The 144,179-nt window shown below is 36.5% G+C and overlaps 1 protein-coding gene across 2 annotated transcripts; it reads left to right on the plus strand.

Moving 5' to 3' along the window:
* The first annotated feature begins 9,812 nt into the window (after positions 1-9,812).
* Positions 9,813-102,144, plus strand: LOC131063640 (E3 ubiquitin-protein ligase RGLG3). Of its 2 annotated transcripts, XM_057997533.2 has the most exons (12): positions 9,814-10,016; positions 10,106-10,215; positions 65,123-65,207; positions 65,338-65,478; positions 65,606-65,719; positions 99,837-99,934; positions 100,108-100,187; positions 100,275-100,380; positions 100,775-100,902; positions 101,007-101,316; positions 101,461-101,517; positions 101,622-102,144. In XM_057997533.2, exons 2-12 carry the CDS (start codon positions 10,168-10,170, stop codon positions 101,706-101,708), a joined length of 1,254 nt encoding a protein of 417 aa, XP_057853516.1. In that variant the 5' UTR covers positions 9,814-10,016; positions 10,106-10,167; the 3' UTR covers positions 101,709-102,144. The 2 variants fall into 2 exon arrangements, with proteins under 2 accessions (XP_057853513.1, XP_057853516.1); XM_057997530.2 differs by having other exon boundaries at positions 9,813-10,215.
* The last annotated feature ends 42,035 nt before the right edge of the window (positions 102,145-144,179 follow it).

A 144,179-nucleotide genomic window follows, 5' to 3' on the forward strand; every position in this document is an offset into this window, starting at 1 on the left:
CTCAGAGTTTGATTCCAGACGTTCATTGCTGAAGAAGCAAAGGGGCCTTCTAATTGTTTTAGGGCAGGGAGTCGGTCATTCGATGCCTCCAGGGCCCTTCTTCTAATTTCATTGAGCTTTAGATTTGTTAAATTAGCCCCTGTAGCTTCTGGGATCAGGGCATTGAAACAATTCTCCAAGCGAGTAGCACTTTCTTGGGCCTCCAGAGGTAAAAAATTGTTTTGCCATTGCCCAAGATACCTCCCCTGCCCGTAGAGATGTCGCAGGGGTTTCACAGAAAAGTTTCTACATTTCGCAATTGTTTTCGCATTCTTCATTTTTTATTGCACAATACCTTTCATCAATTTTTATTATTAGGTTGCAAATATCCTTTTCTACATACATCTTGATATGAGGTTATTGTTGCTATGCTCATGATAATTTTCCTTTTTAATAAAATGAAAATCATTAGCTAGCCTTTGTACTGTAAGATTAGAAAAGGAGGTGATTTAATTTTTACTTGTTTGTAATTCTTTTTTCACTTCTTATTTGCAATAAGATCATCTTCCACTTTGATTTCTAAATTCTACGTAGTTTCTAGATTAGTGAAACTTCCTCTTATTAAATGAAAGTTAATAATATGAATTTATCCATTGATAAAAAAATATTTCTGATTCTCTAGAGTGTGGACCTCTTAGCTACTTCAATTTTGTTTACAACTTTGTTGGACTTAGGAATGAATTCATACATAGATTTATGCATTTCCTTTTTGAATTGTGTAAGTGATTGCTCATCTCTAGCACTTTTAAAATGAGATTCAAACCCATTGCACCCCATGAATCAATGGACCCATTTGGTACTTTACCACAACATCTACCAAAGATTTTATAAAAACCTTGACTGATACATCTCTATGTTGCACTCCTAAAACTCTACATCTAGTGAATAAAACAATTATATTTTCATTAGTAGAATTTTTTTCCATCACCTTTAGGTTTAGGATGATTCTTTCTAGAACAAATTAGTAATTTATGTAGAATTTTTTTCCATCACCTTTAGATTTAGGATGATTCTTTCTAGAACATTTTAGTAATTTATATATTTGATTTCTAAGTGCTAATGGGTCAATAGTTGAACCTTGTGAAAGTAGTGATTGATAAGCCATATTTTTTTAAATACTAATAGCGACTAAGAGTGTAGTACCATGTCAAATTAATGCTTGAAAAATATGGGATCCCGTAGTATTCTTAGGAGTTGATGAAGTTTAGCTTTCTAATTTAAATCTCCTTCTTGTAGGTACAAGAAATGTAGAAAAAATAGCTTCTTCCAATTATTCAAACACATTATCTATTAAATGCCTTCTCTGTGATTATTGTTTGTGTACCTCTTCCTAGCCAATATTGAAATCATGATTACTATTTTGAAGGTTATTTTGAACAACTCATTATTGATCTAGATGGTGGTTCCTTCATTATATTACAATTATTCTTTCTACAGTCACTACTTGCAATTTTTGTACTTCTCTAAACATATAGGCCTATATTCTAATATCAATCTTTCATCTTCTTCTTCATTTGATATCTCAAAAACTTGATGATATTGTTGGTTTGATCTTCTATATCTCCACACAAGTGTTCTTAAATCTATTATAATATCTTCTTATTCAATATCTAGCGAATTAATGTTTCAATATAAGTTTGGTCCAAAATTACATTCTAAGACCATGGCTATACATTAAATATTTTGAGATTACTTAATAAATAATAACATCTCCAAATCACTACTAAAGTAACAAAAAAATATGTTGATAAATAATTTTACCACTTTGAAAGTATATAAAAACTATGACTTACCCAAGAAACTTGTGACAAAAATTCTTACAATTGTTGGAGATATTTTTACCGGGTTCATGATCCACTTTTGTGTTTAATAGGGGCGGGTCCCCTGCATAATAGGATTAAGTTATTTTTTTATGGGTATACTTTCCATCAGAAAAAAAAAAAAAGAAAGAAAAACGTAACTTAAAGAAAATATTTACATTAAATAAATTTGTGACTAGATTTTAGATAAATTCAAAGATTTATCTTTGAATGCAATTTTAGAGAAAAGATGGAACTAAGGGTTTATAAAGTAAAAAACCTATTCAACATGAAAAATATTGTTTTAAATATAACTTGTAACACACTAATTAGAGAGGATCGTTTGAAACCCAAACCTGAAATTATGAAAAATTTATTAAGTGAGGGACATGACATATTATAGAAAGAAATCATAAGATGGTTTCAATTTCAACATATGAAGAAACAACTCTTAGAAATTTATAACTAGACATCAACCAATAAATATAAATTTCTCCATTAGTTGTTTCCTTAGGAACTCACAAAGATCAAAATCATTATCCTCTTTTACCATTTGATAAGTAGTGTGACTAGCCATTGTAATTGTATAGTCCTCTTTGTTAGTGAAAAAAACTTATGAGCAATGCCCATGCTGGCATATTGGATTCCTAGATCAATAATGTCATCGTCAATGTCCTCTTGTCAAATTTGGTTTCGGTGAGTTTAGCGACTTCATCATTTTTTACAGACTTTAATGTCTACATTATTTTGGTGGAGCACAACCATGTTACTTCCCTTGTAAATTCCTTTGTGATCATATAGGGTTAATCTAACTAGATGGGTTCCCCATGAATTTAGCTCAAAATAATCCTGATCCACACCTCTCCATACATCATTGGAAAAATCTTTCAGATGTTGAACTTCTTCTCCTCTAAACTAGCATATTCTGGTTTAAAAATGAACTAATCATCCATCAAATGTTTGTCCCTAAAAACTTCTACTTTCACATTATTGTATTCATTTAAGGGTGCATAGATGTACATGTGGATATCCTTTGTATGGATCACGTTAATGAGAATGTGAGAAAATGCTTCAGCTTTGTTAGTCATTGCAAAAATTTATGGATGCTTCTTGAATATGGGTCTTGGCTTCTCTACAACATCTATAATTATAGGTGTAGCTAGGGTTGTAGAACAACTTGAAAATACTTTGAAATTTGACCATTACGATTTCTATACAACAACTTCTTTAAAAACCTTATTTTCTCTTTAACTCTTTGTCACTCTTAAATACATTTAAATTAATATCAAAATGACCAGGTATTGTTTAAATAACTTTCCCATTTTCCCTAGCAAATCTACATTGAATGCATTTTGATTTTAGCAACTTTTAAGCATTCTATCATGTTAGGGCACCATAAAACACTCAACAAATCTCCACAAAGAAAGTATTTCCTTTAAAAATATGATCAAATGACTCAATATCACCATCCAAACATGTCCACATCATCATTAACCATTATGTTGAAGATTTCAAAATCATTTCTTCATAGGGTTTTGGAAAGTTTGCAAATTTAACTCCCTTTGAACCAATACCTTTTCTCTTTAGTTTCTAGAAGAACCATCTACACCATCCTGAGGTATAGATCCATCCTTCACTTCACTTTCCTCTTTCTCATTCTAAATTTTGTCCATCTCCTTCTTGATATGAATTGAATCAACCTTCTTGTGTGGAATAAAAGTTCCAACAATCTTTCCTTTGTAGAACCTAGCAATATGTCTTGGTTTATTACAATTGTAGCATGTGGTACCATGTTGCAGACCATTTCCACTTCCTCTCATATTATATCTACACTTATTAGCCTTGTGACCAAACTTGTTGCATGTGTAGCAATATCCATAAAAGATCAACAAGTCATACCATTTCTCTTATGAAACTATTCCTCCTCACTCCACTTCTACATTCATCAACTTAATGTCCAAATTTATTGCCTTTATAGCACTGACCATTAAATGGTTGAGGCTTGGGGACCTAAATGAACTCATGCTCATTCTATTCCTACATTTGATATCCTTATGTCCAAACTTATTGCAAGAGAACAAGTTACTATTGAAAGATTGAGAATACTTGGTTTGAGCAGTTTGATATGGTGCTGACCGTTTGAAGTTCTTACTTTTGTTTTCTACTTGAGTGAAATTGTTCTTATCTCCTTTTGTCTTCTTGGATCCATCTTGAAACTTCTCTTTTCCTTTCTCATTCTTGACATCAATCCTAGATCTTTCTCCCTTCCCAAAACCAATACCACCTTTGTTCTTTTGTAGTTTCTGATAGTTGAGGATCTTATCAAGGAGGTTACTTTCACCTTTGAGTTTCAAACCTTTCTCTATCCATTCTTTTGCATTCTCTAATTATTTTTCTCAAGGCAATGATCTCTTCCTCAAGTTTGGTGCATTGAGTAGATTTATCATGAATATTGGTCTCTAGCCAATCAATAGTCCCTTTTCCTTTCTCAACTTGGATCTTTAAGTTAATTATGTCATTCTCTACCCTTTTGAGTTTATCGTCACATTCTTTGCTTGCTTTATTCTTATTTTTAAGCATGACAATTTCACCTTTTTCTATTTTGAGTTTATCTTTGCATGCTTTTCTTTCTACAATCTAAGCTTTCAATTTGATAATCATCCTTTCTGCCTTATTGAATTTAGTTTTCTATTCTTCACATTCAGCCTTGCAGAATCTAGGTCATCAAGAGCATATTGGAGTTCAACTTCAAAATCTACTTCACAATCAACTGGATCAATATCCCAACTGACATTAGGTTATATTTCTTCTAAATATACTTTCATAAGAATTTCACTATTCAACATTGTTTCAGTGCCTCTGTATTCAATTGTAGGATCTACCTCAACTATTAGGCTATTACCTCAGGAACCTTTCTCTGATACCAATTGTTGAACACACTCGAATGCTGGGGGGGGGGGTGAATCAACATTAACTAAAACTTATGCATTAATTAACTATTTAAATATTAACTTAGATATGTAGAAGGCAATAACATGAACAAAGCATTCACCACAAAAGAAAACCGAGATTTTACTTGGAAAATCCAAGGAGGGAAAAACCACGATGAGAGTTAACTCATACTATATTCAATGTTGTATAATGTTTGTTTTAGGGTGCATTGCATGGGGAAGCTTGATGTTGATGTTGAGTTTGCAAATTGAGGATCACTACCCCAAAGCAAGATACAAAAGACTTCTTGAGAAGATACATTGTCTCCTAGTAAGATACATGAATATTACAATGAGAAATGTACCATGAATTGCTATAGAAGAAACATCTGACATATGTTGAAGTTGCAGTTATCTTTTGTAGCATAATCATTCTTTTGTATTGATTTTGCACACTTCATACTCAACTGATTCATCACTAGATTATTTTACACAATGCAACAATAACAACAACAAATTCACAAATGATTTATACTTCATTATATACCCTTCACAACACACCAAAATGTTAATTAGGTCGACATCGATAAGACCTATCAAATGAAATGTATGACCCAACATAGGATAGCTCTAGATACATATATCACAAACCAAATCAGGTTGTAGACCAACCCAAGAAATAACTAAACATCAAACTCATCTTATCACATCCTTCAGAGCAATTATAATAGGTCAGGATCAATTACAATTTAAGGAACACATCTTGTTGACGCAAATATCAAAACCACTATCAAAATTGTTAACTGTTTGCCTTTACACCATTGGGGAGAAGCCAAAAACATTATGCAAACCAAAATAAAAGTACTTCAAACCATCAACAAACTCTCCACTATCATCTTCTAAAGAAATCAATCATCAAATGTTGGCATAAAAGAATAAACTCACTGAATAGGTAGAAACCAAGCAACCCAAATAGACTATCTTGCATTGCAGAGCATCAAATCACCTGAAAAATCAAATCACTAAATTTTTTTACCTTTCTAAACATGTTCCCAAATCCACATAGGCATACCAATCATCACAAAAGAAGGCAAAGCATTATAGCGAGTCAACTGAGACACATTATACTATCATACTGTAATATGAAGAGCAAACACTTATAACTCTTGCTACACAACTATGTATGACATGAAATATAGACACCTAACACACCACCAATCCTTACTCTAGAACCACATAACCAGATCATGCAATGTGGAAAGATGCAGACCAAAATACCGACTCCTAGACATAGAAAGGTGCATTGTTCATGTCTTAGACAAATTTCCTTAATCAAACAAGTATGTATCTAACTCAAATATTAATCCATTGAATCCTTGAGCACGTAGCCAACAACCAATGCTACTGCATCCCATAATAAAGGCATAAACCATATTCAATAATGTGTTATAATATACTTGTACCATGCTTTTGGACTGATATTTTTTCATGGATACAACTGGTGATCTTTTGGACTATCTACAATCATGTTGATCATGTCAAAACCATAACCAAACCATCTTTGTCAAATGTCAAATAATCTCTCTCAATTGTCTCACTATACATCCATTTGTTAACCTATTCTACTTCACCAATGATCACAAGTGACATCAATGACAACACATATTGAGGACTTCAATGACAACACCATGTTGCACACATTGTTAACAAATATAATCTAATCATACCGTTGGATTTTTGACCCATAACATCACATTGAGTAGCCATAGTAGGTTATGTAGGTCTAAAGACATTCTCATCAATAACATCTCATTGATCTCGATCTATTAATAGATCCTCCATCTTCATATTACACATCTCAAAACTATTTCCAGAAAATTTCTCCACCTCTATTCTCCTTGATAAATTTGCCATCTAAAAAGTCTCGCAACAAGATCACAAAGTATCTTTTTTATAAGCTCCCACTCAAATCTAGATTAGTTCAAAAAACCTAATAACACACAACTGAAACTAAAGGTGATCACTATTTGATACCAATTGCATGGAAGTTAAGGCAGTGGAACAACTTTCTGCACTAACCTTGGGAGGAAAGTTATGCAAATTTTTTAAAAATCTTTACAACAGTTACAAAAACTTAACATAACTAAATATAAAAATCATGCATACAAAATGGGAGCGAGAGGCAGGAGCAGTGAAATGGGAGTGAGAGGCAGGAGTAGTGAGAGAGGTGGGAGTAGTGTTAGGGGTTCTAATGCAAAGGGAAATGAATGAAGTAGACGATGTTGGGAGAGATGGGAAGTTCTTCGCTAGTTGTTTAGTTGTTTGTGGCTAATGTTTAGCTACCTTGGAGTCATCCCTTTTGGTAGTGGGTGTACTCTTCTTTCTTTTGTAGTGCGTGACCTCTTTGTCTCTTCCAATACTTAATGTGAGGGACAAATTTCTTTGTTGTATTATCTTCTTTCCCCTATTCCGGGAAGGATTTGGAGTTATTTTTTGTGGGGAGATGTTAGTTGGGTTGTTTTTCACCAGCTATGTTCGTGGGGAAAGGTGATATTGTTGGGGATGGGACCACCCTGCTCTGGATCCCTGGGGGTTTGTTGTCTCTACCACTCGGGGTGTGTGGGGTCCTCTTCCTGCTATCAGGATCCTTCTCTCACTTGTGGTTCTCTTGGTGTTGTCTGAAGTTGCTTGCATTCTTTTGGATGCCCTTCTTGTTTTTTGCAGATCTAGTGTTTCAAATGCTAATCGAGGCATGACCCTTGGGGATAGTTGGGGTTTATCGATGGAGTGTGATTGGCCGGCTATTGCCTTGATATAGACCTTTCTTGAGGTTTTGTGCTTTATCTTTCAGTTGGGGGTTCTACATTCTTGGCTTCTTCTATTCAGACTTTGAACTTTTGGCTTGGTTTTGATTGGTGTATTTGGCTTTGATCTCCTTGCTTCTTCTTCAACTTCTTTGGTTTCCTCCAATCTTTCCTATTGAGGTGGACCTATCTCCTATTGAGGTGGAGATGGATGATTTTGGAGTTGGTAGGAGGTGTTGGCGGGGGGGGGGGAGATGGTTCCCTATTTCTTGATTATAATGGAGTTGTTGCTGCCCTTCCCTTAGACTTCTTTCCTTTATCTTCTATTAAGGTGGAGATCTTGAAGGCCAAAGTGAACTCGGTGTTATTCAAGCTTAAGGTTAAGGTTATGGGAGCCTTGCTAAAACCCAGTATGACTAAGGTCATGTTTATCTAAGTATTCTTGTGTATGGCTTAGACCTTTTTCTCTTCCAGCTGGTTCTTCAATATTTATACTTTGTTGTTAGGTTGTGGTTCTGTTGCATGTTGTCTATGTTGTATCTTGTTGCAACTTTCTTCTTTGGGTTTCAAACCTGTGGAAATTCTAAGGGTTTCAGGTGCCTTCAAAACCTGTTGTAAGGGGTTATGGGTCCCCTCAAAACCTGTTTGATCCTTAATAAAAAACACAATGATTTATGTGGGGAAAACCCATTTGGTAGAAAAACCTCTTGCTTTAAAAGCCACCTAATATATTATTAAAAAATCAACAACGTATTGCAATATACTTGCAGAGAAAGCTTCTCATATGAGTATCGACAACAAGAATACAAAAGCAACTCAACATCTGTTAGACTCCTAAAATACATCATAATACACATCCATAATACAATGCCCTCATAAAATAGGGTTGCCTTCTAAGACAAGCAAAGCACACAAAACATCCATCATTAGATCTGTGACCCGGTGATAAAACATCAAAATTTTAATGATAAAGTATACATAAAATGTGGGTTTTGGGGGTGCTAACCTTGAACCTCCACTGGGGTGTGCGACCCCTAGAACCCCTAAAATTTTAATGATAAATTAGACTTGAGCTTGTTTATTGGCACACAAGTCTTTTAGGTAATTTATCACAAATGTCATTTAACGTCACCAAAATTTGGCATGCTTCTAGAGAAGAGATTTTATTTTCTATACAAAAAAATAAAAGTTTGCCTTTGTTTTCAAGAGTTTTTGTTGATTCTAATTTTTCCATGTATACTAAACCAATGATTCACTGTAATGTTTGTATATACATTTAGGGGCAAGGTGACCAATTTTCCAAGAAGTTGGCTATTTATAAACACTTATTTAACATTGGATAAATGTGCATATAGCCACAATAACCATATCAAACTCATTCACATAGTTCTCCTTAGCATTGAGGACACAAATGGTCCAAATATACATGTAAATCCTCTATTGCTTCTCAATTTTGTGGTAGGGTGCAATTGCATGACCTAATATTAGTAGGCTCCCTTAATTGAATATAGACATCTCTCTAGTGAGAAATGATCCTAAACGTAAATAAGAAAAAGAAGTTATCATTTTGGGGTGGGAGCCAATTTTTTATGCCCAAGTGCTCTCAAATGGTTGGGGGAACCATCTAATCGTGATCCACTATTTAGGCATTTTTTTATTAAAAGAAGGGTAAACACTTCTGGCCCAAAGCTACGAATCAGCGAGGTCACAAACTTTGGACCTCATTCCCAACTTAATAGTCAATAATAACACCCCAATGGAGTTTGAAGCTCGACGACAAGAACAACCCCACATTTAAATTGTCACACTATGCCATAAGCAAACAACTTTAACAATTTGACTGGTTATTATTTTTCCATTTAAAGCTTCACCTTCCCTATACATTTCAAAATGTCTTCTATTCCAATATGTCTTTTATAAAAATTATATAAAAACACTTTTTCATAAAAAAAAATGTCTTACATATATCATTTTTACCATTAAAGTGAATATAATTTAATGTTCAAATCTTGTAAAATTCTTCCATTTTAAAACAAGTATTGTTTAAAATTTATATTCTCACCTTCCACTTTATTCTCTCTTTAAAAGATTTCATATTCTATTCTATTCTTTTCTTTTGAAATTTATAGAAATAAAGCTGACATTAGTCTACTAACTTATGTAAGCATAAGTTGTGATTCTTTGAGTCGATAAAAAAGTTTTTCACTTTTATTAATCTTAATATAGGTCTAGAAGGCTTACAGCGAGAATCATTACTTTACAAAGTAATCAATTTCAAATAGAAAACTCATTCAACAGAAGCCACATTAAAACACATTTCTAAGACCTATGGGACCAAAAATAGCAAACGTATTTCAAATTAGAGGGGCGGGTCTTGGAAACTCATGCAGAATTTCCTAACCATTTCAGTAATTGTGTCTGTAGAAAATCCGATTGGCGAGGAGGTTGGTGAAGACTTTTATTGTTGTTGTTATTATTCTTATGGGTAATTGTATCAGAGGATCAACAAATGACGAGCCTGATGACAATCCAGGGCGAGCAGACGTGTATCAACAACGATTTGCATCTAAGCAGCCGGTTACGGAAAGTTCAGAGATGCACAAATATGCCTTTATCGGGGATAACTTTCAAACTCTTGATCAGGTACATCTTTATTCTTTGCTACAACATGAGTATTAACAAATCTTAGATGTCATTTGGGCTCCCACTGTAATTGAGCTATGCTTTTCTCTGATAACAATTAATTGATACCAATTTATTTTTGGATTGCACTCGCCGGCAATGGATGTGGATGTGGCCTGCAACGCAGCACGGCAATCCCTTAAATTAAATGAGTGTTTTGGCAAATTTAATTTTACAAAGAATAATTCAATTCTCCAAACCAGTTAGATACTCTGCATGCCTGTGCAGATTGCTTTCTTTCTAGCTCAATGGAAAAAATTGTTTACATAATCGAATCCAAAAACTATCAAGCTAACCTAAGGTGTAGGAACCCCTAGTTTGGTAGCGGCGCCTCATTTATCAAACATGTATGGTAACCTGACGAATTTGAGGGCGTGGAGACCTTCAGTGCTTCAACACTAAGTGGAAGAAGTCCAATTATTCTTGCATGGGGCAAGCTGTTTACAGCTTTTCAATAAATTATAATAATTGTTGTTTACCGATTTCCAACAAATCGTAATAATTGTTATATTTTAAATTTTAAGCGTGTTTGTTAGCTTCCAACAAGTTATAACAATTGCAGACATATAATTTTTACAATTCATAATATTGACATGAATTGTTTTTTTTATTTGACTGTATAATTCCCTTCATGAAGGATATTAATCATAGACATATAATTTTCACAGTTCATGATATTGACATGAATTGTTTCTGAATTTGACCGTGTGAGGAAAACAGCTCACAGTTTAATCCAGAAACAATTCATATCAATTATAATAATTATATATTTAGAATTTTTAAGTGTGCAGTTTTATTGATAGTTATCATCTTATGAGTCTCTGGGACCATCCTGTAACAATGATTAGCCATGGCCAAGGGAATTGCCCCTGGAGGTTTCTTAGGTTAAACATCAATTGAAGGTCATATTTTCTGTAGGACTGCATTATTATAGTCCGACTGCATAGATAAGGAGCGGAAAAAGGATTACAGTAGGTCTAGAATACATAACAAGATACTACTACATCCCTTTGTTTTCATTCCTAATGGCTTGTTTATATAACCATTATAAAAGTTAATATCCGATGCATAATGCTTAGTTTGACTGACTATACTGGTGCCACATTCATCCACCTAAGGCCCTTGGACTATGTCAGTTTGACTTCTCACACAACACTGGTGGTCCCTACCTTGGGTTGGTTTCAGTAGGTATAACAGCAGAATATTGGATGTAAATGCAACAATGGGTGCCCTCTTTTCTCATGTTCATGTATCTAACAAATTTATATAAAGTGGAACCTTTTATGCTAACTCAGCTGAAATCTGATGTGAATGAATTATCGAATTTCCTATAATTTATGCATAAAATTTTGTTTTCCTTCACTCAACATCTGTACATGCAGTTAAATCCACCCCTCTTCAAAGAGATGCTTGAATATCTTTGGCGAGTGCTTTTCTTCTAGAGTTCATGTTGTGCAATCTTCAATTGCTGTTAGCTGTGCCCCCTGTTTTCATACTCCAAATAGTATTTGCTTCCCATGTTTGAGTCTGTGATCTTAGAAGTTTTTTAGTTTCTTCTATTGATGTATATGTAGTAGCACTCCTTATACAACTTTCAAATCTTGCCTCAATGAGATGGGCTGTTATTTGTGTTTTCAGCTTTTCACTGGTTTCATCAACACGCTAAGTTTTCTTGTCTAGGCATGGTTTGTTTTGTTGTAGGCCTAATTGTTTGTTGGATTTTTCTCCAATGCTTCCTTGCTCTTGAGGTTTACTACAAGGGTTTTTCTTATATGAATTTTTGGTTCATATCTTTTAATGATAAGCTTCAGCTCAACTCTAACACCAGTGTTTTAGGAAGCATTTTCCACAATTGAAGAAACATTTCTCTATGACCAGCTCAATTGTCTAGATTTTAAGGTCTCACCCAAAGAAACAACTCCGCTTGTTCTACTTGAAAAGCACACCACTAAAAACAACTGGGTCTCCTGTACTTAATTAACACACGATTGGGAAGCATCTAATGGAATAGGATTATGGAATAAACTATAGATCCAAAAAATATGCAAGTCACAAACGCAATCCTTCTTAGACCTAGGGAACTCATGAACTTTAAGTGATGGCTGTGGACCACTTCTATACACCAAGATAGTAGGGAAATGATTATAACCATCCCAAACTTGTGTAGGAAATCCACTTTTGTGGATAGTGCAACTTACGTTATTTGATACCACATAACTGTAGTGGTTCACATGCATATCATTCCCTCTTTCACAGTTCTACAATTGCATGGTGATTGTCCTTAATGTTTTTGAGCCTCCTTGCCAAAGGTAGAAGAAGTAAATGCCAAACCAAGCAAAGCAATCTAAACAAACTATGATGCGTTTAACAGGGATGATATTATTTTTCACATGTATTTGGTTGATCATTACTTATCCTACTCCTTATTTTGACACACATAGCATATTGACAATACACTAATCATGCTTATAACTTTGCATAAAGTCCATATACAAGGCTAAGATTTCTGTAGGTACTATTGTTAGTTGAAGATCATGGGAATGGCAGGAAGGTTAGCAGCCAAATTTTGGCCCCTACCTTCATGTTTTAGCTTGATGTATTGTTATGAGTGACAAGGAGATGCAAATTGCACTCTATGCATGCATGTACTTGAACTCCTTTTTTTTTTGATTGGTAAATGTTACTTCTATTAAGATTTTCAGGAAAATACAATATCTTCAAATCCCAATGACTGTATAATATCCATAATCCATCCTGTTGTGCCAAGTTTAAGAGTCTTAGTTAAAAGAAAAACTATCCCCCATCCTGTCTAGAAAAAACTTCACCTAACAAAAAAACTCCCACCCAAAACATCTGAAACATCCATACATACACATCTTTCAATGAAAATATCCCTTCTATAGCGAAACTTTCACTACAAAATTTAAACATAGGCAATTCTATTTTGCTATCACAATCTCCTTGCCTTTGGCACTTGATGCCATCGCACAGCCAACCGTATCCTCAGGGCCGCTTGCACCATCTTTGTTCTTTGGTGGGAAACCAATCCACAGTGTCCGCCCCGCCTTCTTCTTCACGTCTCAGAGATGATGCCCTTGAATTCTGGCCTGACCGTGCCTCATAAGGATCCCATTTTTCCAGCTCTAATCGAATACTCTGCTCCTGCCTAGCCTTCAAGAATTCCTTAACACCATGCATACCAATTTGTGCAGAAGCTTGACGAACCTCTTTATTGCAGTTTGTACTCCATAAGAGGTATGGTCGCAGAGGGGGGGTGAATTCACTCACATGTAGTCAAACACCATCCGGGCAAATGAAACCTTTGCCATCTCTCGTCATCTTCATGAAACTATTCAGGTCCCCACACCATTCCTCTCTTACACAACCACTTACCACCCATTTCACCATTTCTTTAGGTTCCAGTTCAAAGCACCAGGCCATGAACATGGAGGCAATATTGGCATTAGTTCTGTATTTAAATAGTGCCCTTAGATATTTGTCTCCTAGGACAATTTTAACGCGGTTTAGGAAGTCTCTGTTGTCAAACTTGAAAATGTTTGATAGTCTCTCATTCGAGGTTTGGCCCCAAAAGGCCACCATGGGTCTTGCCGCCTGCAACGATAAATTAGGTTATCAAAAAGATAGCCCCGTGTGATATTCTGCCAAAAGAAACACCATTAATGAAAAATATGCATCTCCCAATAACATCAATGCCAAAACTAAAACTCCCCTTATAAAACACACCAACTTAACCCAAGGTGAACTCTATAAATTCAAAAAGTTTCTATAAATGCTGTTGGCTTTTCGGGGAGTAAGTACTAAAGGTGCCTTCAAATTGTGCCTTAACTCTGCCCATTTGGTACGATATAGTGGAGTTCGCTGCCACCTTAGCCAGCAGATATAATCTCCTATATCAACTATATTGCAAAGTAATCTTATCAAGATCCACATTTATCTGGCATGAGTCTAGAGTTACTCAGCCCTATTGACCTCTGACAGGAATTAAATGCTCCTCGTATGAGCATTCGTATTTGGCTTAATGCACTTAACTGCCTAGGCTTTACCTACTACCACTTCCAACAATCAAATGGATGCCCGCCAACTAAGGCCTTGGAAACTTTCAAAAAAGTTACTGTTTGGGAGGGAGATATTCAAATTGATTTCACCATCTTGGAAGTCAAAAGCTTGGTTTGCACATGAGTTTGCCTCTTTATTTCCCTCTCTTAGGACATGAGTTATTTTAAAACTATGAAATGATGCAAGATGACTTTTGATGCATTTGATTTCTCGGTCTATCTTCCAGTTATCTGCTTTCCCTTTTAGTATAGCATGAATAATGACCTGAGAATCACCTTCGAGATGTAACTTTTTCACACCTAATCTCCTAGCTAATTGAACGGCCAGAAGAGCTGCCTTAACTTCAACCTCATTATTAGATCCTGAAGCAAGACGTTCATTGCATTTAGCGATTATATGACCATGGTATTCCCTGGCAATGCAACTTGCACTCAACAGGCCTGGATTGGCACACGCTGCACCATCAAAGTTGACTTTGATCCATCCTTGTTCCGGCGGCTTCCATACTGTTATTTCTTCCAGTTGGTGAGAAGGTTTAATACTTTGGAACCCATTAACAGGTCTGAATTTGATAAGGGGCCAGTGCACTTGGATCTTACTGTCCCACCAATTGTAGGGATGTTTGTTCACATTTACTTTCATTGAAGCCGTGCGGACAAGTTCTGAGATGGATCGTTCTATCCTACTCCAGAGACGAGGAATATGCGTTGATTACGCTCCTTCCACACCTCCCATAGCAGAGCTGATGGGGCAATCATCCAAATGCTCGAGTAAATTGAATTGTTCTCCCTACTACCCTAGCTCTGAAGCCATGATTTTAGTTCAACATTAAGAGGGGTGCACCAATCCAATTTTCCTATCAATTTCATCCAGCAATCATGAGCCATGGGGCAATGCAGCAAAAGATGATCTATGGTTTCCATCTCTTCCTTACACATAACACATCTGAAAGGTCCCCTGAACCCTAGTTTATTTAGGCGGTTTCCAGTTAAAATCTTGCCCCGCATAGCTAGCCAAGTGAACGATCCCGCTTTTGGGAGACAATTATTGTTCCAACATAGATGGACCGGCCAGTTTTCTTCCACAACTTCTACATCCAAAACATTATAGCCAATTTTGACCGAGTATTTCCCACTCATGGCACCACACCGAATCAGTTTGTCTTCGTCCTCTATCAATTTGATAGATCTGCATCTCAACAACTCTCTGAACTGAAGTTCAAGATCACGGGACAGATTTAACTCCCTTGGATCCTTCCATATCCACTTGACAATTCCATGATAATCCTTCCTTTCAACATAATCTGCCACTTTTAAACCCCAACTTCTCTTTGCAATGTCTCTGATTTCCTGCCATGTCCCATCAATGCTTAGATTTTGATAGCCCTCCCAAGAATCAGACTAGAAGTTTGCTTGTGAGCCATTTCCTATCTTCCAAGAAAGGTGCTTGACAATTACTTTCCTCCATTTTAAAAGGAAGTTCCAAACAGCTGAGCCTCTGCAAGGATTTCTAATTGTCAAGATTCTTTCTGCATTATGACTGTCCAGATATTTCTGAGATAGTATTCTTACCCATTTCTGATTAGAATAGGAATACATATTCCATATCAATTTTGCTCCCATAGCCTTATTGATTAGGTTCCAACATCTAATTCCCACTCCCCCTGATTTCTTAGGCTTGCATATTTTGTTCCATGCCAGAAGAGGGATTTTATCCTTGTCCTGGGAACCATTCCGAAAGAGTTTCCTCATACCCCTCTCTATGTTTTTTAGGATCTTGATTGGTTTTCTCAGACACGACATTGAGAATAAAGGAATAGCAGAGATAACTGATTTCAACATGATGATTCTGCCTGCTGATGTCAACCACCTACCCTTCCAATCTTCCATGTGACCCAGACAACTGTCAACCAATTTATTCCAAAGATTTGACTTGTTCAGTGTTACTTAGCGATGCGTTTCCAACATAATTTGACCCGTCCCGGAAACTCGGAAACTTTTGGAAACCCCTACTCTGGCTGCCCCATAAAATTAATGATTGAATTTTGATTATTTGTTTGACTTCCACTCTCATGCAAAGTCTCAGTTTAAATATTTAACACAAACGTTATATGTTAAGGTTTTATAATGTATATAAGCATGCTTTATCCATGTTTTTAGATGAATATTTAAAATTTCCCTATTTTTTATAAAGCTGTCCCCACTGCCGTCCCCTGCCGTCCCCTACTCTGGGAAAAAAAAATCCATCCCAAAAACCCGTTTCCCTGCCCCCCCGTCCCCCTGTCCTGGAAACTCGGGGTAACATAGGATTTGTTGGCTCTTGCAAATAAAGGAATTCCCAAGAATTTCTTTGGTAGTCTTCCCATTCTAATACCCAAGTTTTTTGATATATCTCTTTGGACCTCCAATGCCGTGTTAAAGCAATAGAACTCTGATTTGTGCCAATTAACTGCCTGTCCTGAGATTCTACAGTACTTATCTAAGATTGATCTGATCACTGTAGCTTCTCCCATTAACAATGTGCCATCTGCAAATTGTGTTTGCATTACAGCTTCCACCTCACGTGCAATATTTATACCTTTCCATCTGCCATCCATTCTACATCTAGTAATCATTCTTCCCAATGCCTCCTCCATAATAATAAAAACAAATGGGGATAAAGGGTCCCCCTATCCAATGCCCCTTGTAGTGGAGAAGAAAGCTTGTGGAGTTCCATTTATCAGCACTGAGAATCACGGAGTAGAAATGCAGCTCTTGAATCAATCTAGCCAATGGGGGTGAAAACCAAAACTTTTCATCACTTTAAGAAGGAAGCTGTGATTCACATGATCGTAAGACTTCTCAATATTCAATTTGATCAACATCCTGTTGGTCTTAGCCTATCTAACAGTATGGATCGCCTCATGAGCTACAATAATCCCTTCTTCAATGGATCTGTTCGGAGTAAAGCTGCTTTGTTCTAAAGAAATGATCTTAGGAAGAATAGTTTTGAGTTTGTTTGCCATGACTTTTGGCAATTATTTTATATATAGTATTACATAAAGATATAGGTTGCATATCATCAAAAGTTTGGACAGCTTCTTTCTTAGGAATAAGGGCAATCAAAGTGTTGTTCAACTCTTTTGATAGATACCTTCTTACTCTTGATTCTTCAACCATTTCCCACAAGTCTATCTTTGTGACGTCCCAAATTTTTTGAAAAAAATATGGCGGGAAACCATCTGGGCTTGGCGCTTTATCCCCCCCATAGAGAATAAGGCCACTTTCACCTCTTCTAATGTGATCTTTTGCATCAATCTGTCATTCTGATCATCAGTTACCAAGCTCGGAATAAAGTCCAAACACTCTCCATCACTTCCCAAGTTAAGAGCATTCTCTGTTGATAGCAAACCTGTAAAATAGGAAACTACCTCCCTATTAATATCCTCCATGTCGGTTAGTAGAGTTCCTTGTTTGTTCTTGATTTCACTAACTTTGTTAATATTCCGTCTGATCTTCGCTGACTTGTGAAAGTACTTTGTATTATGATCCCCTTCTCGAAGCTAGCATTCTCTTGATTTTTGTCTCCAGAAAATTTCTTCCCTTGCAAGAATCTCCGCTAGTTGTTGGTTCAAGGTCTTTTCCCTTTGAAACTCCATTGTTGTCATTCCTTGTTGAATGACAATCTCATTTATCTCCGCTAGTTCTGTCTGAATCCTAATTTTTTCCGCAAAAATGTTGCCAAAATGAACCTGATTCCATTCCTTCAGCTTTCCTTTTAAAAACTGTAATTTTCTTGCCATCCTCACAACTTTTGTTCCCCGCTCAATAGGAGCCTCAATTCACCATTGCTCAATGAGACATTTCAGATTCTCATCCCTTAACCACATCTTCTCAAATTTAAAAGGGCATCTTAAAGGAATAGAATCACATTGGATGTTAAGAGATATAGGAAGTGATCTGACCTTGAGATGGGAAGGATGGAGGCTTCCCATAAGATTTGGACCTATGTTCCACGGGGATGTGAGGACGGGAATTTGCCGTTTCCTAGACGTCCCCTTTTTTGTAAATTCACCGGGGACATTTCGGGGACGGCTGCTGGGAAGCAGGGGACGGCAGGGGACAGCCAGCTGTCCCCCGACTGTCCCCGGGACAGCTGGCCGTCCCCTACAGCCCAGAAAATTTTAAAGTCCAAAATAAAATAAAAAAATCACATTTTTAATTTAGGGGGATGTAATGTGACCGTCTATGGCTTTATTAGGCCTCTAATCACTTGGGACTTTTGTAAGGACAAAAAGAAATCTGTGACCAAAGTGTTTATAAGACTCACCCTCTTGAGTTTTGATGTTTACAAGTTCATTGACAAGAGAGGTAAGGTCTACCTTGTGTATTTCTCATTAAATGCAGTCACAAGGTCATACTGAGTAGAAGAGTGAGGAGCAGGGAAGTAAACAAGCCATATTAATGCACATTAATGTAGAGATCTAACAAAGAGTTTTATCCACATGTCCTCATCACAAAATTTGAACTTATTTGTAAAATCTAGAAATGCATTCATGAGTACCTCCTTTTGTGTCATCACATCTATCAAACAAGGGCATCTAAGTTAGGACTCCATTTGTTGTGATTTGCATTTCATAGTCAATCCAAGAGAGGGCAAATTGTTTATCAATAGTGTCAAGGAGAATGACACGAGATTGAACAACTTGATTCTTTGTAACAATAAACTATACATAAGCATGCAAGCTAGACTCAAGAAAATTGATTTGGTTTTCAATTTCTTTGTACATGGATGTTTGTAGGCTTTGTGAATAGGCTGGGGATAGATCATGACTACTAGAGCAGAAATAGTGCAGAAATAGCGTGTATCACCCTAGTAATTTGAGTCATGGTCATCAGCATAATATCTAGGGCTTGAATCATAAGGAGGTTGATATGAAGGAGCAGATTTGAGAAAATTTCAGACCCAACGGCCATGACTACAAATTTATAGCATGCTGAAATAAGACATCCCTGTACAAGCAGAAGTATCTGGAATAAGCACAATCTCAACATGAGAAAGGGAAGGACAAACATGTGTACCTTTAACTATTGCTGCACCATGGGATATGATTTGTGGCACCAACAACAAGCAGACATATGGAGTAGAGACTTCAATCCAATGACAATAGAGTTACCACCTCATGGAATAAAGAAATTCTTGATATGAATCAAGCCACCACGGCAGAAATATTTTTTTGGTCTTCTTACTGGTAGAGTCTTGAATGTTTCTCAACCTCCAAGGATAAGATCATTTTGAATTTTTCCCCAATAGTGTCGCCATTATGTTGGAGCTCAAAAACAAAAACTCTATCCTCTACTATCACAACCCAAAGTGAGACAAGGGGAATAAGGAATCTTAGACAAAGAAGGAGTTATACATCAAGAATAGGGTGGTTTTGGACCAATTCATAAGATTAGGGCAAATCCTCTTCCTTATCAGGCTTTGCAGAACTTAGGGGGTTATTCCCTTGAGGTGTTAAAATAAAATAGCTATTGGAGCAAGGCTTTAATTACAATGCCCTGATTGCAGCTAGGGATAAACCTATTGTACCTCATTAACAACAAATGCAAACATGTAAGTGCACCCAAAACATATCCAATTTTAATCACCAAAGATTAGTCCCTTTATAACACATACACATGGCTTGCAATATCATCATTGCAGCCCTCTGAGTATCTATATGACACAAGCCCATTGAAGATGTATAATTATAGAGCAATGGGATGAAAGGTTGAGCAGGACTCTTGCATTCACAAACCTTTGAACATCTCATTCAAGTATAAATCCCTTAAGATATGGCAAAAGTAATACATTTGTTTGTGCATTCATGCAAAGCAAGAAATTAAACTAAATCAAAAAAGAAAGAAAAGCTTTATGAAAATGAATGATTGAATTCTAAGTCAATTCATCGGTGTCAACTTCAATGGGAAACAGAGTCACAACATGTAAGAAAGAAAGATGACCATATGGGATGCAATAGAATCATAAAAATAGAGAATCATCACACATCATACAAACATTATTTTTTGGTAGAAAAATTACTGCAAGGGGCAGCGCCTGTATATTACTATAAAAGATCATACAATAAAGCTCACCACCATACCATATACTGGGTAGTATATGCAGATTTCTACCCCCGACTGTCCATATCGTGCAAAATCTATGCCTATCCATAAAAATCACCTCCATGTCTCAAAATTAGAGGCATATATACATTTACGACCAGCCACCGTATATCAAAATGGTGACAAAGACAACATACCAGTGTTCCACGGAAATGCGTTCCCCCCCCCCAAGCATAAGTCCCCCCGTCTCGGAAACCCGTCCCCAAAGCCTGTCCCCGTGTCCCCCCGTGTCCCCATCCCCAACGGCTGTGGAACAATGCAACATACTAACCAACAACTTTTAGACTTTCCTATCATAGATTGATAAAAAACCAAAATTCAAAATAGGGGTAGAAAATGCCAAAAAACCAGGTTGTCTGTAACTCGTTCTGCTATTCATCATTCTTCATCTTTTTCATTGCTAGGGCTCTAGCCACCACCAGACACTTAGGCCTGCGTGCATAATGGGCCACAGTGTTGGCCATCTCCAAGTGGTCTCGCATATCATTCTCCACCCGTTCTTCTTCTTCAATGGTAGTCCTGAATTTTAACTCCATATCTAGCTCCGGTTCGTCTTCTTTCAGCAAACCCTCCAGCACCATTATTCCTTAATCCACACATTTTCTGTGACCATGAGCATCCCCGTCAGCCTCTGTAGAAAGACAATGCTTTTGCCCACCTCTGCCCCACCTCCTTCCAGGAAATCTGGTTCTAGTGTCTAAATAAGGGGAAATTTCCTCACCATACCGCCATCACCATGCTGCATATAGTAGTTCTGAGGCAACGGGATGCGCTTTGTTTCATCCACGTTGTCCAGATAAGCATCAATTTCCCTCAAAAAGGCATGCTTTATCACCTTTTGACATAATGCCTTAGCACTAGCCTTCGTCTCAATTGCAGTCAAAACAACAGCTAAGAACATGGCGGACACATCTATGTTCACCTTATATCGGTGGTAAGCCATGATGAATTCCTTCCCTAGTATGGCCTCGACCACGTGAATAACCAGGGGTTGGCCCATGGTGAGTATGGCCATTAGTCTTTTGTTAGTGATCTCTCCCAAGAACAATATTTGCCGCTTTGTGGACTCTAACAGTATTGGCATGTCCAAAGCTCCTTATGCTCTCAGAATTGACACAATAATATGACACATAAGCTACTGCCCTCGCTGCTTTTATAGCCAATTGCCTTGTGTCAATATCATAATATCGCACTGCCTTTCGCATTAATCATCCCGGTTGTCCTTGCTAACTTAACCATTCCTACACACAATCCAGGAAGTTGGCGTCCAGCTTGTCCCGCACACTTCTCCCAGTATCCGTAGCATGTGGATGCTGAATATCTAGTGCCGCATCAATACAATTGGTATCGATTGTGCATGTGATCCGTACTTACATTCCCAATATCCGGACTGAGGCTAAAAATGATTGCTCTTTTCATCAGCACCCCATCCTTAGTAAGATCCCTAAAATTATTAAGCCTCCTCCGCCACCACCCTCTGATTTCTCATAGCTGCATTTTTTGAAATTTCATTTGCTAAGGTATTTCCTTCTCTATATATATGCGTGATTTTGAAGTCCAAGAACCTCCCAATCAATGTTTTGAATGGCACAAACCATCTATTAAGCTTCCAATTTGGGGTGGTATTTTTCCAAATAGCGTTGATGGTGATTAAAGAATCACGCTGAAGGTGCAATTTTTCAGCATTTAATTCTGCTCCCATCTCAAGACTGAGCAAAGCCGCATGAAATTTTGCCAACTTGTTGATGGCCACCCCAAGTGATTCCGATCATACCCCCAATGTTTGTACTTTGTGGTGGTTGGTCGTAAAATGGGCTTTCTACTACTTGTTAAGCTACGTTGGTTAAGTATGTTAGTGTTGTCGAGGGTAGTTGTCTGTTGCACGATGGTTCTCCACGGGTGGTAACTGCAACCCTCGACCGTGTCTTTATATATGCTCTTGTACTTATTGTTGGATACATGGATGCAGAGAATGATTATTGTACTAGACATTTTGGCATTAATGAAAGCACTGCTTTGAGTTTCTGGTTACTATTCTATCCTATGGTTATTATCTGACTATTGATATGCAATATTAATAACACACCCCACGGGGTAAACATCTGACACCGTTGTTGTTTGAATCTGGGTAGCCACAGAGCATGAATGGCCTATGGAGGATAATGGGTCAGCCCATTGGCAATAGCATCGAGGGGGATGATAGCCGACTGAGAGAACTTTACGAAGGGGAGAATGCATTGACAGGCGACCTCGTGATCCAGTTCCAGGCAGCTATAGAGACTTTCGTACGAGGGGAGGCTACACAGGAAGAGGTACTCGAGGGTGTAGTCTGGGACACTCTCAACGTCAGTCCAACGGCAAATAGGTTGTTGCACCAACTCCCGCGTCTCCTAGCCCAAGCAACCCTTGCCCACCAATGCTGAAGGGAGGAAACCCAGCGTGAGGAGCGAAGCCAATAGGTCCTCCGGGAGTACGAAGAAAACAACCGTCGCTGGGAAGAGGAGCATAATGGCAAGCGACGACGGGGAACTTAAACTTGGAGCCTCAGGGGCAGAATAAAGAACACTCCTACATTATGTACGGGAATTAATGCCCAACTTATTAAATAAGGATAGAAATAAGAAGGCACAAAGTGAGGAGTGGGAGGCTGCACAGAGAGCCTTGATTCTAGAACAAGTAGAACGTAGACGGAGGCTGAGGCAACTTGCCGAAGGACGACCTACCGAAGGGTTGCTCGAGGGAACCAAGGTGTCACAGAGGGTGCAGGAGCAGAAGCCGAAGGAGATTTCTACGTGTCGCCAAAACACCATAGGGTGAGAAGCTACGAAGAATTTTTGGAGATAACAAGGCTACGAAGAAATCTGGTTAAAGAGACCCGCGATCAATTCAAGAATTTATGCCTTACACCGTGCACGGAGGATGAAGGGAGTGAACTGACGACGAGGGTGAGAACGGAGGGGAGGGCAACTGTACGACCGTAGGTGCAGAGGAGGCACAGGCACACGGCAAGCAGGACCCCCTCTTGGGACCCATCACACCAAGCACGCGGGTACAAACTACCATACCCCCAGTCACTCAAACAACAAACACCACTGGCGTGGGTCGGAGTGGTGCAGGTGCACGACAGGCGACACGACCCCCATCAATGGCCAGTAAATAGAAGTTGCCGAAGTTCAATGGTGACGGGAAGGAAGATCCCGTCCGCCATTGCTGCACTTGCGAAACCATATGGTCAGCGAACGGTGTTACTGACCAGGAGGAATGGGTAACACAATTTCCAGCAACCTTAAGGGGAGTGGCCATCGACTGGTACTTCGATACGGATAAGGCCAAAGTCGGCTCATGGCCCAACTTGAAGAAGGAGTTCGAGATAGAGTTCCGCCTTCTTAGAGACGACAATGAAATAGTAGCCGAAATCTATGGCACAAAGCAAAACAAGAACGAGACGGTCCGAGCCTATAGTCAACGGCTCAAGGAACTGTTGGGGAAAATGGAGAGTCAACCAGTGGATGGGTTGAAAAAGAGATGGTTCGTGGAGGGACTGAAACACTCCCTCCGGAAGAAGATGAAAATTGTTCCACCAACCTCGTACGAAGATGCATATAATAGAGCGATGGATCTTGAGAGCGAGACTAAGACATCCAAGAAGAAAAAGAAGGATAGCTCGTCCAAGGATGATGACTTTTCCGAGGGAAGTAGCAGCGATGGCGAGTCTGGCAAAAAGGTGCAAGCCCTGCAGAAGGACATGCTGAGGATGATGAAAGAGCTGGAGGTTATGAAGGGAGGTCCGAGCAAGACCGACGAAGGGGAGCTTTGGTGCACGGAATGTAAGATGGATGGCCACTCGAAAGGCTCCTGCCCAAAGAAGGCCTATTGTGATATATGCCAGTTGATGGGGCATCCCACCAGGGAATGCCCCTACAACATGAAAACACCAAACCAACAAGTATTGCTTACGCAGGAACAATCAACTACATCGGGCGGTACTAACAGCTCCCAGGCAAACAACAATGCAACATCGGGAGGCTACCGAGATAACAGGTGGGGAGGACGAACTAAGAATAACAATACAAGGAGCCGGATCCAATACGACTCCAAAGGCCGATCGATGATACAATGCAGAGCGTGCGGCCAGTGGGGGCACTTCGCCTGAGATTGCCCGAAGGGAGAGGTCACACAATATTTGTGCAAATGGTGCAGACCGGGAGACCACGAAGACGCCAACTGCCCGAAGTCCGGCATCAACTTGCTCAATGTCGAGGAAACCAAAGAAGAGGAAGTGCTGGCCGTAACCCACGCCCAAGCCAGACAAGCAACATGCCCAGACCTGAAGACAGAGAAGCAAAGGGTACGGGAAGCACAGGATGAAATTGAGAAAGAGATACGAGAGAGGGTGAAGGCGAAGGGTACGGCGGGTACTTCCAGCTGACTGGAGGTGGAGGAGGATATACATACTAAATCAAATTTTAAAACTGGAGGTGCCTGTGAAGGTACACGATCTCCTCCAGATGATGCCTCAATTACGAACAACGTTGTTGAATAATCTCTCCCAACCACACACCAATACCAACCACCGCAGGGATGTTCGTGGGGGGTCTGCAATAGACCCCATGCTGCTGGCAGTTAAAACTGGAAGGAACCTGACCATTGTGGAGATGGGTATCCTTGGCACCATTCTAATCGATACCATCGTCGATGGTGGATCGGGAGTGCATGTTCTTCCAGAAGAAACCTAGTGGACGCTGGGGAAGCCGACGTTGTGGCCATCTACATTCAATCTGCTGGGAGCAGATCAACATGGAATCAAACCCATCGGGACACTGATGGGCCAACAAGTTACCATTGGGGTGAAACCCTTCATACTGGACTTCATGGTAATCCCACTAAACAAAAAAGGGTATGATGCGATCTTAGGGAGAGGGTGGTTGGTGGTAGCCAAGGCCACCCACAACTGGAAGAAGAACACTCTGTCTATGGAGAATGGAGGAAGGAAGTTTATCATAGACCTTGGGACGCAGTTGGTTAGTGAGGAATTGGCATCATCTTCAGAATCGGAGGGTGAAGGAGAAGGCGACCTGAGGGACGAAGGACGAGGCTGCATGGAGCCCAACGACAAAGGGATTCTCAAACTGGGAGAGTGCTCCGAGGATTAGACAGGGTCATTGAACGGGCTCTTCCACTGGCAGATGGAGGATTACGAAATGTTCCAGAGCTACAGGCTCGAAATAGAGGAACCAGAGCAAGTAACAGAGGAGGTGTACCTGCTGGAATACAGAGAATATTGGAAGGGAGACGCCCGTGTGAGTGACACCACCGCACACCAGTTCCCGAAGGAAGAACCCATCAAGTATCAAGAGGTAAAATTGAAGGAGACAAACCTCGGTGACATAGATAATCCCAAGATCATTCGTGTCGGCAACGATTGGAACCTTGTGTGGAAGGCCACAACCTTCAAAATCTTTATTCTTCTTCTTCTTCTTATGTATGGGAAGGAGATCGTGGTCCCTATAGAATTTATGGTTCCAGGTCTTCGGATGGCCATTGAAAATAGACTTGCCATCAATGGGTCCAAATTGAAACCCTACCACGAGAAGTGCGCAAGGGCCCCGAAGGCCGGAAGGACCCGAGAGTCCGGAGGGGGACCCGAGAGGATGGAAGGGGACCCAAGAGGTCGAGCAGGCGACTCAAGAGGCACGGGACCAAAGCGGGAGACTCTCGGGAGAGGCAAACCGAGAAGAATGAAGGGCGATCCCAGAGGCACGGGACTCGAGCCGAAGACTCTCTGGACAATTAGATTAGGAAATTAAATTAAAAAAACAAAAAAAAAAAATTATATTTTTTTGAAAGTGGTGGTGGGACCACCGTACGGTGGATTCACCACGGTGAGACCACCGTGCGGTGGAACACGGTGAGACCATTGTGCGGTGGGACTCTGTTCGGTGGAACCACCGTACGGTGGACCACCGTCGACGGAGGGCACTGGTGGTGGAATACCACTGTAGGCCTGAAGGAGCACGGCGACGACGACAATGGTTTAAAAGAGTTTATTTTTGAGCTACAATACACTTTTGAGTTGGGTGAAGGGCATCAGAGAACTCATGATAGAAGGGAATCAGAGAAGTCACGATAAGTGTTGGGGTTGTTCCGTACTGTGAGAAAGAAGCGTGAAGCTAAGCATTGGTGGGGAAGCCATAAGCTGTAGAGGGAGACAGATTTGGAGGTTGCGAATAAACAGAGTTTGAGGGAAGGCATTGCAAGAATGCGAAGTCTTACGACACTAGGGAGTTATTCAATTCAGTTATTAGCTTTTGGGGAGTGTGATGGAGGATTTGAGGCGTCTCCTAGCCTTTGTGGCAGAGGGTTGTGGCCACTTCCAGGCATGAATGGTACGCTTTGAGGAACTCAGAGTATGTCTCGGTTGGACGTGAGGTTGCCTTGGTGGATGCACAGAGGGCTCGGGAGGAGCTGACCACCAGGTTGGAGGCAGTAGTAGCGTGAGATTTAGCTCAACGTACCCAGGAGTTGGATGCCGAGAGGGCAGCGCGGGTGGCTATCGAGGACAAATTGGCTAGGGAGACAGTATCATTTGAGTAGCAGTTGGTGGAGGTTGAGATTGAAAAGCGTGTTTTGCAGACAAGTTTGGTTTAGGCACAAGAGGATTGTGATGTCAAGGAAAAAAAGAACTCCTTGTGGAAGCAATAATGGTGAAATCCACACTTGAGCATCGAATGGTAGCAGAAAAAGGTTTTCAGGCGAGGACGCAACAGGTGTATGAGTTCCGAGCTCGACTGGCGTCAGCAATTCCTGCATCTTCTTCATCGGCGGTGCAACTACCTCCTTCAGGGACGCCCCCTCAGCCCCTTCTTCTCAGTGATTTTCTTATTGTATACAGTGTACTTCATCCCCATTTTGTTGTGTTAGTCTCGGATTTTTGTCCTTGTCGTCCGGAGATGACTTTTCTTAGGGGGGGGGATGATGTTGGTCGTAAAATGGGCTTTGTACTACTTGTTAAGCTACGTTGGTTAAGTATGTTAGTGTCGTCGAGGTTAGTTGTCCGTTGCACGACGGTTCCCCACGGGTGGTAACTGCAACCCTCGACCGTGTCTTTATATATGCTCTTGTACTTGTTGTTGGATACACGGATGCAGAGAATGATTATTGTACTAGACATTTTGGCATTAATGAAAGCATTGCTTTGAGTTTCTGGTTACTATTCTATCCTATGGTTATTATCTGACTGTTGATATGCAATATTAATAACACACCACATGAGGTAAACAGTGGTCTCTGGCCACACATCCAACGCTGCTTAGGTCTGGATTGCCCATTGATGTATTGTCAAAATTAACTTTTATCCATCTAGTTCGGGGGCATTCCATTGAACGCCACTTCTTGGGTTGACAGGAAGATCAACCTTCCCAGCCCCATTAACGGGGACATATCATATTGACTTAGTTAAATAGAGAAAATAAAAACCACCACACATGCAACAAAGATAGACCATTATAAAAGGTTTGTAATGCATTATAATGCTGCCACATTAATCAATTCCTCATTGCATCAGGCAAAAAAAAATGTGGCAAGAGAGAACTAGCAATTAGGTCTGAATATTCCTTTGAGATATGACAACCTATGATGGAGACACATTGTCGTACAACTACCCTTCTTGGCTACACATTTCTACAGCTTTGATAGCCTAGAATATATTTGCAACAATAGGGTAGGAAATTGGTTTAGAGACCAATCATTTATACATCTTGTCACATGTATATATATCATTAAAATTTCATTGTGCAACAAGAATGCCAAAGTAGTCATCAAGTTTTTAGTTTGCCCATGTCCATTTGTCCCATCTTCACATGGTAAGGTATGTGTGACTACATCCCCTACATCAGAAACCATGTGGTTTCATATGCAAATTATGCCTTTGAGTGGCACACAGAGGTTGAGAAGAGTTTGAAAGCCATTTATTATTCTAGTGCACTCAAACGAGGCCATTAGTGGAGTCAAGGGTCATGCATGGAGTTAGCTAGAGTTTCTTGTTCAAATGTTGGGGTTTTGCATTTTCACATGGTTGAATGGTGTCTTTGAGTATAAATTTTTTAGTAGGCCCAATGTCAGGGATGTAGGAAAAGGGATACCAAGATGCCAAGAAGGAAAGTGAGGCAAGAATTGGGACTTTAGAATACCATGCAACAATTTTGCACTCAGGGGAAGCAAGCAGTAAGAATCCCAAAAGTTTGATAGAAGAGATATGAGGAGTAGGGATCAAGAAAGGATGATACCCACTACCATTGGAGGAAGTGCAAAGGGGGGTTGGAATTTCTAAATGTCTTGGAGGAAAGAATGATTGAATCGGTGAAGCTTGGGTTTCTGGGATTTTGCTTACTGAGTACTCAATGCACTTCGGAGAAGATGGGATGGAGAGGCCAAAAAAATTCTCAATGGAAGGGAAGGTGGTTGATGATCGAGAAATAAGAATAGCCAATATTGATAGAAGAGGAAGTGGTACTAGAGCTAGGAGAATTTCGATACCATTAGTGTGTAGGGAAAGGCAAAGGATAAGGGAACTCGTCAAGGATGGGGGATATATGATACATTGTAGCTTTTGTAATGTCCCCTTCTGAGGAGTAGCAGGAGATGACCCGTTTAGCCCATTTTATTCTTGTAGGCTAACTTTGAGATATTAGGAAATAAATTAAATTAATTAATTAATGTTGTCCAATCAAGTAAATTTTTATAGATAGATTTATTTAATTACTTAATAAAATGACTTAATTGAAATTAAAAGGAAATATTAAAAGTCTCTTTATTAATATGCTTAAATGAAGTATTATAAGTACTTCATTTAAGCAGGAAGTTGAAAAGACTTTGAGAATGTTCTAAGGAAAATATCAAAAGAATAATTGGGAGCTCATTTGATATGCTTGTTTATTTTCTCTCTATTGCGTGTTTGGAGCTTCTTGTTGGAGCAAAACTCTAGGACAAAAACCCTTAGGTAAATCAGTTTTGGTGGTGCAATATCTTTCCTAGCTGATTGCAGGTGGAATCATACAAATTTCATGCTTGGACTGAATGATTGGACATTTTGTGAAGTCTTGTAGCCAAGAAAAATAGTTAAGAGTATTTGCAGAGGCTTGCCAAAAAGATAGAGTAATTCCTTGGGAATAACTTTTTAGATTTTTGGGCGATTAATGCTTTCCTTCTTAGCCACCATTCATCCAAGAGTTGGGAGATTAAGTTAATGATTGGGTGAAGGTGATAGAAGTGTTTTTGCTGGGGACCATTGCTTTCCATGCTTGGTGTTAGATTCCAAGGTACAGGTCAAGGGTTTTACCCTTTAACAACTTAGTCAAGGAAGGTGTTTTGGAAGCATTTTGCTGGTCAACTCAATCTAAGTTGAGGGATGTTGGCTTTTGAGAGGAGGATTGTCACTTTTGGTTGGGTGTTGGAGGTATAAGGTTGGCATGGCTTAGGACAGACCGGCGAAAGGCTTATTGGCAGCCATACATGACTTTGGCATGAGGTTTTAGTGACTTAGGCACAGTCCCTAGGCGATTAACTGTTCATTCAAAGGCAAAATATTGACACCGTAGCGTAAGCCAAACTCATTGGATTTTGAGGTTAAGAACTTTCCATATAATTATTTCTGTAAACTGTCTTATGACAGCAAATTACTTTGTAGAAATCTTGCTATTTCCAGTTATCCAAACTTGTGCAAACATTTCTTATTCTTTGAAAGATTAGTGTAGTTGTGAATGTAGTGTGAGTTCATTACTCTATACATTGTTAAGCCATCACTATATTAATTGCAAAATCAGAAAACATTCATTTCCACATGTATGCAATTTTTTTTGACAAAATGGTTATTCAATGAAAGTTGGAAACAGTGAAATTTTAGTGAAGAAATAGTAAGGGTCTTTATAGTGGTATCAAAGCAAGTGATCTAGCCAGAGAGAATTTTATAGACGAGTAATGTGTGAAATTGGTTCACGAATCCAGAGGATACAAAATTTATCACTTATAGGAAAGGAGAGAGAGGAGTTCTTACTTCAAATTCTGAAGGAGGAAGTATGGGTGATAGACATGAATAACAAAATCTAGTAACATGGAGATTCCAAATGATTTGGTTAGAGGACAACAAGAGTTGGTTCAGATAATGAATCAAATGATGGAAACAATGAATCACAAAAATAAGGGTGACCATAGGAACAATGGCATCAATAATAATAATGGCAATAATGGTAATAGTGGGAACCATTGAAAATGGAGTAACACTAATATTTTGGTAAACAATTTCAGTACAACCAGCAAAACTACTCCTAGACCTTTAATGCCTGAGTTATTAGAGGCGACACCAAGAAATCAAGTGGGTCAGTAGAAAGTTGGTGAAGGTTCTGCAGATTATTTAAGGGAGTACCAAATCTTGGGGGATGAATTTCATGCAGCTATTTCCTCAGCTGATATTTTCCAGGTCAAGTATAGAATTAGACCAAGAGGAGTGCCTAAGCAAGATTTGCTAGCTATGATGGTTCCAACAGATGCACTGCACGTTCATGGGTGCAGAAATTAGATGTACACTTTCATTGTAATCCCATGCTAAAGTTGGAGGCCATCAAATATGCTACACTTCATCTGGATGGAGAGGCTCATGAGTGGTGGTACCATTTATTGGTCACTTTGGGACATGCTAGTTGTTGGGTCTCAAATCAACAGATTGGATAGGTTCTAAGGAAATGCCAATTCCTATGATCAAACCCTCCAATTGACTTGGCCAACTTATAGAGTGAACCTATTTGGTTTCTAACTCTCTCACTTTAGGTTCTGCAGGACCTAGGCGGGTATACCTACTCATTAGTTGTTCCTTCAACTAATGCTTTTTATAGCAGATTTAGTGTCTTAATCTGATATCTCCTAGTCTCAGAATGGCACAAGTTCCTAGAATGGAGATATAGCAGATGAGTTCAAGATTGTTGTTGTAGAAGCTATTCGATCTATGTTTCCTAATTACTTCTGTTGCTTTAAAATAACAAATGGTGAAATATAATGATGAGTGTAATCTGTATTTGACCAGTGCCTTCTTTGCTGTTTGGGCTACAGAGTCATTGTACTTTCATTGGGACTTATGGTGCGAGCCTGTGAGACAGTTTTTTAATCCACCCTTTTATGGACCTGTCGGTTATTATTTCTTTTGAGATCAATTTGAATGCTTATATCATACGTTGATTGAATGAATTTAACCCTACCTTTAAGGGACCAATCAATGAAGTACTGCGAGGAACAATTACAATTCGCAAGCAAAACTTTTGTTTCAACCTTATAACATGAAGCACAAATTTGATTTCAAGAATATGAATAACCTTATCACTTTAGATAATATCACAGACGATTGCCAAAACAAAGTGAAATAATCCACAACACATACGCAAAGAAAAACAACAGTTCATAGCATGTATTCCATCGAAGTTTGTAAAACTTACAGGCTATCATACATCGCCATCTTCTTATTGTGTATTTTCGTCTTCTCTCATATTACAAAAACCATTCTCATATATATATGGGAACGAAAGCTATTCACGAAAAGACACGTCTTTTCGAAATGCTAATCATTAGTTTAAACGTTTCTAACAAACTTAAGCAAAAAGAGATTAAGAATTCCTAAATGATGAATATAATCATCATCTTTAAAGGTTTTGATTTTAGCACTCTGTTTCTTCAATTCTTCTCCTTGCGACAGATATTTGAATATCATCTGGTTGACGGTAGGGGCCATGTCTTTACTTCGATCCATTTCTGACAAAGCCCAATCTTTGACGCTGATAATCATTTCTGCAAATCCTCCAGGGATATTACATCTCCTTCTTTATAGACCGAGGGCATTCCAATAGGTCTCCCATCATCCAATTCCTTAAGATCTCTCCTTAGCGCATCTTCGAGTTTAACATGATTCTCCATGTACGCTATCCCTTCAGTCTTCTCCTCTGGCGTCATTGTATCAGCACTATTTAGTACTTCGTGCAATCGTGCTTTTAATCTCTCATGCTCTGTTAATGCCTTTATGGTTCCATTGTACACCTTCCAATATGGTTCAACATGCGAAAGCATGGTGTTGAATCGATGTCCAATGATATCATTGACCAATTTGTCCATCTTTTGTTGGATACTATTTGCCCGTTTGGTAGCCTTATCTGCTTGATATTTCCAGTACAGGGCATCAGAAACATCATCCAAGCTATGTCCTGTGGGGTATGAGGTGTATTCGCTTATGGGAGTCCCTGTCTCAAGTTGCAATATTTTTGCTTGCAACTTTTGATTCTCCTCTTTAGATTTTTCGTACAACCCCTTATAGGTGATGTTCTCTCTGACCAAAAATTCTGTTTGGTCCAGATTTAATCTGGCAACATCCAAGTTTAATTTGGCAGTGACCCTAGGGTCAGTCTTTCCAACCTGATGAACCATGAGATGTCCAAAGGTTTCTTCAATATCTACAATGATAGGCCTCTTTCCCTTTGGATACAACGCCCATTGTAGGAGAGCCTTTTTATCAGGATCATATCCGGAGCCTAGGAATAATTTGTCTATTTCCTGAGGCAACACCTGTTGATTCAAGTCTTGCTTTTTCAAGAATCCGTCAAACAGAAGTGCTGAATTTATATCCCAACTAGAAAAGATGATTACACCGGCCTCTTTTAATAATTTTCTCCCCTTCTCAGGGGTCATATCTTTCATGAGGATATCGATTTCATCCTGCAGTCTCTTCATCTGTTCTTCTTCTGGCCTTCCAGCCATGCTTCGTTTCACATGAGCCCCTTTATACTGGTATAAAAATGAAAGGAATTCCCTTGAAGAGGCAAATCCGTCATCAGCAACAAAATCTTCATGCTCTGTCATCCTGATATCAACTACATCTTTAATGTTAATCTCACCAGTGTCCACATTCATCTCTGCTTCAAAACCAGGAGGATAATCTTCTCTAGGGGAATCAGCAGGGATACTACTAGCAGTTGATTTTGGTGACATGTGAGCCAATGGTCGACTATCCTTCTCAGTGTTGATAAAATGAAGGAATTGTGGGGGCACTCTATGCATGATTTCTACTTGTTGAAGTAGCTTTTTGGCTATTTCCAGAGGATCTTGGAGGTTTCCAAGCAGATCTCCATCTATCATCCCCCTTGCCCTTTTCCATTTGAAGGCCTCCCAAGTCATCTCACTCCTTTCTCTTAAAACCTTGGCCTCCTCTCTTTCAAGGTTCTTGATCAAGTCCTCTGGCATTTTGGCCACATGGATTCCAGCTTTCAGTTTTTGTGACGCTCTGGCAGCTCTTATATATCCCTCAGGATCAAAGTTCTCTCTAGGTTCACCCAGGGTCATGCCATAGTAGTCTAATTTATTTTGAAGTAAATGGTAACTTTTTGAACTTTTAACAATGAAATCAGAAAAAACCAATAAACCTGGAACGATGGATTGTTTACCGAAATCTGTAAGGTGTTTGGCACTGACAGTAGATAATTGTCTTACAATCTCCAGGCTAGCCACCCTGTTTGGTACTGTAATTGGAAGCATGTGTGGTTTTCCTTCATACCCAAATATCCTGATTTCTGTATGATTATCGTAGCAATACCAATCACCCCAATTGTGCTCAATCTGGGACTCCGGAGAGAAGTCTTTTGGCCTGAGGAATCTTTTAATTTCAGGGGACAGAGTATAATCCCTATGTTGCCCAAAGGCCGCACTAAGGGGTTTCACAAAATATTCCTGAAAGTGCCAGTATTGGTTGTTCATGAATCTCTGATCCCATGCAGAAACCCACAACTGAACTGGTTTCTTCAAACCATTCTTATCATAAGCTCTGATGCAGAAATCATCTGACCAGAAATTGATTTCTTGTCCACAATAAAGAATAATATGCATTAACAAAGAGTACAATGAAAAATGGACATTCACAAGGTCTCCTTTTAACTTCTCCAACCCGTGATTTAAGGCATCTGCAACATAAGTGGCATAATCAAATGACCTAGGGTCTTTTGATTGTAAGTCAGCACACAGAACCATGACCCCAATATCCATGAGAGGATGAGCCTCTAAGCCTAATACTTGGGCTGCAGCATAATATGTATACTTAAAATATGGATGGAAGTGGTTGACATCAAACGGCACTTTGTCATTTTTGCTGAACGGAACAAAGGACCCACCCACTTTCGGCCGGTGAATAGGTAGTCTCCATGTCCTGTAGATGTTTTCCATGCTAAAGAATTCTTGTGACAGTTTCTGCATATCGATTCTATCCTCTACTTCCCATTCAAGATCAAATACCATATCAATAGTTTGTTTGTTAATCACCACTAAGGGATTCCCTCGGTAATCGCATATGGTTTTGGTTCTCGGATTATAACAATCTGCCAGAGCTTTCATTAGTTCAACATCCACAAACACGTTTGGGACTACCAATTTCCCTAAGTTCTTCTTCCATAGATTACTTATGGGCTCAGGAGCATCCCTTCTTTTGTAGCTAAATAGGAACAATTCATGTCCCCTGATTTCAGTCCAGATGTCTCCCAGATTTTCAAATCTATCCTCCAATCCTTCTTCCTCACTTTTGATCTTTTTAGACTTTACACTAGACGTGGGACATTGGTCTAGCAAATCCTGAGTCAGAGCTCTCCCTTCCTTCTTCTGTCTTTTGGGCTTCTCTTCAGGGTTTAGCTCTTTTCCTTTCCTACTCTTTTTAGAAGAAGAAGAAGAAGGTTCCATGATTTCAGCAAATATGAGAGACAACACTTACTTGGAGAAATGTCTAGCTCTTCTGATTGTCGTTCACGAATTTTCGCAAGTTCTTCGCAATTTTCAGTCTCTTGGCATCAATCTGGCTCCTATGAAAATTCGATCAGTTCAGCTGTAATCGTATAGGCAACTTGTGCATAGTTAATGTCTCTGCGTCTACAACGGCTACTCAAGTGTTTAAGCTTAATTGCAGATGTGACATTCTTCACTTGGGCATTTAACTCGTTCGCGGGAAGTACAGTTCGATCAAAACGATCGTAATTCAAGTTTTCGATGAAACCCTTGTCTTCGGCCGAGTGTTTTGATCTTTCATCGAAAGCCCATTCTCCTCGATATTACCTTTTCGGTGAGTAACCCATGTCGAGAAGCCATCTTCAAGACTCATCGAAATCATCTTTTCATCGATAAACTTTCTGTCGATAAGTTATTCGCAAGTTTCATCGAAATCATATTTCGATGAGTTTCGTTCTTTGGTGAAAGCTTGTGCAAGCTCTTCGAAAGTCTCATTCCTTCGATATTCCCTTTATCGATGAAACACTTCAGTTTTTGTTCGATATAATGCTGTCGATGAGATCTGCATTTCGATGAATGCTTTATGAGTTTCTTCGGCAGTTGTTTCTCCTCGAAATCACTTTTTGCCTTTTGCTTTTCACTTTTCGATGAAAATTGGGCATCGATGAGTGGCTTCCTTTATTTACCGAAAGTGATATTCCGCCGAAAACCTTTTGCAAAGTGCTTTACACGTCATGCTCTATTTCGATGAAAGCACTCTTTCGATGAAACTCCTTTTGAAATGCTCGATACAATTTCCTGGCCGAAAATCTTTAGTCTTCACGCTTATGGAAATATATATTTTTTATTTCAAATATAGTGTTCAACACTAGTATCACATTATATGTTGATTTTACTCAAAGATTGATCGACAGGTTTGACAAGGACCTTGATTTGCATTTTAGGGAGTTGGCTCTGTTGGCATTTTTGATGTTTATGTTGTGATTGTCATTGATGGACACACACTTGCATTGAGATCCTCTTTATATGTATGAGTTAGAGCACAACCGGTATTTGTTCCAACCGGTATGTTGTATTTTAGTCTTTAGACTATTGGTGTTTTGCAAAATGTGTTTCCCGGCCTGAAGCGGCATGTTGACCTCAAGCGGTACGAGAGATTAAAGCGGCATAACACATTTCTACCAGTCTTCATTTTTGTCAAACTGGCAACCGGCATTTTGTGATGAGTTACCATCCATCGATTGTTTGACGGTGCCCAGACTTTAGCGGTGCTTTTTGTGTTGTGTTACCAAGTATGTCCAGGTTCATTGAACCTAGGAAATTGTAATGTAATCCTATTGGACCGACATGAAATCAGTTTCCTTTATAAGGACATCATGTCTAGGGTTTTAGGTTGATGTTGTTGTTGCGATAGTTGATATTCCGGCTAGGGTTTAAGGTGGTTGAGGAGTTGGAGAGAATATGAATGTGTAGAAGACTGAAGGAATGTAGGAGTGCATTAAGAACGAGCCATCAAGGATCTAACCGAGCAGTCTGTGCTATTAGCTAGATCAAACACTTGTTGATTACTCACATCTTTGACAAGTCTGTAGCCCTTAATCGGGTAGGCCCAAAAAGCCTTTTGTAAATCCTCTAACAAGGTGGTTCACATCTGTGGATCTAAAATCCTCTAGCAAGGTAGTCTTGAATCAGACTTATCTCCGAACAGAGATTGAGATTCCTAATAGGATCTGTTCTGGTAAAGAACATTGTAAGACCTTAACCGGTCTGACCTTAACCGGTCTGGTTCCTATTCTGCAGATAGTTACTTGTGAGTTCCATCTCACCGTGGTTTTTCCCATTTGGGTTTCCACGTCAAAATATCTTGTGTTATGGTGTTTGTGCTTCTGTGGGTGAATGCATTATTAGCTATTTGGTTTGCATGTTTGTTAACCGGTTTGTCTATTAAACTGTTTTGCCGGTTTACTGTTAGTCTTGCAAAGTGTTTAAGAGCAAAGATTTTTGGCATACTAATTCACCCCCCCCTTTTAGTATTCATCAATTGGTATCATAGTCAACCTTTCTATAAGTTTAACCACTTGGAAAGAGATATGGGGGAATACACGTTGAGGGAACTTACCCATCGGCTCACTTAGTTTGAGCAAGCCTATGATGATCTTATGGTCAAATACAAGGCATCTCAAGCAAAACGAAGAGAACATGCAGAAAAGCTGATGGAGCTATTTGAAAATAGTTCTTCAGATGAAGCTGACATGGAAGCCCTAATCGCAGAAGTAAATAAGTTGAATGAATCAAACTCCAACTTGAGAAAGGAGTTGGAAGGATTGACTATCCGGATGTGTCAAGAGCTTGAGAACTGGAGGAAAGTTGAAGATTTGGTGAAAGAAAGAGATCATGGGATCTCCAAGCTGAAACAAGAGATGAGTGCCCTAAATGCCCAACTCCATGCAAACAAAGTGGAAAAGGAAGACATGCAAGGAGAACTGAACATTGCCATCTCTGAGAATGAAAACCTATTGAAAACAAATGCTGCTATTTCCAAAGAACTCTCTGAGTCAAAGGAAATACTTGCTAAGTTCAACAACAGTTTTGTCAAGCTAGAGCAAAAGCTTGAATCTGCCAAACTGGTCAAGAATACCAATGGACTTGGCTATTCCGGTCATGAGGAAGGTGAGACCTTTGGTACGAATGCTGGAACATCAAAGAAACAACCAGCATCAAAGGATAAAGGTAAGCAAAAGTTTAAACCTGTTTGCTTTAACTGTCTTAAAGAAGGACATACTGCAAATGTGTGTAGGAGTAAGGCTTACAACAATTTTCCTTATTTCCTAAATGATAAGCCTAGATCTTATAGATTTGATGGTAACTGTTATGCATGCAACAAGTATGGGCATAGAGTGTCTAAATGCAGGTCTGTTATGAATAACACTGGAAGATATCCTCAGAGGACCCAAGGAGTTGGTCCTGAACCTTTTGTGAACCGGAATCACAACCGGTTTAATGCCTTCAATCATTGGCCAAGAAGCGGTGGTTATCAAGCAGCAACCGGATGGAGAGCAAATTGTATGATCTGTCATGGTCATGGTCATGGTCACACTATTGCAACATGCAGAAGAAAGAATGGAAACATGAACAATGGACCTTGGAGAGCACCTGGATTGGTCTGTTATCACTGCAACAAACCGGGTCACATTGCCAGATTTTGTAGATCAAGAAAGGACATATCTGATGATATACCGGTCACTCCGGAAGGAGACATTGATGTTGACACTGTTCAAGCGGATATGAACAAAACCTGGAAGAAGAAACCAATGGTGCTACAAGAGGACCTGGTTTCTGCACCTAGTGTGGAAATCACGGAACTGGCAAACTAAGCTTCAGAAAAGCTTAGGGGGAGCAAACGGCGAAATATTTCGAACCCCCGGTTTACACCGGTAAAAGACCTTAACCGGTATGTGATACCTGTCGTTTGGCAAAAGACCGGAAACGGTAAATAGGCAAATTAGTGTTTACGCCCTAATGGAGGAGCATTAATGATGGTAGGTGAGGAATATGTTTAAAAGCATTTTTCAAATCATTTCTCACTATCAGTTTTCGAGCGAAGAAAAGTTTTTCAAAGAGCAGAGAAACAAAAAGGCGATTTGAGCAGATATTTTGAGAAATTGAGAAACCGCAAAGGAGATTCAAATTCAAACTGGAAATGGTCAAGTGGAGAACACAAAGCGGTGATTCAGCAATTGACGGAGTGTGAAGTGAAGGAGAATCGGCAAGCCCTAAATTCACGTGTTTCAAAAGGTATTTCTCGAGTTCTTTGAATTTCTATCATGGCTTCCGCATCTCTTACCAGCTCTAGTGCATCTGTCGAGTCTGCAAGTTTTATTCAACGGAAGTCCAAGTATAATGCCCTATCACAAGTTCCGGCTGGTGTGATAGTAGAAGAGGGAATTTCTGACTACATAGATTGCAAGATAGAAGACCTAGGGTCTCTAGCTATCCACACCCAGTTAGGTTTATTTTGTGGAAAAGATAAGAAGATCAAACCGGAGTTTAATATTTTGAAGAAGAAAAAGCTCCACAATGCTGTTTACTTCCTGGAAGATTTCACAGAGGATCATATAAGGATCATTCTGAGCAGAGTCCATGGTGATAAGATGTACCTGGAGAGAACACATGATATCATGCCGCAGGCAATTCATGCAGTCACCGGATTCTACAACACAGGGGAAGTGCCAGCCCTAAGAACTGTAAGCAAAACTGAAATGCCCAAGCTCACCAGTTCAGTGAGCGACTCACGAGGCATGACAGTCAATTCTATCAAGGATGATCTGGTGAAGTATGCATGTATGGTGATGGGATACCGGACATTCTCAACTAGCAGAATTAACTCTGTATCTGCTGCAGCGGTAAATGCCACTTATCGGATGATAAAGGAGGATGCATCATTTGATTTGTGCACCGGTATGCAGAGACAACTCCTGTTGAATCTGAAGTCGATCAAACAGGATAATGCACTTAGGTTCAAGTTTGGACAACTACTGGTTGGGTTGTTCTTCTATTTCCAAGGCTACTTTCCAGGAGTAGGAGATGTCCAATGGTCTGGTGACCAACCGGTAACCAAACAAATCAAGGAAAGCATTGAAGAAATTGGAACCGGCTACCTTGATATTCTGAACAAGTATTTTGATGAGTTCAGAAGGAAAATGAGCCAAAGAGTGAGGATATCAGGTGACATCGTCAAGAATTATGAAGACGATATCTGCTTCACCATCCAAATAGATAAATGCATAATGGAGGCTGTTGAGCCTAGACAGGAAGAAGTGGAGCCAATGGGCTATGAGGTGATGTACGATATGCTGGAAGGGTATGCCTCTACCCTTATTGCCTCACCGCTTGATCCTAAGGCAAAGAGAACCGGCGCCTACCTAGAGAGGATAGCATCGGTTGAGAAACCACCAGCAATGAAAGAAAAAGAACCGGCAGTAAAGAAGGCAAAGGCAGTGCCTGCAACATCTGCACCGGTTACTATTGCAACTCCAAAAGTGACCAAGCAGTCACCAGCCAAGAAGAAACCGGAAGCTGCACTGGCTAAAGTGTTCCAGAGAAAGAGGAAGACAAGGAATACCTCTCCAGAATTAGAAGAAACTGTGTCTGAGGAAAAGCCAAAGAAAACACGTCAAGCAAAGAGGAAGACAAAGAATGAACCGACATCATCTGCACTGGTAAATACAGATATATCTTCCTATAAACCTTTGACACATTGTCAAAGAACAATAAAGAATGTTAGGAGAAAAGTGCTAAATGACTTACTTGAGTGTTTTGATGACTTTAATGAGGATGAAAAGGAAACGGTTGAAAAGGAAATAATTCAGTATTTATGTGTTAATGACCGGTCGCCCTCAGAGATCAAGTCTCAGACACCGGATTCTTTATATATGTCATTAGACAATAGATGGCGCATTGCCATAGAAAAGGAACAGGAAATTAGGGAGAAAGTTTTTGCACAGTACTTTCTCAACCTGTCAAATTCTGAATTGTTTGATGTTAATGACCAAAATAAAGGACTCTTCTTCACTAGAAAAAGAAGACTCTGGCTGTTAGAAGGTAGAGTTGATGATGTCGAAAAAGACACTCATCTGTATATGAGAACTGCTGTCCAGACTCACGAAGCGCCTCTAGCCAACCGGCAAGCTGAAGAAGAACCGGTTATATCCAAACCGGACGAAGTATTTGATGATGAAGGAAATCCGGTTGTTGAACCGATCGACACCATTGATGTCGATGCTCTGGACGTTGAGGATGATACTCAGGAAACACCATCTGAGGCAACAGGACAAAATCAGCAGGCTAAACAGGCTGATAAGCAAGCCAAGGATAGACAAGAAGCGACAAAGGAAGAGGCAGAGCAGAGGAAAAAGGATGAAGAAGAGAAGCGGAAAAGGGATGAAGAAGAGAGAAAGAAGAAGGATGAAGAAGAGAAGAAGAAGAAAGATGAAGGATGAAGAAGAGAAGAAGAAGAAAGATGAAGAGGAGAAGAAGGAGGAGGAAAAAGAGAAAAAGAAGCAAGAAGATGAAAAGAAAAAGAAGGAAGAAGAAGATAAGGAACAGGAGAAGAAGAAAGAAGCAGAGAAGAAGAAGAAGGAAAAGGAAGAAAAAGAAGAGGAAAAGAGGAGAGAAGCAGAGAAAAGGAAGAAGGAAGAGGAGGATAAGGAAGCGGAGAAGAGGACAGAAGCGGAGAAGAAGAAAGTGGAAGAGGACAAGGCAGGAGAAGTGGAGAAGAACACCCAAATGGAGACTCCGAAGGCAACTGGGAGTCAAGCCAAATCAGTTGATCTCTCCAGTCCTATAGATCTCCAGTCTGCAAGTGAAATGGAGCTAATGCAGAGCATCAAGGTAGCTCAAGAGCGCCTTGAAATCATTCGACGGAAGAAGGAGCAAGATGTAATTCAAGCGGCTGTGGATACGCTTACTGGTTTGATACCCGGTACAAATCTTCCCAACACTGATTCATCACTAGCTAAACTCAAGCTCCTATGCACAGTAGTGGATGATCAGGTGTAGAGCCTTGAATAGGCAGCAAAGGCTAATGTCAAGAAAGAGCAATAAAAAGCTCTTAATATAGCTCTGGTGAAGAAGTTGAATGAGCTCCGGACTGAACTGAAGAAAGAACAAAAGGGTATAAGGTACGCTCTGGATGAGGGGAATCTGCTACTTAGCAAGATCTACCAACCTCATCTGTTCTATGATGATGTGCTAGCTCAGAAGCAAAAACTTGAAACGGACTTGCAGTCCTACTTGAGCACATTCAAGCTTCCTTATGATTCCTTTACAACTTATGGGCAAACCGTTCACCGGTTTCACATCCAGACAGCACAAATGGAGCAAGAAATCAGCACTCGGTCTAGAGATTTGTAGGAGCTACAACTGGTTCTACTCCCACAATTGCAAATTCTTCAGAAGTGCTATCTGAACCTGGATGCCCTAACAGTTACACAGGAGATAAGCACAATTGATGCCATGGAAGAACGGGTCTCCCAGATGCAGACAGAGCAAGAAGTTGCCACCTCCCTACTTGAGTCCTGGTCTTTGTCGATGAAACAATTCTTGCAGGACTTTAAATCTGTTTTTGACAAGTATCATTCCTAGTTGTCATTAACTTTTATTATTTTAATATCAACTGAAAACAGGGTTGTTCAGCTGTACTTTGTCATTGTTGGCAAAGGGGGAGAAGAATTCTATTGGGAGAAGTATCTGGTAATCAAATTTTGATTATATGCTCTGTATATCTCAATGTTTATGCTCTATATGCAAAATTGTTATACATTGTATTGACAAAGGGATAGTGTATATGTTTAGGGGAGCAATTTTGCTAATCGCATGATTTTGTTGTAAAACACTTAGATGTCAAAATTTTATTTTCCTAAGTGTTGCCATCAATGCCAAAGGGGGAGATTGTTGACATTTTTGATGTTTATGTTGTGATTGTCATTGATGGACACACACTTGCATTGAGATCCTCTTTATATGTATGAGTTAGAGCACAACCGGTATTTGTTCCAACCGGTATGTTGTATTATAGTCTTTAGACTATTGGTGTTTTGCAGAATGTGTTTCCCAGTCTGAAGCGGCATGTTGACCTCAAGCGGTACGAGGGATTAAAGCGGCATAACACATTTCTACCAGTCTTCATTTTTGTCAAACCGGCAACCGGCATTTTGTATAAACCGGTAATACTTTGTGATGAGTTACCAACCGGCATTTTGTGATGAGTTACCATCCACCGATTGTTTGACGGTGCCGACACTTTAGCAGTGCTTTTTGTGTCGTGTTACCAAGTATGTCCAGGTTCATTGAGCCTAGGAAATTGTAATGTAATCCTATTGGACCGACATGAAATCAGTTTCCTTTATAAGGACATCATGTCTAGGGTTTTAGGTTGTTGATGTTGTTGTTGCGATAGTTGATATTGCGGCTAGGGTTTAAGGTGGTTGAGGAGTTGGAGAGAATATGAATGTGTAGAAGACTGAAGTAATGCAGGAGTGCATTAAGAACGAGCCATCAAGGATCTAACCGAACAGTCTGTGCTATTAGCTAGATCAAACACTTGTTGATTACTCACATCTTTGACAAGTCTGTAGCCCTTAACTGGGTAGGCCTAAAAAGCCTTTTGTAAATCCTCTAACAAGGTGGTTCACATCTGTGGATCTAAAATCCTCTAGCAAGGTAGTCTTTAATTGGACTTATCTACTAACAAAGATTGAGATTCCTAACAGGATCTGTTCTGGTAAAGAACATTGTAAGACCTTAATCGGTCTGGTTCCTATTCTGTAGATAGTTACTTGTGAGTTCCATCTCACCGTGGTTTTTCCCATTTGGGTTTCCACGTCAAAATATCTTGTGTTATGCTGTTTGTGCTTCTGTGGGTGAATGCATTATTAGCTATTTGGTTTGCATGTTTGTTAACTGGTTTTATTGGTAGAGGATGTTGAGGGCTTCAATGTAGTTAGTAGATGGTTTCACCATGACATGTACTACATAGGTTCCTCAGTTGAGCATTGTTACTTTTCATATTTTCCACTTAACTCTGTATTCTCACACCCAAACAAATGACAAATGAAACTACCAGTTGAGTCAGATACAATGATATTACATATATGCTCTCTACTTATTTTACAAGGCGCAACTACCTTCTAATAATATGCAACGAATGAAAACCATGTGTGCTTTTCACCAGAAAGCAGATGAAAGGTGTGGCTTTTGACGAAAAATCTTTAAAAGGGGCTATAATTAACTACTAAATTTAGAACGAGATAGAATACAAAGATTCTATATTGAAACATACAGATTGCCACAACTTCAAATTAAAACATTGTAATAATATCCATTCAAAGATGAATGATTCATAAAAGGTGCATGCATACAATTTCAATCACTTCTGTAGACGAGAAGAAATTATCCAAACAATGGTACATTTAACATAAGAAGATTAAACAAATCATCAAGCATAGCACAAAGTTTATGATTTTCAGAAACCAATTCAAATAGCTTTCATTAATTGTCCCTTCAGTAGCATTAACACCTCCCAAAAATAGTAAAAAAAAAGGATGCCCGCATAGGCACACTCTACTCTATTTTATAGCCAAGTCTTAATAACCCTTGAGGACAACCGTTATAAAGGTAATTACATGAGACACTAAAATAGAAAGTTGGCATTCCAGAGCCTATAGTTTATGAGATGGAATAAAATCCTTCAAAGCTTGCAAAATAAAGCTAATTAATCATGTTAAATTTTTGGATCAGAATTATATATGCAGAAGTACAGAATTAAAATTTTCTGATTTGAATTAATCTGAAGTGATATATTTCTCCAATGTATTTAATTCAGTTGTTCTCTGTCCGCTGGTCGCTAATTATAGGCATATAAGAATATATATGTTTCACGAGTTTTGACTGAAAGTGCACAGCATATAATTTACAGATGATGCAGCATATAACCTTCACAGGCTTTATGTATAAACACCACAGGTCATTCACCGACTATCGCTTGTATAAAAACAGAATGTAATTTCCACAGATGATCGGATTTGCACAGCAATTTTCTCATGGGCAATACAAATGTATACGCAGCATAAACTTCCTTTTTTTCGTGTCGCCTAAAGCCTGCGATTTAAGTGATAATATACCTGATGAGGGGTCGTGGACAGACATGACCCCAATCGGGGTGTCACTACAAGAGAGGGTGCGAAATGTATAAACACCCAATATACAAACAATATTAGTTATCCATTAACAAATGGATACTAAATAAAATAAACTTAAAATATAATAAGAAACTATTAACATAGTTTAGAGAAGTAATGAAATCGCTGATATAAGACAGCGATTATAATTTTTTTTTAATAAAGGTCATGACAGCAGTCAAGGGAAAGATATCTCCTCCCGCTAAACATCAACACTCCCTCTTAGCTAGGGAGGTATCTTTCCATATATACATGTTATGGAGTCTCTCAACATGACATCCACAATGGCTACTCCCATTTGTGGAAGAAGAGTTCATCACAGAGTCACTCAACATGATGTATGTACACCATGGCTACTCCCATGTGTGCAAGAAAATATGTGCACAAGTGCCCATCACGGAGTCACTCAACGTGATGTCGTCATGAAGTCACTCAACATGACGTTCACCATAGCTACTCCCATGTGTGGAAAAACACAAGTACAAAGAATTCATCATGGAGTCTCTCAACGTGAAGTTGTCTTGGAGTCACTCAACATGACATCCACTATGGCTACTACCAGAGGGTGGAAAGTACCACATATCCGTCTCAGAGATGGACAAGGGCTTTCACCTCAAATTTCTCTGTCACAGAGAAAGATGCAATATAGCAAATTACAAAAGATCAGTGATGCTAAGATTCCCTCTCAGCAAAGGCTTCATTCTCCACAACACCAAGCTTGTTTCTAAAGTGCACAAACTTCACTCTGAAGAGAGGCTTGATGAGAATGTCTGTCGTCTGATCGTTAGTGCAAATATATCTCAACTGAATAGCTTTCCTCAATACCATATCTCTGATGTAATGGCATTTGATCTCAACATGTTTTGTTCTGTCATGGAACACTGGATTGATAGATAGCTTCACACAGCTTTGATTGTCGCAATGAATAACAGTTGGCTACAATGATTGTCCAAACAACCCTGTAAAGAAGCTTTCGAAGCCACATTGCTTCTCAAGATGCTACACATGCTGCAATATATTTTGCCTCTGTTGTACTTAGTGCCATTGAAGATTACTTCCTGCTGCACCAAGAAATCATTGCAGACCCCAAGCTAAAGCAACATCCAAAGGTGCTCTTTTTGTCAGCTGCACCCCCGGCCCAATCAGAATCAGAGTAGCCTTGTAGCTTTAGATCTACACTGGAAGTATATCTCAAGCCATATCCTACTGTGCCACGCAAGTATCTCAAGATATGCTTTGCTGCAACTAGGTGAATGTGCCTTGGTTCACACATGAACTGACTGAAGGCACTCATTGCATAGCAAATGTCTGGTCTAGTATTGACTAGATACATCAAGGATCCAATCAACTGCCTGTACATGGTGGGATCTACCAGATCTGAACTAGCTACAAACTCACTCAATTTCTTTAAGTTTGTTTCCATTGGTGTAGACATAGATTTGCAATCCATCATCCCAAATCTCTTCAAGATATCTATGGTGTATTTTCCTTGACTTAGAATAATCTCATTAGGTCTCTGCCATACCTCCAATCCTATAAAGTAATGCATAAGACCTAAATCTTTCATCTCAAATTCAGAAGCTAACTCCTTGCATTTAACAATGAGATGATCTTCACCAGTAAGAAACAAGTCATCAACATAAAGAACCGATATTAGAGTCTCACCATCAATTACCTTGAAGTAAAGATTTGAATCTGCATCATTCTTGGAGAATCCCAAGCTCATCAAGTATCGATCAATCTTCTCATACCAAGCACGAGGTGCCTGTTTAAGGCCATACAATGCCTTTTTCAATCTGCATACATGAGATTCCTTTCCTTGAATCACAAACCCATTTGGTTGTTCAATGTACACTACTTCAATTACACCATTAAGGAATGCTATCTTTACATCCATTTGGTGTAGCTTCCATCATTTAGCTGATGCAATAGTAATAATAGTCTTGATGGATGTATGGCGAGCAACAAGAGCAACAGTCTCCTCATAATCTATTTCCTCTTTCTGAGAAAATCCTCTAGCCACAAATCTTGCTTTGTATTTTTCAATGCTCCCATCAGCTGCATTCTTGATCTTGAAGAGCCACTTGGAAGATACAACTGATTTCTCTTCTAGTCTAGGTATAACATCCTAAACATCATTCTTGAGAATGGACTGATACTCCTTTGTCATAGCATCTTTCCACACTTGCTGAGTTGATGCTTCCTCAACACTAGAAGGTTCAGATTCAATGATGTGACTCATCAATGCTACATAGCCAGGAAACTTCTGTGATCTCTTGCTTTCTCTGAATGTGCCTCTAGGAGCTGCATACTTTTCTACATCTTGCATAGTTTTTCTAGCCCATAGAGGTCTCTTTCGACCTATAGCAATATCTCTTGGACCATCAGTAGGTTCCAAAGGCCCAACTGGATCAATAACCTCTTCAGGTTCAGTAGACTCCCTCTGAATCTCGAGAGTATGATCAACGTCCATGTCTTGAGGAGGCTCCTTGTCTTCATTATCTATCTCCATGTATGAACCTTTAGATCTTATGAATGCAACATCTTCTTCAAAAGAGACATCCTTGCTGATCTCTGTTTGTTTCTGTCCTGGAATGTAAATCCTATAGGCTTTTGAAGATTCACTATAACTCACAAATATTCCTTTCTTGCCAGATGGTTCTAACTTAAATCTCTTATCTTTAGGCACATGAATATAAACAAAACAACCAAAGATTCTCAAATGACTAACCTCAGGTTTCACACCTATAAATGCTTCTTTAGCAGTCATACTTTCCAATATTCGATGAGGGCTTCGATTCTGAACATACACTGCAGTTCCGGATGGTTCTGCCCAAAGAAAGGTTTGTAAGTCTTGATCATGGATCATGGCTTTGGCTGCCTCAACTATGGATCTATTCTTCCTTTTTGCAACTCCGTTTTGCTGGGGATTGTAAGGAACACAAAACTCCCTCTTAATCCCTGCCTCAATACAAAAATTACGGAAGCTTCCAGAGGTGTATTCTCCTCCTTTATCAGATCTTAGAACCTTGATCCTTTTCTTAGACAAGTTTTCTACTTGAGCCTTAAATTCTTTGAATTTCTCAAGCACTTCTTTAGACTCCTTAGACTTCAAAAAATAAATCCAAGTCTTTCTAGAGTAGTCATCAATGAAAGTTACATAAAACCAAAAACCACTTAAGGATGCCACAAACATTGGACCACACAAATCCTCACTACTATGAAACGGACCCTTAGTATTCTTACCCATTGCACATCCCCTACAAGTACCATTATGCTCCTGACTGAGTTTTGGAAGGCCGGTAACCATCTTCTCCATGGATGGAAGAGCTTTGAAGTGAAGGTGAGCAAGTCTTCTATGCCATAGCTCACTCGAACTAGTGGAATCATGCATCAATGCTTGAATTGGTCAAGTAGAAAGTCTATATAGACTCTCTTGGCGAACACCAATAACCTTAGCTATTTTAATGCTAGAGTTCTTCGGCCAAGTAAGAAATTTTCTTTTTGAGAATGCAACTTGATATCCTTTGTTCTCCAAGGCTGAAATTGATACAAGGTTCCTCTTGATACTTGGTACAAACAAGACATCACTCAAATGAAGAGGGATGCCGAAATCTAGATGTAGAGAGGTGGTTCCAACACCTTTCACTGAATATCAAGCATCATCTCTGATTATCACTTTCAAGTTGGTTTCTCTTGCTACTAAGTCGGAAAGATGCTCTCGATATCCTGTAATGTGACATGAAGCATCACTATCAATCAACCAAGTGTTATTGTCGGTTGGGACATTGCTTGAAAGAGCTGAAATGAATAGAAATCCACTTGAGTCATCTCTTGATTCCTTCAAAGGAGAAACATCATCCACATCCGCAGTAGAGACATAATGCTTTGGTCTAGTTGGACAATCTTTAGCACATTGACCATACTTGTCACATCTGAAGCATTGAATATATCCTTCTTCTTGTTTGATTCAGGAGTGTCTGATTTCTTGTCTCTATTTCTCGTGAATTTTCCTTGTTTCCCTTCTCTTCTTTTCCTCTGTGAAGTTTGAGTAGCAAGAACATAATTGTCTTCATTAGAGCTATGACCAATACCTCTGGCTGCCAACCTGGATTCCTCTTGAATGCAGTCTGCTCTAAGGCAATCAAACTTTGGTAGCTTAGGTCTTCCACTGATACTTTGGATGAAAGGCTCCCAAGATTGAGGAAGACCGTTAAGTGCCAACATGACTAAGTCCCTGTCTTCAACTATGTCTCCAATGGCATATAGTTGATCCTTCAATTCAGTAATCTTCATGAAGAAGGAGGTGACTGAATCTCCTTTAGCCATCTTGATGTGATGAAGCTGTTGCCTTAAAGCAAGAGCTTTGCCGGTGTTATTGATCTCATATAATCCCTCAAAGTTTTGAACATTTCTCTAGCTGTCTTCAACTTGGAGATAATAGGCACAAGGTGATCCTTCACGGAATCAATCAATATCTTCTTGGCCTTCGTGCCATTCTTCCTCCATTGTGTTTTCTCAGTCTCATCAGAAGGCTCGGGTACTTCTTTCTCCACGAACTCAAGAATATCGTTTTCTTCTAATGCAATTAGGGCTCTAAACTTCCAAGAGGTGAAGTTAGAGGCACCATCAAGTCTATCTTCAACCTTGAGTCCGTTCACCATTTTTGATGCAAAGATAGATGCCCTAAGAAGAAGAGAAGAATATTTTGCTGTTTAAAATAATTCTGATCATGATCTTTGCTTAGACCCGCTCTGATACCATGTTAAATTTTTGGATCAGAATTATATATGCAGAAGTACAGAATTAAAATTTTCTGATTTGAATTAATCTGAAGCAATATATATCAATATATTGCTTGATATCGATTTTCCTTCAAGTGATATATTTCTCCAATATATTTAATTCAGTTGTTCTCTGTCTGCTGGTCACTAATTACAGGCATATAAGAATATATATGTTTCACGAGTTTTGACTGAAAGTGCACAGCATATAATTTACGGATGATGCAGCATATAACTTTCACAGGCTTTGCGTATAAACACCACAGGTCATTCACAGACTATCACTTGTATAAGAACAGAATGTAATTCCACAGATGATCGGATTTGCACAGCAATATTCTCATGGGCAATACAAATGTATACGCAGCATAAACTTCCTTTTTTTTCATGTCCCCTAGAGCCTGTGATTTAAGTGATAATATACCCGATAAGGGGTCATGGACAGACATGACCCCAATTGGGGTGTCACTACAAGAAAGGGTGCGAAATGTATAAGCACCCGATATACAAACAATATTAGTTATCCATTAACAAATGGATACTAAATAAAAGAAACTTATTATATAATAAGAAACTATTAACATAGTTTAGAGAAGTAATGAAATCGCTGATATAAGACAGCGATTATAAATAAAATGTTAATAAAGGTCATGACAGCAGTCAGGGGAAAGATATCTCCTGCTGCTAAACATCAACAAATCACAATGGCCCAATGTCTTTTCTCTCACTAAAATGATTCCATCCCTTTTTTGTGGATACTGTGATGTCCCCATCCAAATCCTAATTTCTAGAACCAAACAAGCAAAAGAAAGCTCCTTGTATCATCTTTATAGATGATGATATTCAAAACCAATTCATTCGATTCATGTAAGGAAGAATGCCATTGCTGATCAATGATTCACATACCTTATATATGACTGGAATTAATAAAGAAGAAACATCAATTCATAAATAATGAAATAGCTATCATTAACGAGACAACCAATAGAAGAAAGATGAGAGCCATTGATACTAGCCAAGTAATTATTAATGGTACTTGAATTCATTGCCCATGCAATGAACTCACCCTGCTGGTCAAATATGAAAATACGTATCAATCAGTATGATGAAGGAACAACTTTGAAAAGAAATGAGTTACGGCTAAATGCATTGGTTTGTGATTAATACCTTAATGACAGAACACCATTCGTGTTTTGTCTATACTTAACAACAATCAGTATTAGAATAAACACACAAAGATAATGAAGAACGACGACCAAATTATTATGCATTAATAGTCAGTGATTACACCTTATTGAAGGATGGCTGCTACTAATGTGCAGCGATTAAATAATAGAAGGCAATACATCAGCTAAAAGGTCGCAATCCCAGGTATGTTTAGGGAGCACAATTATATTTAAAACTATGAATAGACAATAGAATAAGACAGGGCAACAACTTTATTAAGGAGGGATAATGTAATAAAAAAGGGGAACAAAAGTGATTAAAAGAATCAATGTATGTAAACTACGATAATCATGAAGTGGCTCACAAGGGCTGAAATTAAGAATAAAGGCACGATTTGTGTAAGTAACCGATATCCTTGAATAGTAGAATGGTGTGATTAAGAAAGCATAAAGATGTGTCCCTTCCCAAAAGGGTGTAACTATTCAATGCCCAAGCTACTTAATATGGATCGAGACTCATTGCCAAGATATCATTGGATTTGATCATTTTTACTTGACTAAAGCCAAATTGAAGGAAGCCAGGTGAAGGGGGTATATCCACTCTCCAACGAGGTTATAGACACATGAGACTAAGGTACTAAATAAGCAGAGACAGCGTCCACTCTTCTGTAATGAACATAAGGATTGCGATCAGACACAGTGAACAGATTGAAGCATACCCTTTCATCCTTCCATCATGTGACATAAGGGAAACCATTCAGGCACTGTGATCTGGAGATTTAAGGATTAAACACATATATCTGTGTTCTTATATATTACAATTGAATCACGTGTTCAAGTCAATCTACAAATCTTAGTATAACTATATGACCAAGATTGAGGAAAGCATAAAAGGCGATATTACCTAGCTTTAGAGGTGTTAAGAAACTGAGAACAGAGTTACAATATAGGAGCACATATCTCAAGTATATAAATTAGAGGAAGCTATCAAGATAAGTTCTATCTTTCGAACAATTCCTAAAATTACAATTTAAATATCATAAATAAATGTCTTCAGTTTGGGTAAATTTTATATTACAGTTCTCACCTTAAGTTGGAATTGTTGTCTCAGGATTAAATTAAGGAAAATTTCAGAAGGGCAACATTACTGATACATCCACCAATTGGTCCCGGTCTGGTATTTTCAAAGCTTGTGTGATAATGTCTGAATCAGCTCTTGTAATTATAAAACCGTCATGAGCTCGGATTTCCTGGGAATCAGTAGGAGATACAGTAGGAGATATATTTCCATGCCGCATTTTTCTCAGGATATCCTGAAGGCATGTGGCTCCCATATTTGTAAAAGGCCATCTTCTATTGTTGGTGACTTTAGAGAGTACCAGGATTTCAAGCACAATAAACAATCAACCAGAAATTTTGTAGTACTAGATTTTGGAAGGTGGGTTTGCCAAAGAGTTGGAGGGAGTGCATCACACAGGCTCATGAGAAAAATACATCTTTCAAAACAACTCGCTTTGAAAGAATGGTTACATTAAAAGGAAAGGAGGTAAAAGAAACAATATAGATTGATTCTAACCTGTCTCTTTGCTTCTCTGCAAGCTCTTTCGCACCTTAGGAAACTCAGAGTTCTCGCTGTTGCGTGTTTGGGATGAAAACGGCGGCCATTTTCAGGATCAAGGCATTAATTGCATTTAATTCTAATGGCTAGGATACTATATTCTTTTTTGAAAATTGTGTTAACACACTTGTCTTCCATCACCTAATGGCTATTAATGAATTGAATTGATTGACATCACGAAAATACAACGCCTTGAGAGTAGAAAAAGCTTTGAATCAGGTGGTAGGTAAAATGTTGAACTGCCAAACTATGCTGGCAAAGGGTACATGGGTTCCAATATCTCCAGACTAGCTGACTACAAAGGAATACAATTTAAGGATAGTTGGGCGGTTAGGAATTTCTCGAATTTATGAACCGAAAGGAAAGGTTTGAAAACTTGTTAATCTTTTTGACCGGGTACAGAGGCTCGACAAATCTCCGACTACAAACAAGACTTAGCAACATTAAGGGGACAAGTCGGGATAAAGAGAGCCATATGAACCAAGGCTTTAGACTTAAGGCGGGAAAATGAAAGTTTAAAAAATGAGTTAACAAGCATTGCCCTAGAAAACTATATTGTTACAGATGATTTCTACATAGTAGACATTGGGGATATTGATGTCATTTGGTTGTTCAATGGCTACACTCATTAGGAAAGTATTCTCAGAATTTCAAGACCATGGAATTGGAATTCAAAGTTGATGTGAAAAAGTGGTCTTAAGAGCTATTTTATCGGATTCGTGGGTTCGGGTCTAGGTACGGGTTTAGGCTTGGTTTGGGTTTGGCCTGGTGTTCACCTTGGGTTTGAACATGGTGCTCAAGTTGAACTCTGGAAAAACCTAGGCCGAACCCAGACGAACTCGGGAGTTTCCAATGCCGTGGGTGTCCAAAAAGCTCCCTACATGTAAAAGAAAACTATTTAAAACATAAAAATGCCCCAACCCTAATTTTGCCCTACCTTTCCTTTGTTTTGTCATTTCACCAATTTGCATTCTCACCATTATTTTTCTCCTAGCTGATTTAGATGTTGTAGTTGCCTAGCTTGCCCAAGTCTTTATAGATGAGGCAACTCTTGCACTTGACATAGACGTAGCTTGTGAGAGTGGCAATCTAATGGAGCGTGGTTCAAATGAAGTCGAACCAAATGTTGACGTTGATGCTTTTGATGAAGATGAATATGGATATTAAATATGGATTGTAATTTGAATTTTCATTGTGTAATGACATTTGGAGGGTTGAATATTATCATTTTTGCAAATTTTGAACATGATATTATGAGGTATTTAAAATTTTTATTTATTGGTAATTATGGATTTATGAGTATCTCTTTGCTTATAGTTATACAGTTACAATTATATTTTATTATTTTGATGTTTGAACATATCTATCTTTCTATCTATCTATCAATTTGTATATATCTATCTATATATAGATTTAAATAGATATTCATATATATATATACATATATTTATATACACACACATATTTACATATATATACAGACACACACACATGTATATATACATATATATATATATATATTTGTATACATACACACACACACACACATATATATATAGGTGTACTTGTATCCGTACCAAGGGAAAAAAATTGCCATACTTACATACCTAAACCTGTATCCTGTACTTGCACCCACAATGAATCAACAACTTAGCTTAAGAGGTATGTTGAGGGGTGCACCTAGGATTGTGACGACTAAGTGAATGGAGAGTATTATTAGACATTGTGAGGTTGCTTGGGGCTTGGGCAGCCCAATGTTTGATTTCTTCCAAAACCCCTTCTGGTAGTGATGGGCATTATCATGTGGATATCCGATATGTTCTAAGCAAACACAATGTGGTTTTTAGTGACATTACTCCAATGAGACCACTAGATAGGGGTTTTGAGCATGTGATCAAGCTAGAGGGCTCTAAGCCTTTTATTAGTACTCCTTATCAATACCCAAAGAGATTCAAAGAAGAAATTGAGAAAACAATTAAGGAGTTATTTGATATGTGTCATATTAGACCTAGCTTGAGTTCCTTTTCTTCTTTAGCTGTTTTGGTGAAGGAGGATGGGACTATGTAGAGGTGCATTGACTACCATGTACTTCATAAAAAGACCATAAAAACAAGCATCCAATTCCGATGATTGATGAGCTTTCGGATGAGCTACATGTTGCAGTGTATTTTTCGAAGATTGATCTTCATTCAAGATAGCACTAGATCAGAATTAGGGAGTAGGACATACAAAAAATAACTTTTAGGCGTCATTATGGGCAATGCGGGATTTGGTCATGCCCTTTGTTTTGACCAATGCTCCCACTACCTTTCAGTTCTACCTGAACCATACCTTCAACAAATAGTTGTGCAGTTTTTACTTGTATTCTTTGATGATATTCTCATTTATAGCTAGACTTGGGTGGATAAGCTGAGGCACTTCGATGAGGTATTGGGTATCATGGATGCATGATTCCTATTTACCAAGGTTTCTAAATGTGAGTTTGGGCTGATAGAGATATTTTATTCGGGACATGTAATTTGTACATTTGGAGTCAAGGTTCATGAGGAGAAGATACAACTATTTTGGATAGGCCATTGTCAGATACTTACAAAGTTGATTGGATTCTTTAGCCTATGCAGCTATTACATCAATTTTGTGAAGGGGTTCTCTCAACTTAGTACACCTCTTACAAATCTCACTAAGATGGGAGATACTAGATGGATAGAGGAGGTTTAACACATGTTCAATTATCTTATGAAGGTAATGAGCACTTGTCTTGTTTTGGCATTACTTGATTTCTCTCAACCTTTTATTTTGGAGTGTGATGCTTCAAGTGAACAAACATTCCATTGCCTTTGAGAGCAATAAGCAACCGTGATGCAAAAAGGTTGTATTTCATCTACAATAAGGAGATGCTCGCCATCATGCATGCCTTTACAAAATTCAGACAATATCTGGTAGGTGGGAAATTTGTTGTTAGAATAAATCTCAACAATTTGTAATACTTCTTGGAGTAGAAATATTTGAATTAGCATCAACAAAATTGGGTTAGTAAAATTTAGGCTTATGAATTTGATAGAGTATTTGAAGAGATAGAGGAATATTGTAGCAGATGCTCTTTCCAGGAAACCCACTATTTGCTGTTTGGTTGAGATTTCAGTTAATTGGAAGGCTCATCTTTTAGTTTGAATATTCCAAGAATACTTTTGCATGCAAGTTAATGTATGCAAGATTCAAGATGACAGGTACAGGGTGGTAGATGATGTCATCTACTACAAGGACATGATCTACTTGGTGTTTGAGTTGAAATTGAAGGAGTTTTTTTATTTGGGCCATTCATGATATGCCACTTACAAGATATCCAAGTTATTTCAAAACCTATTGGTAGGTGAGAGAGAGATGCTCTTGGAAGGGTCTGAAAGATGATGTCTTGTGGCATGTTCATGAGTGTATGACTTGTCAGGGGAACAAGTCAAAGCATACTTTCCTAGTAGGTTTATTATAGCCATTACCTATCCTTGAGCAGTAGTAGTAGATTGCATCCATAGATTTTATCACTGGTTTGGCTAAAGTGCAAGGCAGAGATTGCATCTATGCGATTGTTGATAGGTTGACAAAATATGCACATTTCCTTGTCATATTATCTGAGTACAAGGAACTTCAGGTTGCAGAGTTGTTCTTTAGAGAGTTGTTCTAACTCCATGGGTTACAAAGAACATTGTCAGTGATTAGGATAGCATATTTCTCAGTGTTTTTTGGTAAGAGCTATTGAGGTTGGTTGGTGCAGAGTTGATCCTGAGCACTAGTTACCACCTCCAAATGGATAATTAGATAGAGATTGCTAATAAATGGGTGGAAGGATATCTACACAATTATGTTGTGGGGCAGCAAAAGGCTTGGATCAGGTGGTTGCATTTGGGTGATCATTGCTATGATACCACCTATCATATGTCGATTGGGATAATTCCTTTATGATTATTGTATGGATATGATGGTATGTCTTTTGTAGATTTGGCATTTGGGGACAAAAATGATCATAAAGCAAAGGATTGGATTCAGGAGAGTCCAGACATCCTTAAGTCACTTAAGGATAATCTTTAGAGTCCACATAATCAGCAAAAGATTTATGTGGATATACACAAAGTTGAGAGAAGTTTTGAGGTGGGAGATTTAGTCTTCTTACAGCTACAACCTTACTAATAGTCTTCGTTGAAGAAGAGTGATGTTGAGAAGTTGAAGTCTCACTTGTATGGCCCTTACAATATTGCAGAGAGGGTTGGTGAAGTAGCTTACGAGTTGGAGTTGCCAAAATATAGTAAAATCCACAATGTGTTCCACATTTCTTGTCCCAAAAAGACACTTAGACAAAATATCACTTCATCACTAGAGCTTCAACTGTTGAGTGAGGAGGGTAGATTGGCTTTGGTTTTTGATGTTATTGTGGATGTTAGAGAGAGAAGGTTGAGTAGAGTGATTAAGGAGTATATCATTAGATGGAAGGACTTGCCCTTAGGATGCCACTTGGGAAGGTGAACAAATCTTGCAGCACCCAAATCTATGATTGCTTGAGTACAATCAATTTCAGGGAGGGAGGTTTGTAATGTCCCTTTCCAAGGTGTAGCAGGAGATGACCTGTTTAGCCTATTTAATTTCTATAGGCTAATTTTGGGATATTAGGGAATAAATTAAATTAATTAGTTAAAGTTGTCCAAGAAAGTAAATTTTATGGATAGCTTTATTTCAATTAATTTAATAAATTGACTTAAGTGAAATTAAAAAGAAATTTTAAAAATTTACTTTATTAATGTGCTTGAATGAATTATTTTCTATGTTACCCGGGGACGCGTCCCCGGTATTTTTTTCAGCCGTCCCTGTCTCGGGGACAAGGGTCTCCTAGGGGACGTCCCCATAAATTCTGCATATAGACAATGAATTTTGATAAGGAATTCTATAAGCAATTTGACTTTGACTCTCAAATTAACACAAATTTGCCATAAGAACTCTACTAGTTCTTATATGTTAAGGTTCTATAATGGATATGTGCATGTTTTATCCATGTTTTCATATGAATATTTTAAATTTCCCTATTTATTTTAATTTTAATTTTCCCTACTTTTATATAGCCGTCCCCAAAATTGGCAAAAAAATCACCGTCCCGGAAACGCGTACCCTTGTTCCCTGCCGTCCCCGTCCCAGAAACTTGGGGTAACATAGATTTTTTTAAGAGGGAAATTGAAAGCCCTTCGGGAATGTTCTAAGGAAAATATAAAGATTGAATGATTGGACTATTTGTGAAGTCTTGCAGGCAAGACAAATTGTTAGAGTATTTGTAGAGATTTTCCAGAAAGATAGAGTTATTCATTTGGGCATAATTTTAAAGATTTTTTAGGCAATTAATGCTTTCCTCCTTAGCTGCCATTCGTCCAAGATCTGGGTGATTAAGTTACCGATTCGGTGGAGGTGATAGAAGTGTTTTTTCTGGTTACCATTGCTTTCCAAGCTTGGCGTTAGACTCCAAGGTAAAGTCAAGGGTTTTACCCTTCAAAAAGTTAGTAAAGGAAGGTGTTTTGGTAGCATTTTGCTGGTAGACTCAATCTAAGGAGAGGAAGATTGTCACTTTTGGCTAGGCAATTTGAGGTATAATGGTGGTGTGGCTTAGCGCAGATTGGCATAAGGCTTGTTGGCAGCCATATATGACTTTGGCATGAGGTTTCAGTCACTTAGACGTAGCCCCCAAGCGATTAACTGTTCATTCAAAGGCAAAATATTGACACCATAGCATATTCCAGCCTGCTTGTAAGGCGAACTCACTGGATTTTGATGTCAAGACTTTCCATACATAATTATTTCTGCAAAGTATTTTATGACAGCAAATTACAGTGTAAAATTTTGGCTGTTTTCAGTTATCCAAATTTTTGCAAATATTTCTTATCCTTTGAAAGATTAGTGTAGTTGTGAATGTAATGTGAGTTCATTGCTCTATAAATTGTTAAACCAGCAGTATATTAACTTCTAAAATTAGAAAACATTCATTTTCACATGTATGCAAAATTGTTTGACAAAATCCTTATTCATTGAAGTGGGAAAAGTTGTAATTTTGTTGAAAAACTAGATGGGATCTCTACACCTTTTGGGTAAGATGGTAGAGAGAAGTCTGCATGTTTGGGTCTGACTCAAGGAAAATGCAAGTGGGAGGGAAATGGGAGCACATGGATTTGGAGAATTTGATGCCAGGGAGACAAGTAGGGAAAATCTTGAAAACCCAATATCTCGGGACTTGTAGAGGAATAGAGAGCTTGGGGGTTGGGAATGTTAGATGCCTAATGCTAAAGGAGATAGGGCAAAGAAAAGAGGAAGCAAAGAACAACTAGGGTTTGAGGATTGGGCTAATGGCTTGAGAAGTAAGCAACTAGGTGGAAGCCCAAAAATTAGGGTGTGAAGGTAGAGGAAGACAAGAAGCAAGAGTTTGAGGAACTTTTTGAAAATGTACCTGAGTGATGAGAAGTCTAAAATTATTGAATAGATAAAGGAATTATAGGGACTTTTGCAGCATGGGATTTCAAGAAATAGGGGGAAGGCTGCCAGCAATAGGAAACTTGAAAACTTGACAAGGGCTGTAGATGGACATAAATACCCTTAGGTTTTCTTTGGATTTTTGCAACTTGGGAACATGACTGAGGTATAAAGGGAGGAAAAACACAATACCAATCACACTTTTGACCAAGGGGCCACATGGAAGAATTCTCAAATCGTTTATTAGTGATGGGCATAACTAGGCAATAATACTATGAGGGGCACTGTTGATGTGTTTTTCACGCACATGCGAACACAAAATAAAATACCCAAAAGTATCATATCCTCTCTTGATCAAAGTTTCTCAAATGCTAAAGGTTCACACAAGGATTGTTGAAATTAAATAGCTAGTTCAAATTATTTGATGGCAAATATATATATTGTAATAACTTAAGTGATTACAATACTTGTAACTTGTAATAAAAAGGGCAGGCCCTATTTGGGCAATTGATTTAACTTGTAAATTGTATATGGGTCTTGACCCATATGTAACTTGTAAATTCAAAATTGTATCTTGGCGCCAGAATATGCAAGGCTGACCAAGGTTTATTGTTGACATGAATTCATATATAAGTAAGATGATTTGAGGATCACAAATCATCAATCACAAGCGAAGATATATCTCTCTACCTTATGTGATCTGCTTCCAGCTGCAATCATCATCATTAGCAAAAGGATATTCATCAAGTGTGAGCGAACTTCAGCGAATTGGTTTCTTGTTGAAGCGAATCTGATCTAGGAGTGCAAATCTGTCCTAGGGCATCCAAACCTCATATACTCTGCCGAATTTCTGTTCTTGTGGCTGGGCGAATTAGTATGGAATTTGAGCTGTGAATCTACCTTATATCTGGGCAAACTATTGATCATTTTGAGCTCCATTCCAGTCCGAATCTGATCACCATTGTGGAGCAGACTTGTGCCAATTATGGGCAACTATGCTGGGCGATATTGAGTTGTCTAACTCACTAATTTAGAGCAGCGATCATCCTCTTCTGTGGTGCCGAAACCCTACTTGTGGGATTAGCGAATTAGGGTCTGCACATCAGTGATTTAGATTGGGCAAATCTCTACCCTAGGTTGATGACTTAATCAGATAAGTGATCTAATCTTCATTGTACTTGTAATTTGCTCATGATTAAAGGATTTTGATTTGGACTTGATGCTGGGTTTTTCCTCCAAGAGGGAGGTTTTCCCAGGGTATTCTTGGTGTCTTGTCTCTTTTGTGTGATTGCTTTGTGTTATTTCTAAGTTATTCTAAATCTGATCACTAAAATTAAGAAGGATCACTCGAGATAACTCCAAGGTTCTTCCATGTCGGGTCACGACGTGTGGATAAGCACATTTGGTTGATGTGATTTTTGTTTCTTCAAGGGGACTTGTGTTGTACATGAATGCTTGAATTGGTGGAACTTGATCATCTGATGTTGCAATCTTGTGATGCTTTTTTATCTTGAGTTTGAAAAAAGGGCAAACGACATAGGATTTAGAAATTCTAAGATTGTAGGAACGATGGACAATCTTTGGTGTAACTCAACTAAGCCTTGCTTTGACGTTTGAAGCAACAACTTCACAAAGCTTAGTGCCATCTTCTAAGAAAATTAGATGATTTTCAAATCATTATCAAGCAGAGACACCATTAATTGAATGCATATCAATGATTGAATAACAATTGAACTTAAGCTCATTCAAGTATTCTAGTTGACCACACAAGGCGAATTTGCAATCAAAAAACTGCTAGTGGTATGGATTAGGAGTTTCACCATGAATCATACACAATGCTCTATCTTTCAACTAATCAACATGAAAGCAAATGAGAAGTAGAAACCATGTAGCTTGTTGAAATAACACATTTCACCATATCTTCAATGAAAATAGTACTTCTATTAACAAGCCTTAGCAACAATTTCTTCTTCTCCTAATCTATTCTAACTTCTAACTACTAACTATTCTATTTTCTACTCTTATTGCCTTGCTATTATTCTCTATTCACCCTTTTACAAATGAGAGATTTGAGCCTTTTATAGTGCTCTCAATATAATTCGATGGTTCAGATTGATTCCCAATCAATGGCCAAGATTACATGATGGCAAGCCCTAATTAGGGTTTGTTACAACAAACTCCTCTTAGCCAATAAAATAATTGCAACATTTGGACACATGTCCTCTTTAGAATAGTTGACCAATAGATGTTGGGGGTAGGTATATTGAAGTTTGTGCCCCCATGGATGAGCTTGGTTCGTTGAATCTAGACATGATGATGTGGAACTCCTCGATTGGTGGAGTAGTGACTGGGACACCACCTCAATTTGCACTTGTAGACTTGATTCATCTTCATGAATGAGTATTGAGTAATATCTCTTGATACTCAACATTATTCAGTTTGTTCAATGTGATGATGATGGGAAGCATCGTTATTATTTGACAAACTTTGATTAACTTTTTTGAAACTATTTGCTTCCTTGATCATGTTTGATGTAGACTGTGTGATGACCTTGATTGATCCTCCCTTGTTCATGATCTATTTGATGAATGGGGCACCTAGTTTGAATAAACTCCTCAATATATTAACTTTGATTCTTGGATTCCTGAAGGGAATTCAAGACAGTAAAACTTTCTTTTATCATGTAAGTTATCTTTCCTTCACGTTCTAATGCCTTGATCTTGATCTCATGACTTGAGCTTGATCTTGATGTTAAACTGTCTTTGATTCCTTACTTAAGCACCTCTTTGTAGTGCGAGCCTTGTTTTTATATTGTCTTCTTGTTGAATCCAAGTCCATCTTTGCAATGTTTTAAATCTTCTTCCATCATTCCTTGCACTAGACCAAATTTTGTCTAGGTTGTCTTCAAATCGAACCGAAAATGCTCCTAAGTTAGGATAAATGATCTTCAAATCAATCTCGCCTTCCTTGAGAATGCATTTTGATCAATGAAATGATCAAAATCTCATGTCAAAATCGCTAATGTGGAGAGAATTCGCTCTTCAGAATTATGGATTAAAGATGCAAATCAGAAATCGCCCTATGAAGTTTGCTGCTCTTGATCTCTGAATCTGCACCCTCAATGATTGAATTCGCTTTTGATTCTAACTGTGATCACTGATCTTGCTGATGAAATTCGCTTATCTTGCTGATGAATGCTAATGATATGCTTCCTAAACTAGATTTGCTGTTGATGTTGATTGAATTCCTTGCCTTGCTGATCAAATTCGCTAATAATGCTGATTGGGACTGTTAATTTTCTCTTGAAATTCGCTATTAAAGAGAAGACTCATTTTGTGATAGTGATCAAATGATTGTTTCAAGTCTCCTTATATAGGCGCTTTAGGGCAAAAGACATGTCTCTTCATTTCCTCTTCTATTAGGCTGACTTGTATCTTGAACAAAAAAAGATTTTAATTTGCATTTGTTTGGTGAGCGCTCATCTTAAAAGACCCGACCTCTTATTTTGCTCATGATTTTTTTTTTTTTTTTGATCTTGACAACTTTGGCGGTTTTTTGGAAGATCTTTGCCACTCTTAGCATCATGGGGGGATTTTGGAAGATCTTTGCAATATTTGCTTGTGGCGGCATTTTGAGGGGGCATTTCAAGTTAACACCTTGGGCGGCTTTTCATAACACCTTTGCCACATTTGCTTGAAGGCGGATATTTGAAGGACCTTTGCCACATTTGATTGAGGGCGGCATTATGAATGACCTTTGCCATATTTGCTGGGAGATGGAAATTCAAGGACCTTTGCCACATTTGCTTGAAGGCAGAAATTTGAAGGACCTTTGCCACATTTGCTTGAAGGCGGAAATTTGAAGGACCTTTGCCACATTTGATTGAGGGTGGCATTTTGAATGACCTTTGCCATATTTGCTAGGAGACAAAATTTCAAGGACCTCTGCCACATTTGCTTGAAGGCGGAAATTTGAAGGACCTTTGCCACATTTGATTGAGGGTGGCAGTTTGAAGGACCTTTGCCACATTTGATTGAGGGTGGCAGTTTGAAGGACCTTTGCCACATTTGCTTGAAGGCGGAAATTTGAAGGAATTTGAAGGACCTTTGCCACATTTGATTGAGGGCGGCATTTTGAAGGACCTTTGCATGTTGACAGCATTTGTAGCATCTTGACTTCATCAAAGCTTCATTTGTACAAACCTGAAATTGTTAAGCTAACATTTACCATAATCGATCTTTTGAGTAAACTCATGCCTTTGTTAAGTTTCACATCAAAGCCCTAGCTCATGCCATCTCAAACCCCTAATACCTTCTAACTTGCAAATTGACAATCTTTTTGCATCTTGACAATCCTAGCAACTTTGCGAGTTTGACACAACCACATCCTTAAACTCATCCCTTCTTTCAAGCAAGGGCGAACACTTACCAAGCTAAACACTAAGCAAGGTGAAAAAAAGTCGGGGTCTCCATTTGCAATGGGGCGATGTGTGGAGACGTCACAACATGCACCATACTTGAAATTTTTTGGACTGGTGGGGCTAGTGCCAATAGAAATGTGAGGATTTCACCGGGGGATTACACTCTAAAATCTGATATGGTTTTCACTTTTGTTAATTTGGTATGATAGTCTTGAGTGCTTAGTTGTTTCATAAATTGGGACACATCTTATGGGATTCTTTTGTAACTATGGATACAATTTTTTGCTAATGGACAATTATATATCCTAAAGGGTGTGACAATTGGTACTACCCAAATTATTAGCTATATTCCACAGGGATGTGTCCCCAACCCTAAAATTAGCATTGTTGTCCCCTACGTCATTTTTGAGATGGTGGAATGAAAGGGGTGTCCCCATTTTTTTCAAACTTGCAAGTCATCTTCGGAATCACAATTACAATGAGGAAATGCTTGCGAAATATTTGGCTACCCCTGGGACAATCAAGGACATTTGAGACATCCCTTGACTTTCTTGGAGATGTCTAGGTGTCTTGAAGGACAAAATTACATTTTTTTAGTTTTAAAAAATACTTAATTAACGAGAAAACAATTTTAAAAGGATTCGGTGGTCCCACAAACCATCCCATGCTCCTCATCCATTCCTATATGCTTGAAAGAAGTAAAGAATAACCTTTTCTTTCCTTTTACTTTGTGCTTGCCACTATTTAAGGCTTTGGTTTTTATAGTTCACTTTCTACCTCTTCATTCAAATAATTTGCCTAGATATTACCAAGTTTTTCCTTGAGTTGTTGGCGAGTCCAAATTTTGAAAATTTATTGGGCTAGTTAAGTTATTGCCAAGTCCAAGTGTTTCAAACGTGCTAAAAAGAATAGAATAAATATATCATGTGCAAAGGTTTATAATAATTGAAGCTTGCACACCATTCAAAATTTTTCAATTTAAGAAATAATTGAATCAATAGAATCATGTGCAAAGGGCAATAACAGCTGAAGCTTGCACACTTATAAAAATTGTTAATCTAAATAGAACTAAATAAATTTACTTATGCCTTGAGGCCTATAATAAATGAAGTGGACTCTTTTGTCATGAAGATCATAGTTAGACTTTCTTATGCAACTTTGACCAACTTAAAGTGGCAATTTGATCCCCTTGGTCACCTGACATTCTGTGAAGACCTTTTGATGAAGCCAAATTTCAGTCTAGTGTGTTTTCCATTGGGCAAACTCGTTTCTTAATAGCCCTAAGCTCTCAGTTTAAAAAAAATTAGACCCCATGTTTTAAATTAATTTTAGATTGTCTTGATTGAAAGGGTCATGCCTATATGGGGGTGACAAATTGGAATATGATAATTTTACCATTTGGTATGTCTAGGAAAACTATGTAATGCTATTCTGAAAACTCAAAAACATTGATTCAAGCTTCTGGAGATGAATCTTCTTTTATAAACTAACATTTAGGTTACCTTTTTAAAATTCCATTTTCTGTAATTGTATTTTGTTTCTTTATTTTTTGTTGATATATATAATTTTTTTTCAATCACTAGATTTTTGCAGTATAAGATAAAGGACCAAAATCTTTATATTTATTTACAGGTGATTACTGCCTTGAGAGATAATGGGCTTGAGTCCTCCAACTTGATTGTTGGTATTGACTTCACTAAGAGCAATGAGTGGACAGGTAAAAACAATTAGTTGTAGTGTTTCCACATATCCTTGAGCAAGGAAAATTAGTGTCTACATATGTTAACTTTTTTTGATCACATTGTTGAGCCTTAAAATGTTAATTTCATAATCATCTTTGACTATAGGAAGAGACTCTTTCAATGGACAAAGCTTACATGCAATTGGGGACATTCCAAATCCCTATGAACAAGCCATTTCTATCATTGGGCAAACTTTGTCCCCCTTTGATGAGGACAATCTAATCCCTTGTTTTGGTTTTGGTGATGGTTGGCAACTATTAAGCTCTTGTCCATTTTGTTTATGGCATTCTCAGTTTGTTTACATGATCATATTTCAGTTTTTGATACACGGAGGCAACTGAATTTTACTAATGTTCATTTGTGCATTGCACAGTATCAACACATGATTATACCGTGTTCAGCTTTTATGAGGATCACCGACCCTGCCATGGGTTTGAAGAAGCACTATCGCGTTACCGGCAGATTGTTCCACATTTGTCACTGTCAGGTTTGTAGATTGCCATTTTTGCTTAAGATTCTTATGATAGTGATCATGGGTGTTTCTTTCATAGATTGAGCTTCATGTGAATCAAGTTAATAAGATTCTTCCAATGATTCACTTACATCACTATTTCTGGTTTTATATTGAATGCAACTGTCCAATTGTGTGGTGAACAATGTTTTAACTTTTCATTGTTTCCAAGTTTGTAAGCTGCTTTACAAAATAATCTAGGAACTTTGTGATCAGATTCACTTATACATTATATTTTACTCAATCATATATATATATGACAATGGGATATGATTCAATATAGACTACATCAAAGGTAGTGTTCCTTTGGGATGCATCCCTGGGGATTTTGATCCATTCTCCCTTTAACATATAGATTTAAAGAGCTTTGAGATGGAGGCAAGACATTCTCTTCATGCCCTAAAAATGATCTTTTTGGGGGACATCCTCCTCTACAGTGTTTTGGGGATGGCTTCTTGTCTCCAGTCTCCCTTGACCATCCCAAAAGTGTCAAGCTATTCTCCACCTGTTCTTGTCTTTTGTATATAAGTATATGCAGATACATATGTGTGTGAATTTCCACTGTCTCTTCTTGCAACTACAGTGGTTTTTACTTGCATGTAATGAAAACCTTGCTTTTAAATGTGTTATTTAGCTTGAATGGCCTAGGTGGAGGCCTCATTAAGATTAGTTAGGGCTTAGGTCTATTTCCTTCATATTCACTAGGCCTTGCAAACAAATAAAGACAAAGGAGCTATTTCTTCTCAGGGACATCTTTGACTTCCTATCAAATATTAGTCTTTTTTTGTTCTCACTGCTTTGAATTGGAAGCACTGTTTACAAGAAGAAAAACTATGATATGTGATTACTCCATTAGTTAAAAGTCATATGGCATTAGTTTAAAACATCATATGTCATTTTGATGGTTTGCACATTTAATTTTATCCAATCCCTTGGTTTGAAAATGATATTAGCCATTTGATTATGTTTGTGGTTATTTTTTATATCATTCTTGACTTGAGGGATTTGTAATTGGTTTACAATTTTAGACATTTATTCTTTGCTCTGCACTAACTTATTTACGATGATAAAATTCTCTGCTCTGCACTAACTTAAAAAAAATTAACATCTTTATAAAGTCAAAATTATTATGTCTTTTGTTTATGCAAATTTAAATATTTTAATCCATTATCAGATTCAGAAACCACCTTCAGCTTTTCTTATCTAGCTTAAAGATATTTATAATTTAATTTATTTATTTCTAATCTTAAATTTTATATACATTTTAAAATTATTTTAATATTCATCTCCTCTTTGTTCCCCAAATTGAATTTTTTGCTGTCCCAAAAATTAAATTGTCACAAAATAAATAAATTAAAAGATGACTAATTTTAATTATTTAAAAAGGTCATAAAAATAACAATTTAATTAAATTTTAAATAGTCTTAAGCTTCTTGGGATTATTTATATTAAATAATTAAATGTTAAAACTTGGTTATTTTAATGACTTTATATATTGTCAATGGAAGATTATAAAGTAGGTCACTTTATGAGTGGGAAAATGGAATAAAAGAAAATTAGATTAAATACTTCTCTTAAAGGTGGATATAAAAGGGGTTGAGAGCCAAAAAACAATTCATTATTATTCTTGGCTTGCTATTTTCTTGGAGAGTTTTCAGAGCTTTTGCTTCTGGTTCAGCAAGCCCTTGGATGAATAGGGTTCTTCTTGGTTGATTTGACGAAAACCTATTTCAGCCAACACAAGTGGATTCAAATAGGATTCATAGGTGCAGTTAATCAGAGGAATAAGAAATTGTTTGTAGTTGTCAACATCAGTTGTTCTAGCCCAATCATACCATTTATACTCCATTCCAAGGCTGTTGTACTATACTATACATGTCAAAGAAGGGAGTGATGGATTTTCCTTGAGGTTTTCTAACATCACAAACTTCCAACACAGCCCCTATGTTTGTATTATCGCTGGCTGTTGCCCTCAAAAGAGGTTGCAACACTCATAAAGGCTACCATAGACATGTTTTGTGACATCCTACTTTGTGAAAGGGTAGCCGTTTGGGCTTAAGGAGGAGTAAGGTAAAGCTTGAGAGGAGTGTTGACTCATTTCTATCACGTCAACATTATAGCTCGTTAATATTGAGTTTGGTTTGCAAAATTTTCTGTTGTGTGTAATTTCTGTTAATATTAGTTGCATGAACAATATGAAATTTAATGAAATATCTCTGTTGATTTCATTGGTAATAATTACTTGGTAAGAATTGGATGATTAGAATTATGTCAGTTGGAAAAGGATCATATGATGATTGTTTTGCAATATCTATCAAATTCAAGTTGGAATTCTTAATCAAATCAATCTGCTGCAAACTATTTGATGGAATGCAAATAAAATAAAATTGTGAAAGTTGTGGTATAAATTGGATCAGATCATTAAATTTGCAAGTTTGATCATAATATCCTGGTTATGGGATATTACAGTAGCATCAAAGCTTGCTTCTTGATAGCTAGTGTGATCTAATCCTCTTTTATTGCAGATTTGGTACTCAAATTTGAGTAATTTGCATATTAATTTGAGATTTGCATGCCAATATGGATAGCATTTTACTTCAGAAAAAGATTGCAACTATAGAGCAAATCAGATCAAGTGTCATTTTTCAAAAAATTTCAATGATTCATTTAAGTGTTTCAAGCCTGGAAATCTACAAGAAGAAAAGGAAGTGGCAATTCTGTTGTTTAGGAAAAGAGTTGGATCTTCTACAATTCCAAATGATGTTCTTCTTAATAGCTTAAAAGAAGTAGAAAGTTGTTTATCCAAGGTTAACAAATCAAGTTGGGAGATTTTGAATTGGGCTTTGAAGCCATTGATGGTTATTTTGGTCCAACACAAGCTTATGAAACATACTCATGAAGATGTGTGTAATGTCCCCTACTAGGAGGCTGCCAATTTACCAATATTAAACACATACATTAAATATTATTATGCCTTAAATTAAGTGTTTGAAATTATTGAACAACCAATTCTTCATAATACAATCGATAAATTAGTTATATTAAGGGTTTAGCCTTATTACTTCCTGTTGATGTTTGTTTTATGCACGTAACATTCAGAATAAAATACCAAAGTACTTTACCCTCTCTTGAACAAAATCACCTCAGATGCTAAGGATAAGATCAACTAAAATGATTCCAAGGTTTCTATAGTCAGGTCTTGACGAGTGGGTAACTCAATGGCCGATGTGAATTGCTGTTTTCAATTGGGGACTTACACAATTGTTCAAATCAACTTTTCTTATCATGAATATGGAATGGGTGCGCTGATAACTTAGGATTTGGCAATGAAGTTCTTGACTCAATTCTAACAAGACATTCTAAAAAAAACGACAAAAGGGAATAGCGTTCAGGAAATCTATTCTAAACCTAGGAATGTAGAAAATGATGAACACATTTAGTGGAATCAAACCAGGCAAGGTCTCACCATCAACTCGAACCTATGTTACCCCGAGTTTTCGGGACGGAGAAACGATACGTTTTTTTTGCTGTTGCTCGGAACATGGGACAACTAGCTATATATATATATATATATATATATATATATATATATATATATATATATATATATATATATATATATATATATATATATATATATATATATATATATATAATGAAATTTAATAATAGCAAGTAGCAACATAATAACATTTATAAATTAGAGTCTTGATTCTAATTCTAATTATTTGTAGATGATGTTTGATTTCAATCTTCTCAAAAATATTTTCATTATATATATATAATGAAATTTAATAATAGCAAGTAGCAACATAATACCATTTATAAATTAGAGTCTTGATTCTAATTCTAATTATTTGCAGATGATGTTTGATTTCAATGTTCTCAAAAAGATTTTCATTCATCAGCAAAAAAAGTTATTTGTTCTCACTCAGATTGAATGATTAAGACTAAAATATGAACATTCAGATATAAGAACAGAGTGCACATGTTACAAATGAAACACATACTTTAATAATGGTAGTTGTTCATTGATTGATAACAATAGTTCATGCCATCCATATATGATAGTTACAGCATTATAATCTCTTCCAGGATACATGGAAATAATTGCAGAGAAATCTGACCTTAATATTGAGTAGATAACAACATACCCAGTGCAGCAAATGGATGAAGAAATACTCAGATTTATGCATAGGTACTCAGAATGCGAACAACAACAACAAGAATCTTATATCTGCTCAAAATTTAATTTAATTTTTTTTTATTGCTGTATGAGCCGGAAACGACTAGCCGTCCCCAGGACGACTTGGGTGCCCCTTGCCGTCTCGGGGACGGACAACGGTCCCTAGGGAAAATGTTGACCGTCTCCAAGTTTTCAGAAATTTTCGGGGATCGGGGACAACTGGGAAACGTTTTCGGTCGTCCCCAAGTCCTCGAAACTGGGACGGTTTCCGAAATAGGTGCCTTGAAGCTGAAAACATGTTTCCGGGTAACATAGAGTTGAATAGATTTTGACACGAGCTTAGTGCAATCATCTAAGGTGTATTTCATAGATTTTCAAATTACTACCATCTAACACTGACACCATCCAATTTGATGCATATCAATGGACGTATAATAATCGAAGTTAAGCTTGCATAAATTTCCAGTTGACCACACACGACGCACTCATAATCAACAAGAGGCTAGTGGTATGGATTAAGGGTTTCCACACAAATATACTTAACAAATCTTTCATTCAACCTAACAAACATTGAGAGAAAATTCTAATCTAAAATCTAATCTAACTTGGAGGAATTGAGAATCTTGAATGCAAGACAACACTTTGAAAACAAAATCACCATTTAGTCGAACAATGATTTATATTGAAAAAAGCTGCAACATATACCAACAATTCTACAAAATCTCTCTTACGAATGAGAGACAATGAGGTATATATAGCATCTCATACAAAATGGATGGCCAAGATTAAAACTAAATCAAGGGCCAATATCATGCCAACAAAACCCTAGAGTTGCCCTAATTAGGGTTTACATAAAGAACGATGCCACTAATATATGGCCCAATAGAAAGATATCTAATCATCAAATAAGGAATCTTCTAGAAGATTCCGTACGACATCTCTCTCTCTCTCTCTCTCTCTCTCTCTCTCCTACCTAGCATACTCCAAGAATCTAACCAATACAAAATCTAACTCCTCCATGGAAATGCTGGGTAAGGTATCTTGTTGTAAATCAATCATATCCAATGCATCCGAGCAAACATCCAAAGTGTTCTCCCAATCTGGCATGAGCTTCTGCAAATCATGAACAATAATCAACAAAGAGACCAAGTCATCGACCTAACTATTCTTCAAAGAGTCCAACTGATTGATGTAAATGAATTTCCTTTTGTCTCTCAATTCTGCTAAGTGTAACCCATTGGCTTCACTGACATCAACTCCCAATAACTCCTCAATTGAGTCAAGGATCTTCGATTGAATATCATGAATAGATCCTTCCATCTCTGCACAACTCTTCTGTGCGCTCTCATAAGTGGATTTCTTCATGGCTAATGAACAATACCAGCCATGGAAATCATATCTATCTCTATTGTGCACAACATTCTCCCTAATCAACGCGGACATAGGAACCTTCTTCAAAGCTCTGAGGCGTGGAATAGTCTTCTCCTGAATGGGTCGAAATTCTTCCCAAACTCCCTCCAAATACTGTATCCTGAATATAAGCCCCGTTGTCCTGTCAAAAGCCTGGACAAAGTGAGCAAGGAAATCGTCTGCTTGTCTCTTCACATCCTCGATCCATTTCTCCACTTCCGACAATGTATCTCTCGCTGCCTCATAATGTGTATGTAGTCCACGATCAGTTGCAATAGGGGAAATAAGGGTGAGATTCTCACTCCTTATCCCTGGAATGTACTCTTTAAGTTTGATATTCTCTGCTTCGTACTTCTCTCTTTTCTCTATTTCTCTATCCAATCTGACACTAATTGCCTTAAAGGTATCACCAACTTCCTGAAATTCTTGCTCTTTTGTAGTACAACCAAGGGCAACTGAAGTAATGTGGAAATCCATGGGAGTAGCAATGCACGTCGTCTCCAATAGGAACAACCACCTACGAAATCCACATTCCTGTCTCATCTCTAGCTATGTGTGACAAAATCTCAGCTTTCCTAGGTTCTTTCTCCTTATTGCTCCTAGCTAAGTAGTCATCAATATCATCAATAGGCTATGCCCCTACCATCTTCTTACTTTTCTCCATACTCTTCATTCGCCAATCAGGAATAGTGGCCATTTCCATACCATCATTGAGACACATCTCTCGATCAAGCTCTCTAAATGCTGAGATAACATCGTCATCGTCATCAAGATTATCCCTGGTCAAATCATATACATTCTTTCCCAAACTAACCTCCAAAAGGACAGTAGGAGATCCTGGCTGATCATCATCCTCATTAGGTGGAGTAGATGTAGAGGTGGCATGTAAATCCTGAACATTCTCTGGTAATATCATTGTGTTGGAACATTGCTCAAACTCCCTGTTTTGTTCTGGCATTTGATTGATGAGACACTGAGAGGTGGCGAAGGAATAATAGGTGAAGGAATGATAGTCTTTTGCTTCTTCTTCTTGACCTTCTCAATCTTCTTCCCTCTAGCCTTGACTTCTCTTGGTGTGTTCTTCCTTCGTTTGGGAGCTTGACTCTCCTCATCCGCATGAATTCTGATATCATTGATAGTCCTCTGATCATCCTCAGAAGTGGATTCTTCTTGTTTCATCTTTTCATAAGTGAAGGCAACACCCATATCAACTAATCTGTTCATCTAAATATCCACCCATACTCGGGAGAAACTCAAGACCTCTCTCATTAATACATTCAAATCTGTTTCTTTTGGTTATGACCAATTAGGCAATGAAATCGCCTTCTTCATTTCAATCTCATATTGTGGATGCGTATGATCCTTATCATCTAACACCTGATCAGGAATGCGGAAAAGTCCACACTTCCTCATGAAATCCACTAACATTCAGGATCACATTCTTCTCTTTACTGCTTGCTTGTCCATTAAGTTGGCTCAATAATCTTCTATGTCTACCTTGTGGATTAACTTATCTCCCCTGATCCTTCCAACTTTCTTATCTAGATCAAATCTTTCTCTTTTCTTGTATGTTGCAAATCGATGGAATACAAACTCCTCAATTGTTGTGCTAGCTACCTGCGGCGGATTGGCAAACCTCCAATGTCTTCCCCACTGAAATAGTAAATGACATGCCCGTTTTGTGCTTTTCCTTCTGGATAGAATCATATTCCAGAAGCTGTCTCACCACTTCCAACAAGATCATTCTGTCAGAAGGATACCTAGGAAGTCTGCAAGGTTCAGATTGAAATCCATGAATCCTTAGGTATGTGAAAGTGGGAAACTGTATATACCACGATCCATATTTCTCTATCAGCTCTATTGCCTCCTTGGACAACCTCCCGTGGATTTCGCCTTGCAACATTCGCGTTATGTACACAGTGAATATATCATTCACTCTCTTATAATCTTCAATTCGATACATGTTCAGCTGTGGATAGCACTCATAACTCTTGAATTGTCCTTGTCCATTCCTGACTTCACCTTTGCATATCAATCCCTTGTAGGTAACAAATTGTGCAAGCAGGTACACCAAATAGGAAGTCATGGCGAATGACTTGGACCGTTCCACATTCCTCAACTGAAAATCTAGATTGTCACTTATAATTTTAGACCAATTAATCAACATTCCTTTTAGACAATTTTGGATGAAATAGAACATCCATCCATCGTATATTGCACCCTGCGACATCTCCATCACTCGGTTAAGCAGGAATATTAAATCACTATATTCATCTTTGAAGTTTGTGCACGTGAGTGTCTTGGGAGCCTTGGAATGATGAGTCCTAGGATCACTCATCCACACTTTGTTCACTATGGTCTTGCATGCATCCATCTTCTTCTTATATTGGTCTTCATATTCGTCCTTAGTTATATCTTTCATGTCTGCTCCGCGTGGAATTCCAAACACCCCAGCAATCGCATCCTTAACAAGGTAGGCAATGATGGCACCCTTAGGAGTCTTGATCATTCAGGAGTGAGGATCATAACATCGCGCACACTCCAGGATAAGCTCGGTACGCTGTATGGATTGTGGGAATCCAACGGCTTGATAAATGCCACTCTTCATAATATTCACATAAGCTGGGGAAGGAATTTGGCTTCCAATTTCGAACATCCGTTGTCGCATTTGGCTCATGTTTAGGAAATGCATGTTCGTGTCTGTAATCTCCTTCCATTTGGATGACATCTTGGATTCCGGATAGAATCCAGTCTCAACTATCCTCTGTTGTTCTCTTCTTTTCTTGATTCTGGACTTCGATATCGTACCTGTATGAAGGTAGAAGTTGGAACTTTGGAAAATCGGTCCCGACAAATTTTTTGATTTCCTAATGATTGAGACAAATTTGGGTATGGAAATCAGGAAAATAATCCTCTCAATAGATTTTAACAATAGAATGCAAAATGTGACAAGGTTGGGGTATGAAACCATGAAATTCATTAAAATTAATAATTTTCAGACCAAAGTCTAAAGACACTTCCTTATACTTAGAAATTTTATTCAAATTAGAGTGCGAAAGAGTATACCGAATCAGAAATGACTAAGGAAAGGTGTGAAAGGTAGTGTTTTCACATAAAAGTTGTCTAAGGACACCTTCCGAGGTCAACAATGGCTGCCAGCAAGTCTGAAGACAACCTGCAACTTCACAAATTAATCTATAGAAAACATGTTGCAATGACCCGGATGTGCACAAAAATCGATTTTCCAAGGCAAACATGGGAAAATCTGAGGATGTATGTAGGGCTCGAAATGAAAACTTAGTCTAAAGACAAGTTTGAAAATGAAGTTTTTAGACTTAGCAACACCCTTAGGAATGAAGATAAACTTAGAAAATGGCCCCAAAATGAATAAAAAATGCTTCCCAAGTGAAATTGCCAAGTTAGGTAGGTGGCTGGAAATGAAGATTTTCTGAGGACAACCCCTTGGCAATGAAGTTTCAGACCTGCAATAATGGTGGATAGCTTTGAAAATGTGCCAAAAACACCTCGAATGAGCTGTTGAACAAAATCGCCCTAGGCACAACTGGGTTGTCAATGAAGTACATGTCTGAAAATGTCATGCACAACCAGCAATGGAGGAGAAAATCAGGTCTGAGAAAGTTTGACAACAATCTCCCAGCCAAGGCGCCACCAACCAAGGAGAAAAATCATCAAATATGGAGGTAAAAACCTCTCCAAACCAAAATCGCCCCTTCAAAAAATGGCGCCACCTCTAGAAAATCATACAAGTCTGAAAATGATGTCAAATGCTCTCCAGTGGCAGCGAAATAAAATCGCCTAGGGTTGGGAATGAATAAAAATGCACAATGAAATCAATTTTCAGCCCAATGGTGTCAACTTGACACTTAAAAAAAAATCGCCAGCCGAAGAAAAATCGCCCAAATCAGCAACACACTTGGCACATATAATAATATTATATTGCTGGCCTCCTCCTTTAAACTTGCTTTTGCCTTTAAGTTTCACCACACAACCAATGTGGCATAAAACTTTTGTACTTATACTTACCTGACAAAAGTCGATTTGCTTCTAGAAGTTAAAAATTATTAAATGCTCATTGCAAATCATTTATTAATTGTTTTTATTTTTTAAATAATCATTAACGTCATTAAAAACAATTAAATTTGGGTCACATTATTAAAAAGATTTTAAAATTTCATTCAAAATTTGACCCATAGGGAAAATCGATAAAAATAATTAAAATTTTAAAAAATGCTCATTTGGGGAAATTCGACCCATGTAGGTATAAGAATCCTTATAAAAAAATCATCAACTTTGCACAAAATGGGCCCAGGGGAAAATTGATTTGGGTCTGGAATGAGAATTCCAAGTCAAACGTCGTCATTTAGCACAAAAAACTCCCCTGGGAGAAAATTGATCCCAATGTGGATAGCAATCCGGACACAAAATCTTCGAAACATCCCTAGTGGAAATTCGCCTAGTGTCTGGAATCACTATCCACATAAAAATCCATAAAATCTCATCACAAAAGTCTTGGTGGAAAATCACTTCATGTCAGGAATCGTCATAAAAGTCATCCACAACTTCCTCCACACTCCCAATGGAAAAACGTGAGCTGTCAGGACAATCTTTAACACTTAGCCAAATTTCAGTCATTTGGTGGAAAATTGCCCTTGGTTTGGATTTTGAATGGTGGAAAAATAGGGCATGTCTAGATTCCAGGGGAAATCGATGTCCAGATTGGATTTTGAATGGGTGAAAATCATGGGTAGTCAGGAATATGAGGGGAAAAGTACCTCTAGTCTGGAATTTTGACCTTTTGACCCTTGGAATATGGATTTTCATCCGGAAAATGATGATTTTTCCACTCAAACCCACTAGAAAACTTCAAAACTCAATAAAACTCATATGGACATAGACAAATACACCAAAAAATTGAGCGAAAAACAAGGATACCTATCAGGATAAAGTGCAAATTCATCTTGAATAACTTACTAGGAGCGAGAAAACAACTCCTAAAGGCCCTAAAACACTTGAGAACTTAAAATCACCGACGTGGATGTTCAAAAACATGTTAACGCTCAAAAGGTCTACACTTAGACAAAATTAGGATCATTTAAAATCTCAACTTTACGTGCTTGATCCTATAACTTCAAAAAACCCTAAATGACAAATAGGCATGATCAAAACTCTGAGACTTGAGCACGGAAAATCAAAATTGCCCACTATGCTGCCAAAAACCCTAAACTAAACAATGCGGAAAGCAGGAGAGAGGGGGTCCCCGTTTGTAATGGGGTGATGTGTGAAAAGGTCACAACACTTACCTAACCCTAATGGAGGATGGGGAAATTTTTGTGCTAGGGCGCTTGGAAATCAATCTACAAGTAGACTCCCTCAAGGTTTCAGGGACACAGGTCCTTACCCCATCTTGAGACTTCTCCCAAGGTTTTGGGAACACCTATCCATACCCCATCTTGGGACTTACCCGTTTTGTGAGGAATTACTATGCCTCTCGCTACACAAACCAACCTCTTCTCACGAAGGCATTAGTGGAAGATCAAGGACTAAACCGTTTAATATATTTGCCTTTCAAGTATTATAAATGCATAAGAAATTAAGTATAAACGTGACTTCTTTGGCAATATTTCCTAATATGTATTTATAAATATAGTGTCTCATATTATAGATATTTGTTCTTTATTCCTAATATTCCACATTATATAAGCAAATAGTCACTTAGCAATAAGTGAGATACATCATACCAAACTGTTACCACAGGTAGTAATGATCTCGATCTTCCTTTTGATGATTGTAGATGTCCCTGTATTTTTCTTCTGATTTGATTTGATGATCCCTTCTATGGATGAGGATGTTGCAATATACTGGTTATATCAAAGTGGCACAACAGAATGGTAGAGCAGTATCTGTCAGATTGGTTTGGGATCCAGGTTTTTGACAAAGTCATGTTTTTTCCAAATATTGCTTGAGGACAAGCAAATTTGGGAATGGCAGAATGTAATGTTCCCTTTCTAGCACATGTTGTATGATGCCATCATTAGCTTATTTCTCCACGGTCTTGCAAGATAACCAGAACATTTAAGTGATCTTGGGGATATTTGGCCTAGATAGTTTCAGTTTCAGACGATTCCAAGGTGTTTTGGTGTGGTTTTAGGATGCTTACTATTTATAGTGAGTCAATGTTGGTCAGGTCAGTATCACCAAAGAATTCCTGGCTGACATTTCTGTTGGTTGTAATTGTTTAAATCGACCAGAGAATTTAATAGTCATTTGATATTTATTTATTTGTATAGTTAAGTTATTAAGTTAAAATTAAAATATTTAACTCTATTGATATGGGAACTTAAAGGGAAAGTTATTTAAATATTAAAAGTTCCCCTTCATTAAAGGTACTTGGAGAATTAAGTATTAGAAGGGAAGTATTTCTATTTATGCTACATTGGTTGGAAAAGTGTGTGGGCTCTCCTAGGAATGCTATAAAAGACTCCTAAGAGTTCCCTTTACGCATATGCTTGGTTGGAGATTTTTAAAGATTGTTTGATGGAGATTATTTCTCTAAGGTTTGTGAGGACGAAAACCCTCATAAGCAACATTTTTCATGTTGTTGCAAGATATAGTCTTGAGAGTCACTTGGAGTTTTCACACAGGAAGCTCATATTGGATAAGCATAGATTTATATTAATAGAGGAGTTGCAAAATTTGGAGTGCAAATTTGCTTCCATTGCGAAAGCATCCCCTTTCAAGCTGGATATTCCTTTCTATTGTGGCCATCCCTTTCTAGTTTGCTCATATGGGATTCTTGAGGTCTGAAGTTGGTGATGTTACTATTTTTTGTGGCGTTTAGGAGGAGATTGGATCTTATCTTCAACTTTCATTAGTTGTTGATCAAGTTAGCTTACTGTGGAGTTGGTTGCCTAGGGTTTTGAGCTTGAAAAATGAAGATTTTGTGAACGATAAGGACATTTTTAATGTTGCATTTTGTGGGTATGTAAGATTTAGATAATAAATGATATTTTAATGACCTGGGTTGTCATTACTTTGGAGAAACAATGAATATTTATGTCAGAGTTTAAATATGATATTTTCAGTAGTACTATTTTTGAAGTTTCTAGTATATTTCATTCAATATAAATATAGCAATATTATCTATGAAATCTACACTATAGTTGGCATTGTGGACATTGTAAAAACAACAAACATGTTGAAAAAAATAAAACTACAAAGAGGGTTGCATATTACACCTCCATCTACTGCCAATGAAAAATAAACTTTTCAAAGCAACGCAAAGGCTATGAATACAATACTATGTGGATTGTCAGAATCAGATATTGTTGAAGTCATGCACTATGATACCGCTCAAGCCATGTGGGATAAACTTAAGAGTGCCTATGAAGGAGATGAAAAGGTGAAAAAACCTTAGCTTCAGACTCACATGATGCAATTTGAAAGTCTGAAAATGAAAGAAGATGAAAATGTTGCAGCCTATTTTCTAAGAGTAGATGAAATAGTAAATTTTCTCAAAGGTCTTGATGAGAAGGTTGATTTTATTTTGGCTATCCAAACTTTTTTAAGGTCCTTACCTTTAAGATTTGATGCAAAGATCTCAGACATAGAGGAGATGGTTGACCTTGACAAATTGTCCATTGACAAGCTACATGTTGACTGCATATGAGATGAGGACAAACACAAAATCTTCAAAAAGGGAGACCGCTTTCAAAACTTCAAAGAAAGGCAAACTAAAGGAGCAAGTTTCAAGTGACAATTTAGATGATGATTAAGACTCAAAAGAAGCTTTCTTGATGAAAAGGTTAAAGAAGGAGTGAGGAAGATGCCTCTTAAATGTTTTAATTGTGGAAAGGCTGGACATTTTGCAGCTAAATGTCCATATGAGAATAATTAAGACATCAGTTATGAAAAGAAGCTTAAGTTTAACAAAAAGAAGTTCAAAGGAAAGGATAAGAAGACATGAAAATCCAAAAAGAGTCTATATTCAAAAGAGGAAAGTGATTCATCTGAAGGAAGTGATGAAGAATCTCAGAGTGATGGGATTTTGTTTACAGCTGTAGAAGAAATTCACGATGAAAATCAAGAAGATAAAGATGTTTTTGATGAAGAAAATTGAGAAGTGGATCTTGAACAAGAATTGTTGAGTGCTCTTAGTGAGATTAAAAGTCTTAAGAAGAAACATCTAAATTTGAAGTTGTTGCTCAAAGAAGAAAGCGAAGAAAAAATCAAGAAATCACAAGCTCTTGATGATGCTAAAAAGCTCATAGATGACTTGAAAATCTAGATTGAAGAAGCTATGAAGGTTCAAGAAGATTCAAAAAATTAGATTAAGTTTAAGGAAAGAAACTGTGATAGATTGAGGTTGAACTTCTCTTTTTCAGGAAGTTAGACAAATCATCAACACTGTTGAACCAAGAAAAGATAAGCTGGAAAAGTTCACTATCTTTGGATGATCTTCTAGCCTGTCAAAAACAATCTTAAGATAAATGTGGAGTTGGCCTTGAAGAAGGTCAAAGCTCTAAGTCTTCAAAAGAAGAAGAACAAACTCTTAATGGTGATAGCTCAAAGATTTCTTCTACAAAAAATTGGATTAATGGTTTCAAGCAGCCCACCAGTACTAGACAAATACTCTTAACCAGGTTTAATCATTCTTTCTTTCATGGTTACTATTATGCTTGTAATTACTTTGGACACAAAGCAATAAATTGTAGAATGTCTTTTAGAAATGATTTTAGATTTGTGAATTAGAACTCCTTTGCCCCTTTTAGGAGTTATAATTTTTTTAGTTACAAATGTAATAACATTGGACATAGTGCAAGGATTTGCAAGAATGGCAGGGCAAATTTCTCAAAGAAATATATTAAGAACAATGCTAAGGAAACCAAAGTGTGGAGGAAGAAAGAGAAAGAGGTTGAAACAAATTATCTGATTGCGCAAACAAATCTTTTTGCACAAAATCAGAGAGATATTTGGTATGTGGATAGTGGATGCTCCAGACACATGACCGAAGATGAGAGTAAGTTCTTGACTCTCAAGAAATCAAATGGTGGAAAGGTAAGGTTTGATGGAAATTCATCTGCAAGGGTAGCTGGAAAATGTACTCTTATGTTGAATGATGAAAAATATAAAGTTGAGAATCTGATGTTTGTAGAAGGCTTAAAACACAATTTGCTCAGTGTTAGTTGTGTGATCAAGAACATAGTTTAACTTTCAGCTTTGATTGTTGCAAAATTAGTAAAGATGGTGTTCATATTGCTCCTAAGGCTAAGGAGTGGATATAGGAAAGCCAGGTTATATATAAGATACTTAAGGATAATCTTTAGAATGCCCATAATCAACATGAGTTATATGCAGATAGGCATAGAATGGAGAGAAGTTTTGTGGTGGGTGACTTAATATTCTTGCACCTTCAAACTTATAGAAAATTCTCTTTGAAGAAGAGTGGTGCAGAGAAGTTGAAGCCTCACTTTTATGGCTCTTATAGGATTGTTCAAAGAGTGGGTGAGGTAGGTTATGAACTTGAGCTGCCGAAAAATAGCAAGATTCATAACGTGTTATGTGTTTCTTGTCTCAAAGAGGCAATTGGGTAGCAAATCATGTCATCACATGAGCTTCCACCTTTAGATGAGGAGGACAAGTTGTTTTTGTTTCCTAATGCTGTTTTGGATGTCAAATAGAGGAAATCGAGGAGTAGAATGATTAAGGAGTATATCATTAGATGGAGAGACTTGCCCATAGAGGATACCACTTAAGAGGGCGAATAAATTTTCAAGATCCTAATCTTTGATGACTTGAGGGCAAAAATCTCAAGAAGGGATGACTCTAATTTCCTCGTTCGAGGAGCACTTGAAGGATGATTTGCCCTATTTTATTTCCATAGGCTATATTTAGGTTATTAGGGAATAAATCTAATTAATTATTAGATGTTATGCAATAAAGTACATTTGACGTGTAGCTTCATTTAATTATCTAGATAAAGTGACATAAATTGACCCAAGTAAAATATTAAAAGAAATGTTAAGATCACTTAATAAAATGGTCCTTAAATGTTTTGATTTAGTAGGAATTTGAAAAGGCTTCGAGAAAGTTCTATGGATTAATAAAAGAGGATTTAGGAGTTGATTTCTTCATGCTGGGTTTATCTTTCTCTATTTGGATTTTGGAGAGCTGCTTGAGGAGTAGAAACCCTAGGAAAAAACCCTAAGGGAAATTAGTTTTAGTAGTGAAAGACATATCCTTGTCGGTTGTAGGTGGATTCATTCGGGATTCATGCTTGATTGGCACAATTTAGAGACTTAATTTTTGAATCCTGCAAATCAAGACAATTTAATTTTGGGTTTTGGCAAATTTGAATGTTGGTTAGGCTTGGTATTTGGACACCATAATATGAGAATGATGTCTTTTTGCTAGTCAACTAATGCTTGGTAATGCTAGGTAATAAATTTAGTATAATAGATGTCACATTGACATTTAATTGGGCATAGTGTTCCTTCTTTCTAGCGTGGATTGTTATGACCAATTTTTTCATGTATGTGAATAGTTGGGGCATGACTTCTTTGTACAATTCTTTGGATGATTAGCTAATTTTGGCCACAAGTCCCAATGATATGTTGCGGTGTTGTGTGGAAGACAAATAATAAGTTTGAGACATGAAGGTTGTTGTTGGCTTGAGGTGTTTGGGAGATTTAGTGTGAGAGGGTTTCATTTGAGTGACTTGGCTTTCTCAAAGGGTGATGTTGGGATTAATGTTGAAATTGTATGAGCTACTAGGTGACAATAAGGAAGCTTCTTGAGTGTTGCATAAGCATGTGAAGACCTCACACTTGTAGGTATTGCATAGTTAACAACATTGTTAAGGTATGATTCTTGGCCTTCCTTTAAGGTCAACAATTAAGTGTAGTAAGAAATTCTGATATGTCTTCTCCCGCTTGGGTGTCCGCCTCTGCGTTTCGACTGTTGCTGGGTGTGGCGCCTCTGCTCTGTCTGGGTACGAGGTCCCTCCTTCCTCCTCGTTGGCTTTGCTCCCTCCCCCCTTGGGCGTTGGCTTTTTGAGGACCTGACTGTCGCTTGCTATGCACTGGTTCTTCCCTGCGATTCCTATGTTCCTGTGGTGGTGGTTCTGGTGCTCCTCGCGTGGGAGCTTCCCTTTCGGAAGATGGTCCCCCTCTCGTGGATGCCCTCCCGGAGAGTGCTGTTGATATTGGTTCTCAACCGACTGCTACTGGCGCTAGGGTTCCGCCCAGGCCTTCTTTTGCTGGCAAGCGTAGCTTTGCTCGTGTTGCCAGGTCTACTGCCCAACCCTCCAAGGGTGTTCTTCCTCTTCCCTGTGCCAAATCCTTCCTTGTGGTGGTTTGTGGGTAGGATTTTGTGGATAACATTGGGTTCTACCAACACTGTGCATTAGTTTGCAGATTCTTTGGGCTCTGGCCTTCACTTCGTGACCTCCATCATTGGGTGAGTGACTCCTGGAGGCCTTTGGTAGCTCATAATGTTGAGCTTTTTCCTTGTGCTAAGGGATTTTTTATAGCTTCTTTTACTTCTTCAGCTGATAGGGATCTGGTTTTGGGCAAGCTGTGGGCTTGGGGAGTTCACCCTCTCTCTGTTAAGCCTTGGACAACTTCGTTCAACCCTCTCACTGAATCGCTTAATGTGCGTCCAGTTTGGGTTCGCCTTCCCAATCCGCCTCTCTAGTTTTGGGAGCTTTCATGCTATGAGACTATTGGTAATTCTTTAGGCCGATTCTTAAAGGTGGATGATGCCACGTCTTCTATGGGCCACACTACCTTTGCTCGCATCCTTTTTGATAGTGACATCTCCTTGCCTCTCCCGGGAGATGTGGTTCTTATGGTTGGTGATTAGCCTTGGACACAACTGTTAGACTTTGAGGGTCTCTCCTTCCGTTGTCGAAAGTGTTTCTCTACGGGCCATCTTGCTTCAGACTACTCTATCTCATGCCACAAAGGTGCTGCTACTCGGTGGAAGGATGCTACTGTTGATCACTTGACCATCTATGCTGCTGAATCTGCTTTGGATGGTTCCTCTCAGGAGGTTGAGGTGCCTTCTACTATTGCTAATGCTGCTGTCGATTCCACCGTTTTGGCTCCTCTTGCCCCGACGAACCTTGTTGCCTCTGATTTGCAGCTTCTCTCTACACCTACCGGTCCTTCTTCTGATGCTCTGCAACAGCCTTCTGTTCTGCAATCTCCTGTTCTGCAACAGTTGTCTGTTGTCTCGCAACAGCCTGTTGCTTGCTCCACTAATGGTTTACAAGCGAGTTCCTTACCACTTGGTCATTCTCTTGATGGCCTCGATAACAATATCGCCTGGATTGTTGTTTGTCGTAGGCGGAAGGGGAAGTCCTCCCCGCCCCCCCTTGGATCGGGTCTCCACACCCCTTCTTGAGGCGGGTCTTTGTTGTTGAAGGTTGGGCAGTTTCCTTTGTTCAAACTTGTTAATCCCATACTTGCTCCGATGTGCTGTCTTTTTGCTTGCGGGATTTTCTTTCTTTTTTTTATTCTATGACTATGTTAAGGGTCAACGCCCTTGTTAACGCTGCTTTTTAATCAAAAACAAGTAAGTGAAATCTATTTTTGAACTCTGTTGAGTGTCATTTTTCTTAATAAATTGTATTTAGAGTACTTAAGCATAGTAGATATTTGCATGTTCAAAGTAAGAAATTTGTATAGTGTAAACTATGTTGGCTTATTTTAGCAATACTCTATTTTATTTCTATGAATGTAATTTTTAATAAACTCAACCTAGCCACTTACTCTATCCTATTTGCAATTTGAAACATATAACTATCATATAAGGAAACGGTTTGGTCTAATGTTTGTTAATTGATTCTCTGGAGAAGTGCAAAATTTTTTGGTATATATCTGGCATTGAATCTTATAGTTCATCACATGCTATTTTCTTGGAATAAGCACTCTTAGATTTCTTCTTAGATGATTTCCCTTGAGAGGGAGAGGATTTAGAATCTTTATAGCTTGTTCTTTTTAGGATTCTTGGATTCTTTTTGTACCTTGGCCTCACTAGCCACAAATGCTTGTATATAATGTATTTGCTTGACGAAAAACCAATATGTTGGCTAAATACTAATGGAAATTACTTTTTCGTGCTCGCATGTGTGTATTGAAACTAGATGGTGGGGCCAATAATCACGTGTCCACTAGGGGGATAGCCTATGCTAGTACTTTGGTAGGATGAAAACTCCATTCTTAGTGTCAGTGGGCTCTATTCACCACTAGTCCAAGCATTTAGCGTGCTGGTTGCCTTGTGTGGTATTAGCGTTGAGGTCTTAAGGTTGAGTCCTGCAAAGTGTGGTGGCCTAGTAATGCCCTTTTTGGACAAAATTACGACGATACAAAACATTTATGAATATTCCTTTTCCATGTTGGCTGGTGTGTACTTGAACCAAATGGTGGGGTAGCCATATGCCCACGAGCGGTCTGACTTCCAGGTGCTATGGTGGGACAAATACCTCACCCTTAACATTGATGAGTGTCATTCACTAACAATTTGAGGCTTTAGTCTAGTGGTTGCCTTGCTTGCTATACCCTTGCTAGATAAAACCCTATCCATGCTAAACCCTAACGAAGGCTCCTATGTCATGTTGGCAGGTGTATGTAAATCTGATAATAAGACAACCATGTGTCTATGAGGGGTCCCGCTTCTAGGCGCTCTTTAAGTAAAAAAACCATTGGGAGCACCACTCATTATTAATCTGGACTTTTCGTGTTGTGGTTGCCTTGCTTTTTATTAGAGCCAGGGTCTCAAGGTTGAGCCTTGCGAAGCATGCTAGGCATTTAGTGTCCCTACTGGATGAAAACCTTGTATTTTGGCTAAACCTTGATGAGAGTTCCTCTGTCGCGCTAGTAGGTGTGTGCTTGAACTAGATAGTAGGGCTAGGCCATATGTCATAGAGGGCTCTTCGATGTTGGCACTTTGGTGGGATGAAAACCCCACTCTTGACATTGGCGGGTGTCATTCACTTCCATTCCTTGCTTTTACCATAGTGGTTGCCTTGCTTATAACCACTATGCCAAAATCCTATATTGGTGATGAATGGTTTTGATTGATGTTAAGAGTGGAATTTTCAGCCCACTAGAGTGCAACCACAAGCTAGCCCTTTTGTGGACATGTTGTTGACCCCACTTTTTGGTTTAGGTACACAATCGCTAGCATGACAAAGGAACGTTCGTCTGGCTTTAGCCAACATATAGAGTTTTCGTTATTACATACCTACCATGCTCCACAAGGCTTGACTTTGAGACCTCGACTTTGATACCAAGCATGGCAACCATTATGTCAAATTCTTTGAATGGTGGTGAATGGTGCTCACCAATGTTACGAGTTAGATTTTTATCCCACTAGAGTGTCAATGCATGCTATCCCCACATAGACACAAGGCACCATCTAGTTTGGGTATATGCGCACAATCATGATGAAGGAATGCCTGTTGAGTTTTAGACAACATATTGGGATTTTGTCTAGTAGGGAAATACATTGTGACTTAGAAGACTTGATGATATCCATTTGAATAACTTTGTTTCCTCTTTGATTAGGAGATTGAAAAGTTATCAAAATTAGGATCGACATATGCAACTCCCATAAAAAGCCAATTGGTAAGAAAGCTAGAAACAAACACTAAATACTCAAGACCAAGCTTGGATAACACTCTAAGAATCAATTCTAAATCCTCCTTATTGATATTGAAATGTTTTAGTTGTGTTCTTATATGCTTAATCTTGGGGATGTAGTTGGGTGCGGTCAAAACCTTTTGGATTAAGATTCATCAAATCCTTATTAATTTGACATCACCAATCTTATCAGTTCTTCCATACAATCTTTCAAAACTCTCCCTAGTCTCCTAAAGTGTTTTGCATGATTCAATTTGAAATTGTAAATCGAAACAAACTAACGAACATATGCATCCAAGTGATTTCTCTTGATTGATCTCTCACATTGCCTTTCCACTAGCATCAATAGGTATAGTAATGATTTCTCTTAGATAGCCTAGATAAGACTTCCCATTGAGTTTTAATCTTATGACTTGATCCATAAAGTGATAAGTATCCTATGTATACCCTAAGTAAACTTAAGTAACCAATGTGAATAGGACCTTAATGATGAACTCACTAGGTAAAACACTCCTTTCATATTGGCATGAGATAGTGCACTAGGTGAACATCGACGAGCCCAAGGGAGCCCATAGGGTTGGTTTCCCAACAAAACATTAATATATCTCTTTTACAAGGCACATTTTATTATGAAAAATCCATAAAACATTAAATTAAACCCTAAGAGCAACCTAAAAAAATAAAGGTGACAAAACATTTTCAACATACGTATCACTCAAAACTTCCATTTTTTTTTTGTTCATTCTCAAGATTGTTGGTGTTTTGGAGAGTTGGATTGTAATGATGTCTTTGATAAGTGATATTATAATACCCCAATTTTTCACCCATGACATTAATGGACAAAACCCAAATAAACAACTTTTTCATGTTGCAAATATGACAGTAGAATGCGACATTGCACACCTACACACACAAGGTATTGTGTTAGAACATAACACGTGAGGCATATAGTCACCAATGCACCAAGCATTGAAACATAAGGTGAAGACTTAAAAAAACATAGGTCAAAATGACAATGATGAGCGCAAAACACAAATTTTGGTAAAAATGTGGAGTTCCTCTACAAATTTGCAACTCCTAAAAATTTCCTTCCAACCTTAACTTGCATATTGGACTTCGAAGGTCAAGAAGATTTTTTCAAGTTTTGGATTCCAAGTTACACAATTTTGAATTTCTAGGTCTGAATTGCATTACTTCAAACCTTGGACTTCGAATGCAAATTTACAATGCTTTGGACTTTAGGGTGCAAATTGCATCAATCAAATTTTGGAGTTCACTTAGACTTTCATAACATTTTAGACTTCAAGGTCTGAATTACAACCAAATGTACTACTATGACACTTCAAACTAAAAAGTTCTTGTGTATTTCTACAATACTTTGGATTTTAGGATTTGAAATGCATCACTTTGGACTTTGGATGCACCTTTACAAAAAAAATGTACTTCAGGGTTTGAATTACATCACTTAGGACTTTGGAGTCTCGATGCACTTTTAGAACACTTGTTTATTTGTGGTACAAATCACATCACTTCAAACTTTGAGGTTTGTATTGCATCACTTTATACTTCAGAGTCTAAATGCAATTTTACAACAATTTAGACTTGTGATCCAAAAGCACATATTCAAACTTGGAATTTGGATGTACTTTTACAATACATATGACTTTGGGGTTTGAATTCACTATTGGAAAAACTTCGGACTTTAAACTTTGGATGCACTTTTGCAACATTTTAGACTTGGGGATTCGAATTGCATCACTTTGGACTTCAAAAATTGGATTCATTTTTACAACACTTTGGACGTTAGAATAAAAAATCTCTTTTGTAACACTTTGGACATTGAGGTCCAACACAATTTTGCATCTTGCAAAATGCAAGCATCCTTGAACTTCGAGTTCTAAATGCACTTTTGCAAAAATTCAAACTTTGGAATTCATATGCACTATACAACACTTCACACTTCAAGGTTTGAATTGCATCACTCCAAACTTCAAAGGCTAGATGCATGTTTACATTACTTTGGACTTCAGGATCCAAATGCTCTTTTGCAATACTTCAAACTTTGGGGTCCACACACATTTTTGCATCTTGCAAAATGCAAGCATGCTTCCAAACTTTGAATCCTTGGTCACTTGCACACTAGAATTTAGAGTCCGAGAGTAATCTTGCAACTCTACAAAATTGCAAGTTTAAAACTGCAATTCGGTTTCATGAAAAGTTGGGTGAGGTTTTCTCATTTTGCATGCTATATAGAAACAACTTGGTCCAAGCACTTGGCGATTATAGGCTCTTCATAGACTCAATGAGAATACTCCGAAGAACTCAAAAACTATAAAAACCTAGTGTCAAATTTTCCATATTTGTGTGGGTCTATACATGCTAAGAAATGAAAAGGCATGCAAAAGGGAAAATGCAACTCAAAATTGGAAAGTGTTTCAATCTACAATTGTAGCATAGTTCATAAACAAGTAAATAAATCACAACTATGCTTGTAACATGCTAGCAAGCGTAGCTTTGCTCGTGTGGCCAGATCTTCTGCCCAACCCTCAAAGGGGGCCTGTCCTCTTCCCTATGCTAAATCCTCCCCTATGGTGGTTTTTGGACAAGATGTCGTGGACAACATTGAGTTTTACCAACGCTGTGCTCTTGTGTGCAGATTCTTTGGGCTCTGGCCTTCTCTACCGGACCTTCATCGCTAGGTAAGTGACTCTTGGTGGCCTTTGGTTGCTCACAATATTGAGCTTTTCCCCTGTGCTAAAGGCTTTTTGTCTCTTCTTTCACATCTTCTGTTGATCGGGATTTGGTTTTGGGCATGCTGTGGGCTTGGGAAGTGCACTCCCTCTCTGTTAAGCCTTGGACAACTTATTTTAACCCTCTCACTGAACCACTTAATGTGTGTCCAGTTTGGGTCCAGCTCATCAATCTCCCTCTTCATTTTGGGAGCACTCTTGTTATGAGGCTATTGATAACTCTATTGGCCGTTTCTTGAAGGTCGATGAAGCTACGTCCTCAATGGACCACACTACCTTTGCCCGCATGCTTGTGGACATTGACATCTCCTCTCCTCTCTCGGGAGAAATGGTTCTTATGGTGGGGGATAAGACTTGGTCACAACTGCTGGATTTTGAGGGCCTCCCTTTCTGTTGTAGGAGATGCTTCTCTATGGGTCATCTTGCTTCAGAGTGCTCTATTTCACGCTACAAAGGTGTTTCTACCTGGTGGAAGAATGCTACTGCTGATCACTTAATAGTCAATGCTCTCGACTCTGCGTCTGTTGGCTCCTCTTATGAGGATGATGTCGATGTCATGCCCCTCACGATTATTGATGCTCCTGCTGCTGCTTTTGTGGCCTCATCTCCCGAGGTCCCCTCTTCTGCTTCTCCTGTTTTGCAGCCACAATCCCTTGCTGTTGGACCTACTATTGTTGTTGTTGTTTCGTCACAACCTGCTGCTACTCTACAACAACCTCCTGTTGTTCTGTTGCAACACTTTGTTGACACCTTTGTTTGTAACCTTGCGAGGTCCCTTCCAGTTGATCTCTCTTTTGATGGACCTAATGACAACATCGCCTAGATTGTGGTTGCTCACAGGCTGAAGGGGAATTCTTCTCCCCTGCCCCAAATCCCCCCTCATTGGGGTTTGGGTGGCTCTCTCCCCCCTTGAGTGGGGTCTTTTTTGTTCTCCAGTTGAATAGGATTCCTTGCCTGTCTGATTGTGTTTGTTTCTAACTGCCTTTGGGCTGTTGTTCTTTTTGCCAACATCATCTCTCTTGATGTTGCTTCTTGTTTGTTGATAGTTTTTGACTATGTTAAGGGTCAACTACCTAGTTAACGCTTCTTTACTAATAAAACCATGTTTATTTTCACTACACAAATCATGTTTTAGCTAAACATGAGAAAAATGATACAAAATGCCATGCACGTCTGACACCGACTTCAAGATGTGCCAAAAATAAAGATATAGCTCTTGCCAATTATTTGGGCAGATTAACTCATACAAGTTTTCAAAAGAATAATTATAAATTTACAAATGAGATTTCAACACCCAATTTATGCATTTTCAACAAATTGCATGAATATGAAATGGGATGAAACTCCTTTTGTATGCACTATTTTGGTGGTTCACCCCCACCAACCTATGTGGAACCTTTAGGCCCACCCCTTTAAACAATGAGTCAATCAACTAGGTAGTCCAACAACACTCACACTCACACAAAACAAGGTGGTTGAACATGCACATGCTAACCACATCTCATACACAAAGTCTTACAAGGGAATCATACATGAGTTCACAATTAACGACCAATACATACACATGCTAATTACATCAATACGTGGAACACCAAGAAAGTACACATGAGAGTTTCCAGATACCATAAATGCATATCCATGGGTTACCAAAACATGTCATACAAGAATGCAACATGTATGTGATTGGGAATAACAAGCAAATCAAGTATCTATTGTGGAATTACATACATACATTGGATTTACTATCCAACATACAAAGGAGAGGGTTTTAATAGGGTTCAGTGATGGATGGAGAGCATTACACATATCAAGAATCACATTGAGGTTGAGTATGCCTCCATCCCAGGGAGATTCTTAATGATATTGGTAGATTGGCCCAATGTCGTTCATGGTATTTCCACATATTTACTAGAATATATGAAAGTTTCTCACAAATAGCTCTTGTTAACATTTAAAATGTGTAATTCTTATTCATTTTAATAATTCCTCTCAACATCTCATTCCTCATCACAACTTACTATACAAGAGGATGTGAGAGTCCATAACATCCTAACCTAGAACCTTCACATACTACAGCCACATAGCCACATAGCCAAATATGCACAAAAGAGAGGACATAAAAATTGAGTTTGAATGTGTCACACATAGGCCCAAAAGCAGTTTCCATAATAGATTTTATTCCCATAAAATACAATGCACAAATGAATGCAAAAATTTAAATTTTTTCTCGAAATGCCCAAATTTCTATGATAAAATTCCAAATATTCTAACATAAAAAATTTCATTTTTCAAGAATACTCTTTTGATACTAAGGGTCTCAAACACACTTTTGAATTACGTAACATTTTTTTTTCAAAAATCACCATAATTTAGAAAAAATAAAACAATTGGGATTGGTAAATCAATTTCACAATCCATCAGAAAAATATTTTTACAAAATGAAATGTCACATGCATGCACTTAAGATGGGCATGCCAAAAGCATGAAGAATTTTCACAAGGCATGGAGATGAAACCCTTATCTTCAATTCCAACGTGCAACAATAATGAAGGGAATTTTTCTTTGAAAACGATCCAATTTTCCACCAAAGCATAGAATTGTTTGTCAATTCCAAGCAAACAATCCAAGCAAGCAAATCTCTTCAATTCAAAGGTAATCCAAGCAAAAGCAAGCAAACATTCAAAATGAACTCGTACCAATTTTTTTTTAATTCCATTTTCCACTCATAATCACAAATACGAGATAACTTAGAATCAAATGACTGATCTTTTTTCTTTTATTTTCAAATCTAAACCTTTTAAATTGTCAAGGTGGACTTTATGTAATGTTTATTTTAAAATAAAATATCGAAAACCATCTAATGAACATTACCAATTTCCAAATACATTTTCTTCAAAATTGATGCTTTTTCTAGGTAAGTTGTTTCAACGAAGGCAAACATTGAAAACCACATCAATTGTATTTCCACAACAATAATTTAAAATTTTTTTATTAAATCACGTATTTCTTTTTCCACCATTAACATAATTTCTTTTTGCAAGCACCCAAGAAAATATGGAAAATGATTAAATACAATTAACCATAAGAGTCGAACAATCTATATAAAATAGGTTGTTATTTGTTTGAGTTCACATTGGTTGGTTCCGTTCACCATTTGAATTCTGGATTTGTTTTGGATTGATTCATACAAAAACATATAAAAATAACATGTATAAGACTTTTATAATAAATAATAAATAAAATAAAATATATATTAATATAATTGTATATATAAAATATAATATAAAAATAATATTTATCTATAATAATATTAATATAATGATAACTTATTTTGTTATTTATAATATTCATATTCATTATTTTATATTAATATTTAAAAAAATTATTTTTAACATTACTTATTAATAACTTATTTGAATAACAGAGATTCATTCAAGGGGGAAGGAGGGAGGCGGGTTGCAGGAAGAGGTATGCTGGCCGAAAACATTGTTTCTATTGAAATTGTCGGTGATCGATGAAGAAATTTTTTACAGATCCTAATGGGAGGACTTCACATGCATCGAAATCGGCAAAATAGAACAGAAAATTTCCCTCGGTTCCATCGCTCTGTTACATAAATGCATGGTAATTCGTTTTGGGTTCGTCCGGGTCCATTCGGGATGAATCCATAGTCTTTTTCTTTTGCACCCTGTACAAAACGAAACCAAACCAGAATATGAATCGAGTGCGGATGGGACCCGAATTTGGGGTTTCTGGCACATTTTGAGTTTTCATATGATTAGAGAATCTAGAATCGATTGCTTCAAATTTAAGCTCATAGAGTCACGCAAGATGCATCTCATAGCTCGAATTCAAACAAGATGAAAATAAAATGTATTACTTTTATCCAAATCAATTGTCTCTAACTAAATCAAAATCTGGGCCTGTACAGTCATAACATTTGCTGTATCTGCACAATATAAGATAGCCATAACTACTAATGACGCAATATCCATAACATAATAACAAGACTACATCTACGAAAAATCTATAACTCAAGCATGCTTTAGATAACAGATGAATAGTAGATAAAAGAAATATCGAACTCTATATATATTAAATAGTGAAGTTGAAACACAGTAGATTCAAGGCATATAAATTTACACAAAGATACACAAATTAAAAACTAGCAGAACAAAGATATAAAACAGCAGGAGATAGCACAGCTGAAGTATTCGTTGCTTATTTCTTACTAATGAAGGGATACATATTTAAACACAATGTGACTCAACGACCTTCTTGATTGACAGCAAATTAATAGAACTTGACAACAAACTAAATGGACAGCTCTATAGTCTTATATTGAATTCCTACTCAAACTGACTATTAACATAAAATAAAACAGTACATTATATAGAAGCTATTCCTTGAAAATAGTTCATAGATTAATAAGAGTTCATCAAGTTTCTCCCTACTGCTGGTATAGTCATGCAGCTATCATCCAAGTTCCCAACATCATTGGACACCATTTGCACTTGGTGTGTCTCATCACCCTCATAAAGCTGTGATGCTGAACTTCTAGATTTTCGGATCTCCTCTGAACTATTGGACACCAATCTTCACATGTATGTCCCATAATCCAATGAGGTATAGTTTCTCCGATCTGTTAGAACCTCAGACTATTGAGCATTATTTAGCCTCTACTACATCCTTTCCTATTTTCAAAGCATTGACCTCTTCAAAATATGACAAGTTCTTCATTTTCAACGAAGTCATCTGATGGTTCTTCAGCTGTAGGAGGAATTGACTTCACGCTGCTTCCAATCACAGACCCCTCTGCTACAGGTACAACATGTGTTGCCTCATCTCCAGTGTTCACAACCACTCTAGTTATTTCATACTTAGTTGTATACCTAGCAGCCAGAGCATGTATAGCCTTTAACTAAGATTGTATGTATTTCTAGAATGAAATCGAGACAATTCTTCATCACCAATAAAGAAACCAAGATCTTCCATGACACTTAAATTGTGCTTTGTTAACCAGCATCCCTTTCTAGAGCCTCTAGATTGATTTAAAAAAGGTTCATTTACTGTCATTACAAATGTAGCAGAGTACATTAAACAGAAATTAAAGAGTTGAGCAGAACTCACAGAATACTCAACTGCTTAAAAAAAAATGGAGCACATGGCTCTGATACCAAATAAAAAAGTAGCAGAACAAAGTTATAAAACAGCAGGAGACAGCTGAAGTACTCGGTAAGATGCATATTTGAACACAATGTGACTCAACAACCTTCCTACAAATCTGGACATAGATTGACAGAAAACTAATAGAACTTGACACTGGTGGACAGCTCTACAATCTTTTATTGAATTCTACTCAAACTCTATTGACACATGAACAATACGTGTAAGTTCAGTTTGACTCATTCCATTTTCCAACAACATAATCCATGCATCATCAAAAAGTACGATAGAAGAATTAAAACACAAAATGAGTTCAAACATATACAAATTTTACATATGAGAATCCAAAATACATGATCCCTGTACCTTGATGGGAATACAAAAATAAGTTTGAATAACATTGTTAGTGAGCACGATATAGTATCACAACCCAAAATGCAAAATAAGCAACAAAATGAGGTACATACACCTCTACAATGAGGATATTTGAGCTTGCATCAAGGACACTCATCACTTCAAGTAAGTTTTTTTGAGTTTATTTTAAGTTTTGAATTTTTATTGCCAAGCATCTATGTTCTTAAAAAATATCAATTTTTCCAAATTGGTTTTACATTTTTAACGTTTCATAGGGCAATGTGTTGCTTTTTTTCATTGCTATTTTTTAATTTACTCTATGTTAATGTAGCATAGGGTTACATTTTTACGGTTTTCCTGATATTAATTTATTTCAATGTTTCTTTAAGTTTTTAGAATGTGGGATAGGTTTCTTGGGGTAAAGATTATTCGAACTTTTGTGGACTAATTGACTATAATATATGATAGTTTTAAATTTACATAGAATGTGTTGGTGATTTCAGTTGTGGATCCTTGGATTGTCTCTCAAATGTCAGGAGTGTTAAACCTAGGAAGAGTATCACGAGACTACTCTTCCTATGTTTAGGTTGGGCAATTTAGGACCAATTATTGAGGTGGGTAAGACCTCTTTCACTTCTGGCTTTGTTAGATTGAGGGTGGTTTCTGTAAGGTGCTGTAGTAGATACCACCATAGAGGCACAACACTCACTCTAACATAAACCATACCCATTACATAGTGCACCTTTATTCTAGTTGTCACTTCATGCCTATATGATGGTTTGGGAGATTCAAGGTTAAGCACCTTATTGAGATAGAGATCTGCCATATAAAGGTTAGTGCATGTGTTTTATAATAACCCCTTACAATGTTACATACATTTAGAAATGGTAGTTATAACACACTAAAAAGAAAAAATTAAAAAGATGTTTATATTGTTTGTTTTGAGTGTGTAGAGGATGACAGGGAGAAGAAGTTAGTATTAGACCAATGTCTTTATCTAGTTGGACAATAGTCTTTTAATTCATACAAAAGATGCAATAACTGATTCCAAGGTGATATCTTAATCAAGACACCACAAAAGACTATACCTTTCAAAACGGATAGACAAATTAGGCTTTACACATACATTCAAAAAAGCAATTGATAGTTGTAGAACATTAAGTGAATATACTCAGCAATCCATGAGCATACGCATGCATTTCCTTTTTTGTTCTGAAAAGATACCTGAAAAAAGCTTTGCAAGAATTCTACAGTCGTTTGGCTGACCAAGTAGTGCACATCAAAAAATACACACCATACATATGGAGACTCTCAATGAAGGTTGATTCTGCCATTAATCATTCAATCTACGAAGGTTACAAGTGCAGTGTAAGCTTTTCTCTTCGCCACGCTCTTCTCCGGTCCGATTTTATCCATCCCTTTTTGAATAATGAAAACAAAGCTCTTATACCAAATCCAAGTCGGATCTCGGAAGGAAACATGCACACCTGCAACGGAATCATGGAAATCTGCAATTTTTACTGGTGCAGGGGGCACCCATACCTTCCTGGCAAGGTTCTATCATATTTTAAACGTAAATCCACCTTTAAATATGTTATTTGCATTTCCAAGAAGCATGGGAGGCCTTTGATCCTTTGATCCTCAACCAGCGTCACCTCTAATCATTGGGTAGAAGATACATAGGATCAACTTCTTCTCCATGCAGAGATAGGTAGAGTATAAGTCAAGAAGAAAATGGATGAAGAGAAAGCCATGGCAAAGAAGAGTGACCAAGAGTTGCAATCGCTGGCCAAGATCGTAGAGTTGAAGGATACAACGGATGTACCATAGAGAAGACTAATAGGAAGTTACACCAAGGGAAGAGGAGGATGGTGTACAAATACCTACACTCTTGAGAGATGAAGACCTTGAGGAATTGATATAATGGGTACTAGGGATGGAGCACTATTTTGCACAAAAAAGATTCATGGATGTCGAGAAGGTAGAATTCGTGGAGAAAAGACTATGGAGGCACAATAGTAGTATGGAAAAATCTATAAATGGAGACAGTGCTGAGGAAAGGTTCAAGTGTAGAAGCGGGGCTAGACGGTCTTTGAGCTGATGAGAAAGATGGTGCACTTAAGGGAGTGGTTAGGATGCCTGCAAAGGCTGGAGGCTAGGAGGCAACAGAAAGTGCATGAGGAGGATTGGGTGCAATTTTCAATCAAAGTCTTTATGAAGGGTAAAGATAAAGTAAAAGCAAAAAAGTTGAAGGAGAGTCTCTTAAAGAAATTTTTTCCTACAAAATCATGGAGTAACAGAGAAGAAATAGATCTTCCTACGGTGGAAGACATGGAAGTTGCTATAAGAAGTGAAGAGATGGTCGTGGTTGATTGTCCAAGTGAGGAGATAGAGCATGAATGTTTTGGACCCATGCTCGCACAAGTTTGAAGCTCAAAAGGCACAAAGGAGGTATTGCATGAGGTGTAGGAAAGGGTGAAGGAAGTGACGACATTAAAATTAGCCTAGGAAGAACATGTTGAGAGGAGAACAGACTAGAGGAGAGTGGTAAAAGTAAAAAAGTAACTGAAAGACTTAAAAGTAAGTGAGGAAGAAGACAAAAGAGTGAAAGGAATAGTTGATTTTCACGAAGCTAACATTTACTTAGGAAGAAAATGTGGGTGAAGTTCCACTATAGGTGTCAAAGAAAGTGCAGGGTGCCGAGCAACTACGAGTTACCTACAAAAGTGTAGAAGAGGTTCACATAAGTCTTGGGGAAGGAGAAGAATGTTCAAGTTGTAATGTGTGTAACATGTAGGAGAAGTCGAAAAGAAGGTGCAATTCACATTGCTCATGGTATGCCGAACGCAGGGTAAATGAGAAAAAGGAGTTAACTCATAGATGACGTAAGGAGTGATAGAGAAGGTCCATAGGTGTAGAGTGGAATGTGTAGACATGGAAGAGAAACAAAAGAAGAGAAGGATTAATATACACATGATGTTGTGAATGACATTGGAAGCATTAGTTGGAGCAATGTAGAGACTACAAAAGGTAGAGGGAGGATCATGTAGTCATGTCTCATTAGAACTTGGCTATGCACAAGTCAGGGGAAGTAGAGGAATGGGACCTCGGTAGAGAAAGGTTCTTGACCCAGGAGGTGCTAGGTGGCAAAGATGAATAGAAGATTTGAATAAGAAAAGAGTCATGACCCTTACACCTCATGGTCAAAAAGTTGGTTCTACCACTCGTTCTTGAGAAATGAGCAGGGCGTCACTTGTTTCTATTTGGTGAGTATGATGCAGCGGCATTCGAGGTCAATCTATAAACCCATAGCTAATGGATTCTTGGGTCATGATTTTAGGACGCCTACGACCCTAAAGAGTTGCACAAAATGGTTTCCATAAAAAAAAAGGCGTAAGTGCATGGGAGAGCCCAAATGTAGGTTTTTGTGTAGAAGTTGGAGTTGTTGTATAAAACTGTTGGAGTTGTTGCATAAAACTATCTTTTGCACAAGGACTGATAATTGCATGTGAGTATATTGTGCAAGGGGCATGGAGAGGAGAAAAGAGGAATGCAATGGAACGCGTATGCAAAAGGTTGTGCGAAGGGCATAGAGATAGGGTTCTTGTGTCGAGCGCAAAGAAGCAAGAAGCGGGAAGGCGTACAAGTGAGGAGTGTGCAGATAAGAACAAAATGACTTGTGAGTAGGCGTGAATGAGCATAGGCCAAATGCAAGGAAGAAAGAAGGGAATGCGCATACAAAGGACATAGAGAAACAAAGCAAGAAGTCAGAGATCACAATGGAGCTTTGGAGGAAATGCACAAGAGAACATTTGGAGGGATGGAAACAAGAGAATGCTTGTGTGACACTAGGATTTTGGATTGCCATCCACATGGCGGCCTTGGAAAGTGTGAGAATAAATATGGAGTTACAGGGACAATTAATGTAGGCCCCAAGTTGGTGCAATTGAATTCACGTGGCAGTGAGCATTTTGGTGCCAAGGAAGTTAAGAGTTGGAAATTTGAATTCTTGAGGGGGTATGAGTACAACTAAGTTTGACAGGTCTAGAATTAGTCAATTCTGGCAAAGGAAAGATTGTAGCAAGAGAGAATTCAGATCTGCTGATTGTACCATGTGTGTAAGAGCTGAGGGATCCATTGTAAATTAGTGTATATTTGTAAGCATATTTCCCTCCAGTTAGTGAATGACAAGCTTTTTCTTTTTACTGTGCTAGTGTCCTTGAGTCTGCCAGGTGTCTGTAGACTATCTAAGGCTGCATGGCTAGGCGTTAGGCATCATTGGGACTCTTGAACACATCTTCATCACAGAACTTTCTCTCGAATCTCCAAGCCTTGGTAGACCAGGTTGGGCTTGGGACTCGGTTAGTTTTTTGAGTACCTAGTGAGTCTTGGTGCTTTGGTACTACCACCACAAAAACAGATCTTTGCTTTTTTGTTTCAGCTACATTTCTAGTTTCATGAGGGAATTAAGGTTGATTTTTGGAAGGTATCAAAAAGAATTTTGAGACAAGTAGAATATAATTGATTGTGGTATTAGGCATGGTACTGGTGGCAACTTTTAGCTTGTCTAATGTTATATTGCTGATTGGACAGGATTCATAGATGATAGAAAAAAATCAACATAAGGATATGCTTTTATTTTGGAAACACGTGTTGTTTCATGGGCTATGAAAAAGCAACAAACAGTTGTTCTTTCTTCTATGAAAGCAAAAGTGTAATCAAAGTGTTGTTGCATGGACTAATGTGAAGCAGTTTGGTTGAGAAGGTTACTTGCTGATTTGCAAGGAGGCTTGAAAGGAAGCAGCTATCTTTTATTGTGATAGTCAAAGCGTGCTTACGAAGGGTGAAAAACATGTATTCCATGTATCCACAAGGCACATCGAAGTTTTTTTTTATTTCATACATACTCTAGTTGAAAGAGGAGACATTGAGAAAAAATATTAAGTTGGAGCAAACAACTCACATTTTGACAACACCTCTTGGAACTGATAAATTCAGTTAGAGACAAGCTTTGTGCAGTCTCTTATATGGTGATTAGGGAAAGGTAGTAGAGTAAATTTAGCGTGTCACATGGAACTTGTTTATGATAGTGATGAGATTTTTGGTAGTCACGAGTGAGTTGATAGAGGCAGTTAACAATGACAAGATTCCTTTGATGAAGGATGCTTAAAATGTAATACAGACGTGGGCATGATTTGTAGAAGTATTCCTTTCTCCTATTTATATTCTCTAGTGTTATGTTGAATCATACTTCATGTTACCTTTATAGGAGATATTTTAAGGTAAGATATGTGATAGGTTTATCTTCGCTTAATGATAGGCATTAAAATTTTTGTTGGCAATTCGGTCACTGTGGAGGGTGATCAAGGCACATAATGTCAAAGAAACATTATAGTTTGTGCATTTATTTTGTTGAACTTATAAGCTGGGCTAATGACTATTGAATACGTCCATGCCTGCAAATTCGGTTTCCTTCTTTGTTTATTGCAAAGTAAATGGAAACATGATTGCTATGTAGATTTTGATCTGACAACATATGGTTTATATTACGAATTTTATTGCAGGTCCAACTTCTTTTGCTCCAATAATTCAGATTGCAATGGATATTGTAGAGAAGAGTGGTGGCCAATATCATGTTCTCGTTATTGTTGCTGATGGACAGGTAATTAGTTTGCTGTTTGTTTTCTCTTGGCCTGGCCAAGTCAATCTATATTATACAATTCTTCAAAATTTATTCCTGAGCTTTTACTTTCTTAATAAGATGATGTGGTATGATATTTATATTTTGCAAAGTCTCATATCTGCACTCTTTCTATGATTCTCTACTTTTTATAGGTAAGCAAGAGTAGTAATCCAAAGCCTGGGCAGTTAAGCCCACAAGAACAGAAGACAATAGAGGCTATAGTTGCTGCAAGGTATGATAATATTAGTGCATATACTTTATACAAGGTAGTTCTTATATGTTATGTTAATGATTAAAACTCATATCTCTCAATGTACAGTCAATATCCACTATCAATAGTTTTGGTTGGAGTTGGTGATGGTCCCTGGGAAGCAATGCAGCACTTTGATGACAACATCCCTCGACGCTTATTTGACAATTTTCAGGTTACAATTTGTTTCAGATAACACTAATTTATTCTACTTCTTGTATCTATCCTTCAATTTTCTTCTGGACCACATGTTTTCTTGATGTCATTAAGTGGCTGGTGGCAGCTTTTTTAGTGAGATGCAGTGGAGTACTAATGTCAAACTAAATTCCTTTATAGAGTTGGGTCAATGTAGTAGATAGCTTATAAGTTATAGAAATTGCATAGATGACAAACACAAGCTATGAGAATTTCAAGCGATGGTCTTGCAAAGTAGCCACTTTATAATGCTAATTACTATCTTCTGCATGCTTATACTTTATCACAAGTTTGATTTTCAGGTATTGTTGATATTTTTGGAATATAATGCTAATCTTTATGTTAGCTTCTGATTTAGAGTTGTGTTCTTGCAGTTTGTGAATTTCACAAAGCTTATGTCAAGAAACCCAGTGCAATCTCAGAAGGAAGCCGAGTTTGCACTTGCTGCACTCATGGAGACACCATTTCAATATAAAGCAACGATGGAACTCAATATTCTGGGGTATATGAATACTTCCAACTGTGCTAGTCAGAACAAGTCCTTTGAGTGATGACTTTAGCTTGTTTCCTAACTGCAGAGGTTCATTTAATGTTGTATCTTTATAGGCGACAAGTTGGAAAGGTTCCAAATGTAGAGCCATTTCGTCCTCCACCATCAGTGATTTCACATGACGCTTCTTTGTCGAGTTCTTCTCAGCCATCAATTTCCCAGTCTACGGCTTCTGAGAGCACCATTCTAGGAGGGATTTCTCAAGCAGAAACAAACTTGAACAGTGAGAGACATGTAGAGATTTCTTCTCCTTCGACAATTTATTCTTTGTCGAGTCAGCCATCAATTTCCCAGCCTACAGCTTCCGAGAGCACCAGTCAAGGAGGGATTTCTCAACCAGAAACAAACTTGGACAGAGATATACGGGTAGAGATTTCTTCTCCTTGGACAATTTACTGTTTATGTATGAGTTCTACTTGTTTTCCCTTTGAATCTTTTTGTTTATATTTCTATCTCAGTATGGAATTCCTGGATATGTTCTTAAAATTGAATACCTTATTTCTTAATCAGGTTTGCCCCATTTGCTTGACCAAGACTAAAGATATGGCATTTGGTTGTGGACATATGGTGGGTATTTTCCAGATTCAGCTTTTTATTTACTCTTTAGTTTTAAAGAATTACCAGATTATTGAATTAAGCTTTTTCTCAATAACCTTGATGCCATGTGACAGACCTGTAGAGAGTGCAGCCAATATTTGTCAAACTGCCCTATATGTCGTGCATGCATCACGACACGCTTGAGGTTGTATGGTACGTGAAGAGCCATCCAGTGTTCTGGTAATGATTTGTTGAAGAAGAAGAAGAATAATTTTAACGTCCACGAGACTAACAAAAGTATATGGGACAATTTAGTGGTAGATCCAGTAAAAAAACCTTTGCTTGTATCTCTTTAATAGTCAGCCATTTGTCTGACATTACAGCTAGAAGAAGAAGAATTTAGTTGATGGTTCTGCGGCAATTTAGTGGTGGATCCAGTAAAATAATCTTTGCTTGTATCTCTTTAATAGCCAGCCATTTGTCTGACATTACAGCTAGAAGAAGAAGAATTTAGTTGATGGTTCTGCGGCAATTTAGTGGTGGATCCAATTAAAAAACCTTTGCTTGTATCTCTTTAATAGCCAGGCATTTGTCTGACATTACAGCTGGTGGGAAGTTTACTTGATGAATGTGATGTGCCCAAATCTTTCTTTGACACTTCATGGCAATATTTGTTAATTACATATGCAAATTTTTGGTTATTGTTAATACGGCAATTGTGTTCATAACAGTCTTTACAACTGTAAGGAAGTTTTATGCCTTGTAGGCCTTTCAATAAAATAAAAGGAAAAATCAATTTAATATGTCATTGTTAGATAGTTCAAATAACCGGAAGACAACTGAGAAGGGGGGGTGAATCAGTGGTCATCAGATTACCGGAACCTTAAGCAATTAAAACTTTAATATCAGAACCCAGAAGATCAATACCGGAATGCATAAACCAAATACCGAAATAGCAGATAAATCAATCAAACATAAACAACGATTAGAGAATAAATACCATCCACATGACACCAAGATTTGTACGTGGAAAACCCGGTAAAGGGAAAAACCACGGTGGGAAGCCTACCTACAGTCAGATGATACTTTTGCAGTAAGTATGTGATTACAATTGAGGGGCCTGCACTTGCAGGAAGGCCAATAGCCTAGAGCACACTGCTCATCACAAAAGAAGTCTCATTGGCTACATAGAAATCCAGACTACAATTCGGAGGAATGAATGAACTGCAAAGATAGCATCTCCCATGTCTGAATACATTGAATACAGTTTCGGTTAAACTTAATACCGAAGGACTAAATCCTCTTACTTAAACCCAACTCGATCACTAATGATCGACCAAATCTTCTGCATGAGTGATTATTACATTATTCTCTCTTGTACATCCATATCCCTTACACATATATTCTCATGATCTACAATGAGATCTTACATCATCTATATACAAACCCTCGATCACAAACAATAAGGTCGGCCACCAGACAATAAAACAATTACATAATTACAAAACAGTTCAGCCTGAAACCAAACAAATAATATCCAACCCATAAGACATCCCGGAAACACATCGAGAAGTCCAATCCACACGTTACATTAAGCCGGTCCATAACCTAGATAAACCGGGACCCAATTTGGGTCCACACACACTAAAGCAATGATCCCAATCAGCTAAGTCTCGAACATGATCACCATCAGCATCCTGAATCTCCACTAGAAGCCGCACCAACACCACTTATGCATATCATCAAAGGTTTTCAACAAAGCTCTGCCGGTGAAACCCTTGCCGGAACAACAAACCAAGCTTGCCAACATACATGATATCATCCGATCACCAGATCAAAACCAACTGGCTGAACATGAATCCGAGTAGCATGAATATGCCAATTCCATAACCCAAACAAACCGGAGCATACCGGATCATCATGATCTAATCCAACCTTAAACCAAACAACCTACTGGGACCAGAAGGATACCGGTAAAGCAACCAAAACAACTAGTGTTGACATCAATGACAAAACATCATTGCAACACATAATCAATTCCTCCAAATGGTCAACAATCATATTGTATCTTTTTTTTCTCATCTTTCTTCCTTTTTCACTATTGACATGTGCATTTCTTGTCATTTTTTGTTCCACTAGCAAATTGCTATGATAGATCAAATACTAACATATAGAGCTCCATCAATATCATTTTCAAACTCCCATATATGAACCACCAAGTTTTTGAGAAGAGGGTCTTTAATTTAGCACTAAGAATTCCATAAGATATGGAATCATTTCATTATTAGAGCCCCTTCCTTTGCCAAACACACCCTTCTCTTGCATAGAACCATTCATATTTTTAGTACCTGTCATGGTAGGATATTTATGCATTCATATTCAAGAGGGTCTTTAATTTAGCACTAAGAATTCCATAAGACATGGAATCATTTCATCATTAGAGTGCCTTCCTTTGCCAAACACCCTTCTCCTGCATATAACCATTCATATTAGTCCCTGTCATGGTAGTATATTTATGCATTCATACTATTTTCAAATGGCTTAAATACCAATCAATTTTTAAAAATTATCAAATTAAAATAATTTTTTTACCTTTTCAAAAATCAACATGTAAATTTTTTAACTAGAATCATTTAAAAAATGATTTATTTATTTATCATGTGATTGGTGTATATTAATTTTGTAGGCATAAAATTCAATTTTCTTTAACAAAATATACAAATTATTTATGTACAGTCAAATGTATCAGCTTTCACAAGCTTTATTATTTTTGTTGAATTATTTGTACGATTCACGGACCAAAAATCGGAACTGCTCACACGTTGTACCGTACAAATAAACTAGATGCCTAAAATCAATTAGGTTTCCGTGCGATTATCTCAATGTCTTCGACCACAACATTTATATGTGAAATATAAATTTTAATTAAGAACAGAATATGATACTTTGTTTCCACATACATTTAAACTCCCTGAGCATAGGATCTAAAGAAATCATCAGAATATTCTACTTAAAAATAAATAATAAAGCTCTTTGCTACCTTTACATCAATATGCCATATAGATTTGCCTTTATTTTTTTAAATTGAATGTTAATTGGAATTTTTATCTTTATAAAATCGAAAGTTAGGCTATGAAAACATATGATAATTAATTCACATTTTCTCTATAGATTATATATTATATTAAAAAATGTTTTCTAATAATATTAAGATATGTAAGATTATATTAAATTATTTAAATAAAATTAAAAGATAATAGATGTGTTTTTTAGTTATAAAAATAATTTTTAAATAAATAAAAAATTATAAGTAAATAAAAATATTTTTTTAAATGACATTCTAAATAAACAATGTAAAAGAATAAGATATTTTTTCAACTATTCTAAAATAAATAAATAAATTTTTAAATAAAATAATTTAATGTGATACTTTTTGGATAAAATGTTTCTAAAATATCTACACTAATTATTATTAATAGATAGTTGTAAAGGTGAAGATTGTCTTGTTGTCCTCATTTTTGTTTTAAAAAATGAAGGACCATTACATACAATTTTTGAGAAAAAATAATTGTTTTTACTCTATGGCACACTTCTCGAGGCAGAATTTTGACTAATCCTTGGACTAGCTTAATTCTCTGTCTATCCTTGAACTACGTTTCGAATTTCATCGCATTTTGGATTCGTTTGCTATGTCTTTCCTTCAATTTCGGGTTTTTTCTCCCTGACTGCAGGTGAAGAATTTTCCTTGAACTGCAAGTATTAATGATTTCCATTGTTTTGGTCTTTGTAGGGAAATTTTTAGCTTATTACATGTGCACTTTATTAAAAAATGAAAACTTGTAATTTGTTTTAAATTTCCCCTTTATTGTTTTTATTGTTTTTTGGCTTTTTTTTTCAGTTAAAATAGGGATTCTTTGGTTAAGTTACAAGTTAATTCTTTCCAAAAACCCCTACTTTAATGGTTTTTACATGTTATAGGGATTTTAAACCCCTATTACATGTGTGCAAGTAAATTATAACTTGTTGTGGGGATTTTATTTCCCCTTTGCGAGTGATTTTAAACTTGCATCTCTCTCAAATAATCCCGATTTTGCCTTGAAAATGAAAAAGTGACAATTTTAAACTTGAACTTTGTCTCAAAAAACCCGATTTTGCTTATAAAGTGCATTTTTGACATTTTAAACTTGCTATTTGGTCAAAAAATCCCGATCTAGCCTAACATGTTGAAAAAGTGAAATTTTAAACTTGTTATATCCTCCAAAAAACCCGATTTTCATTGTTTTATGCATTTCGAACTTGCACTTTGTTCCAAAAAACACGAATTGCAAGGAAAAACGTTTTTAAGGATTTTTAGCAAAATTTTGTGGAGAATTTGTTGGAGGAGGAAGGTGTTTAGGATTCCTTCTTATTTCCATGCATTTTCAAACACCTTTCACGCCACATGGAGGTTAAGATTGTTGGTTTTTAGCTCTATAAAGCAACCACGTTTTTTCCAAAATCACCTTTTTTGCCATTTGGAATGCCATGAATCAACAAATTTATGAATCATTTTTGCTTGGAATGATAAGGCGTTGAGGGTTGAAGGAGATTCAAACATCTTTCATGCCATTTCCCTTGCATTTGCTGCCACATTTTTCCACATAAGGCGTTTTTGCAAAAACGTGGCTAGGGTTTGACATTGTGGATTCTCTCTATTTATTGGTTTGTCTTCTTCATTCCAAGATTGATTGCATTTTTGGAGAAGCATTTTCTGTTTTATTCAAGGTATGTTTTCCTTTCTTTATTTCTTTCATTTTCTTATTTTCTTGTTTTCATAGTTTTCCTTTCTATTTGTAATTTTGTAAATATGTTGTTTATCCCCCAAAAATCGGTTTTGTGAGAGAGATTTTCCCCTTGGTATGCAATTTTTGAATTGCATTGTTCTTCCCCATTTTTCGTGTTTACTTGTATTCAAGATTTTAAATCCCGATTACAAGTTGGATGAAAATCATTGTTCTTCCCTTACGGATAAAAAATTTAGCCATCTTTTGTTGAAATTCCAAGTTGCAAAGATGAAAAATACCCATTCTTTCAAAATCGGGTTTTTAGAACTGGATTACATGTTGAAAGTTCTTCCCATTTTCTTGAAGATGATCTTCCCAAAATCTTTTCATATTCATTTCCATCATCCGTACATACCATTTCATCCACTCATTTCACACCTTCATTCATTTTCCCCATTTAAAATCTACTTGCAGCCAGCCATCCAGAACCCAAAATTGGTCCAAAATGCACTCAAAAAACACTTGAAAATGAGTTCTAAAGGTCCAATTACAAGTGCAAACTTGTAGTTACCCATTACACATATGAAGTTGCATGTTTGTTCTCCACAATTGCAAGTTAATGCTCTTGTTTTCCCCACACATGTAATGTAACTTCCAAAACCCGAAATTCACTTGTGAGCCCATTTTTGTATCAATTTATGTCTTCCCTTGCTAGTCCCGTTTGCACACACGATCTACCAAATCAATGGATTAAGGCATGAGCCTTATTTTGCAAGCAGATTTCAAGAATGCAGGATGATACAAAGAAGAGATACAACAACAATTCATGGTTGAGAGCATAGAATGCTTTCAAGACAAAGATGGTCATGACATGAAAAGAGGAAGGCAACCCTTTTCCTCCTGAAAAGATAGTACTACCCCAAGCAAGAAGACAAGGATGCATGTTCCTATTCTGGTTCAAGATGTCTTTACCAATCCAGAATATTTCAAGTTCTAGCATCTTGAAGCGACATGAAGATCATCACAAACAAATGATGATGCAGTTAGAGTCGTGTCTTTAGACACATGGAATAGTTTTAGTTATGCATTTGTAATTTCGTTTTGACAAGTTACATGTAAAAAAATAACTTTGTAATTGCAAGTTAACTTATTACTTGCACTTTTGTAATTACATGTAAAGCAACTACAAGTTGTGTTCAATCAGGACTGTAGTTGGAATAAGTCTTAGTTAGTTATTGAATAAGTCTTGGTGGTTGAGAGAATCTCTCAAGTTAGTTGGGATCCTCCCACCTTTTTCTCATGACTCATCTCCTATAAATACTTGAGGGGTCTATTGTAATCTTTATCTTTTTGGATAGCAAACAAAAACTCTGCCAAATTTACAACAAAGAAGTCTTTGAGCTTTTATGTGTAAATTGAAAGATTGAAAGGAATAGAAGAAAATTACTCAAGCTTTGAGTCTTTGTGCTACATTCTTGAGTTGGTGTTCCATATTTCCTTCTTTGCAAGTGTTTCTTTGAGAGCTTAATCGAATTTGATTTGCAGTCTTTGAGCTACAAGTATTGAAGATTAATTTAGTTAAAGTAGAAGTTCTATTGGAAAAAGTTGTAATCCTTTGTTCTTACACTTGTTCTTAAACAAAATTGAGAAGTAGATTGTGTGGGAAATAGTTGTGAGTCTTTGAGCTTACACTACTTCTCATTGTTTTAAAGAAGAAAAGAATAAGGTATTTCAGTCTTTGAGCTGTCATAACTTATTCTTTATAGCATTAGTGTAGAAAAGGGTAGATAGGACTTCATATAATCAAGTCTTTGAGCTTGATATTGTTGTCCCATCCCGAAAGAAGTGACAGAAGTTTTTACGCTTTCAGGAAACTTCATTTCCTTTCTCTCATTTCATTTGAAAGTGGTTACTGCTGTTTATATTCAATTGCTATCCTTTTCTGTGAAGAGAAAAGGATATTGTCTTTCTTGAAAGAAGAAGAAAGATTGTTGTCCCATCCTATTTTATTTTTAAAGTTGTAGTTAGATAGGGGGAGCCTTCCCTTAATTAGGAGAGTTTTACTCACACGCTGTGGTTGAAACCACAATTTTGTATATTTCCCCAAGTGTACAAAATTTTCAACCAACATGTCTATTTGTGGCTTATGTTTTAAATTAATTTTGATTAGAGTAACTTTTATATAGTAAAAATATATGTAAATGGAATTTTTCAGCATTGATTGAGCACATGACCCAAGTCTTTTAAATCTTATTTACACTTTTCTTTTTTGGGATAAGTCTTGGCCTTCAATTTAAGCATTTCCTCTCCTCACCATATCTATAATTGTGGAAGTGATCAACATCACTTTTACATTTGTGGAAATGACACATTGAATACTAAAATTCAAATTCAAATATATAGCCAATTTTATCCCTTTTATGGACCAACATTAAAGCATTTTATTTGACCTTTGGTGTTGTATTAGAATAGCTAGCTATTGTTCATTTTAGAGCATTAGATCATCAAGATATTGATAGATCTCTTTTGACATTTATAGATCTCTTGCATCCTAAAGCTATATTTTACTACTTACATGCATTATCCATTATATTTATCTTAAGAATATACATTGCACACTTACATCTAAGGCATCTTGCATGCTTGATAGTGACTATTATCATTTATCTAGCAACTAAATCAATATCATTACATGATGTAACACAACAATATGAATTATCCCTACTACATGCAAAGCATCAAACACCCAAACAATCAATTGCATAAAATTAAAATATTTTGAGATACTTTTCATGATTACATTCTATTGGTCGATTTCCACACAACATAGATCAATTTTGTGCATTATATGGAGTTCATGATAATTGAGATCAAACTCATAGAGCTCGAGATTCATTTACATCATTCACTTTATCGATTTAGAGTTTGAAACATTCATCAAACTATAATAACTAATCTTTCGACAATGACAAAATATTCCAATCAACACCTACATCATCTATCCTTTCAATCATTGATTTTAGAACTATGCACACCTATCCCTTTATTTAACTATAATATATACTTTGATTTCAATATTGTAGCTCAATTATTAGATAGTTATTATTTATTTATTTATCTACTCTAGATTTATATAAAATACCTTTTTTTTTAAATAATGAACTAGATGGTGATCTTAATATCCATATATAATGATCTTAATATCCATAAAATGTTTATAAAAATATAGAATTAAATGTCTTTTAAAAAGTTAAACATAAATATAACTTCTCACACATATTACATAACTCATCATATCTAAACACCTTTCATATTCTTAATATAAAATATAAATTCTACTTATTAAAAAAATAATTTGTATAAAAATATTTTTACCAAATGAATTTTCTCCACATTTTGTTTAAAAAAAAATAAAAAAATAGCAATTATACTTATCTCTCTCTCTCTCTCTCTCTCTCTCTCTCTCTCTCTCTCTCTCTCTCTCTCTCTCTCTCTCTCTCTCTCTCTCTCTCTCTCTCTCTCTCTCTCTCTCTCTACCTTTATCTCCCTCTATCTTTCTCTATCTCTTTATCTATTTCTCTCTCTTTCTCTCCCCTCTAGCTCCATCTCATCTACTCTAAACTAACCACACTAATGACAGGAACTTGACGCTTTGCATCTCTTGTTTACTAAAAAGGAGACCTCCCACATTAAGCCCCCAAAATAGACAATGTTTACACCCAAAGAATGAACCACCAAGAAACTAAATATTAGAAATGAATATCTTAACAAAACTATTGTAGTTAGGTATTCATAAAATTAAAAAAAGTTATCATAAGAGTACAACTCTTGTTCCATCCATTATTCACCATCCCTAATAATTATTGTAAAAAATTTCCCTTCCACCAATCTTTTATAGGGTTTTTTTATGCCCTACCTTTTATTATTATAAGATGATTTTGTCATATTATTTTCAAAAGACACTTAAAAATATAGTTAAAAATCACAATGAAATCTCTTAAAAAATCTATTTGTTTTTTTAATTAAAAAGTAGTGAAAACTAGGGCATTGATCTTTTACATAAAAAACTATCAATGGAACCACAATGCAACAATAACACTATAACAACTTTAACATCAAACTAAAACCAGTATTAGAAATAAAAAACAACAAAAAAACAGAGAACACAACATCTACAGGGTCACCTTGCGCACCCCAATGCGGTCTATGACACTGTTCCAATTAGTGAACATGAACTTATACAATTCCCTGGCCTCTTGTTTCTATTTGTTAAATTAATAGTAAATTCTTCATTAAAATTGAAGATATCATAACATTATAAATGTATTTATATGTGAATGATTTACTCATTACAAATAATTTCAATTCTTAAATCCATAAATACAAAATACCCTAAATCAAACATCTAAAATCAATATAAGGTTCTTGCATAATTTCTTATGAGTAACTATCTACTAGGATCATTGCTCTAACAAGATATACACAAGATTTATTTTTCAAAAATCAATATGATTGAATACAAACCTATTGTTATTTCTATTGAAGTGGGTATCAAACTTAACTCTAAAACAATATATGAAAATACTAATGCTATTTTATATAGGATCTTAATATGAAGTCCAAGTTACCTTATTATATCTAGAATAAATATTACATATTCAATGTGTGTTACATCTAGATTTATGCAAGATCCATATATGGATAATTGGAAAATGACAAAGAATATTAAGTTATATTTCTGTAATTCTTAATTATGATATTTATTATTTTTGGACCATAAATGTAACTTTAGATGGTTATTGTGTTGACTATATTGGTGATTTTATTCGTAGAAAATTTACTTTTAGCTATTTAAAAAAATACTGCAAGTGTTATCACATAAATTAGTGATAGCAACCTATACATGACGGTTTCCCCACAAAGGTTTAGCACAACAAAAACATTAAGAGAATCATTGAAATATAGTACAAACATGAACAAAATCAATGTGGATTAAAATGTTATTAGATGAGATTTATATATTACTAAAAGTACCACCTTGTTATTTGTTTGTCAAAGTTTTATTGTTATTAAACTAAGTTATCAATTTAGGTTTGAGTTCAGGTTCGAGCTCACAAACCCAGTTCATGGGTTCAGGTAAATTTTTTTGCCCTTTGGGTCTGTGGGTTGGGTTCGTTAGTATGTACACACACACACACATGTTACATGAAAAAAGTTAAAGAAATATACAAAATTATAAAACTAAATACATTTGATGCTATGATACTTCATCAGATCAATGCCAAATGCCAATTGATAGTTTAGAATTGAATTGGAAGATGGAACAATGCAAAGGGGCATAAGAAAAACAACAAAAGGGTAGTTGGAATTCCTAGGGCGAGCCTTGGGCGAACCCCAGTGCAAACCCAAACCTCGTTTGGGTGTGGAGAACAAAATTGGCGAACCCAATAACTAAGCTATTAAATAATCTTGTTCAACAACAAATGGCAAAACACATTGAGGTTTATGCATATTTCATAAGAGAAAAAATTATCACTGATGATATTACTCTCCCATTATGTTAAATTGGTGATCAACAACAATTTTTTTTTAAAATAAATGTGTAGCACAAAAATCTTTAAATTTAGAACAATGTTGTGCCTTAAGGGGTTGCAATTGTGGAGTAGTGTGCATGCCAATATCATGTACTAATGGTCAACTATTATATTATATATAAGGTATAAGGGCATTATGTAATATTTCCATCTATGTTTATTCTTTCACTTGTATTGTATAATATATAAAACCAACATGTATTACATAAAGAATCCAAGGGGACACTGTTTTGAGGAGGCTCCGCTTCTAATAATATTTGTATAGGACCTCTTCATAAGCGTCATTGTAAAATTGAAATTCTAATTATAAGAAGAATATTATCATGTAGTTTGAAATACATGATATTCATTTTTATATTATTTTATCCCTATTGTATATCTATCAAATAAGTTATTTATTGTTAAAGAAATTCATTCACTTTATTAATACTAGTTAATCAGGCCCCTATCACAATCTATTTGGGGTCAACCCTTCATTAAACTAGTTATCTCCCACCCTTAAAAAGTTTTAAAAAATAATTACAACATATGTTCCCTATAAGCATTAAGATGGGCTCTTAGAGAATAACTTTTGTTAAGAACTATTTTTGGGCCTCAATTAAAAATGTGTAAGACTCTAATATAATGTGTTGGTTCTCAAATAAAAAATGCAATTATTTTTAATTACCTTTGTCTACTATGCTCATAATTGATAACCAATCTAAGAATTTCTGTAATGGGCCCTTTTTTGGTCAAATTTTGCTTAGTTTTGTTTTTTGTTTTCCCCTCATGTTTTAGTCAAGTCTCCACCTTATAAAATCTTAAAAATTTCTAACCATGAGGTTGTTTGGGCCAATTTTCTATCCTTGGATGGGTTTTCATGGTTCCCCTTATCTTGGTACCTTTTCCTCAAGTTATCCATTTCCCCAAACCCTTGTCTTGGACTACCCAACTAAATTTTTGAGCTTTTGTGTACTTTAATCCTCTTCTTTTGCTCCCCTAATTCCCCCTAATTCCTCAAATCCCAATGTTTTCGTCCTTTGGGTTTTCCCTTGCTTGTATCTCTTTCAATCATGTTTTTTCTTTGCTCGATTCCTAATTATAGACTTATACTTTCTTATGCCAACCTTTGTTTCTTATGAGTTCATTCTTGTATTAGGTTTGCATCTTAATTCCTATTTTTTGATCACACATGTCTTGTGAGATTTTAGAATTTCACTTCTCTGCTTGTATTGTTTCCATGGGATTTAGTTGGGTTGATTGTTGAACCCTAAAGTATTGGCATCCCCAAATCTTGATCTTCATTATATCATGAGATCTCAAAATATTAAATATAGTCATACCTAAAGGGTATTTGATATCTCAAAAAATTGAACCTCACCACCCTAGTGGAATTTTTGATTTCTTCTTTCACTTAATACTATAGTCTTTGGAATGCCAAATCTCCATCTCCACTCCCCAATCTCTTTTAATATAATCATTTGTGATCTTTTAAACCATCTCATCCCTCACTCCCAAGTTACATCAAGTATTTCGAAAGCCCAATTCTTGTTTTATTCTTCTTTCTTTTCATTGGGTTTCTATTCTTTGTATTCTCTATGTATTTACTCCTTTATCTTTTGACTAATTTTACTCATCATTCTTTTTGTAGATGATTTCTTAAGACTTGTTATTCTCTATGCATGACCTAAGAAGCTATTAATGGTCTCGGATGAACATAATAAGATATGAGGTGGCTCTTCAATGCCTTTTTGTACCTATGGTCCCCTCAAAAAAATGACATGTGTACAAAGAGACACGGTTGCTTGCACACAACCATGTTAAGGTGATGCAATAGACATGGATGACCTATTATCTTGTTGAATGACCATTACATTCTTTTCCAATTTACACAATGAGATTGTAATGATATGTAAAATCATGAAAGATGAAAAGGTTGTTGGTTGGTTAGTAATATTTTAGTGTTGCCACGTGTTCTCCATATTGATAAAGAATATTCTATGGTGTCATTTGAAGGTCCACATTTAGTTTGTCATTTCAAGGGGATTTTACAAGTCCAAGAAAGATGTTGAATGATTTTTCTTCATGACAAATGTTTGTATACTTATTTAGGTTAATTTAGGGAATGAACATGTATTTATTCCATAGGTCACACTTGTTGGCTTGCTATTGTAATTGTTAGTTGATTCACAAAAGGGTTGTAAAAGGTATCAAAGTGTAGGATATAATTCATGATTCATGGTTTATCTTGTTCAATCATATATTACTAAGTATATTTCTAATGGATGTCCCTAGTTTCATAGATGAATGTATTTTATTTATCATAGAGACTAGGATATGATTCATGATTTTTGGTTTCCATATTTTTCTTTCATATGTGTTTGTGTGTGAAATTTGAATCTTGAATCTATTTTTTTGTGTTACAAATCATTGGTTTTTTAAATTTCTTGTCCACCACAATCATAATTAAAACATTCATGAAATTTATATGTCTGAACTAGTGTAGGTTGTATCCTACACCCTCACATGACTTTGTGATGATTAACCATGAAAGATCTTGTGAGTTGATAATTGTCCATATACTATATGTTAAATGAGAGTGATTCCTAAATGCATGCGCAATATTAAAAGTTAAGGGGACTCATCTTCAATGTTATAAATCATTCTATATCCTTGGATTTTATTCATTCTTGTGTTCCCTACTTTAGATGACGCTTTTTGAGTCTATTCATGACCATTGTTAGGACATGGTTAGTCAAGCCTAGGTTTTATGTCCATGTTATCTTTTTGTGGCCTCAACATAATCTGTTAAGTTCTAACAATAGGGGATAATATGCCTTAATCCAATTCATTACTCCAAAATTATCCTTTCATTGTGGTTGTGTCACTCTCTCTAAAAGAGACACCTTGCTACCTTTATATCACTTTAAGTAATCATGCTAGTGGAGGGCGCCTATAGTTTTTAGCACTAATAGAATGATGATTCTACTAGGGAATGAACTTAGTTGTTACCTTTCTTAGGATATCATTTATTGAAGACCTTTGTAAATTAGTCAAGAAATATTTTTTAGTTGTGTTGTTAATAGTATAGTACTCTAGTAGGAACTACCCAATTTTAAAATTATTTCATGTATTTTAGATTTGATGGCTCAATTAGAGGATACATGTAATGCCCACCAATATATATATATATATATATATATATATATATATATATATATATATATATATATATATATATATATATATATTTTAAATCATCTACTAAATACAACCACATATAACTAACTATTCAAAGTGCAACACACATCCATCATGATGATAATAAAAAACACATAACGCAAGCGGAAATAAACACTACATCAATATCATGATACATCTAAGAATTCACCAGGGCATCTCAATGTCATTACCTAATCCTAACCATTAAGCGATAACATAACATCTTAAGCATGATTACACATTTACTACCAATGAACTAATGCACATTAATTCTAACATCATTAATCCTTCTTAGGCATATATGATCATTCACTATTCTATAACATGAATACGTCCAACTACTATGCATACCTTTACCATCCATTTTAAGTTTATTTTAAAGAACCAATACCAAATGTTCCTAATCCCATTCATTTATACAAACTAAACCCAAGATGATCTGTGACATTTCCATTTTTCCTATGATACTAAATGCATATTGATAAATCCATTCCCTAACTACATGAGCATTTATCTTAACATTAATCTCAAGTGCATAGTGCATGAATCCTAATGTTTCCAATGCAATCACATGAATGGCGTTTTCAACTAACATGATACCATTAGGTAACCACAATTTCCTACATTATATTAATTCCATTCTCTTAAGGTCCTTTCACCAATGTAACTACTTCTAGGTAATACCCATGGAATCTAAACTAATACAATAATAATCATGAATCCATTTTATTTCAAGTATAATTCCATTACAACATCTAAGTACATGAAAATCATCTTCTTTCATTATACAAGATCATCACCATACATTTCATAGTCTCATTATTACAATAATATGGATAATATATCAAGATTACAACTCATTCCTAACACATGTCTACATCTACTATTACGAGGTATTACATTACATGTTTTCAAGATATCACTTACATAAATATTCTACAAAAACATCTATAAGTTGTTTTAATGAGGATAATCTACATCCATGAATGAGAAACCAAGAGAACATCCCAATGGTTGAAAAGCACCAACCACCCGACCATGTGGAACCAAAGGAACCACCCCCTGTGCTAGGAGATGACACAAGATCCCACTCATAGTCTAGATCTAGGTTGACACCTAACAACCAAAGGAATACCAACACAAAAAACACAAGAAACAAGAAATGCAAATCATAGAAACCAATAAGAACTCCAACACAAACCTCTAGAGGTGACACATCAAAAAGGCTCAAGGCACTAGGACCTACATGTAGGGAAAAGAGTGTCATCATATGCAACATAAGGGAACCTGGGCACATGTCCTGACCATCCTAGATGCACATGCAAAGCCATCTCAACCTTAATAGGGTAAGGGAGATTAGCGTACCTAGGTTGCCAAGCCCTTCCCAGTCCTATCCCAATCTTCTACTGCAGGGCAAGGCAAAGAGGCCAACATATTTTATTATCTTATTAAGATTAACTAATCTACCCAACTCAAAAACTACAATATTAAGTTTTCACTTGATTACAAAGTCAAACTCCTAAAGAGATATCTGGTGATCCAGACCCCGGGTAACCTGGCTGTCTACCCCCTTACGATCCCATTAACTCACTTGGAAGCCCACTCCCCCTTAGCATGCACCTAGACCTTAGGATAACAATAAGGCAATGCACAAAATATAAAGAATCTCAACAAAACCATGGGCTCTCAACAACACAAAACCTGGTACACCAAGGCATCATAACAATCCAATCCACATGGAAATCCTCAAATAAGAATACAACCAAGGAGCCCGACTATAAGATAAACTCATAAACAAGCCAAATAATCATAATTAACCAGTAATTCAATCAATAAGACAAACCTAGGACATCTCAGGTATTGAAAACAACCTTTGGGTGATTGAACACCAAAAACAGAAACTCAGAAAATATCCACCAAACTGACTCAAAAAATCAAGAGACAGTTTAGCACATCTGATCTACAGAATAGTACATTTTATTTGCAGACCATCGCATATACTTAGCAGTATAGTGCATATGCTTAATAGATTGGCGCATTTGTCTATTTAATCAGCACATACGACATACAAAATGGCAGATTTGACATACAGTCTAGCGCATATGATATAATCTCTGGTGCATTTGGCAAAATCTCTAGCGCATATGTATACTGTTTTAGCGCATACAATCCAGAGAGCCAAAAACTCGGAATGGAAATGTAAATTTATGACTTACAAAATAAAATCATACAAATAATTCTAAGTCATGAAAATGCAACCAAAAGAGACACAAATCCCTTAGGAAACTAAGGGATATAAAATCCAAACCCAAAATGAACTCTTAAGGACAAGATTCAACTCATAAATAATAACTCTCGGCAATGTCCAACCATAAAAACTCACAAGAAAACAAATGATAAAATTCCCAGCAAACTAGGAAAATGACTAGCTTCTAGCAAACAAAACCAAGCTTACAGAATCAACAAGATCTATCGCAAGAGATCAAGGTTCACAACCATAACATACATAGAGCAGGCCATTCACGACAAACCAAAACATAGAAAATATAAATCCCCAAATATTGTAGTTAAACTATAGATTAAAATTACATATCATAAATCAAATCTTAATTTTGCAAATAAATTAATATTTCTCTACCCCAAACTCCCAAAAATAATGTTTCTGAGCATTCATGGAGTATACAATCTTTTAGTAAATAAAATACACAGGGAGAAGGTTTTGCCCAACCTAGATAATAGAAGTAATGGAAGGAATTCGAAGATGCGTAATCCACAATCCAAGCCAAGAAATCTTCAAACTTCAAACCCAAAACTTGCAGAAGAAATTCCAGATGGTAACCCCGACAAAAATCACAACCGGCCAAATAAATAAAAAATCAAATGAAAACTATAGAAAATACTGGCCAATCAAAATAATGAAAAATAATATATTTCTTACCAAACTATCACTTAGACCAAGGTAAGAATAATAAGATATTATTTAATTAACTTACCCAATAATTCAGCCAATAGAATAATAGGGTAGGTAGAGAGAATATATCAATTAACCCAAAAGTGTAAAAAGAGAATAATAATATAAACAACTCATAAAATCATGGGAACACATAATTATAAAAGCCCATTAAATTAAATAACCAAGGGTATAAATAAATACCACAAATAATTAATAAATAATCCTTGATAACCCAAGGTGATATAAAACCATTAATTAAAATATAAAACCAAGGAATCAATAATAATAATAACACATTAAAAAATATAGGAAAAAAATGGCAAAAATGCGAAACAATGCGATAAGCAGAAACATTTCTGCAAACCCTTCGAAACACCTCCGTAGGCAGGGGAGGATTAACAGGACATGGCAGAATGGTTTTAATCTTCAAGGGGTCCATAAAAATGCTGTGGGCACCTCAAATAGATTCGATGCCCTGAATACTTCTCATTCATGTGCCACAGGAGCAAATTCAACTAATTTAAAGCTTAATGAGATATGCAAATTGGCTGTCGGGGTTCCAAATGGTTTCCTTCTCGGCCAGAGGCATACAGAGGATCCTTCCTAAACTTCAGCAAACCTGGCTTGGAAACAGACTCAGCGGAACCCTAGGGAACCCTTAAAAAATCAAGCAAATCCTTCAACACAGTAGAGAGGGGCATTACATAACACTTCGAAGGCCTCGCGGGATAAATGGTACCCTAACAATGGAAGGATTTCAAGTTTACCATTCTCCCATGTGGAGTGTTTCTCTTGAGCCCAAAAAGATGTTGCTTCAGGGGCCAATAGAATAAAATTAGGGTTAAGAAGACCCTCCTTGATAAGCTCAAAGTCAACCACCCATACCAGATGCGAGGAGGGACTCAACCCTAAGCAATGCCCTAAAATCATCCAAAAGCTGCCATGCTTCAATGCAGATAACATAGTGATAATAAGTGGCAAACATACAGATGAATTGTGGGAATGTTACAATGAACTTGGGCTCTTTGGCAAATGGTTTGGATTTGGAGTGTTGATCTCTGATGTCCTCCATTGGTTGAAGTCCGCCATGGAAAATCAGATAAGTATTACCTGCTTGGAAAATGATTTTCTGGTTATCAAATGCAATTCATGTGAACTTAAAAATAATTTACTTAGGAACAATCACAGATTTTTCAAAGGTTATTGTTTCAAATTTTTTAATTGGAAACCTAATTTCTCCCCCATAGATTTTGAGAAACTTAGGGTGCCAAAATGGATTCGACTCCCTCAAATGCCGGTTGAATTAATCCACAACTAGATCCTAAAAAAATTAGGGGATTTTTTAGGAGGGTTTGAGGGTTTGGAGGATAATTACATGGAATCCTCTGATATTAGAATACTAGCCAACGTTGAGATAGAAAAACTAAAATTTGAACCCATCAAAATCATTACAAACCATTCGATCTACCAGATTCAACCAGAGATCCTTATGAGTGATATCACATCCATGGATGTGATCTCCCCTATTCAGAATATTGAGAAAAAATGTACTAAGACCATGATTGATTCTGGAACAGATAAGGATATAAACATAAAATTCAATCCAAAAGGAGGGTTTGTGTTTAACAAACAAAACCCCAGGGCTAAGGAACTAGTAAACACTCAAAAATGGGCGGAATATGAAAAAGATAAAGCAAAAATTGAAAACACACCTAAAGAACCAGTGGGGAAACAAAGAAGGAATGATATAGAGAACAAAGAAATTGATAAGCAAAATGCTACACCATTAATAAACAAGGTTTCTAAGGAACATAGTGATGACACTGGAAAAGAAAACAGTCCCCTGAGGTATGAAGCCAACATTGATAATCAGGAAGAAACAATAGAAGACATCAGAAATTTGGAGGAAAACAATGAAGAACCAGATAATCACCCCATACCACACGTAGAAGAGAAGGCAAGATGCTCAAAAAAAAAGAAAAAGAACAAGAACAAAAAAGGAAAGAAAAATAATAAAAAAGGAAAAAATAAAAAGAAAAAGAACTCCAACAAAAACAACAGTGACAAGGATATGGAAAGGGAAGAAAGGATGGAGAAAGAAAATAAATGCATCCTTGAGTATGTTGGCAATGAAGTTACAAATGACCTTATTGAACTATTCATTAATGAAATAGCAGATGAGGAGGAACTGGCATTACAAAAAACATTGCTAGCAAGAAAATTATGCAAACTTAATAAAACCGAGGAAGATGTACAAAACCTCAATTGTGATGCAGTAATGGATATAATGGACAACATGCGGATAGCTAAAACCATAGAAACCTGCTTACCCCTGGATTATGCCTCCGAACTAAAAAAGAGGGGGAGAAAATCAATTGCTGAATTACTAACCAGAGCAGGAAGCATTGTTGGATAGACTAAAATCACAAACCTTTTTGAGGCAGGGAAGGGGAAGAACCTTCCCATAGGGTTATGAAACTCCTTACTTGGAATGTTAGGGGCTTGAATGCCCCTAACAAGCAACTCATCTTTAAGCGTTGCATTTCTAAATTCAATCCAGAGTTATTCTTAATACAGGAAACCAAATTAAATAACAACGAAATGACAAACCTCAACAAAAAATAAGGTATTAGAGAATTAGAAGGACAAACTGCTTGTGGAGCCTCAGGTGGATTGGCCATCATATGGGATCCCAGGCAAATATCCTTCAAACTAATAAGCAAAAGCCCAAATTGGATGTGTGGCAGGGCTATAAGCATCAAAAGCAACTTAAAATTTATTATAATTAACATCTATGGACCTATCCAAACATAAGAAAAAAGACAAGTGTGGAATGAAATTGAGAATTTCCTTTTAAGTGACATAGATCAAACATACATAATAGGTGGGGATTTCAATGCAATCTTAGATCCCAAGGAAAAATGGGGTGGTAATAAAAAAATGACCCAAACAAGTCATGACTTCAAGGATTGGACACATAAGTGTAACTTGATGGAATTCAAGATTAGGAATGATGCTTTTACTTGGAATAATAGAAGACAAGGTTTTTGTAACATTGCAGAAAAACTAGACAGATTCTTCCTTTGTGGAAATCTCACACAGTCTTTTGAGTCCCCAGTCCTCCCTTTCTTAGGATGAGACCATTTCCCGGTCCAATTGATCATATCAGATGAACTAAAGCCAACCAAAACCCCCTTTCACTTTGAAAAAATGTGGCTTAGGGATGAAAATATAATACAATTAATAGAAAAATGGTGGAATGAAACAGAAGTTATAGGCTCCAAAACTTTCAAAGTAGTAACCAAACTAAAAAAGATAAAGCAACAATTAACAATTTCGAACAAAGTGCACTTTGGAAATATCTTCACACACAAAAAAGAAATTGAGATAGAAATGGAAAAAACTAATGAGGAGGTAATTAGGCTTGGGATCGATAACATGCTTTATCAAAAGGAAAAAACCAATCTGGCCCAGTATGAAGAAATCCTCGCTAGAGAAAAAATATATTGGAAACAAAAATCCAGGGAACATTGGCTGGAGGCTGGGGATAGAAACACAAGCTTCTTCCACAACATCACAAAACATCAAAGAGCTATAAACAGAATCAACAAGATAAAATTAAACTCAAGAGACTTCAGTGATGACCCCGAGAAGATAGCCAGGGAAGCAGTTGAGTATTTTGAAACTATCCTTAACAATAAAGAAGGCTCTAGGTGGACTAAGGAGAGCAAATTCTTAAAATACATCCCAAAATTAATCTCTAAAGAACACAATTTGATGCTTAATAAAAAACTATCTATGGAAGAAGTGGAAATAGCTTTATTCCAAATGGGACCGGATAAGGCCCCTGGCCCTGATGGGTTCCCAACACACTTTTTTCAAAAATGCTGGAGCTTCATGGGAAAGGAAATTACAGATGCCTTAGAGGGGATGAGAAACTCAAGAAAGATTCTAAGAGAACTAAATAACACATTCATAGCTTTAATCCCAAAAAAGGAAATAGTGGATTGTTTTGAGGATTTCCGACCAATAGCGTTATGCAATACCCTTTATAAATTACTCACAAAAACAATTGCAAACAGACTTCACAAAATTCTCCCCATAATCATCAGTGAGGAACAAACTGGTTTTGTGCCAGGCAGATCCATTTATGATGGCATAATCATTGCTCAAGAAGCAATCCATTCAGTACAAAAAAATAAGGAACCAAGCATGATGATAAAACTAGATATTAAAAAGGCGTATGATAAAGTAGACTGGCACTTTCTATGCAAATGTCTTGAATCATTCGAGTTCAATAAGAAATGGATCAATCTGGTCTTTGAATGCATTGCAACACCTAGAGTATCAATCTTAGTCAATGGGGCCTCAGAAGGTTTTTTTGAAATCTCAAGAGGTCTCAGACAGGGGGATCCCCTCTCCCTCTTTCTTTTTATCATCATGGCAGAATCATTGGGAAGAATGATCAATAGGGAGAGAGAAACACAACAGCTGAAAGGTATTAAAATTACTTCTGACATGGAACTAATTACCCATCAACAATTTGTTGATGACACTATGTTGTTTGGACTAAGCAATACAATAGAAGCAAAAACACTTAAAAGAGTCTTAAACAACTACTCCACCATCTCCGGATAGGAAATCAACACTTTGAAATCCAACATAATCTTTTTAACACAAATAAAGAACTCCAAAGGAAAATCTTAAACATTCTTAAATACAAAACAAGAGAATTACCATGTAAATACCTAGGACTTCCCTTAGACGAGGGAATTAGATCATCTAAGTTATGGGATCAGGTGGTCTCCAAAATTACAAAAAGGATCTCCTGTTGGAAAGGAAAATGGTTATCCTCTGCCGGTAAGGCCACCATGATTAAGTCGGTCCTCTCAGCAATGCCAGTTTACCAACTCTCATGCATGGATCTTCCCGCAACCAAGAGAAATGAAATCACAAAACACATGAGGACCTTTTTCTGGAAAGGCTCTGAAGACAAATTCAAACTTCCATTGATAGAATGGGATAAGATATGCATGCCCAAGGATCTAGGGGGTTTGGGTATCAAAGATCTAAAAATCCAAAGCAAGGCTCTGGGAGCAAAGTTTGTCTGGAGAATGTATAATAAAATGGGCACGAATCCTTTATAACAAATACCTGCATAACCAAGACCCTATAAGCATCTTTAGGACAACCCACCCACATAAAGGTTCCAGAATTTGGAACTTTATGCTTGAATGTAGAGATATCATAACAGACAAGCTAACATGGAACATTGGAAATGGGGCAGATGCCCTTTTTTGGAGAGACTCCTGGGGGGCTCAAACTTCCATCAACAAACTTCATAACTTCAACAGAATCATACCCACCCTTGAAGAGCAATGGGGTGTGAATGTAAAAGACTATGTGGAGGAATTCTACATTGGGGGCCTCAAACAATGGAGATGGAAATCAATGGATAATCTAAACCTTCAGGACTAGGAAAGATCCCTCTTAACTCGGTTCCTAGCCTCAAGAAGCCCTGCTTTAAACTCTGAAGAAGATAAACTAATGTGGTCTGGATCCAAGAGGGAGAATTATGAAACTAAGGAGGGATATAAACAACAGTTAATCAAGGAAAATAACCCAAGTTCCAACCTACCCCTAACTCTCTGTTGGGATAAAAGGTGCCTACCGAAAGTGGGCCTGTTTGCATGGTTGGCTATTCAGAATTAGCTCCTCACCAATGAAACCTTCAAAAAACTAGGATATGCAGGTCCCAACAGGTGCCCATTATGTGAAATGGAGGAGGAAAACTCTAATCATCTTCTGTTAACCTGCGATTATGCACACAATTGATGGGGATGGTTGAAAAAATAGCTGAACTGGTATACCCCTATTCCTAACACTATCTTTGACCTATTCCATGCATGGCCCATTCGGAACATAGGCTGTATGTATGAGAATTTATGGATCATTGCCCCTTCCATTTTGATCTGGGAAATCTGGAAGGAAAGAAATAGGAGGATTTTCAAAGATAGTAAAATGCACAGGGCCCAACTAACCAATAAAATCGAAGCAACCATAGTTGAAATAATAAACAACCAGACCTCTAATTGTCAGAGAGATGTCAATATGTCCTATTGGGATGAAAAAATGAGACTAAGGTGGAAGGGTCTAAAGATTCCACCCTTCATAGGTAAAGGTCCACCATCCAACAACATAACACGTGTTGAATGCAAGTGGCTCCCTCCCAATGTTGGATGGTTCAAGCTTAACTTTGATAGCGCTTCTAGGGGCAACCCGAGGAAATCCAGACTTGGGTGCAGCCTTCACAATTCAAATGGGGTCGAAGTGGCCTATATGGCCTTTCCCTTGGATAAATGCAAAAACAATGAAGCAGAAATGAAAGCATTAGCTGTAGGTATAAACCTATGCATTATACTAAATATAAAGAGGATCAACATTGAAGGGGATTCAACCATTATCATCAATGCCCTTAGAAAAGGGGCGATGCCTGATTGGAAGCTAAATGCCTCCCTTGCTAAGATACTGACATACATCAAAACATTTGACAGGGTCATCTTTAATTACATCTACAGGGAGGGCAACAAAAGGGTCGACTCCCTAGCTAACATGGAGGCTGATGGTAAGACAGTTATCCATGTGGCACCTAACATTTATCCTTAAACAATATTTCACATCGACACAAAACCTATAAAAATAGCAATATTCACACCATATAGTAGCATTCACACAAATTATCGATACCCTTTATCCTATCATATACATAGAGATAGTCCGAGCCCATAACTAGAGGAGGGGATGAGAATTAATCATCCAACTCAACCTCCACTCTCTCTGATTTAGATCATTCAGAGTCACCCATATTAATTCATTTACATACATTTAATAATTGTATAGATTGAGGCATATATATACTAACTAAATACACACACACACACACATAATATGTTTATATGTATTATATATAAATAAATGTATAATATATATATGTGTGTGTGTGTGTGTGTGTGTGTGTGTGTGTGTGTGTGTGTTCATTCATATTTACATATATATACAGAAATATTATATATATAATTCTATATGAATAAATATTATGTATGTATAAATCACATATTTACAGACATATTTCTGCACATATAAAATGGATATATATTTACATATCTACATATATATTGTCATGCCCAAACTTTTGGGCACAAACGGAATAATTTTTTTTTTAAAACTTACCCTAATAAAACTAAATTTGCTAAATAATGCAACAAGTCTTGTCTTAACTAAGTTTTGAACTAATCTAAAAACTAAATTGATTTGGTGAAAACTATTTTATATTTAAAAACAGGATGTTGTTCCTCCAAGGAGTTAATATTATTCCTTCAATGAATAAATAATTAACTCATTTAAACAAGATTCAAAATTAAATTGACAAAAGAAATAATTAATCTCTAAAGGCCTTTTAATTGCTAGGAAATAAATTAATGAGTCCTAACAGTTAGATTATTAAACCTATTATGCAAAATTAACATTAATTAAAATGTGCCTAACAAACTCGAATTAAAGGGCCATCATGACTTACAAACCAACTATAAATCCCTAAGGAAAAATCTCCAAAGAGTTTAAAATTTAAGGAATCATATTTAAATGTTTATACATACATATGAAATATGAACGTAAATCTATTAATTTAAAATTAGATATTATTTGTCCATATATATATATATACAATTATATATATATATATATATATATATATATATATAAGATGAAAGGTTCCTTTATTAAAACAAAACTAACATATATTATTAAGTTAAAGGGATGGGGAAAACCTATTCAAAATTTGAATGGGTATTCCCCCCTTTTCTTTTCTATTTCTTTTTTTTTTTAAACAAGAATCTAAAATCTTTATGCTAACCCTAACCCGAATTGGGTTAGGGTTGCATATATACCTTGGGTGTGGCAACCCTAAGCTTATTCTTTTTTTTTTATCTTATTATATATATATTTTTTGTAGTGTTGTGTGTGTGTGTGTGAATGTGCAGGTAGAGGAGGCGACAGAGTTTAACGCGGGGCGGAGGGAGGCCGAGGCGCCAATGATGGCGGAGGGCCGAGCGAACTGCGGAGGAAGGGGGAGCCGAAGTGGCGGCCACTGCGGTACCCCGCAGTGAGCGGCCGCCGACCACTAACAGTGGCGGTTGCCGCCCACTGCGGGTTACCACAGTGGCAATCACTGCCGCTGGGGGTCGCCGTAGTGGCAGGCTTCGCCCTGCCCACTGCGGACGACCCACAGTGAGAGGCGTCCACTCACTGCGGTGCCCGCAAGGGGAAAGGGAGGTCCGATCCGACGGGGTAGGGTTTCTTGACCCTCCCCCCAGTCTGCAACAATTTTTTTATATATTTTTTTTAAAATAAATAAAAATCAATATATATATATATATATATATGTATGTATATACATACATACATACATACACACACACACACACACACACACACACACACACACACACACACACACACACACACACACACACACACACACACACACACACACACACACATATATATATATGCACACATAAACTTTCAGTTTATTTATTTATTTCAACTTAATAAAATATGCAGGATACTAATAAAGAAATTAGCAGCAAGAAATAGATAAGGAGACTATTTTTTTTTTTGCAAGTTTTAAAATATATGAGAATGCTCTAGAAATAAACTATATTTTCATTGCTTAAGACAAATCTGAAACTATTTCTTTTTAATTAAATCACAAACAGCAAGCTAGTAGATTTTTTTTTTAATAATGCATTACACTCCCTTTTTTTTTTCTTCTATCTAATGCTAACTTTTGGAAATAGATGACTTCTTAATACTAAATACATTTTCTGCAGTAAATAAATGACAGAATGCAGTAATTTTTTTATAGCAACTACAATAGCCTAGAGTCATTTAAAATCAACTTAAAAATAGATGTATTAAACCTATTTAACACAATTTGTATTTGTATCTATCTCAATAGACCAACTTTTTTTTTTTAATTTGCAAGTAGGAAATCAATGAACTTATATTTCCCAATATGTCAAGATTACAACAAATATCATTTTAGTAACTATAGGAACTTGATAAAAGTAATACACATTCTTTTTGCAAAGGTAAATTAATAGAATAAAACAATTCTTTATAACATATTTAAAATACAATGTAGATAACAATACAAATGGGTTTAAAAAACCCTACTAGTTTCTTCTTTCCATTGAAAGAGAACTTTAAATAAAATACATACATTTCTTTGCTTTTGGAAAATAAATACATCATTTGGCTTTCCTTTACAAAGCTACAATAATAAATACAACTTTTTTTTTTAGTCTTTTCTGCAACTCGAGTAAAAACCAGCAACTAATTTCTTCCTTTTTCTTTCCCATCCCAAGCAACCTGCAGATAGAACAAAAGGCTTGACTATGGAATGCTCACCTCCCAGCGTAGGCTTACTAGAAGCCACCCCCGAGCTTGGAGAACCAAGCACTAGACGGGTTACACACAAACATTCACAACAAACAAAGGGGTAAACACTCAACAACAATTTTCCCAACCAAGGCTACACTTCACCACAACTTGTGATAATTTTTCCATGGGTGGAAGTGGACCAAATACCATTGGGGAGACTGCAAGCATGGAACATCTCAAGCCACCTCATGGCAACCAAATATAACAAGAAATACATTCCCACATCCTTATGCCCCCCAAAGGCATATAAGCCATATCTTCTCCCCTCATGACCCCCAAATGCATACACAAGGCTATGCAGCAAGGGTCACAAAGAACACCCTTGAGATCACTCTCCATAAAGGAGAGCCTCTCACCCAAGGCTGTCATACTTCTTCCACCCCAAGACCATCCTACTCTCCCAAGAGTAGAAGGCTTTGGACACTCCCAATACAAGAAAGTATAAAAGAAACAAAGGAAGGAAATTACATTTTCTTCTACAAAGAAAAATACATATACACATCTTTTTCCATACAAGCATTTCTCCAAACAAACATGTACAACATAAACAAAAAGGGAGTAAGAACCAACCTTAATCTGCCCAAAGGTTTGATAGATTTAGTTGGGGATGAGCAGCCCAAATCCACACAATCTCTTCACCAACACTTGACCAAAAGTTCTATCCTACAACTATTCTTCAAAAATTGCATAATCTCCAACAATGGAGAGTGGGTGATTAACTCACTACGTCCCTAATCCTTGCCTAAGAAGGCCTCTCTCACTCTTCCCAACCCCTTGGGTAAGGTGAGAGTTCCCATTGGTTGGTCTTCCCAACCTCTTACATATTGCTAAAACTGGAAAGAGAAAAGGTAAGAGATGATGGGGAAGAGAGTCTGACACCAAAAGGGAAGGTTGTCTATCTTATGAGGAACCTTCTAAGTTGAATTTTCGCTCACCTTGGGAAAACCACTTTTTTGAGGTGACTAAACAGTCACATGGGAGTAGTCACATGTTTAAAAATACCCCTAACCCATAGGTATACCCTTTGGACCTTTGGAAAAGCCCTAAAACTGACCCTAGGAGTCCATTTGACCCCTTAGAAACCCAACTGAAGTTAACCTACGGGTTCAAACCTGAGTTGACCACTCCCAAGACTCCCTACCCAAGGCAAATTTGGGACCACACTCAAATGTTTGAAATTGCTTTGGTAGAAACAAACTCCCTCCAAGAGACAAGTCAAAATCAATGACACTAATTAGCACATGTGTCAAGTGACACAATAAAATACATTATAAAAATCACACATGGAATTTGTCTCTTGTAGGATTACACAAATTAATAAAATCAATTTAACACACATGCATCATTTACTTTCACAAATAAAATACAATACAAACGGGGTGTTGTCTCTCCAAATAGACATCCCCTGACATTACAAACGTACATAGGTGTAGGTTTGGTTCTCCATATTATTTCCATGGTCACATGGATAATTTTCGTGCACATCTCAATTAACACATTAGTAATTCCAAATAACCACAAATATATTATTAAACACATGAATTCCAATACACATCAAACACTCATACAATTGATAGTAATAAATTAATATCTCATATATCCCAATTGATTCCACATAAGCAATTATCATAATCCTCAAAATTGCTCCATTCATATTATAAGCATCCTATTTCTATCATCAAAATGAACTGCAAATCCAATAATGACATACATCATTTCAAAGTAATTCTATTCTAGCAACATATAAAGTTTCATATTCATAATGCATAAAAATGAAGCATCAATATACGTCAATGTTATCCAAATCATGGAATCATATAAGTTCTAAATCCATAATGCATAAAAATAAGCATCCATAATAGTCTCAATATGAAAATAACAAAAATGTCAGGATGAGTCGGGGTAGGGCCTCACATATATGTATACACACACACACACACACAAATATATATATATATATATATACGTCAATGTTATCCAATAATGACATACATCATTTCAAAGTAATTCTATTCTAGCAACATATAAAGTCTCATATTCATAATGCATAAAAATGAAGCATCAATATACATCAATGTTATCCAAATCATGGAATCATATAAGTTCTAAATCCATAATGCATAAAAATAAGCATCCATAATAGTCTCAATATGAAAATAACAGAAATGTCAGGATGAGTCGGGGTAGGGCCTCACATATATGTATATACATGTACATGTACATGTACATACATATATATGTGTGTGTGTGTGTGTGTGTGTGTGTGTGTGTGTGTGTGTGTGTGTGTGTGTGTGTGTGTGTGTGTGTGAGGCCCTACCCCGACTCATCCTGACATTTCTGTTATTTTCATATTGAGACTATTATGGATGTTTATTTTTATGCATTATGGATTTAGAACTTATATGATTCCATGATTTGGATAACATTGATGTATATTGATGCTTCATTTTTATGCATTATGAATATGAGACTTTATATGTTGCTAGAATATAATTACTTTGAAATGATGTATGTCATTATTGGATTTGCAGGACTTCATTTTGATGATAGAAATAGGATGCTTACAATATGAATGGAGCAATTTTGAGGATTATGATAATTGCTTATGTGGAATCAATTGGGATATATGAGATGTTGATTTATTACTGTCAATTGTATGAGTGTTTGATGTGTATTGGAATTCATGTGTTTAATAATATATTTGTGGTTATTTGGAATTATATATAAGTCATCATTTATATATATTCTGCTTAAAAGATAATACATTTCACCTTCTGGAGAATATGTTAATCAGTAGCTCTTAGGATGGGGACACTCATATCTAAATATATACAACTGTAAAAAATCAAACTCCTAATTAAAAGCGCCTAATCATCATTATAAATATGATCTCAAAGAGATCTAGGCCATTATGGCTGGTTAGTGTTCCGATGAGATGAGCACCAGCTGGCTGTCCAAATTGGCAACCTGAAAGATCATTTGCTAAAATTAAGTTTGGCAACTCAAAATGATTTTCCCACAGGAAGATCATCATTTTAAGATTTGGCATTTATATTAAGCCAATTAGAAAAGCCCAAGATGGACATATGGTACATATGAATTAAGAAAGGATGTGGAAGCTCAGACTTTAACATAATTACCCTACACAGCTATTAAACCAAGCCTTCATGTTAAAATTCAGAAGCTCTCTAACCAAGCTTATTGAGACCTCCTGGACTGAAGTAGAACCAGTGATGGATACCCCGATCAAACTAAGTATTTCAAAGAGGCAGCTGGCCTTTGATGGAGCTATTATTAGGGATCGTCTCAAACGCATCATCCGCCTTCCTCACACCTTAGTTATTGATGCTATTGAAACTATCCTCGGCCCAGACTATCTTACAAATACAGACCAAACCAGGGCCAAATTTGATGTGGTGGCCATGTTCCTGGCTATTACGGTGACCTCCACCAAGAGAAGAGATGACACAAGTTCTCTTTGCAAGGAGGTCTTCATTGCCTCAATCTTAGGCGATTTGGAGAGGGTTCTAGTCAACATTGACAATGATTGGACAATTCCACGGCCAAGAGATTATGATGTCTTCATATGAAACAATAGGCCGATACCTAGATACCCCATTATCACTATGGATGAAGTGACCTTTACCAGGGAAATGAGTGATGCAATTAACAGGAATGTCAATTTTCTGTTGCATTTATTTCATGTGAGAAACCCACCAAAGCCCACCTGGTTCGAGGACTTCCTCAAGGAAGAGGGCTTGGAATTGGACGAGGGTGAAGCTGCGACCCCTTCTTCAAGTATGGAATAAGGAGGCTTTGGTTCCTGGTTAGATAATGTGACAATTTTGCCCTTTCCTTGTCACCATATATTCGACATAAACTGGTTATTTAGCTTATTACTATATCAAGTAAACAATGTTAACTTAGGATCAAACACAGACTTCAGAGGAGATAATAATCTTGCCAAATCCTAAAAGATAAACATAATCGGTGTAAATGATATTAAAATAGCATGCATTAACTGTTAATTTTAAGGCTTACTTAGATAAACATCATAAGATTAGCATGAAATTGTTGTTTTCAGTTACTATTGACTGTTTTTGTTCATATAGGCCCACAGAGGTGGAAATTTGGCCAATATATTCGTACTCTATTTTTATATTCATTAATATGAATATATACTCTATATATGATTATAAGCAACATGTCGCACTCATATAAAGGTATATATTCACATTGGTGGATACCTAATCAGGGTGGGAAATAAAGGTCCCAATTTTTGCATATGCTAGTCTATTTGAACTAAGAAAAGCAGTTGTAATGCTTAAGTGCCTTGCCATATACTCATTTGATACTTGTGGATGAGCTTTCTATAAATGAAAGGCTATCTGACATTTCACAGACTGCGGGTTATATGTGGCATACATGCAAAATATTCTGGGAAAGGATGTAGGTTAAATTCAGCCATGAAAACTCATATACCCCCATTACCCTCTCTAAGTATAATCTACAGGGATGGGAGGGTATGCTGGACTTAGGCATGATAAAATCCCATTTACTCGCTCTTGTTATTGTATCATGGATATCATCCATTATCAGGGATAGCATCCGGGTACATAAACATGAGGTGGTAAAACAGGCGATTCATAACTCTGGATGGTTAATTTTCAAAAAAGGGACATTATCTACAAACGTTGCTTATGAATGATATATCGACTACTTTATAATTTAGAAAAATGAGGTTAAGAATTTAGAAACAACATAGATGGATGTCTAATCACGATGTTTATAATCTTCTGTTTACATTTCTCTATTTATGTTCTGAGATGACAGGTCCTGGTCCTATAGGATAATTGGCTGAGGAAGTTTCCTAGCATGATAGATAAAATTTTATCTGAAATAGAATACTAAATGTTACTAACAATCTGGGCAAGTAATTTGAATACTAACCATGTAGGAGGAGCAGGGCCATCTCTAAACAAATAACATGAACTATAAGCAATCAAAGCTCAAACTCAAAGACAAAGCTCAAGGCGTTCGGTGATAACTGAATATTGTAAATAAGGGCTTGTAAGGGAGAGAAAATATCCTCCCACTTGCTCACCCTAGCTCGGGGTGCTAATATATTATTCAGAATATGTGATTATTTGTATATAGATGTAGAGATTATTTGGACTACGGTCCCGGGCAAGGCCGGAGGTTTTCTTGTCTCCACTCTTTCCTACCGGCGCCCGCACGAGTGGAGTAATGTAAAATTTAAAAATAATTAATAAAATTTTTGGCTTTGGCCTCTTACCGATCAAAAAAATAATAATAATAACACATTAATATTTAAATATTTATGCAAACTATATTAATCTATTAATTTAATTTAACATTATTAAACTATATTAATTAATTAACCAATTAATAATTACCATACTACACAAAAAAAACCACCAAAGAATAATCCAAGAAATCACTACTCACTAAACAACAACTTGTGCCAAGACTCTAAGCTGACAAAGGTAATCAACTTAAACCTAGGGTATAGGGTGGGTTCGTATGTCATCTCCGTTCAACTTTCCATTGGGATAAGACATGCTCAGACCTATGAAGCCAGGTGGAGTTGATGTTTGATACCTGCAAATCCTGCATCCACAAAGGCATGATACAACATATACCATATTTAATAACAAGCAAGTGATAGAGAATCGCAAGGACACATCTCGCTCGCAATGAGTGATGTGACATCGTCCCTATCACGAAGACAGTAGAAGACACTCACAAACAATCAAGCAATAACATCATCATCATCATCATAGATAGGGTTAGTACATAAAAAAATACCATGAAATCATCATTTTAGTAAACTAAGCTGTATCAATATGATCTATAAATACACAAAAGACAAGATGAATCAGGGAGGGGCACTACAATACAATCCAAGCCTTTTTTTCCACTCTTGGAGTTATATGTATTTCAAGGATTTCCTCATTCTTTGAGGTGGTGACTATGTTGTCACAATATTGAAGTTTTACTATTGATACATGCTTGTTGGTAGTGCTACAAATCATATAGCAAGATGGTGTAGTAGTAGGTTAAAAAATGTTTGAACGAAATGATCTATGTCACAAAGATTTCAACCTAAACAACCATTTAGAATATGGTTTGAGCGAAAAAAAAATCATTGATAATAATTTTGTCTGGGACATATTTCTAAACTCATTTGTTGAGTATGATGGTATTGAATTTGTATGTTATAAGTGAGCTTAAATTCTTGTCTCTAAGGATAAGAGGAAGACACAATCATATATCAGTTCCTTAGTAGCAATTTTCATACAATAGGTTGCAATAAAGAGCCTAAAATAAGGAGACACTTAAAGGGTAGGGACATTCTGTGTCTCAAGTTCATTGAAATGTTAATAATATGAATGATGATTTCAATCAAGTTTGTGACTAGACATAGAGGAGTAGATCAACATATTAAATTGGGATTGCAATGTTATGAATGAATTGCACGGTCCTAATCAATTTGAAAACCAAGATTGGGTAGTTTAGTTTATATTTGTACATAATGACTTAGTAATAATGATTCAAGATCCTTCCTCTTATGACTTGATTGCACAGATGATCTTAATGATAGGATTTGTAGTTGCTACCAAAGCACCTTTGATATGATAATCTTACTAGTCATGATAAGTTGCTCTTATTGCAACTTCATGGTAAGTACTTCATTAGTTTAAGGGTGCTCAAATAATTCATCAACTAATAGAAATTTATCCATGGCCTTGTGGGTCTTCTTTGTGGGGTTTGACCTATAAATATTTTGAAAGTTTTACTTACAACCATACAAATACAAATGAGTTCAAGGCTTATCTTTATGTCTAGAAAATTATCCATGCTATCCAAAATCCTTTTCTAAAGGATCCATTACACTTCTTTACTAGTGAAATATGTTTAGTTCATACAGTGTCACAAGAAGGTCTTACTTGATTTGAAAATTATTTTCTATATTTGTCATTATTGCTTCACAAAGTATTAATTTTTTTTTTTGGAAAGTTGTTGCAACAACCCATTTTATTCTATTTTGTTAGCAACATTTCCACTTTCTACAAGGATCCTCCTTTGTTTCCAATTGTTATTTTTTTATTATAACTCAAAATGGTGCAAAAGACTTATTCTTTCCTTCTTAAATAGTTTTAGAAGCATTTCAAGGGGTTCAATTACACCATTTCTTTATGGAGTTTTATTTGGAACTTCGACTTTGAATGTTGATGAATACAAAAACCCTCAAATGCTAATAGCTTTAAGATGGATTGTTGGAGCTTAAAATCTTTTGTCCCTTTGCCATACAAATTTTGACAAGACTCTTATCTTTGAAAGGATTTGGGTTTCTTGATTGATTACCATGTAGAAACGAGAGACCCACCAACTTTTAATTTGTTTATTTGTATCACATTCTTTGGGGTTGCAAGTATTGTTGGATTTGTCATGATTGACTTTTTTCTTCTAATTTTTGCCTTTTGGTTTTAAAGGACTTGTATTGAGGCATTTCAAACAAAGGGATCCACTTTTTCCTTTTTTATATTCATCCATTTTTTTAGTGGAGTCTTCATTTGTCATTAAATTTTAATATATATGCAACCATCATTGGATTATATATGGTCTATAACTATGCAATATTTTGCCTATGTAAAAGGCCTATCACACTCATTTCCTTCAAAAAAGCCACATACCTACTTCATTTGCATTGGTTTATTCTTTATAGGAAAATTTGGCTAGCTGTGGGAGGAGGCCAATAAACTCAACAAATTCAAAATCTCTAAATTTTTACTGAAATATGTTTGTAAATTATTTTTGCCTTCTAAATTTTTGGGTTCTTCGTTCTTTTTGGGCACAAAACCTAATCACTATTTCTCTTTGACATGCACCCAATACTTCATTCAAGTAGCCCTTTCCTTGGTAATTGAAGTGTACATCTATGACTTAATACTTCTATTTGCAACTCATAGTCAATCCCAACAATTCAAATTTAAGCCATATTCTCCTATCTTGATATTAAACTTGTAAACTTATGGAAAGAAAAGAGTAAGAAATGTAGAAAAGATAATAAACATACTAAATACTAATATAGTTGCGATAGTATGATTTATTCATAATTATAAATTAATTTTGCTAAATGCTTAAATATATTTCCAATTAACTCAAAGTTATGCAAACAACTCTCCAAGAGGTTGTAGAAATATATGCGAAAAAAAATAAAAAAAATAAAAAATGAAGTACTCAACGAACAATTAATATTCAATTATCAAGAGAGATGCATAGAATATTAGTTGTGAAGGCTTGAAAAAAACTTGTAGAAAATAAAACTAAGACTAACTGTCGACTATTATAAATCTAAAAGATAAGAAGTCAAAAAATCTTGACAATTAAACTCAATAATTATACTTAGAATTAAGACATTATCCATACTATCCAAACATCTTTGTAACATTCATTGCAGTTCTTTATTACTAATATACACAAACAATTCAATACCAATAAAATATTTGTTCTACTTTGATAACTGCTTTAGACAACCACCATGATGAATTCACCAAATCACAAATCTCTATGAAAAATTGCATGTGGCCCATTTTGTCCTTTCCCTTTTTACAACATTACTCACTTTCTACAATTATTTCACTTCATTTTCCATCAATCTTTTTTATTGTACCTCAAAAAGGTGCAAAGAGACTTAATTTTTCCTTTCTTGACCAGGTTGATAAGCATTATGACTCTCTAAATGTCAAGAACTTTGACAAAGAGTGGTAGAGCTTGAAAGATTCAATTGTTTTCTATGTGGATTGTGATAAGAAACTTGCTAAGGAGTACTTGACCAACTTCAATGCAGTCATTAGGGACCCACCCTTTGAAAGTTTCTTTGTTCATTTATATTAGATCTGTTGGGGCCATGACTACAATTGTGTTTGTCTTGATTGACGATTGTCTAATGTTGGCAGTCTTGCAAGATTCAATCTTCCTAATAATTGCTAGTTCTTCACCAGATGAGCCCTCATAATTTTTTGGTTGGAGTTTCAATTAATCCCAGTCTTCTACCACAGGGCAAGGCAAAGAGGCCAACATATTTTATTATCTTATTAAGATTAACTAATCTACCCAACCCAAAAATTATAACATTAAGTTATCACTTGACTACAAAGTCAAACTCCCAATGAGATATCTGGTGATCTAGACCCCGGGTAACCTGGTTGTCTACCCCCTTGTGATCCCATTCACTCATTTGGAAGCCCACTCCCCCTTAGCATGCACCTAGACCTTAGGATAACAATAAGGCAATGCACAAAACGTAAAGCATCTCAACAAAACCATGGGCTCTCAAAAATGCAAAACCTGGTACACCAAGGCACCATAACAATCCAATCCACATGGAAATCCTCAAATAAAAATACAACCAAGCAACCCGACTATAAGATAAACTCATAAACAAGACAAATAATCATAATTAACCAGTAATTCAATCAATAAGACAGACCTGGGACATCTCTGGTATCGAAAACAACCTTTGGGTGATCGAACACCAAAAATAGAAACTTAGAAAATATCCACCAAACCGACTCAAAAAATCAAGAGACAGTTTAGCACATCTGATCTACAGAATAGTGCATTTGATTTGCAGACCATTGCATATACTTAGCAGTATAGTGCACATGCTTAATAGATTGGCGCATTTGTCTATTTAATTAGCGCATACTACATACAAAATGACACATTTGACATACAGTCTAGCGCATATGATATAATCTATGGTGCATTTGGCAAAATGTCTAACACATATGTATACTGTTTTAGCACATACAATCCAGAGAGCCAAAAACTTGGAATGGAAATGTAAATTTACGACTTACAAAATAAAATATAAATAATTCTAAGTCATGAAAATGCAACCAAAAGAGACGCAAATCCATTAAGAAACTAAGGGATATAAAATCCAAACCCAAAATGAACTCTTAAGGACAAGATTAAACTAAGAAATAATAACTCTCGGCAATGTCCAACCATAAAAAATCACAAGAAAACAAATGATAAAATTCCCAGCAAACCAGGAAAATGACTAGCTTCTAGCAAACAAAACCAAGCTTACAAGCTCAACAAGATCTTTCGCAAGAGATCAAGGCTCACAACCATAACATACACGGAGTAGGCCATTCACGACAAACCAAAACACATAAAATATAAATCCCCAAATACTGTAGTTAAACTATAGATTAAAATTTACATATTATAAATCAAATCTTAACTTTGCAAATAAATTAATATTTCTCTACCCCAAACTCCCGAAAATAATATTTCTGAGCATTCACAGAGTATACAATCTTTTAGTAAATAAAATACACAGGGAGAAGGTTTTCACCAACCTAGATAATAGAAGCAATGGAAGGAATTCAAAGAAGCGCAATCCACAATCCAAGCCAAGAAATCTTCAAACTTCAAACCCAAAACTTGCAGAAGAAAATCCAGATGGTAACCCCAACAAAAATCACAACCGGCCAATCAAAATAATGCAAAATAATATATTTCTTACCAAACTATCACTTAGACCAAGGTAAGAATAATAAGATATTATTTAATTAACTTACCCAATAATTCAACCAATAGAATAATAGGGTAGGTAGAGAGAATATATCAATTAACCCAAAAGTGTAAAAAGAGAATAATAATATAAACAACTCATAAAATCATGGGCACAAATAATTATAAAAGCCCATTCAATTAAATAACCAAGGGTATAAATAAATACCACAAATAATTAATAAATAATCCTTGATAACCCAAGGTGATATAAAACCATTAAGTAAAATATAAAACCAAAGAATCAATAATAATAATAACACATTAATATTTAAATATTTATGCAAACTCTATTAATCTATTAATTTAATTTAACATTATTAAACTATATTAATTAATTTAATCAATTAATAATTAACCAATTAATAATTACCATACTACACAAGAAAACCACCAATGAATAATCCAAGAAATCACTACTCACTAAACAACAACTTGCGCCAAGACTCTAAGCTGACAAAAGTAATCAACTTAAACCTAGGGTATAGGGTGGGTTCGTATGCCATCTCCGTTCAACTTGCCATTGGGATAAGACACGCTCAGACGTATGAAGCTAGGTGGAGTCGATGTTTGGTACCTGCAAATCCTGCATCCACAAAGCCATGATACAACATATACCATATTTATTAACAAGCAAGTGATAGAGAATCGCAACGACACATCCCACTCGCAATGAGTGATGTGACATCGTCCCTATCACGAAGACAATAGAAGATACTCACAAACAATCAAGCAATAACATCGTCATCATCATCATAGATGGGGTTAGTCCATAATAAAATACCATCAAATCATCATTTTAGTAAACTAAGTTGTATCAATATGATCTATAAATACACAAAAGACAAGATGAATCAGGGAGGGGCACTACAATACAATCCAAGCCTTTTTTTCCACTCTTGGAGTTATATGTATTTCAAGGATTTCCTCATTCTTTGAGGCAGTGACTGTAATAACCCACTTAACTTATGTGCAAAATTTTGAAAGAGACGAGAAGAAGATTTTCTTTGAAAAGAAAAAGCAAGCAATGAATGTGCAAGATGAGAACCTGGATTTGAATGAAGAACCTTGCTGACCTCCTTCAATTCCTCCTTGAAGCTTGGTAATGATCTTCTCCAAAATCCTGCAACATATCTACAAAATTTCTCCTACAACTAACATGGTATTGAAAATAAATTCATAAGAATTTCAAGACTACTTTATCATCCAAACAACAATGAAATCCCCCTTACTTTGAAAATTTAGAGCTCAATATATAGAAAAGATAGTCATTTTCCCACTACAAAAGAAATTAATTGATTTCCATATTCTTTTCCCAAAATAATTTCATGCAAAATGATTAATTGTCATAGTGGGGGTTACATGCAAAAATTGAATTTGAAATTCTTTTCTAGAACCTTCTCATTTCCTCCCACAGCATGTGCTAAATAGCATATTGAGAAAATAAACAATTTCTAAATTAATTTCATGCAAAAATGATTGTTGTCATAGTGGGGGTTACATTTGACCATACTTTCAAAATTAAAATTTGAATTCTCCCCCAAAAATACATTTTGTAACTCCTTTGTCATAAAAATGCCATGAATAGATTTATTCTTGTCATAGAATAATTTTGTAACTCCCATGTCATATATTTGCTAAATATAATATTTGTTCCTTAATATTTTGCATTTAAAAATTCTTTTCTAGAATCTTCTTATTTCTCCTACACCATGTGCTCAATTAGGATATTGAGAAAATAAACAATTTTCAAATAAATTATGACCTCATGTGTGTGTCACCACTTAAATTCCTTTTTATTTTTAAACTTCAACATCATTTCAATTTATCTTTTCTTTCTAACATTACTCATAAATTAATATAATAATAATAATATTAATAATAATAATAATAACAAGTCATATCAAGGTCCAAAAAGAGGGTTATGACAGTGACTATGTTGTCACAATATTGAAGTTTTACTATTGATACATGCTTGTTGGTAGTGCTACAAATCATATAGCAAGATGGTGTAGTAGTAGGTTACAAAATGTTTGAATGAAATGATCTATGTCACAAAGATTTCAACCTAAACAACCATTTAGAATATGGTTTGACCAAAAAAAAATTCATTGATAATAATTTTGTCTGGGACATATTTCTAAACTCATTTGTTGAGTATGATGGTATTGAATTTGTATGTTATAAGTGAGCCTAAATTCTTGTCTCTAAGGATAAGAGGAAGACACAATCATATATTAGTTCCTTAGTAGCAATTTTCATACAATAGGTTGCAATAAATAGCCTAAAATAAGGAGACACTTAAAGGGTAGGGACATTCTATAAGTGTCTCAAGTTCATTGAAATGTTAATAATGTGAATGATGATTTCAATCAAGTTTGTGACTAGACATAGAGGAGTAGATCAACATATTAAATTGGGATTGCAATGTTATGAATGAATTGCACGGTCCTAATCAATTTGAAAACCAAGATTGGGTAGTTTAGTTTATATTTGTATATAATGACTTAGTAATAATGATTCAGGATCCTTCCTCTTATGACTTGATTGTATTGATGATCTTAATGATAGGATTTGTAGTTGCTACCCAAGCACCTTTGATATAATAATCTTAATAGTCATGATAAGTTGGTCTTATTGCAACTTCATGGTAAGCACTTCATTAGTTTAAGGGTGCTCAAATAATTCATCAACTAATAGAAATTTATCCATGGCCTTGTGGGTCTTCTTTGTGGGGTTTGACCTATAAATATTTTGAAAGTTTTACTTACAACCATACAAATACAAATGAGTTCAAGGCTTATCTTTATGTCCAGAGAATTATCCATGCTATCCAAAATCCTTTTCTAAAGGATCCGTTACACTTCTTTACGAGTGAAATATGTTAAGCTCATACAGTGTCACAAGAAGGTCTTACTTGATTTGAAAATTATTTTCTATATTTGTCATTATTGCTTCACAAAGTATTAATTTTTTTTTTTGGAAAGTTGTTGCAACAACCCATTTTATTCTATTTTGTTAGCAACATTTCCACTTTCTACAAGGATCCTCCTTTATTTCCCATTGTTATTTTTTATTATAACTCAAAATGGTGCAAAAGACTTATTCTTTCCTTCTTAAATAGTTTCAGAAGCATTTCAAGGGGTTCAATTACACCATTTCTTTATGGAGTTTTATTTAGAACTTCGACTTTGAATGTTGATGAATACAAAAACCCTCAAATTCTAATAGCTTTAAGATGGATTGTTGGAGCTTAAAATCTTTTGTCCCTTTGCCATACAAATTTTGACAAGACTCTTATCTTTGAAAGGATTTGGGTTTTTTGATTGATTACCATGTAGAAACGAGAGACCCACCAACTTTTAATTTGTTTATTTGTATCACATTCTTTGGGGTTGCAAGTATCGTTGGATTTGTCATGATTGACTTTTTTCTTCTAATTTTTGCCTTTTTGTTTTAAAGGACTCGTATTGAGGCATTTCAAACAAAGGGATCCACTTTTTCCTTTTTATATTCATCCATTTTTTCAGTGGAGTCTTCATTTGTCATTAAATTTTAATATATATGCAACCATCATTGGATTATATATGGTCTATAACTATGCAATATTTTGCCTATGTAAAAGGCCTATCACACTCATTTCCTTCAAAAAAGCCACATACCTACTTCATTTGCATTGGTTTATTCTTTATAGGAAAATTTGGCTAGCTGTGGGAGGAGGCCAATAAACTCAACAAATTCAAAATCTCTAAATTTTTACTGAAATATGTTTGTAAATTATTTTTGCCTTCTAAATTTTTGGGTTCTTCGTTCTTTTTGGGCACAAAACCTAATCACTATTTCTCTTTGACATGCACCCAATACTTCATTCAAGTAGCCATTTCCTTGGTAATTGAAGTGTACATCTATGACTTAATACTTCTATTTGCAAGTCATAGTCAGTCCCAACAATTCAAATTTAAGCCATATTCTCCTATCTTGATATTAATCTTGTAAACTTATGGAAAGAAAAGAGTAAGAAATGTAGAAAAGATAATAAACATACTAAATACTAAGATAGTTGCGATGGTATGATTTATTAATAATTATAAATTAATTTTGCAAAATGCTTAAATATATTTCCAATTAACTCAAAGTTATGCAAACAACTCTCCAAGAGGTTGTAGAAATATATGCGAAAAATAAAAAAAAATAAAAAATGAAGTACTCAACGAGCAATTAATATTCAATTATCAAGAGAGATGCATAGAATATTAGCTGTGAAGGCTTGAAAAAAACTTGTAGAAAATAAAACTAAGACTAACTGTCGACTATTATAAATCTAAAAGATAAGAAGTCAAAAAATCTTGACAATTAAATTCAATAATTATACTTAGAATTAAGACATTATCCATACTATCCAAACATCTTTGTAACATTCATTGCAGTTCTTTATTACTAATATACACAAACAATTCAATACCAATAAAATATCTGTTCGACTTTGATAACTGCTCTATACAACCACCATTATGAATTCACCAAATCACAAATCTCTATGAAAAATTGCATGTGGCCCATTTTGTCCTTTCCCTTTTTACAACATTACTCACTTTCTACAATTATTTCCCTTCATTTTCCATCAATCTTCTTTATTGTACCTCAAAAAGGTGCAAAGAGACTTTTTTTTTTTCCTTTCTTGACCAGGTTGATAAGCATTATGACTCTGTAAATGTCAAGAACTTTGAGAGAGAGTGGTAGAGCTTGAAAGATTCAATTGTGATAAGAAACTTGCTGAGGAGTTCTTGACCAACTTCAATGCAGTCATTAGGGACCCACCCTTTGAAAGTTTCTCTGCTCATTTATATCAGATCTGTTGGGGCCATGACTGCAATAGTGTTTGTCTTGATTGACGATTGTCTAATATTGGCAGTCTTGCAGGATTCAATCTTCCTAATAATTGCTAGTTCTTCACCAGATGGGCCCTCATCAATCATTTTCTGGTTGGACTTTCAATTCCATGTCAAATTTCAAGATATGAAAAATGATGTACGATGATTGGATCTTTTCCCTGCTATGTTCATTCCCTCTGAAAACTTGTACTTGTACGTTGGTTTCTCCTTTTTAGTTGTTAAATCTTCAACTATATGTCGCAGAATTTTGACTAAGTATTGGGAAAAGGCTAAAGAACCCACAGGTTCAGATGCACTTCTTATGATAAAACCATTTGCAAATTGTTTTGTAACCTGCCATATTTGTGTGTATTCAGTTATTTTATATGGAGGTATTTTGATTGATTTTGGGTCTAAAGTTTGTTTTTTAATTCTTTTTAGAAGTGTGTCTAATATTTCATATCTTACGTCAATTCAAATGTAATTATTTTACAGTGAGGTTTAAATCTTTTGAAACTTTTAATATTTATTTGTAAATTGTTTTTGACCATCTACATTTATGTGCATTCATTTTTCCAAATAGAGACCTTTTAATTGAACTTGGGACTAAAATCTAATTAGTATTGCTTTTAAAACCGTGTCTAATACTTCATTTCCCAATCATTTACCCAATTGTAATCACCTCATAGTAAGATTTAAATCCTTTGTAACTTTTAAAATCCATTTGCAAATTGTTTTCTAGACATCTAAATTTATGTGCATTCATCTTTACATTTGGAGGCCTTTTACTTAAATTTGGGCCCAAATCTAACTAGTGTTGCTCCTAAAAGTGTATCTAATACTTCATTCCCGTTCATTTACTCATAAAAAATTGGACCCAAATCTAAGTATTATCTCTCCTAGAAGTACGTCTAATACTTCATTTCTCATTTGTTTACTCAATTGTAATCATCTCATGGTGATGATTAAATCCTTTGGAACTTTTAAAATCCATTTGTAAATTATTTTCTAGTCATGTACATTTGTGTGCATTGAACTTTGCATTTGGAGGTTTATTAATTGAATTTGGTTTCAAATATAACTAGTATTGCTCCTAGAAATGTGTCTATTTTTTTTCGTTCCTCATTTCTTTATCCAACTGTAATCATCCCATGGAGAGGTGTAAATCCTCAAAACTTTTAAAATCTATTTG

The sequence above is a fragment of the Cryptomeria japonica genome, chromosome 4, assembly GCF_030272615.1.
Source record: "Cryptomeria japonica chromosome 4, Sugi_1.0, whole genome shotgun sequence".
NCBI classification, from domain to species: domain Eukaryota; kingdom Viridiplantae; phylum Streptophyta; class Pinopsida; order Cupressales; family Cupressaceae; genus Cryptomeria; species Cryptomeria japonica.

Coding starts and splice junctions, on each gene's coding strand:
- LOC131063640 (XM_057997530.2), top strand. CDS start 10,054: ATGGGTAATTGTATCAGAGGATCAACAAATGACGAGCCTGATGACAAT. Junction 100,903..101,006: donor ATGGAACTCAATATTCTGGG/GTATATGAATAC, acceptor GTATCTTTATAG/GCGACAAGTTGGAAAGGTTC. Junction 101,317..101,460: donor ACTTGGACAGAGATATACGG/GTAGAGATTTCT, acceptor TTTCTTAATCAG/GTTTGCCCCATTTGCTTGAC.